At 42.3% G+C, this 144,179-nt stretch overlaps 1 protein-coding gene, 1 long non-coding RNA gene and 2 pseudogenes across 5 annotated transcripts; 3 read left to right on the plus strand and 1 right to left on the minus strand.

Annotated features, from left to right (window-relative positions):
* Nucleotides 1–10,079: 10,079 nt before the first annotated feature.
* On the minus strand, nucleotides 10,080–46,390 carry LOC149120524 (uncharacterized). Of its 3 annotated transcripts, XM_089321659.1 has the most exons (3): nucleotides 45,887–46,390; nucleotides 11,191–11,275; nucleotides 10,080–10,649 (listed from the first exon to the last, which is right to left on the minus strand). In XM_089321659.1, exons 1-3 carry the CDS (start codon nucleotides 46,313–46,315, stop codon nucleotides 10,627–10,629), a joined length of 537 nt encoding a protein of 178 aa, XP_089177785.1. In that variant the 5' UTR covers nucleotides 46,316–46,390; the 3' UTR covers nucleotides 10,080–10,626. The 3 variants fall into 3 exon arrangements, 1 of the variants encoding a protein (XP_089177785.1); XR_016226205.1 differs by lacking the exons at nucleotides 10,080–10,649; nucleotides 11,191–11,275 and adding an exon at nucleotides 36,046–36,696 and having other exon boundaries at nucleotides 45,887–46,027; XR_016226204.1 differs by lacking the exons at nucleotides 10,080–10,649; nucleotides 11,191–11,275 and adding an exon at nucleotides 36,046–36,472 and having other exon boundaries at nucleotides 45,887–46,026.
* LOC149120525 (uncharacterized) lies at nucleotides 46,257–113,374 on the plus strand. Of its 2 annotated transcripts, XR_016226206.1 has the most exons (5): nucleotides 46,264–46,395; nucleotides 47,822–47,912; nucleotides 56,332–56,465; nucleotides 94,054–94,199; nucleotides 112,889–113,374. It is a non-coding gene; the product is annotated as an uncharacterized LOC149120525 (long non-coding RNA). The 2 variants fall into 2 exon arrangements; XR_016226207.1 differs by lacking the exon at nucleotides 47,822–47,912 and having other exon boundaries at nucleotides 46,257–46,395.
* Nucleotides 68,880–70,029, plus strand: LOC149120526 (G1/S-specific cyclin-D2 pseudogene; annotated as a pseudogene).
* Nucleotides 113,375–117,126: 3,752 nt separating the features above from the next.
* LOC149120527 (nucleolar MIF4G domain-containing protein 1 pseudogene) lies at nucleotides 117,127–123,351 on the plus strand (annotated as a pseudogene).
* The last annotated feature ends 20,828 nt before the right edge of the window (nucleotides 123,352–144,179 follow it).

Consider the following 144,179-nt stretch of genomic DNA (forward strand, 5'->3'; position numbering starts at 1 on the left):
TCAGGCATGGAAAGCCAAGACACTCTGGCAAAAAGATCTCTGTGAGTGAGATCCCAGTGGAAAGAACAGGTCTTCAAAGAGGGAGGTGCCTTTCTCTGAAGGGAGGAGAGAACCTCCACTTTGACTATGACCTTGTCTAAACAAGATAAGAGTCGGAGAACTCAAGGGGCTTCCATAGCCTTGGAAACTCATGACTGGTGCATAGGGAGATTACTGATGCCATAAACAGGAGTGTCAATTTGTAAAGTCAACAACAGGAGTCACTGTGCACTTACTCCTCATGTAGGATCTCTGTCCTTAATGTGCTGTACACTGAGGCTTAATGCTATAACGAGTACTCAAACAGTATATTTCACTTTGTGTTTCTATGGGGGTGCAAACGATGGAAATCTTTACTTAATGTACACTAAACTGATCTTCTGTAAAAAAAAAAAAAAGAAATTATCAATTCCCAACTTGACTCTCACTGGGATTAAACATGACAATAGGTCTGATCTGATTTCATCATCATTTTAAAAAAATCATCTATTATTTTTCACTTTATGTTTCTGTGTGGGAGCAAACTGTTGAAATCCTTACTTAATGTATACTAAGCTGATCTTCTGTATATTAAGATAATCGAAAATGAATCTTGATGTGAATGGAAGGGGAGAGGGAGTGGGAAAGGGGAGGGTTGTGGGTGGGAGGGACAGTATGGGTTGGGAAGCCATTGTAACCCATGAGTTGTACTTTGGAAATTTATATTCATTAAATAAAAGATAAAAAAATATAAATTGAGCAAAATCTGGATACTTAAAAATAATTAATAAAACTGACAAATTTGTGACAAAAAAAAGCTTAAAATTAAATCTTTGCACAAACCTGTGTGTACCATAACCAACATTCCTGCCACCACCAAAATGAGGGTTCGTGCTCTTCCTCTGGATTGAATCATGTTGTATTCTGGATTTAGTCATTCTTTATTTCTACCCCAAGCCTTGATTTCTAATAAACCTGGTAAATCTTGGCTTCATGTGGGTGACAGGAGTGAATGTAGAATGGGGGGGGGGAGGCATACAATGAGCTCTTGGAGCCGCTAAGCACTGGTGCTCTCTTGTTTCCCTCTCACCCTGTGTCTCAAAAATATAAACAAATCTTATTTAAAAGAATGAAAAGTGCACCCCAGGCAGGAGGGAAAACAAGTTTTTCAAAGAGGGCTTGTGTGAGGCACTGTCTTCTAACATGGCTTGGAATTCAGAAAGCATGCAACAACAGGAAGTGCTGCACACAGCTGAAGTCACCTGGCCTGTTTGGGGGACTGTATGGTGGTTAAGTCAGCTAAGGGCTGCCTTTGGGTGACAGCTGGTGGTGTTAGCACCACTTCATCAGGGGAGGGGGTGGGACAACTCCTGGGCAGCGGACTCCATGGCGCCCCCTGCTGGGGATGCATCTCTTGCTTTCAGATCTGCAGGGGGTGGGTTCAACCCCAGAGGCTCAGTGAGGAGCCTGGATCCTGACTGGTCTGGTGAGGGCTGCTGGCTTCCCGGAGGGCACAGCTCTGGTTCCTGAGGGGATTCATTATTGTTTCAGTGGCATCTAATTTTCTGGTTTTGCGTTGATCTTGAAAACATATGTTGTGTAACTGCAGGGGTTAACTTAAATACTGTTTTTTGAAACAATTCAAGATTTTAGCTGATTTCCCTTATACATACTGGGGTATAATTTTGGCAACCACTTGGAGTTTTCATGAAACACCCTTTGAAACGCCTTTCTCCCCAACACTGGTCTGATAGAAGATGCGTGTTGTGGAAGCTGCTTTGACTTGCTTGTGCCTGACACTATAATCTCCGGAGCACTGTGCAACCCCAGTGGCGAGCCCCCACCCAGGAGGAGCAGGGCTGTGCATTTGCATCTGGTTCCCTCCCTGTGGATGTCTCCAGCCTGGCTTCCCTTAGAGAAAGGATACATTCTTGCTGTGTGTTCATGTTTGCAGGGTGGAGTGTAGCTTTCCCTTTACAAGTCCTTGCTCCTGGTGGGAGCTGGTGGGGGTGGATTGGAGGAGTGCCCCTCTCTTTCCCCTCCAGCCCTAGTGAAACAGAAAGCAACAGGAAGAGAGAAGCCAGTTGAGGAGTTTGATTGAAACTGCTTAACTTTTGCTCTGCCTGTGGAATGCACATTCTCATGTGTGGAAACTTAACCCAGATGGTAGACTACTGAATTATAGGATGACAATTTTCAATTTTAGACTCCACTTTTATTTTTTATTTTTTTTTTTTACATTTCTTTTTTTTATCTTTTATTTAATGAATATAAATTTCCAAAGTACGACTCATGGGTTACAATGGCTTCCCCCCCCATACCGTCCCTCCCACCCACAACCCTCCCCTTTCCCACTCCCTCTCCCCTTCCATTCACATCAAGATTCATTTTCGATTATCTTAATATACAGAAGATCAGCTTAGTATACCTTAAGTAAGGATTTCAACAGTTTGCTCCCACACAGAAACATAAAGTGAAAAATAATAGATGATTTTTTTAAATGATGATGAAATCAGATCAGACCTATTGTCATGTTTAATCCCAGTGTAGACTCCACTTTTAAACATTCCTGTAGAAAGAAAATATGTCCTTAAAATACAGTTGTCATTGGCCAGCACCACGGCTCACTAGGCTAATCCTCCACCTGCAGCTCCAGCAACCTGGGTTCTAGTCCCGGTTGGGGTGCTGGATTCTGTCCCGGTTGCTCCTCTTGCAGTCCATCTCTCTGCTGTGGCCCGGGAGGGCAGTGAAGGATGGCCCAGGTCCTTGGGCCCTGCACCCTCATGGGAGACTAGGAGGAAGTACCTGGCTCCTGGCTTTGGATCGGAGCATTTGCCGGCTGTAGGGGCCATTTGCGGGGTGAACCAATGAAAAAAGGAAGACCTTTCTCTCTGTCTCTCTCTCTCTCTCACTAACTCTCCTGTCAAAAAAAAATACAGTTGTCATAGTTTAGGTCACATAACGTGCAGAAAGCATGTCACAAGAGGACTAGCACAGAGTCTTACTTTCCCTGCCAGATGATTTTCTGCTGTCTTCCTTCTAGTTGCTATTGCACAAGTCTGCGAGGGAATCACAGGTTTTGCTCATGTGTTTCCTAGCAGAGAAGTAGCTGAGGGTGCTGCTTATGGATTAAAGGACCTCACTGTGTGCTTCAAAGTGTTTCAGATGATTGAATCCTTGCTGCAGTCTCTCTAATGGAGGGACCGATCGTGATGAAGAGCAGCAGTGCCAGGTAAACCGTGTGAGTATGGGCAGTAGTTTATACAGTGTGAACAAACCTTAGTCATTCAAGTATATTGCTGTTTATACTACATTTACCTAGATGAGCCCTTTAAAATATTAACATAATAGCACTGTGAAAAAATTCCCTTATATAGTCACAGGAAGATTACAATTTTTGAACTGCATTTTACAATATGGTACAGATATTTTATACTGCACACTTATCTTCAAATCTCTGGCATTCTAAATTGGCAAGAGATATGACATTATTTCTTTACTGACAAAGTGCTTTTATTTTTATTGAAAATATTTATGAATATTTTAGGAATGGTCAAACCTTCACCTTTTTTGTTGATATTTAAATTCTTCCTGCTTATTTTGATGCTAGCTTAGATGAAATAGTGTTCATGCAATTTAAAAAATTAGAATGTATTTTCAAGATTTTGTTTTAATTTTATATTTTTGTCTTCACTGGCATTAAATTTTGGCCTGTTTTTCAGTAACATATATAAACAGCCAAGTAATGAAGGGAAGTAGTCTTCAGTATGATGTGTGCTGCACTACCATATATATGGAGTGGGTGCACAAAGACAGTCCTGGGCACTATGCTAGAAGATTTATGAAAATCGGTGAAACTGCACCTATAATTGTGTTCTTAATGTCTCTAAGCCACAATTCTAATGTCTGGTACTTGATCAATGAATGTGTTTACTATGATCATAGTTTGGTTTAAATATCTAAATAATATCTGAAGGATTTTTGTGTTTGGGATTTATAGTATTGATGGGGGATATTCTTGGACCACAAGAGTTATTGTCAATGTGTTATTTGTGTTTAATAGAATAATTTCAAATGAGAAACTAATTTTATAGGTAATATTTAGAGAATTCTATAACTGTATATTTCACAAACTATTGAAATATTTTTGTATTGGAGCTTTTTTACGTTGTTTTATCATGCAGCAGACACTAGGTAGTTTCAAAAGAACTCATTCATTCAATAAATGCTTCATGTTATGGACCAGAAACCACAAGGCTCTTTATGGATTCACAGAAAAGACACAGTGTGTGTTGAAAGACACCTAAACATTAGAAATGGGAAACGTGAATTATCTTCTACAAATATTTCTTCCTTTAATTATTTGAACAAAAATCTTGGATTCACCCTAGAGCACAGATACAAATTGACTACGAATAATTGCTATATATACTATAATTTGACAACTGAAGAAGTGGACCAGTGGGTGATGGACACAACAGGTGAGTTCATGGACATGAAGAGTCTCCTTGGGACAAGGACACTGGTGGCCTGTCCTGAGCAGAGACACTGGAAGTGCAGTCCATGGAGACACTGGACACTGTGGTCTCAGTTCCTGGGCAAGCTGTGAGCTCACAGGAGGTCAGCACAAGGAGGACCATGATGGAATGATGTGAAATTGTCAGGCAGGGGTGTAGTGGGATCCAAGACTAAGTGCAGGTTCAGTGAGACCTGAATGACTGTCCTGGCAGGAGCAGGGCTGGGAGGCTTCAGGCTGTTCTATGTAGGAGGAGCTGTGTCATTTCCTTAACCCTGATGGTCACATGCCCTGGCCATGGTGTGGGGTTATCACAGCATGAGTCAGGGTTAAGGAGCGGGGGGTGGGAACCTGTGGGGCTCAGGAGGGTAGGACAGGCTGCAGGGACATGTCCACCACTACTCCCTCCTGTTTAGTCTCCAATGATGAGGGTGGATGGCAGAGGAGGGGATGACAGATGGGAGGTGCCCCCGTATGACCCCTTGAGTGACAGAAGCAATGTCCCTCAAGTGAGTTCTCCCAGTTCTCATCTTCTATTACTCAACCCATGGCCTGGTCAGCAGCACCTGGTAACCCAGCTGCCCTGAGACCTTGGGAAGTGGTTCATCCTTGGAGTCCCTGAATGTGGTGATGTCTGGGGCAGGGTGGGGATCCCTGCTCTACAGATCACAACCAGCACCACACCACACTCACCTCCACTAGCCAGAGCCCAGCTTCCTTACAGGACCATGCCCTTGGCCTCCCTCCAGCCTCACCTCCAGGAGAGACCAGACAAGGGTGGTGAGGAGACTGGTGAATACAACAGCAGCAATGGAACCTGCAGAGCTAGGAACACACATGGGCTTGTGCACATGCACGTGCACACACAGGCTCACACTTGTCCCCAGTGGGATATTACAACTCAGGGCCCCAGGACAGGGAGAGTAGTGAGGAACTTGGCCACAGCAAGACCCAGGAGGCTCCACAAATCCTGCAAGGCATTCACTGTCCCTGCAGGAGCCAGAGGTAAACATGCCCACCTGAGGAGCTGGAAGGGGCCTAGTGGTGCTGAAGTGAAGGTGTCCCCAGACATGGATGTCCCTCATCTGGGAGCCCTAGGGATTGTGGATGCTCCTGAGTCCCACATGCTTACAGACACCGTCAGCCTCTGTGTGGTCAGCACCAGTGTCAGGGGCTGGTGGTGAAGTCACAGCGACTCAATCTTTAACCTCTTGCCTGTGTCCAGGACAGAGTCCCTGTCCCTCATGCAGAGAGTCTGGTCCCTGCTGGCTCAAGGTCCCAGAAAGGTGGCAGGCAGCCTGTCTGACCCCTCCCCTAGTCTCTGGACTCTGAGGCACAACAGCAACTACAGCAGCAAGGAGAAGCCAGGAGGAGGGCAAGAAGCACAGCCTGAATCTGCAGTGCTAGGGTAAGCCTGCCATGTGGCAGGAGGTTGTGGCCACTGGGAGTCCCCAGTTCTGGTCATTGCAAGGGTGGACAAAGTACGGGAACCTCAGGTAGTTGTATGCCAATTGTGAGGGCACCCATTGCACTCATATTAATCCAAAATGCAAATGCTCAAAAGTCAAAATATAATTGTAGAGGAGGAAAAGGAGGATGGAGGGTGGCAGGGACCTGGGACCTTGTCCAGCAGGTGACAGAGGGCACCGGGACATCTGAGCCCATAACACACCTCCCACACATCTGCCCTTTTCTCTTGATCCAAGGATGACCACAGGCCCCACTGCTAGGGGATTCTGATTCCTCAGGGGGTTGGGAACCCTGACCCTGACACCTGCTGATCTAGGAGGGTGCCATTGTGACTGCGCTCCATGATGTCATCATTGCTAAGCACTGCTCCTTCCATATTCTACAGCAGTTAGAGGCCACACCTGTGTCAAGTGACTGGCTGAGCTGGACTTTGTTTTCTAGGCAAGAAGGAAGTTCAGGAGATGTGGATGGATTCAGGTCCAGGTGAGTGGGACTTGCTCTCTTCATGTCATGATGCTTTGGGGACAGGTGGTCCCAGCTGTGTGGGCCTGGCCTACTGCAAAGGGCCATGCTGCCTGAGCCTCTCCCCCCCTCTCCCTAGCATGTTTTCCAGCTACAAAACATAAAAAAATTGATTCTCTCTCTGAATACTAACAATCGAGATGTAGAACCTGAAATTAACTATACCACTTTCAACTAATCTGAGAAAATGAAATGCTTATGTATAGTACTAACAAAATATGTATAATGTTGTACACTGATTTAAAAAGGCAAAGTACATCTAAAGAACTGGTAACCATACTGTGCCTATGGATTACAGGATAAACATACTAAAGGTGCTGGTTTCACCAAATTAGTTAATAACTCTAATGCAATTCCTTCATTATCCCAGGAAGATTTTTGTAGGTCTTGGTGAACTTATTCTAAAATTCATATGGATAGTTAAGACAGTCTTGGGATAGTGGGAAGAGCAAAGTGGAAAGATTCACTGCAGTCAGTGTCAAGTCTCACTATGTAGATGCAGTAATCAAGAGTTTGTGACACTGGAAAAAGGACAGACATAGACAACAGAACAGAGAACCCAAATAGACCACACAAATATGCCCAATTGAATTTTTTTTTACTCAGTACCACAGGGAATTCAAAAAAGAAAGGATAACTTATTCAAAAAGTGGAGTTTCCCTGCCTCTGTTACACATCAGAGTGCCTGTGTTTGATGCCCAGCTCTGCTCCTGACTCCAGCTTCCTGCCAATGCAGACCCTGGGAGGCAATGCCAAGGGCCCAAGTAATTGGGTTCCTGCCACCCACATGGGAGGCCTGGAATGAGTCCCTGGCTCACTGCTCTAGCCTGGCCCTGCCCCATCTGTTGCGAGAATTTCAGGAATCTATCAATGGATGGAACATATCTCTGTCTCTCACTCCTGTGCTGTCACTCTGCCTTTCAAATAAATATATAGATCTTTAAAATATCTTTTAAAAGAAAATACAGGACTCCAAAATGAATTTTCTCAACAGTTGACCAATGCATAATTTGTGAGTTTATTTAACATTCTATGCAATATTTAGATGCATTTTCATTTCTGATCAACTCAGATCAATTCACATGTCAGATGAATGGGAAAAAAAACTTTTAACAAATATATTGCACTCCATGGAACATTTGGGATATGATTACACTAAGGGGTCATTCAATGACTACCTAGCATGCAAATGGAACTGGGCATTTGGGTGTTATTTTTTCAGGTACTTCTGTTTTTTTCTTGGCTAAATCTGGCAGCCTTATCAGGCTAAACTTGGATGTAGGGCTTTCTCTATACCAATTTCACCTATGGCAAGTGTCAGACTGTCCTTTTTCCCTCTCTGTAAAGTGGGGGTGATGACTTATTTTGCAAGGCTGCAAGCTTCCCAAATCACACAGCTCCACTAGCTGTTGGTGGTGGTGAATGCTTAGCAATCAACATGCATGTCTGGGGATGATGGTTGGATCACTGAATCTTTTTTTTTTTAAAAAGATTATTTATTTAAAATGGAGGGAGAGGGAGAAAGAGGGATTGGGGTAGGGAGGGAGGGATGAAGAGAGAGAGAGAGAGAGAGAGAGAGAATCTTCCTTTTGCTGGTTCACTCCTCAAATGGCTGAAACAGGGTTGAACTAGGCCTGGAGCCAGGAACTCCACTGGGGTCTCCCATGTGGGTGGTAGGGAGCCAAGCACTCAGGCCATACCTCACTGCTCTCCCAGATACACACCAGCTGGATCAGACACAGAGCATCAAAACTTGAGCCAGTGCTCTGACATGGGATGCTGGCATCACAGGTGGTGCTTTAACCTGCTGCTTCACAACAGAAGCCCCTAATTAAACACATCTTGCTTGTTACTGTATTCCTGGGTTAAAGCAAGTGCCTACTAGCAATATTATGGGAAAATTTATTTTTTACTTAAATTTTGCATGTAGACATTTATTTGAACAGCAGAGAGCCAGCAAGGTTTCATCTGATGGTTCACTCTCCAAATACCCACCATGGCTAGGGCTCGGCCAAGCCAAAGCCAGGAGCCAAGATCTCTGTTCAGGGCTCCAATCACTTGAGCCATCACTGTTGGTCCCCAGGCTGTGTACTGGCAGGAATCTGGAGTCAAGAGCCAATTGCAGTACTTTACTCAAGCACTCCAGAGTGGGACATGGGCTTCTTAAGCTCCAATTAAACATCTGCCCCATAGGTAAACCTAAATGGCCTGTGGAGTTGGCAGGGCAGTGTGATCACACCATGTGTGACATGACATGTGACAGAAGTGGAGGAGGCAGCTCCAACATCCTGTCTTTGCCTTCACTTTAACCACCCAGCTGGCTTTTCTGGGCTCAGCTGGGTGCTCATTTCCTCCACTAACTGAGCTGGGACGTTTCCCAGATGCCTCCAGGCCAGTTTTGAGAAGAGATGACAATGTAAGCATAGGTGCAAGTGCCTGTATCTGTGGTTACTGTTTGCTGAAATTCTAGGAATGAACTTTTGCCAACACCTGCTCAGTGTCAGGGTTTAGGCTTTTTATTATGTTACTCATTTATTATTATTATTAGAAAGGGAGACATAGATATCTTCCAACTGCTGGCTCAATCTCCAATGCCTGTAAGATCCAGGCCATGGCAGGCAACACCCAGGAGGCTGGAACTCCATCTGGGTCTCCCAGGTTGTTGAGCATCATCTGCTGCTTGCCGGGGTGTGCACCAGCAGGAACCTAGGGTTGGATGCAGTACCAGAATTCAAACCGAGGACTCCAATATGGGACATGCATGTCCCAAGCAGTGTCTTAACCACTAAGCCAAATGCCCACCCCCAAGTGTGTCTCTCACACCACTCTAATGAGAATCAGAGAAGGGAGGTGCAAAGGAAAAAGCCTGCGTTTAGAGTGAGATGGGCGCAGGTTCTCAATTTTGCTTCACTGGTAGCAGCATCTTACCAATGTCAACTCACTTCACCAGTGAGCCTCAATATCCCCATTAAATTAGACAGAAAACCTATTGGAGGGCACCTTGTTCATAGAGTTTGTTCCTGCTTGTATGGTTTACATGTTTCAGGGGCCACACAGAACATTCTAGGTTCATTCATGGCCTGAATTGTATAGACAGGCTCTTAGCCACTGTTGATCCCCACCTCCTGGTACAATCTGTTTTTTTTTTTAAATATTTGTTATTTATATGAAAGGCAGAGTCTTTCTCTCTCTCTTTCCCTCATTCTCTCTCTCTCTCTAACACACACACACACACAAACACATTTTCCATTCACTGGTTCACTCCCCACACAGACAAAATTGCTGATGCTGGGCCAAGATGAAGCTAAGATCCCAGAATTCCATCTGTCTTTCCCACATGGTAGGGGCCCAAGCTCTTTGGCCATCACCTGCTACCTTCCCAGAGTGTGCTTCAATAGGGAACTGCATAGGAAGTGGTGTAGCCAGGACTTGAACTGGCCCTCTGATACGGGATCCTTCTGTTGCAAATAGAACCTTAACCCTGAAGTGGGGTCTAATTTTATTCCAGATCCTTGCCTTCTACTGAGAGAAGCATTTGAAACACAGAAACATGTACAGTACACGAAATGATAACATTTATTTAAGGGATGATAAAGCAAGGAAACGTGAGCATGGGTGGGGAGTGGGCCAGAAGGAGAAAACGGATGGGAGAGGAGTGGAGAGAGCACCTCAGCATCCGTCTCCCAAGAGCAGGACTCACTTCTTCCAGTGCTGGCTGCTTTTGAGGTAGAAGTGTGGTGGCTATTCACATGGCATGTGCCCCCCCGAAGGAAACATACCCAGTAAGGGGCAGTTTATTGGACAAGTAGGATAGAATTACATGGGGCGAAGGCTTCTGACTTGGGACTTCCAGCTCTGTGGCCCCAACCTAGCTACCTGCCTTATCCCATCTCATCCCCCCCGCAGAGATTTCCGACCCTTAATCTTAAGGGGGTGCTGAAGGATGATGATCCACCTTCTGTAGCTACTTCCTGCTGGCCAGGGGCGTTGTCCCTACCTATCCAGGGTTCGGAAACCTCTTCTTATCTAATCGATCCATCTCATGAGCTGGAAAATGTTCATCTGTCATGGCCAATCGCTGTTGCCCCGCATGGTCATCATCATTTTGAGAAGCTGTCAAATTCTGAAACAGAAAAGTTTGTCAATCAGGATGAGCATAATTGGAAAAAAGATAAATTTCAAGTTGAATCCCCTTCAAGATAGGAGGAGTATATTCCACTGTTTCCCAAAACATGGGCATTGATAGATTGTCTTTGCCCAGATTGTAAAACCATCTAGCATAGCCATAAAGACTGCTAGTATCCTTTTCAGTGAATATATAACTGTTAGAGCAGATGCCGCAGTTCCATTAATCACTGCACATGCTCCTAATTTTGCCAGTATGCATTTTATGGCCAGCTAGTTGTCCATGACTGTCTTAGAGCACCCACGGACTCAAGCAATTGCTGTAAAATCTGGCCTGAAGTGTAGGCTCTAGTTTGGCCCACACAATGAACAGATTTTTAAATGGTTCTCTATGGCCTAGCAGGACCTACTGCTATCATACTACAAGAACTATGGAGTTTTCCTCACAACAGCAGCCTCCTGAGAGAATAAGATAGGTAAAACATGTGGGCTATTAAGTGTAGCAGGTTCAATATGAAAAAAGTAAAGATTTTACTCACCCTTTTGCCCTTTGAAGATGTATTCGAGATCTTCAATGCATTCACAAGAGTGAGCAGACTTGTTCTCTGTGTGCACCTGTGAAGACTAAAGAGGTAGAACTGAGATCCTTGACAAAGGTACCCAGCTTGGGATGCCCTGAATTTGACTTCAGTAGGAGTGCTGGGTAGCACCTGGTAGGACCCCTTTCATTAGGCTGCTACTGATCAGAGGAAGAGTCTTTTCTGCAAGTGTCTCTTAAGCCTTGGTCTCCTGGGGACAGGCTGTCATGACTTTTGGGACCTGGCACTGTGAGAATTTTATTACCACAGTCCATTAGCCTCTTGTATAGGAAAAAGATTAATAATAAACTTTTATCTGATCCTGTATCCCTGAGTCAAAGAGAGTGTCAGAGGTGAAGAAGACCTTTTTATATAGCATTTTAGTCAGGCAGCCTTAGGTGCCACTTTGATCCTGAGGGCAATAGGTAAGAATTTAAGCCATGTTTCTGAGGTCTCTTGGCAAAGCTTAGCCAAGATTATCTTAAGAATATGACTAGCTTTTTGAGTTTATATGATGACTAAGGTCTCCAAGGAGCATGGAGATGAGAAAAACCTAAAGCAGTCACTACATGCTGAGGTATTGTCTTTATGACAGTATGCAGCCTTTACCCTCCAAACACCCAAGTAACTCCTGGCATTAAACCTCCTCTTCCAAAACAGTGAGAGTCATATATTAATAATCCTCCATTCAGCACATGGACTTATGACTGAATGGCCACCTCCACTAGCATCCTTCATGTAGCCTGGTTGAGGAGAACATTGTATGACAGGGCTAGTGTAGTGAGGATATTTAGTGACCAAAAAGCTCAGGTAGTAAAGCTATTTCTAGAACTGCTGTGCAGCAGTGACTTTTGCTGCCTTATCTGCTAGCACATTTCCCTGAATAGCATGGCTATCTGTCTTCTTGTGTCCCCTGCAGTGAATGACAACCACTTTCTAAAGACTCCAGTGCTCCTGAAGGAGAGCTAACATCTCTTCTCCTTATTTAATGGGAGAGTTCTTTGCAGTCAGGAGGGCTCTTCCTTTCCAAATTGCTCCATGTGCATGGAACTCAAGGAAAACAAACTGGAGCCCGTACATATTAACTCATTAGCTCTTCCTCATTGCAAGGCTCTAGTTAAAGCAGTAAGTTTGGCCTTTTTCAATCAAGTGCTAGATGGCAATGTCTGAGATTCTATCACTTGAGTAAGACCCACCATGGCATAACCTGCCTTTTTAACTCCTTCATGCAACTACTGCTGTCAGTAAACCGCTTTGTATCTTGATTTTCTAGAGGTTTTTTAAAACTGTACCCTTAGGAGTGAGTCCACAGGGATGAATGAGGAATCATATACAGCTGAAGTTTCTGTAGAACCTGAGAAGCTGAAAGTGATAATGGCTCTCCACAAGCCCTGTTATGCTTATACATGTGATTCAGATCCCTTGTACTAGTTGTATTGGATACATTACAATGTTTTTATGCCCCAATTTGAGGTTCTCAGTTTTAAGCAGCCTGCCTCCAGGGCCCCTGTGGGTTGATCTTTATCTAAGGGCATCTTCATTACTCAATGCCCCTATTAAATTGTTTGAATGAACATGCCTTACATAATCTGGCCATGTGAAGAGTGCTGCTGCTTTCTCAATGGTGCCAACCCACTTGGCAGCAAACACATGTATAGTGGGGCATTTTCCCAGCACCCAACATGAACTTATGGGATGTCATCTCTGCAAGAAACCCATCTCTAGTGGGGCACTGTTCTCATGCCAGGAGGAAAAGCTCCTGGGTTGTAAAAACAACACAGCTTATGCCTGAAGACCAGCTGCTAGAGTTTGTAAGCCCTGAAGCTTCTGTGCCCTGGACATTCTCTGGGGCTCAGACCAGCATATCTAGAGCATGTGACCTCAGGTAGCATTGAAACCCATACCTGGCTGTGTATTCCAGGGCAGCAAAAACCAGCATAAAGCTAAGATAAATTGTAGGGCTGCTGACTAGGTACGTGGCTTGTCCTAGCTATGGGGTCCACCATGGTCAAGTGGGGTCCATTTCCATCTTCCACTGAAAAGCTGAAGCCACACTTGAGGCTTCCATGGTTGGCAAAATCCCTCCCTCGGCTCCTGATGAGGAACTCCTGCCATGTTAGGAAGTACTGCCTGCTGACAGGGGGTGTGGCACATATGCACTGCACACCTGTTTTGAGGACCACTCCAGTCAGATGAAGAGAAGTTTGCTAGCACAAGGTGAGTTGTTTGGCCCATCTGCCCATCTTAATAAGGAAAGCACCATGATTCAAAATCTTAAGACAGAACTTTTCAGCCAGGTGTATTGCATCCAGTAGAAACTAAATGCAAGTTCCAGGTTTTTCAGCAGCGAGAATGAATCTAAAATTTTAAAAACATACTACACACTAGAAACAAAGAATTTGGGCACAAGGCCACAAACTGGCCCACTCTCTTCCCGTTTCTCTGTCCAGATCCTCCTTACTAAGACATCTCATAGCCGCCTTTCATCCCCTAATGCTATAACTTAGCAACAAGGTGCCCACAACTGCATCTAAACAGATCTGCCTGAGATCAAGAGCAGTGAGACTGAGGGAGACACTTTTGAATTTTCACAAGGAGGTAAAAGCTTAGTACAGCTGAGACAGGGACAAATTAAATTCCACTTACCACTGTTGCTTTTTCAGTTCCCTGTTGGGCTTTCTGAGACACCTGGATGGCTCACCCATAAGAAGTGGAGAAAGTGGGGCTGAATGTGTATTCCAGGGCTGTACCTTCTATTTAGAGAGGCATTCTAAGTACAGGCACATATACACTGCCCAGAATGATGACGTTTATTAAAAGGAGAAAGAACACACATGCATGAGCATAGGTGGGGAGTGGCCAGCAGCATAAACAGCTGGGGGAGGGGAATGGGAGAGGCAGCACCTCCTTCTGTCCTGGTCTCCAGCTGAAGAGCTTGCTTTTCCCAGTGTTGCTGGTGTATGAGGTCTTTAAGTGGCTACTCACTTGGCCTCTCACCCTCAGATCACAGGGAAAGGAGACGTGTCCCAGGAAGGGTTGTTTGGTGGACAAGTAGGCTAGAACTGCATGGGGCAAGGGCTCAGTGACTTCCAGCTCCATGGTCTGAACCTGGCTACATGCTTTGTCCCATCACTTTTTCAACCCCCCACCCTTGAGTTTGTAGGACCTGGGATGTGCTCCTAACAAACATAAAACAGAAAGCTATGGGATGCAGTTCACCAAATAATTAAACATTGTGGCAGGCAAATGGGCCAAGCAGCTAAAACACTACTTGGGAGGTCTGCATCCACATCCAAGTGCCTGGACTCTAGACTAAGTTAAGGTCCCCAGTCCATCTTTCTGCTCATGTGCACCCTGGAAGGCAGCAGGTCAAGGCTCAAATACTTGAGTTCTTTTCATTCTCTTGAGGGACCAGGATGGAGATCCAAGTTCTGGGCTTCAGCCTGGTCCAGCCACGGCTGTTGTGAGCATTTGGGGAGTGCAGCAGAAGATGGAAGATACCTCTCTCTCTCTCTCTCTCTCAGTCTCCCTTTCACTCTCTGCTTTTGCCTCTGTACATTTGCCTTTCAAATTAATATTTTTTAAAATTAAAAATAAATATAAGGTATTTCCTTATAACCAAAAAAAAAGATTTATTGATTTGAAAGGCAAAGCCTGTGGCAGGGAGTGGGAGGAGAGTGACAGAGACAGGGACAAGAGAGAGACTCCTCCATCTACTGCTTCACCTCCTGAATGACCAGAACAGACAAGCTGGGCCAGGCCAGAGGCAGGAACTTCTGAGTTTCCCATGTAGGTGACAGGGGCCCAAGTACTTGAGACAACCTTCATGCTTTTCCCAGATGCATTAGTGGGGAGCTGGATTGGAAGTAGAGCAGCTGGAACATGAACTGACTCCAATATGGAGTGTGGGTGTTCCAAGTGGTGGCTTAACCTGCTACACCACAAAAGAGAACTGCCACCCAAATTTTTAAACATGGAATTATCAAGTAGTCCATCTAGGTATGTATACATCTAGGTGTATATATATCTAGGCATATGACTCCAAGAATTGGAAACGGGGGTGGGTGTTGTGGTGTAGCCAATTAAACTGCCACTTGGGAGGTCCACATCCCATACTGGAGTGTCTGGTTCCAGTCTTGGCTAATAGGCTTTCAACTCAGCTTCCTGCTAACACTCATGAGAAGGCAACAGATTATGGCTCCAGTCCTTGGCCTCTGTCAACTATATGGGAGACCTAGATGGAGTGCAGGGCTCCTGGCTTTATCCTGGCCTGCCTTCACTGTTGTGACCATGTGGAGAGTGAGGCAGAGCTCTCGTTCAGTCACTGTGTCTTTCAAATATGTAAGCACATATATAATAAAAGAATTGAAGACAGGGGCTCAAGGAGTAATTTGTACCCATGTTCACAGTAGCATTATTCACATTACTCCAATATGCAAACAACCCATGGGACCATCCAAAGAAAATGAGTGTGGAAAAACAATGTGGTCCAACTGAACTACAGAGTATTATTCAGCCTTTCAAAGGCAGGATATTCTGACACTTGCTACTGCAAGCATGAATCCTGAGGACTGGATAATACAAGCCAGCCACAGAAAGACAAACACCAAGGGCAGGCAGTTAAGATGCTTGCATACCATGTCAGAGTTACTGGGTTTCACTCTCAGCTCTGGCTCCTGACTCCAACTTTCTGCTGGTGCAGACAGGGAAGTAGCAGCTGATGGCTCATGTGATTGGCTTCATTCCATGCACATGAGAGGCCTGAATTGATTTCCCACTCCTGGCTTCAGCCTAGTCCAGTACTCACCATTACAGGCCTGCAAGGAGTGAACCAGCTGATGGGAGCTCTCTGCCTGTCTCTCTGCCTCTCAAAGAGCAAATACAATGACATTTTAAAGAGAGAGCAAATACTGCATAATACTTGAGATAGAGTTGTCCCATTCATTGAGACAGGAGTAGACCTGGGGGTGCCAGAGGCTGGGGAGGGGGATGGGGAGTGTTTCATGTGGAGGAGTGTTGGTGATGTGCACACAACCCTGTGAATGCTCTTCATGCCACTGTACTGTATACTTGAAAAGGGTTAAAATAGTAACATTTGTGTTTTGTTTTATTAGAATAATTTAAAAGGTAAAAGAATCCCCACCCAATATCTATCAATGCAGACCAAAATTACTCAATTTGATTATAGCTGCCAATACTAGCCTGGACTTGACAGTGACCCCAGACATCATATACCTAAGTGGGCAGCTGGGGCCAGCAGCTGCCAATCATCCCCCAAGCAGCCAGTGGCCCCTGCACACATCCCAAAACAGGATGGGAGACTATTTGAGTATAACCTGAGAGTCCAGTACACTCATGCTAGAAGGCAGGCTTATCTTCCACATGTACCTGGGGATGGATGCATCCAAGCAGGGTTTCCCTGAGCAAGCACATGGCTGGATTTGTCATCCCAGAAACTCCAGACCTCACTGTGTCACAAGGACTTTTCAGAGCCTACTCCCAAACTTTTTCAGTAGTAACCAGGGCTCAGAATGTGGGAGTTACTTGCCCAGTGAAGGCAAGATTTGTACAGCTCTTGGAAGTCCCAGGGCCTGGTCTCTTTGTTCCTTTTTTCTACTTTTTATAGCATCAGGGAGATGTTTATGCATACGGTTCTTGGTAAGTCCTGATGAATGCACACAGTGTGACTCTGTCCTCAGAATCCAGATAGAGAAAGGCCCCTGAGGCTGGCACTGTGCCCCAGTATGTTATGCCTCTTCTAAAGGAGCTTCTATAGTAAGTCCTTATACGTGGGTACATTCACTACAGCGTTTCAATATCAGGTGTCTGTTTTTCTGGTGGCTAGCATATGGTTATGGAGGCTAACCAATAAAAATGTTATTCTGCTGACTACTTGAACCATGTGACAACCGAGAAATGCACTGACCTGACCACTGAAATGAGGTTATGCTCACCTGATCAGCTGCTAAGCACGTGAGACACAGGACCTTGTGATGTGGTCTGGTCTGACACCTGATCCTAGCTCCTCCTATGAGACCCATTGCCTTCACTCCCTGCCTGTTATATCTTACTGCCTCCCCACAATCCCTCCTGCCAGCCAGGGATCATAACTTCCTCTTGGGCATTTCCAGTGAATGAAGCTACAGGGCCACCTTTCTCCACTGAATTCAGAGGTCTTCCTCTGGGTCTGGCAGGATACAACACACCCGCAGAAGGCAGTTCACCATCCTCCTGCAGACCCCCCGGCGGCCCTTGCTCTTGGCAGCTTTAGCAGGTGAGGTCCCTGCCTCCTCATCCTGTTGGTTTTCTGGGAGGCTCTCATTCTCTGCCACTCCCTGGGAACAGCTCCTGTCTGCTAAGTGGTCCTCACTGCTGCTGGAGCTGAGAGTGGATATGGAGGACACGGGGCTGTTGTACCGGAGGGCTGGCCAGGGAATGTAGGTCTTCCTCCTTATCCCAGGTTGGGGACCATCTGTCTTCTCAGCCTCACTGCTGGTGATGCTGATGGTGGCTATGGAGGACAAGGAGCTGTTGTAGCTGAGGACTGGCCCAGGAATGTAGGTCCTCCTCCTTATGACAGGGTGGGGACTATCTGACCTGCAGGCCTCACTGCTGCTGGTGTTGAGAGTGGACACAGAGGACACGGGGCTGTTGTACCTGAGGACTGGGCATGGAGTGTGGATCATCATCATGCCAGGTGGGGAACCGTCCATCCTGCGGGCTCCGTGGCAGGCATTTAGCCCTGACGACTGGTCACCTTCGGGCAGCACTGGGGACATGGCACTGGCTTGGAGACTGGGTGTCAGTGAGGCTGCTTTATGGCTCAGCTGAAAGCCCAGATCCACCAGGTAGTTTTGGGCCTCAGCATCCTCCGGAGATGCTAGAAGCTCCACTTCAGTGAGCTCAGGTCTTGCTGCTCCACGGAAGCCCTCCTGGGATTTCCCCCAGCTCAGAGCAGGGGACAAGCAGCCATCCTCCTCCTCACGGCCCAGCTGGAAGAGAAGGCCTGAGAGGTATTTTGGACCTTCAGTAACATGCGAAGGACCTGGGAGCCCCATGTACATTTCGCTTCCTCCTCCTCTGAGGTCAGCCTTTAGCTGGGCCCACAGGGGGCCGTCCTGTTCTCTGAGGCCCTCCTGAGAGCTCAGGCTCTCCACACTGTCACTGAGGTCCTCGTCCTCGGTTGAACTCACAGACTGTTCAGCTGTGTCCTCACTCAGTTTGGGCCCTTTCTGCTCCATGCTGAGCCACTTGTGGCCCATAGCATCTGCCACTGTGGGCCTCTCAGCAGGGTCGTAGGTCATCAGCCAGTCCAGCAGCTGCTCCAGTTCCCCGCTTATAGAGGAGGGGACTAGGTAAGAGCCAGCCAGGATGACTTCCTTCAGGCAGGCAAAGCTCTCCCCTTCAAAGGGCAGCCACCCTTTCACCATGGTGTATAGGAGCACGCCCAGGCTCCACACGTCTGCCTTGTACCCATTGAATTCCTTACCTAAGAATTCTTCTGGGGCACAGTATTGAAGGCTGCCACACAATGAACTGAGTTGTTGACCTTCATTCAGCTTTTGGCTTAAGCCAAAGTCAATTAGTTTAATGCACATGTTTCTGTCCACAAGGAGATTTTCTAATTTTATATCTCTGTGGACAATGTGCTGCTTATGGCAGTGTTCCACAGCTTCTAGGGTCTGACTGAAGTACCAACACGCCTCTTGTTCCTGCAGGTGACCGCGCACTGCCACTAACTTTCCAAGGTCCCCCACGCTAATATATTCCATGAACAGGTAGGCTTTTTCTGCAGTGTAGTCTACCTGCATTAGCTTGACAATGTGAGGGTGATGCAGAGAATTCATAATCTCTGCTTCTACCCTTGCCTGTGGGAACTCGGAGGAATCCCCATGCCCTCTGGCAATGATCTTCACAGCCAACATGGTCCCACTCTCTATATGGCGGGCCAGCTTCACCTTGCCGAAGCTGCCCTTGCCAAGGGTTCTGAGGACATCATATCCCCGGAACACCTCCTCCTCTGTGTGTGAGGATCTGTCACCACTCATTGTGGGGGTATCTTTGTGTCTAGTGTACTGGGAGTAACACTAGCTAGTCTCCTACAGCACCTACGGTGACCTGGCAATCCAATGAGAAAGAAACAAATGAATAAGTCAATATGTTAATACTACTAACAGGTAACACTACATTTACTATACTACAGACTAATTCTATTCACTATACTCATATTACTAATATAAAAAGAAAAAGAGAAAAAGAAAAGATATTTAAATTAAATACACAGAGATACAAAGAGATAAAAAATTGAGTTGGGGGAGGAAAACTAACATAAAAATTAAAAAATAAAGCTCTTAAAGAACAAATAGACAAAAAAACTGTATATGAACTTCACTGTACTAATCAATAAGACCAATTCTAATTCACTATGTGATATTATGAACACAACAAAAAAATGAGATTTTTAAATAAAGTACACACAGATAAAAAAGCAAAAATTTGAGGGGGAGAAAAGAGGAAAAATCAAAAAGAAAAAAAGAACAAAATAAACAGTACTGAAAAGAAAAGACAAAACAACAGTATATGAACTACACTAATTATTAAGATTAATTCTATTCACTATGCTAATATTTTGAAGAAACACTATATATGAATTACACGATACTAATCAGTGAATCAAACAAAATAATCAAGCGACAAAACAAAAACATGGAAAACCATAACAGAAAGTAAAGCACCAATTCTTATAACTAAACTTATAATACTAATCCTCCTATGTAAATAAAGTGATTATAGATGAGAAATAATTAAAAAGGTGAGATACACAAGAATTAATTAGAAAATGAAAACAGAAAATAATTGAAGAAATGATAAGAGAAATCAAAAAGAAATGATATTTTAAATAAAATACACACAGATAAAAAGCAAAAATTTGTGGGGGAGAAAAGAGGAAAAACAAAAAACTAACAAAATAAACAGCACTAAAAAGAACAGATAAAAAAACAGGATATGAACTACACTAATTATTAAGATTAATTCTATTCACTATGCTAATATTTCGAACAAACACTATATGTGAATTACACTATACTAATCAGTGAGTCAAACACAATAATCAAAAGTGACATAACAAAAACAAATGAATGAAATAAACATGATAATAATAATAAATAAATAAAATGAAAGAAACAAATGAATAAGTCAACTAAGAGGTAACACTACTTTACTGTACTACAGATTAATTCTATTCACTATACTCATATTACTAATATAACAAGAAAAAGAAAAGATATTTAAATTAAATACACAGAGATAAAAAGAAAAAAAAATTGAGTTGGAGAAAACTAACAATAAAAAATAAAAAAATAAAGCTCTTAAAGAACAAGTAGACAAAAAACTGTATATGAACTTCACTGTACTAATCAATAAGACCAATTCCAATTCACTATGTGATATTATGAACACAACAAGAGAAATGAAAAAAGAAATGAGATTTTTAAATAAAATACACACAGATAAAAAGCAAAAATTTGTGGGGAAGAAAAGAGGGAAAACAAAACAAAAAAAAGAACAAAAGAAACAGCACTAAAAAGAACAGACAAAACTGAAGAGCCAAAGTGACTCTATTTTGAAACAATAAAAAGCAGCCTCTGTTTCCCATAGCAGACCCGAGTCCTTGTACAAGCAGGCATTCAGGCATTACGGAGATATCAAAGCTTACCAAGGACAGCTAGCTCAGCAGACCAAGGGCAGCTCAGTAGAGACTACCAAATGAGGTAACTTCCTGAGCCCAAGCCAAATAGAAACCCCCCCTACCCTGCCCAATCAGAAAAGGCCCCGCACCTTAAGCCCTTGTTGATGTATCTCCCCTTTAAAAGTGTCCCCAAACAGAGACCTGGGCCTTTCCTCCTTCCTCCGCTGCGCCGGTTGGTTGGATGAGGTCCCTGTTGCGGCTTTTACCTTTTTAATAAAAACCTTGCTTTTGGATTTTAGTGTGATGGGTTGCTGATAACTTCTTGGGCATATCAAATAATATCTTGGGCATATCTGGGCATAACAAAAAAACAGTATATGAAGTACACTAATTATTAAGATTAATTCTATTCACTATGCTAATATTTTGAACAAACACTATATATGAATTACACTATACTAATCAGTGATTCAAACAAAATAATCAAAAGTGACAAAACAGAAACATGGAAAACTGTCACAGAAAGTAAAACACCAACTCTTATAACTAAACTTACAATACTAATACTCCTATGTAAAGAAAGTGATTACAGATGAGAAAAAGAAGGTGAGATACACAAGAATTAAAGAATTAGAAAATGAAAACAGAAAATAAATAGAAGAAATGACAAGAGAAATCAAGAGAGAAATGAGGAGATAGTTAAATAAAATAAAAATGCACAGATAAGAAGTAAAAGATTGTGGGGGAAGGGAGAGGACAAAATGAACAGAACAATAAAAGAACAAAATAAACAACACACTAACAAGAAATAGACAAAACAGCAAAAACAACAAAATATGGAAAAACACGTAGCTTTGTCCAAGTCTCGCCGGTCAGCATCCAACTGCTTCCTGGAAAAAACGGACAAAATCCTCCACCCAGCCAGGGATTCAAACAGGCAGTTGGAATGACATCACAGTGTGCCTTCCAATGTCAGAGCAAGAAATGGACCAATCACAGTTGGTGATACTCCACGGCAGTTTCCAGGAGTATCTGTCCATTTGATTTAAGAGGAAGTACCCCCAAAAGATCTTTGCTTAGGTTAGTGATAGGAATTGATATTTATTTTTTGCAAAATTAGCACATGTAGAATGTTCCAATTACCTCCTAAAGTCTACACCCCAAATAGCCTTTCCTTCCTCTGTAACATCTGAGTGATAGGTCTCAACATGATGGGATCACTTTCCCGGCATCATGACACTACCACAAAATGTTCTGTTGCCCGTGACATCTTGGTGCATTGTTCATATCTGTAGAGCTGAGAGGGAGGTGTCTTCCATCACTTCCCCTATGTTCATGAGCAGATTGCTCATCGGAATCCCTGGAGGACCACAAGGCAGTGGGCTGATGTGGTGCAGTGCAGAAGGCAATACAAAAATCACAAACTGAGGAATCTGTAGCCTGCAAAGCTATGTTTCAAATTGTAGGGAGAAAAGCAAGACATTCCCAGAGATTTCAGTGCTTTTTTCCTATTGTAACAAGACCTTGTCTTGGGTATTTGAAAATTTTCACACTGTTCTCAAGGCTGGGGAGAGTAAAATTGAGGACCAGCAGATCCAGTAATTGAAAGGGCTCACTTTCTGCTTCTATGTTGGTGCCCTCTTCAAAAAATTGATAATGAAAGGGAAGGCTGGAGGCCTCTATTTACCATATGTGTAAGAGTTGAAAGGGAGCATTGTACCCCTTTAAACACACCAGTATGACTGAGTTCAACATGCAAACATTAGGAAAAAGGTGGCCCCTTTTTGAAGTGTCCTCACAAGGTGGAAGAGTGAATGGACCCCTCCAAAGTCCTTGCAGAAAGTCCCTCATCCTGGGTCTCGTGTTGAGGTGCATCCCTCTACGTGCACCACATTAAGCTGCACTCTGCTGCCAGCATCTCTCTATGTGTGCTTTAAGGATTCAATAAATTGTGGGGCTATGGAATGATACAATGAAGTTTGCGGTTTAGGAAAGTTCCTCTTGGGATGTTAATGCAGAACCTATAGGTAAAACCTCTTCAAGGAACAGGTCATCAAGGAGGGAGGTGCCTTTCTCTGAAGGGAGGAAGGAACCCCCACTGTGATATGGCTTGGCTAAACAAGTTCAGAGTTGGTGAACTCAAGGGGCTTCCATAGCCTAGACAGCTCAAAGCAAGAGTCTCGGGTGATTGCTGACATCATAAATATGAGTGCCAATTGTTAAATCAACAACAGGAGTCACTGAGTACAGGCTGCCCACGTAGGATCTCTGTCCTTAATGTGTTTTACTATGAAACTTAAAAGCAACACTACTAGTTGAACAATGCCCTATACCTTGTGTGGTTGTGTGAGTGCAGCCTGTTGAAATCCTTGCTTAGTGTATACTAAGTTGATCTTGTGTATATGAAGGTAATTGAAAATGAAACTCAATGAAGGGCAGGATGGGAGAGGGAGTGGGAGAGGGGAGGGCCGCAGGAGGGAGGGAGGTTGGGGGGGAGCCACAACAATACAAAAGTTGCATTTGGAAATTCACATTTACTAAATAAAAAAAAACAATAAAAAATGAGAAAAAAGAGAATGCAAAATAGAGGCAAATTAATGTACAATTAAATAATGAATGAATGTCTGAAAAATGAACCACCTTATTAACATTAATTAAACAAATAGACACAATTATTCATCTGATAAGTGAGTAAAAGTTGAATTTTAAGAATAGACAGTTTGGTGAAGAAAATGGCGATACTTCTAAGGTCTGGAAAAAGAGGATATACACTCTCACCAATTTTATTCAGTAAAGTACTGAAAATTTTAACCACAGAAATGGAAAAAGAAAGAAATAGAATGCATGCAAATGGGAAAGTAGGAAGTGAAATCATCCATGTTTGCAGGTGATATTATTCTACATATTTAGAGAAGCTTAAAGACTCCAGTAAAATACTGTTACAACTGATATTATTACTGATACTATTTCAACAAATTCAGTAAAGTTGTAGAACACAAAATCAACATGCAGAAATCAAAAGCACTTTTATAAATCAATAATGAAGCTGCTGAGATAGTAATTATAAGAACAATCCCATTCTTAACAGTTAAAATGAATAAAATGAAATATCCTGGAATAAATTTAACCAAGAATGTGAAAGAATTCTACAATGGAAATAGTAATATAACACTGATATAAGAAATCAAAGACCCATACAAAAAAATTTAAAGACCTTCAGGGCCTGCACAGTGGCTTAGTGGGTAAAGCCACCGTTTGCAGTGCCAGCATCCCACATGGGGGAGTTCAAGTCCTGGCAACTCCATTTCCCATTCAGCTCTCTGCTATGGCCTGGGAAAGCAGTAGAAGATGGCACAAGTCCTTGGGCCCCTGCACCAGCATAGGAGACCCAGAAGAAGCTCATAGCTCCTGGCTTTGGATCAGTGCAGCTCCAGCCATGTGGCCAATTGGGGAATGAACCAGTGGACAGAAGACCTCTCTCTCTCTTTGCCTCTCCTCTCTCTGTGTAACTCCAGCTTTCAAATAAATAAATAAATATTTTTAAAATGTAACAAAAAAAAAAAAAACCTCTTCAAGACTGGATCCACTAAGAGGCCCTGAAGTGATAAAGACCTGGAGCCTAGGTCACAGACCAAACTGACTGAACAGAGGGAATGAGAGAGCTAGAAGCCCCCATGGTGACTCTTCTAAAATGACTGAAAAACACAGAAGTGCACCTTAGAGAAATTTCTTTTTGAGAATGAATAGTTATGAATATCCATAATGAAGAAGACACTCAAGAATCTAAATACAAAAAATTATCTGATTATAAAATGGGGAAATAACCTGTACAGATATTCTGAAATCAGGATTCACAAACAACCTACAAGAATATGGAAAAAGATATGTCATTAATCATCAGGGAACTGCAAATCAAAGTCAACATCTCATTCCAGTTAGAACAGTTTGATCAAAAAGATAAAAATAACAAATGCTGGTGAGGGTGTGGGGAAAGGGGATCTCTTCGTAGGAATGGAAATGACTATCACTATTTTGGAAAACTATGTGGCCAATCCTGAGAAACCCAGAAACGGAACTGCTATATGCTCCAGCTCTCCTACTACTGGGTGTGTATCTATGAGCTGAAAGTATGTTGAAGAGACGTGTGCACCATGTTTAGTGTTGTACTATTCACAGTAACCACAATGTAGAATCAGGTGCTCATCAGCTGGAGAATGGATAGACCAAATGTGATATACACATGCAAAGGAATGTTAAAAGGGAATGAAATTCTATCTTTTGCTGTAACCTGATGGAACTTTCAGGCAATGTGTTCAATGAAATAAGCCTGTCACAGAGAAAGACAAATACCACAGTTGTCACTATGTGTGGAAGTGGAAAAGTCGATCACAGATATGTGGGGAATACAACAGTGGTTACCAGAGCCTGGAGAGGGTGCAGGGTGGGAGGGAAGCAGAGGTGAGGGTTAGTGGGTACAGGGGTGCACCTGAATAGAGGGAATAACTTCCAGTGTTCTACAGCACAGCAAGGTAACTGTGGATGACCACAGCTGAGTATTTCCAAATAGCTACTAAAACAATTTTCAATGTTCTCAACACAAAAAATGATACAGGTATAAAATATGCCAATAACCTGTGCATGTGTGCAATTGCCTGTGCAATACACATGCCCATTATCCTGATCTGATCACTTCACTTTTTAGGCATGGTAGGAAATTGTACTGTATTTTCATAAATATGAAAGTTACTATGTCCATAAAAATAAAAGTATATTTAAAAAAAACCAGATGGCCACTGTCTCCACTCTTGCTTCCTTGTTCTTACATGGCCAGGGGGCCTTCACCTGATGCCACGCTCTATGGACATGGTAGTCACCAGAATTATGAACCAAATAAACTTTTCCTTCATAAGGTGCTCAGCCTCAAGTATATTATTAAGGCAGCACTAAACAGATCAAGGTAAGGCCTGAAACCTGGCTCTGAACTCATGCAGTGGCTAGGAGTTGACCCTTAAGTGTACTTTCCTGTGCCCGAGCCCTCCTCTTGGTCTCCTGAAGTGCCACACAGACCTGCTGCCCATCACCAGCCCCAGGCCCCTCTGCAATACCAGGCTGCAATATGCGGCCCTTCCCTGGGTCTTGCTGGTGGGTTTTCCTGTTTCCCTTTCCCTTGCATCTTTGGTTGTTTAGCCCTTCCTGAGGCTGTCAGGGTAGTGCACACAGCCATGCAGATCCCAGCTCCCTGGACATCTGTCCAGGCTGACTTCCACCCTTCCTTCTCCAAAGCTCTAAGCTTCTGCAGCTCAAGACAGTTTCTGATTCCCCTATCCCTGCCCTTTGGGGTCAAAAGCTTGCTACAACTGAAAATGCCTCAAACTCAGGGAGATTAGAAACTGCCATGGAGTAGTGAGCAGTAGCCTCTTGGATTTGCCCAGTGATGCCTGTGTAGTTGGCCCACAGAAGCCCCAGGCCCACTAGGGATATCAGCCCACTGGACACTCAGCAGACAGATGCTGAAGAGCACCCCGAGGCAGGTAATGGTACAATTCTGTTGCCCCATCCTCACTGCCACCCAGCCCCAGCCAAAGATCATGTGAGCCCTTCCAGAGCACCCCCATCTCCAACCACCAGTTGTGTAGGGGTGGGTCCCTGCACCCACTTCTCTCAACCCCCAAAGATGACTGTGCACCATCCAGTGTGCACGTGCACATACTATGCAGTATGTAGCACGTAGTGTGTGGTGTACACTGCTCTCTGTTGTCTGCCATGACTTTGGGATTGAACAAGTTGACTGCCCTTTGCATGTTCAGTAACCCCCACCCCATGCATCTCATCCTTAGCTCACTGCTTCCTTAGCTATCAGGATCCCAAGGAGATATAGTATCACAAAGCTCTTTCTGTTTGTGACTGACTGTCTAAAGGTAGTTGACGCGGAAGAAAATTCAATGGCCTGGGACCGTCAGAAAGAGCAGGACTCAGCTGACATGAAATTGATTTCAGAAATAAACAGAATGAAGAAATGTACAGGATCCACCTGGCAGCAGAGGCCATCTGAGCATGTGACAGTCCCCAGTAAGACACCTGCATTCATTCACACACCTCTGAGGTGTTTCCTGAGCAACTTGAATGGGGCAGGCAGGTTCTAACAGGTAAAGACCATCATTCCCCTCCCCCTTAAGGAGCTGACATTTCACAGTAGATGGAGACAAACCAGAATCCAGTTAGCAGAAACACTAAAGCTATTTCAAACTGTGTGCTATGAAAAACATAAGCCAGGGAAATCAGATAAAGTCCAACATGTGCTTGAGTGGGGATGAGCTCCTGAAGACTCCTCCAGGAAACAACAATATGGAAGCCCAGGGCCAAACTTGGAGGGCAGGCTCTGGACAGAGGAAAGAGAGGGTGCCAGGGACTAAAGGTGGAAAAGCAACATTGGAGGGTCAAGGCACAGCCCCATTGTCCACTCAGGTGTGGAGTCAGAATCCAGGGAGGGGGGACAACCTTCAGGGAGATGGAAACACTCTACATCTCCACGTGGGTCAGAGTAGCACAGAGGTCGATATTTGTTCGATCTGAGGAGTTTTTATTGCACTAATTTACACCTTAATACAAGGATCAAAGTCATGAGGAATAGGTACTCAAAAGTCCCACTGTGGTAATATGGCTGTTCTCCTTTCCAGACCACTGACATAAATTATATTGAGTTCATTTTTCCTCCCATGTTTTATGATTTTAAAACATCACATCCCTGAGATAGCATTGCAGATGAAGTGTTCAAAATGCAAACGCTGGAACAATGGTTAAGATTTTCTTTGGAACACCCTCATTGCATATTGGGGTGCCTGTGCTCAAGTCCTAGCTCTGCTCCTGGTTGCAACTTCCGGCCAACGTTCACTCTGGGATGCAGGAGATAACGGTTTGGATACTGAGGTTCCTGCCACCCTTGGAGGAGACTCAACTAAATCCCCAGCTCCTGGCTTTGGCCTAGCACAGCTTTTGCTGTTGCAGGAATGTGGGGAGTCAACCAGTGGATGGGAAATCTGTGTCTGCCTTTCAAGTAAATAAAAGTTTTGAATGCAAGCATTAAGCATTATGAAATAAAAATGTAGCAACACCTGAAACTTTGTTAGCACAGATTCCACCAAAACTTCCCCCTCCCGATGACCAAAATGGTCCTGCACAAATGTGCATATGCATGTGCCTATGTGTATAGGTGTGCTTAAAACACTTCAATGTCCTCCTCGCTTGCTGTTGTGAAAAAATGTAGTCGCTTAAAGGAACAGAAATCTGCCATCTTACAGTTCAGCACACAGGAATCAGAAATAACCTGGGGAGGCCCAAACAAGGCACAGGCAGAACTGGTTCCCTGTGGAGCCCTGGGGGAAGAGCTGTTTCTTCACCCTTTCAGCCCTTCCTGCACTTCAAGGCCAGGGGTCCAGCATCTCCTGACTCCAGCTCTGCTTCCACCACCTTCCCTTTGCTCTTCCACCTGCCTCCCCTTAATGAAGGTCCTGTGACCACATGGGGCCCACTGAGATGATCCAAGGGATGGCCTATCCCTCTGTCCTTAAGCATGTCTGCAAAGACCCTTCTCCCTGAGAGGTCATTAGCACAGGTCTGAGGGATCAGGGCCTGCACATCTCTGGGGCCTCTTCAGTTCCCAAACTCACCCCTCTCCAACTGAAGAGCCGAGTGCCTCTCCCCTCCCCCTCTGCCCTTCATTGGCAATGCCATCCCTCACTCAGTTCCTTGGATGTCATTTGGTTGTGGGAGCACAGAAGATAGCATCTCATGGAAGAGCACAAGAAAATTTCAACCCGAAGGATGGTAGGGAATGGTTGGGGGAGCTGGCAACACTGAGAACTGTGCTGGAGTAAGCCAGCAAGGACACCCAGGGACAGGACAGCCAGGGAGCTGCCTGGGGAAGAGAGCCATTCAGGGATGGCTACAGATTCAAACTCTGCCTGGCTCCTCTATGAGGCCCTCTCTTAGGCTCGCATTGCTCACAAGGCAGCTGTGTGTCTGTGTACAGGAGCTGGATCAGGATCCAGAGGGTTGGGGTGGGGTGACTACAGAACAGCATACAGTCTTGAGGGGGAAGCAAAGGGACATGCACCATCAGCGGACACTCAGAGGAAAGTAGAAACTAAGGGCATCTAAGACTAGGCTTGTCTCCTAGCCACTGTCTTGCCTGTTGATGGACAAACAGGAAAAGGAATGGGGGGCACTCATGGCACCTCCAGATAGAAGCTACCTTTCCTATCTTTTCCAAAAGTGTAGCCCACTTGCTGCCATCATGGCAAGGAGAGCAGTGGTGGGAATGCATTCATCACCATCCTGTTGGTGGCTGCAGATGCACAGGGTTCATCTTACAGCCCTGGAGAGTCACGAGGCCAATGTCATTTCTAGGTTTCCCTGCAGGCCCACCAGGGGTGACACCTACTCCAGGTCTTTAACCCCCATAAACCCAGGGCAGTGCTGTGAGGGAAGCAAGGAGATGAACCAGGGAACACCACCTGGCCCCTCAGGAAACATCTGGAGAGCATGCTCAGCAAGTTACTTCTCACTTCCTAGGAAACAAACAAGACTAGGCAGTTTCCAACATGGCCTTAAATGTAGCATGGAACAACGATGCTGCTAAGGAGTTTGTAATATCAAGTCAATGCCAGTGACCTCAGATACGCCTCCTCTTCTTCTGGCCCTTGAGCATTGGAAAACTGGGGGCTGGGCCATGTCTGAGACCAACTGGTCAGACCCCACTGCAAACACTTCTTTTGGTCTGCATGTTGTGGAAATATGCACAGTTTGTAGATAAGATACGAGTCACTAATTTCAAAGTTGGGTGAGGCTCATGGGAAACCTGGCAGGACCAGCTGGGGCTGCAGAGCGGCACTGCCTTACAGCAGCCGTCATCAGCAGGCTGCTACAACCTGCTTCCTCTGCTCCCAGGAGGGCCAGAAAAATCTGCCTGATAGAGGCCTTTGGTCTCCATCAAACATAAACAATATTAAATCAAAAGAAAAGACAAAATGGAAGTGATGCATGTTTCCAAAACAAAATGGGAGAAAAAATTGCTTTGTGAAGGAGAAAATTATTCTAAAACTTTAGAAAAACTATTGAGGAGGTGCAGCCCTCATCAATGCCCTTCTCTTCCATGACCTCCAGGCCACTGGCCTCTCAGCCTTACACACATATGGCACAGGACACGGAAACTGTCACACCCACCCCCACCCTGCTGGCCTTGGGCTGGTCATGCACCATAGTGCCTTCCTGCATGTACTCCATCTAAGCCCCTGGCTGGCCCCTCTGCAGCCTGATATACCTGTGTGCTTTTTCCCCTGCCTACACACAAGACTGAAGTCAGAACAAATGCTTTCTCTCAGCCTCCTCTGCACTGAAGCCTTCCCTCTGAGACCAGCATTCCCCTTCTAGCACCACCCACCCCTGCAACCCAGGGCTGTGCTGGTCAGACTCCATGCTCTCCACCTCCAGCCATTCTCAGCTCTTCCAGGGATACAGGGACTCCCTACTGGGTAAGTTCCTGAGATCTGAGCTCCCTCCCCTGCTCTCCCTGTGAGGTGGCACTGTCCTCCATCGTGGGGAAGCACCCACAGAGACTGCTGCTCCTTGCCACCAGGTTCTTGCTCTCCAGCCTCCATGACCAGACTCTCCTGGTTCTATGCTGGCTTTTCTAATGACTCATCTTGGCCTCCACAGGGGGTTCCTCCCCTCTGCCTGAACAGCTTTTTTTGTTGTTGTTAAAAAAAGGTTTATATATTCATGTATTTGAAATGGGGAAGAGAGATGGAGAAGGAGAGGAAGGGAGAGGAGAATGAGGAGGGAGGGGGAGGAAGAAGGGGAAGGAAGATCATTCTCCAAATGGCCACAATGGCCAAGTCTGGGCAGACCAAAGCCAGGAACCAGGAGCCTCACATGATATATCCCTCTCTGGGAACCCTGCTTGCTGTCCACACAAGGAAGCTGCAGTCTTCTTTGAGAGTGAGACTAAAAAGTGCCTTGCAGGAGTTACCCTGGCATTTAGCAACCTCGTCTTTGGAATCCCAACCAGCCCTATTTCAGGAAGGTTTGGAGTTCCCCTGCTGCCATTTTTTTGGGTAATTCCAGCCACAGTTCTCTGAGACAAAACAAGTGTCCAGGATGCCCCCCACAGGAAATAATAATCCAGGCCAAACACTAAAACTAACAAGGCTGGAATGTGGAACTGTATCAGCTGGGAATGAATATAATGATTTCTTTTAAAGATTTGTTTATCTGAAAGTCAGAGTTACACAGAGAGAGCAGAGGCAGAGAGAGAGAGAGAGAGAGAGAGAGAGAGAGAGAGAGAGAGGTCTTCCATCTGATGGAATTTGGTTTTGAATCTTTTCTTTAGTACATTCTGTTGTTCTGTGACCTTGGGAAAGTGTTTTGACTTTCTGGGATTGCAAAAGCATGGGTAGTGAGTTCCAGCTCTCTTATTTCAAGCAATTTCTAGGCTGTGAGGGTTTGGAAATATTATGAATGCAATAATACATCAAAAAGATATATATATGTATACACATATGTATGATATATGTATATATATACATAACAACAACATGTAATGTGATGAAGTGGGTTTTATCACAGGAATGCAAATGTGGTTCAACATCTATAAAAAAATCAATGAAATCACATCAGCAGAATGAACAACAGAAAACATGAACATCTCCACAGATGCTGAGAATGCTTCCATAGAAAGAGTCAACATCCCTTCATGATAAGAAAATTCAACTAACGAAGTACAGGAGAAACATAGCTCAAAATTATCAAAGCTATATGATAAACTAATAGCCACTATCATACTGAATGGGAAAAAGCTAAAACATTTCCTCTGAGTTCTGGAACAAGATAAGGACACCCCATAAACCATTCTTAGTCAATACAGTATCTCAAGTACTCACAAGAATACTCAGGTAAAGAAATACAGGGGATGAAAATTGGGAAGGAGGAAGGAAAAATATCTGTTTATTTTTTTTTCAGGAGACATGAGTTTAGATAAAAATCTTCAAACACTGCAGTAAAAATATGTTGGGAGTGATAAACCAATAAGTCACAGGATACAAAATCAATGTACAGAAAGTTGCATTTTTATACACCAATAATGATCTCCTGTAAAGGTAAGTTTAAGATCTTTGTAAAAAGTAAGAATGGGAATAGGAGAGGGAAGAGGGAGAAGGGTGGGAATACGGGCAGGAGGGAGGTTAGGAGGGAAAGTATGACCGTGTTCCTGAATCTGTATATATGAAATAGATGAAATTTGTGTATCCTAAATAAAATAAATAGTATAAACCAGGAAAAAAGTATTCACAGTAGCTACAAAAATATTTAGTAATAAATTTATCCAAATAAGTGAAAGATCACAACAATAAAATTATAAAGCACTGATGAAATAAATCATCAAAAACACATGGAAATAGAAAGACATCCCTGTTCATGAATTAGAAGAATTAACATTAAAATGTTCATATTCCTTAGGAAATCTACAGATTCAATGCAAGTCCTATCAAAATACCAATGACATTCTTTATTCAATTAGAAAAAAAAAATTCTAGCATTCATATGGAACCACAGAATACCCAGAGCAGCCAAAGTGATCCTACACAAAAACATATAAAGCTGGGGGCATAACAATACCTGATTTCACAAATGTATAGTAATTAAAATAGAATGAAACTGGCATGAAGATGGATACAAAAAGATAAATGAAAACAGAGAAAAAATACATAAATACAAACATACATATATAACAGCTGATTTTTGATGAAAATCCCATAGTCTTTTCAATAAATGGTGCTGACAATACTAGATAAACATATATAGAAGAATGAAATTAAATGTCTACCTTTCACCACACATAAAAATCAACTCAGATGGATCAAAGACCTAAATCTGAGATCTGAAAATACAAAATTGCTGGAATAAATCATAGGGAGACATCTCTTAAACGAGGTTGGGGCAATGACTTTTTGGTTAAGACCCCAGAAGATAAATAAAAGCTTAAAATGTACCACACTGCCTCATTTATTTATGCTGGTATTTAGAATTCTTCTCTAAATATTAGGCAAGAACCCTCTCAGGCTTATTAATATTGGGGATTTTTTAATAAGCATGTGGTGATATATGGAACCCCAAATTTTGATGCCATATGTGGCATCCCAGATGGTGTTTCTGGGGAACTTGAAAGGGCCACATTTTGATATAATTTTAGGGTGTCATTTCCAATATCATATGGAGACCACGAAGGAACATTTAACATGTGGATTTTAAGATGGGACTGATTTTTAAGAAATTTTAAAACTAGGCAGCATGGTGGGAGTGGACGTCTTGTGGCTTCTGACCCTATTTCTCTGCCTGCACCCTCTCCCTCTCCCATCTGGGTTGGTGCTTTCCCTGCACACCTGTCCATGGAAATGCAGGGGTCCAAAGCAACACCCAGGTGGGGATGCACGCACGGCCTACGTGTGGGAGGGGTGCATCGCTTTCTTTGGCCTTGGCGCTGGTCACTAGGCAGGGTACAATGGCCAGGCATGTGGCTCAAGTTTGCTCCAGGCTCAGCGCCAAATCTGGGCACCACGGGCACCCTGCATCTGGCCGCTCAGCCTTGGGTCCGCTAGAGGGCCACCCGCAGGGAGCTGCCCCTCTGGTGGACACTCATGCTGGTCCTGCCCTACATGAAAGCTTGGGGGCTGCACCAAGTTCCCCAAGGCTGTTTTGGCCCACAGCAGCTCAGCGGGAGTGCATGCACATGTGCAGACAGTGTACAGACCCATGCCAAGTTCCCCAAGGCTGGTTCTGCCTGCAGTGGCTCAGTGGGAGTGCCTTTTATGTGTGTTGACAGCGCAGACTGGTGCCGAGTTCCACAAGGCCTGTTTGATCTGCAGCGGCTCAGCAGAGGCATGAGCTAGCTCTGCCTACACGAGTGCTTGGCAGCCCACCTGGGTGGCCAGTGCACTGTTCAATTGTTAAGGTGGCAGCCAGGACATGCTCAAAGCAGGCTGATATTGGAGTGGGAAGAGGAGCCTAGTGTCCTAGTAGAACACGTGGTGTGAGGCCAGAGCCACCCTGCCCTGAGGGAGAAGAGCAGCTCGCTCACACAAAAGACAAGCAAGATTTTTTCTTTTTATTTCTTTCTCTTTCCTTTTGTTTTGCTAGTTTTCAAAAAAGGAAGGGGTTGATGGGGTTTCAGTTGCTGTTTCTGGCTTTAAGGACTTTTGGTATCATTGCTAGTACAAACAGAGATAAAACAGATTTGCATGAAGGACAAACTCCTAAGGATTCTTGAGTGGTTGTGGTGTGTTTCAAAGACGATTTACATGCTTTTCTAAGGTTACATTTTAAACTAGTACCAGCAGCTAAAGTTCAGAAAGATTTCGCTTTGTTTCTGGGCCTTATTGTTCAAGATTTTAATTGCTAATTTCAAGTTGGAGAATTGGTCTGGTTTCTTAGAAACATGTTAGAGTCAGAGAAGGAACTTTAAACATGGAAGATGCTCTACTTCCTGTAATTGAGGGTGGGACTTCCACCCCAAGATGGTGGCCCACCATGGGAACTTCTGCACTCACAGGAAGATGGGAAATAGACTCTGCCCCAAGATGGTGGCCCACCATGGGAACTTCTGCACTCACAGGAAGATGGGAAATAGATTCTGCCCCAAGATGGTGGCCCACAAAGGGAACGTCCACTCTCACAGAAAGATGGGCAACAGACCCCACCCCAAGATGGCTGCCCCCATGGCCCACCACATGCTACATGAATGGTTAATAGAACTATGTATTTTAAATATTTTCATTATTTTGGTTTGTTATTTTCATTTCCAGAGCAGATCTTCATTAGCTATGTATTTTAAATCATATTTTCACTATTTTAGTTTGTTATTTTCATCTTCAGAATGGATTATTCTTCTCTCTGTTATTTTCACCTCTGAAGCAGGATTAAATATTTTCATTATTTTAGTCTGTTATTTTCGTTTTCAGAGTGGATCTTCCCTGTCCCCATTTGTTATTTTCATCTAAAGGGGCACCCTACCTACCAAATGGTTTTGATCCAGTTTTGCCTTTGCTAATTAACAACTTATATGTTTCAGAACTTGACTTCCGGGAGCAACTAACCATGTGGGACACAGATGTTGGCAATGACCGAGATTGCTCCAGCTCACAAAACAAATTCATTAGATAGGATTAGACAGAGACTTCCAGATCCTGGATAGGCAGGGCCTGCACTATGCCCCTCATAAGCAGGAAGCAGTTACAGAAAAGATGATCTGATGTTCATCAACTTCCCTTAGGATTAAGGGATGGTGTCTACGAGGGGGGAATGAAGTAGGAAGGCATACAGGTTAAAAAAAATTAGGTTTGTGAGCTGGAAGACCATGCTGTCACCACACCCCTGTGTGACCTCATGCCGTACCTGACACCTTTGCTATACCTCTGTGTGACCTCATACCCCTACCTGGCCACACCTAAGTGCCAATCAGGTTAATTAACCAAACCCCTTTGGAAGTGGGTTAAAAGCTTGGGACACAGTATGTCCACCCCTTTTTCTTTGCCTTGGCCCATTGACCAGGAGGGGCCTGGCTGTAGCCCAGCATCTCCAAGGCATGAGGCCTTTGGGCCACCTTCCCTAGATGCTCCTCCAGGTGGCTGGTTCCTGGTGCTTAGTATGAACCCAGATTTACCTCTCTCTCTTAGATAAAGCTCCCACTCTCCTATGCATCTTTCACACTAAATAAAAGCTTAAAATGTACCATACTGCCTCATTTGTTTATGCTGGTATTTAGAATTCTCCAAATATTAGGCAAGAACTCTCTCAGGCTTATTAATATTGGGGATTTTTTAATAAGCATATGGTGGTATCATATGGCACCCCAAATTTTGATACCATTATGTGGCATCCCAGATGGTGTTTCTGGGGAACTTGAAAGGGTCACATTTTGATATAATTTTAGGGGGTCATTTCCAATATCAGCAGCACCTGAGTTGCAGCAAGCCATCATGTGGTGCACACAGACTCACATTCCCATGGCACACAAGGCTCTGGATCACCCAGATGGAGGTACCCATGTCTTAAATGAGCACATGAAATCAATCATATTTCTTTTTTAAAAGATTTTTATTTATTTATTTTGATAGGTAGAGTTACAGACAGTGAGAGACAGAGAGACAGAGAGAAAGGTCTTCCCTCCATTGGTTCACTCCTCAAATGGCCACCATGGCTGGTGCTGCACTGATCCAAAGCCAGGAGCCAGGTGCTTCTTCTTCATCTCCCACGTGGATGCAGGAGCCCAAGCACTTGGGCCATCCTCCATTGCCCTCCCAGGCCACAGCAGAGAGCTGGACTGGAAGAGGAGCAACCGGGACTAGAACCCGGTACCCATATGGGATGCTGGTGCCACAGGCAGAGGATTAACCAAGTGAGCCACCGCGCCGGCCCCAATCATGTTTCTTATATGCAGCTGCCAGCAACACACAACAGGCATCCGTCAGTGTAGGCCCTTCCTTAAGAAGTCTCCTGGGGAGTCTGTGTAGGGACATAGATAGCAGTGGTAAGCCAATGGGTGAATCAGTGGACTCCTTTAGCAGTGCTAGTCCATAAGTCTACTAGATGTTATTCTAATTCTCACATGGCAAACAACAGATACTTTCTGCAGGTAAGCTTTATCTTTGCCTTCTTGCATGATCTTGTATGTAGAGAACACTCAAGATTCTTCAATAAAACTGGTACAAAAACTGAATTCAGCGAAGCTGTACAATACAAAATAAACATAGAAAAAGCAGTTGCATTTATATGCAAAACTGAACAACCTTGAAGGAAAATACAGAGAACAGCTGGATTTGCAATAGCTCAACAGGAATAAATTACTTAGGAATAAACTTAACCAAAGAAATAAAATATTTAAACACCAAAAACTATAGTGTTAATGAAATGAATTGAAGATGACACACATAAAAAGAATTTTAAGAAGTTATTACTGCACCAAATGATCTACATATTCAAAGCAATCCTTATAAACACATCAACATTTAATTTTAGCAGAAAATTTTAAAAACAACATAGAATTCATATAGAATGTACGAGGACCACAAACAACCAAAATAAGTTTGAAAATGAATTACAAAGTTGGAGGTCTCACATTTCCTGAATTCAAAACTCTCTACTAATCAACAGCAATCAAAATAGGGTGATATTGACATAAGATCAGATACACAGACCAAAGGCATAGAATAAAGAGAGAACTGGTGGGCATTTGGTCTAGCAGTTAAGATGCTGGTTAAGATTCCCACAATGCAATCCCAGCCTGGGCTCCTGACTCAGGTCCCTGCCAATGCACATCCCTGGAGGCAGTGGTGATAGCTCAAATTGGGTTCCTGCCACCAACACTGGGAACGTGGACTCTGTTTCTGGGGGCTTCTTATTGTGCAAGCTCAGATTTGGCCATTGCAGGCATCTGGGCAGTAAGTATGCACTCAGGAGCTCTCAGTCCCCACCTCTCAAATTAAAAACTTAAAATTAAAAAATTAAGTTAATATTATACTCACTAGTAAAATAAAGGAAAGTCAAGATATGATAACCCCATAAATACAAGTTTTGTGTTTTTTTTTTTCTAAATCTATCTTATAGGAAAACCATAAACAAATTAGGAATTGAAGAGAACTTCTGTCAGGGAAAGGCCACCCATGGAAAATCTACAAACGCTGGGACTGGGAGCAAGAAACAAATACTGTTACCACTTCTATTCAGCATGGTAATGGAAAACTTTACTAAAAAAATCATGAAAAGAAAAAGAAAAAAGTCTTCAGATTTCAAATGGAAACAGTAAAATTGCTTTGCATTGCTCAAGACATAATCCTGCATATAAAAGAAATACTGATGAATTCACTATATATTCAAAGTAAAATCCAGTAATCTTTCAGGGCATAGAACAGATGTAAGAGTATCAATTGTATTTCTGTACAACAATGAATATTCTGAAAAAACAGCAGCATTCAAAATGGCATCGGAAGGAAGAAAAATACAAATAAAAATTTTAAGAATACCCAAATACTACACAAAAATACAAAATGCAATGGAGATAAACAATTTTCAAGTCACTTAATGAATTAAATCATGCATTTTTGGCCGGCGCCGCGGCTCACTAGGCTAATCCTCCGCCTAGCGGCGCCGGCACACCGGGTTCTAGTCCCGGTCGGGGTGCCGGATTCTGTCCCGGTTGCCCCTCTTCCAGGCCAGCCCTCTGCTGTGGCCCGGGAGTGCAGTGGAGGATGGCCCAGGTGCTTGGGCCCTGCACCCCATGGGAGACCAGGAAAAGCACCTGGCTCCTGGCTCCTGCCATCGGATCAGCGCGGTGCGCCGGCCACATCGCGCTGGCCGCGGCGGCCATTGGAGGGTGAACCAACGGCAAAGGAAGACCTTTCTCTCTGTCTCTCTCTCTCACTGTCCACTCTGCCTGTCAAAAAACAAAACAAAAAAAAAAATCATGCATTTTTCCAGTAACCAGGTAAAAATATGCTTAATATTAGTCACCAGGAAATCACAAATCAAAACCTCAAGAAGATACCACTTCACAGCCAGTAAAATGACTATGGTTCAGCAAGAGATGAATGCTAACAGATCTGACTGAGGATCATGAGAACTTCATGCAATTCCACTACAATGGTGCAGACACTTTGAAAAACAGTTTAGTAGCTTCTCAAAGTGTTTTAGATGAAGTTACTGTTATTGATCTGCAGTTCTACTCACAGTTTTGCCCCTAAAAATATAAAACCAACATAAACACAAAGGCCCATCCCAGCACTATTCATGAAAGCCAAATGGGAAAACATCAAATATCTATGTATAAGGAGAAAAAATGAGTTGTGTTATCTTCACAATTAATTCTATGTGGCAGTCAAAAATGAAGTTACAAAAAAACATGTCACTAAAGAAACAAACTAAAAGAAAAACACATAAAGAAATCAGAATAAGGGGCCTACGCTGTGGCATAGCAGGTAAAGGCACTGATGCAGTGCCAACATCCCACATGGGAGCCGGTTCAAGTCCTGGCTGCTCCACTTCCTATCCAGCTCGCTGCTATGGCCTGGGAAAGCAGTAGAAGAAGGCCTTGAGCCCCTGCACTCATGTGTGAGACCTAGAAGAAACTCCTGGCTCCTGGCTTCAGATTGGCACAGCTACAACTGTTGTGGCCAGCTAGGGAGTGAACCAGTGGATGGAAGACTTCTTTCTCTGCCTCTCTTTCTCTCTCTGTGTAACACTTTCAAGTAAAATAAATAAATCTTTAAAAAATCAATCAAAAGACTAAACACTGTTCTGTATGAATCCAATTTACAGACATGTAAGACAAGGCAAATCTCTTAAAAACTTTTAAATCAACAGTTGTCTGTGTTGGTGGAGAATGAGGAATTGCATAAAATATCTTTTCATCAATGCAAATATGCTATTTTTCTTCTGTGGTGATCACATAACTCTCAAAAGCATGTAATAAATGTAAAAACATGTGGTAGTTATAGTTGGGCAGACACTCCTGGGTACACCATTTCTGAGGGGAGCTTGAAAACTGTGAATTTACTGTGGATGACTATAGTTGATATTTTTAAATTTGATTACTCTTTATTGTCTTTGCATACATTCTTCCTTTCTAACTCTACTGTGCTTTTGTGGGACATTAAGCCATTAAGCATAAGATAAATTAAAAATATGTATCTTCAAAATAAAATAATATCAAATTTAAGAAGAATAAAAATTCATGACTTTTTAAGATTGTTGGTGTGTATATTAAGAATTGTGTACATCAATTGTCTGTGTATTGATTCTCAACACGAGTAAAATCTTAATTTTTAAAAATAGTCTATCATTTGATTTCACATTTTTGTAGTGCTCTAATTCCATTTTTCTTACCTTAAGGGAACAATCTATAATAAATTTTCACCACCAACTTAAAATAAACCATGGTAGCCTTTCCACTCGTCTTGGTAAGACCAATTAGTTCCAGATTATGTTTGTCTCAATATTAATGAAATGTTTCTAAATACTGCAATATTAGTTGTGATATTAAACATTTTAACACCCCTTAACTTTATACACCAAATAAAATGCTGGTATTTTCATTTTTTTGTTAACAACAGCTGTAATATTTATGGGCTACAGTGTGACATTTCAATATATGTATACAAATTGAACCGATCAAATGCACATTTATCTTGTGACACTACTTTATGGTTGGAACCCTGAGCTCCTTTCTTCCATTTTCTTATAAAATACATAATGGATTACTGTGAACAATAGTCACCCAATCATATTGTGTGACACCAGGGAATCTAATTAATCTAACTGATCGAGCACTAATTGTCCATAACATTATTCCGCAAAACAGCCTGGTACTTGCACAAGAATAGATATCTAGACCAATGGAACAGATTAGAGACCCTAGAAGTTTTTATCTGTAACATCTACAACCAATAATCTTTGACAAATGAGCTAAAATCACTATCTGAAGAAAGGACAGTATCTTCAACAAATAATTCTAGAAAAAGTGGATTGCTGCATGCAGAAGTTTGAAACCAGACCCATCATACCATACACCTGATACAAACATCCACTCACAATGGATCAGAGATCTAACACTAAGACTGGAAATCATCAAATTATTAGAGGGGTAAATAAGGGAGACTGTAAGACATTGGCCAAGGCAAAACATCTTGGAAAAGACCTCAGAAACACAGGCAATGAAGGCAAAAATGGACAGTGGGTTTACATCAACCTAAGAAGTTTCTGCACTGCAATGGAAATACTCAACAAAGTAAAGAGGTAACCTACAGAATGGGAGACAATATTTGCAAACTATACACCTGATAAAAGATTAATATTGAGGATACATAAAGAGCTCAAGAAAACCAACAATAAGACAAGCAATCCAGTTAAGAAATGGGCTAAGGATAGGAAGAGGCATGTTTCAAGGGATGAGATAAAAATGGCCAATAGACAGATGAAAAAATGCTCAAGCTCACTGGCCATGAGGGAAATACAAATAAAAAACCACAATGAGGTTTCACCTCACCCCAATTAGAATTGTTATCACAAAAATATCAAAAAATGCTGGTGAGGATGTAGGGGAAAAGGCACCCTAATATACTGTTGGTGGGAATGTAAAGTAGTATAATCATCATGGAAGACAGTATGGAGATTCCTCAGAAATCTGAAAATAGACCTACCATATGACCCAGCCATCCTACTCCTGGGAATTAACCCAAAAGAAATGAAATCAGCATATGAAAGATGCTGTAAGCCAGTGTTCATTGCAGCTCAACTAACAATAGGTAAGATAGGAAATTAACTCAAATATCCAACAACTGATGACTAGATATTGTGGTGTATATGCATGATAAAATACTACCTAGCCATAAAAAAGAGTGAAATCAAGTCTTTCACAATAAAATGGATGCAGCTGCAGACCATTATGCTTACTGAAATTAGCAGTCCCAAAATGACAAATATGTTTTCCCTGATTTGTGGTAACTAACATAAAGCAAAGGAACATGATGTCTATGAGCAAAACTGGCATTCTGAGATTTGATTATTGTTTATAGCCCTTGTCTATACTCTGGAGGAATAGTTTTTCTACTTACTACTTGTTGAATTCTTCATAATCACAAGCTTAACCCTCCACTAAATAAAGTAAATTTAAAGTATTCATTGTAAAAATTAAAAGAAAAAAAGGAAGGAGGATCAGGGTGGGAGTGAGGGAGAGAGGAAGGATGTAATGGGAAGTATCATTATGTTCTTCTAAGTGTGTATATGAAGTACATGAAATTTGTTCCCTTGATATAAATAAATGTTTTTTTTAAAAATGCAACATTATACAGAGAGAGAATAGGGAGGAAAGAGAAAAATCTCTCTTCCACTTGCTGTTTCATCCTCAAAATAGCCTCACTAACCAGGGATGGGCCAGGCTGAAGCCAGAAGCCTGGAATTCCATTTGGGACTCCCATGTGGGTGTAAGTGGTCCAAATGCTTGTGCCATCCTCCGCTTCCTTCAGAGTGCATGTGCAGGGGGCTGGATTGCAAGTAGAGCAATTAGGACTTGAACTGGCACTCATATGGGATGCCAGCATGGGCAGCAGCTTAACCTGCTCTGTCTCAATGCCAGTCCTTCAAAATTAAAACAAGCAAACAGAAGAAAGCAACAAGGTACAAACAAGAGACTCATGAGAATAAAATAATAATGATGCAAATAATATAAATGATAGTAAAAGAACAGTAATAACACAAAGCACTGTCCCATAAAATTCCCGAGTTCCACTGCAGTCTCATGGGGCTGTACTGCTGTTAACCCCATGGCCCCATTGGGGACATCGAGGCATGGAGAATAAATTAGTCACTCAGTACAGGGCACAGTCTGGAGTCAACCCAGAACCTTCAGTTTCACCTTCCAGCTCCACTATGAAACACAGGAAAACGGGGCTCATGGCAGGGTGCTCTCCTTGGAGAATCCAGAAAGCAGGTGCATCCATACAGCATATGTGTGTACCCGCAGCAACTGGTACTAACTGTGCAGAAGATGCAAGGACTTTTACTCCACATACTTCTGGGCCATTTGTATTGGTCACATGAGGCCACAGCCATTTGATATTCAAGCCATTAAAAAAAAAACAGGAAGACATATTATCTACAAATAGTTCCAAAAGCATTTTCTAAAGAGCTACTAGGAATAATAAATTATTTTAGCAAGACCATGATGGGTAGAAGGGTAATGTAAAAATATCAATTGCAGGGCCAGCACTATGGCCCATCAGATAAAGCCACCACCTGCAGTGCTGGCATCCAACATGGGCACCCACTCAAGTCCTGGATGCTCCATTTCCAGTCCTATTCTCTGCTATGGCCTGGGAAAGCAGTGGAAGAAGGCCCAAGTCCTTGGGCCCCTGCACCTCCCTGTAACACCCAGAAGAAACTCCTGGTTCCTGGTTTCTGATTGGCTCAGCTGTGTCCACTGCAGCCATCTGGGGAGTGAACCTGGAAAACCTCTATTTGTCTCTGTCTCTTTCCCTCTGCCTCTACCTCTAGCTCTGCCTTTCAAATAAATAAAATATCTAAAAAAATTACTTATTAGAAAATCAAGTGTATGTTACCATCAGTGAACAGTACCTCTAGCTCTGCCTTTCAAATAAATAAAGTATTTAAAAAAGTACTTATTAGAAAATCAAGTGTATACTACCATCAGTGCACAGGTAGATACTGATATAAAAATTAAAATAGCATAATAAAATTAAAACTTATAACTCTATGAATAAAATACAAAAATATGTTGGCTGAAGATTAAAATGCTGATGATGGAAACTAAAGAAGATCTAAGTAAATACACTGTGTATAGGACTGGAAGGTTGAATATTATTAAGATACCATTTCTTGAAAAATGGTTCTATAGGTTTAAGATAATCCAAATAAAGATTCCAGCAAGAGGTTTTTGAGAAAAAAACAAAGCTGACTGTAATCAGGAAAACCCAAGACAATTGACTATCATGTCCACAATGATAAAGAAGGAACTGGGTGAAATCACAATACTGCGTCTCAAGACTTACAATAAACCTACAATAAACAAGATGGTTTGGATTTCGTGAAAGAACAGAAGATACACATTTCAATGGAGTATGATTGTGAGTCCAAAATAAACCTCATGCCAAAATACATAAACAACAATCGTTAAAACTACAAAAGGAAATAAACGAATGCACTATTACACTCACAGACATCAAGACATCTCTTTCGTTAGCAGATCAGCAGTTAGACAATCAGTAAGGATGCAGCTGAACAGAAAAGCACCTAAATCAACCATGTGCCAAACGGATCCTTAGAGGATGCTCCATTCACAGCAACAGAACACGACACACTTTTCAGACACACATGGCACATCCACTCTGACCACGTTTGTGGGTGTAGAGCAGACCTCAACTCCTAAGAAGAGGCGCCACACAATGTAAACTCTCAAATCACAATGCAACTACCTGAGAAGTTAGCTCAAAAAAGCTGGAAAATATAAAAAACTTGGAGAAAAATCAACAAACCTCAAAATAACACATTTATAGATCTCAAATAAAAATATTTCAAACTAAATTGAAACTATATCCTGCCAATTTATATTAATGGATGCATATTTTAGAAAAGAAGAACCAAGATCAATGGGCTATGCTTTCACCCTAGGAAGTCAGAGGAAGAAAAGCAACTTAACCACTTAAAGCAAGGTGAAGAAAATAAATCATAAAAGTTAGAAGTACTAGTCAATGGAACTGTAAAAAGTACAACTGCAGACAAAGATCAATAAAACTAAAATTTGGTTCTTTGAAAACATCAACAAAATTCGTGAACTTCTTATCGGGACCAACCAAGACAAAAAGGTGCAAATTACTAATATTATTAATGAAACGGTGACACCATGGCCCCGTGATCAAGATAATGTAAAGGAATAGTATGAACAACTCTGTGACCAAAAATTTCCTAAGATAAATGAACTGTGTGAATCCCTTGAAAAACAGAATATGCCAAAATTCACACAAAGAGAAACAAAAAACTTGAATGCTTCCATAATTACTAAATGTTATAATTTATAATAACTATAGAAGCATAATTATAAAGTATAATGAAAATTATTAAATATATATTAGTGATTAAATTCACATATCCTGTTTTTGCTCAGCTAAAAAGAACGAGTGGGCAGAAAAATACTTACAAGGACCTGCCTTGTGGCATGGCAGGTTGTGACACTGCCTGGTACAATGTCATTCCATATAGATGCCAACTGGATTCCTGCCTGTTACACTCTTTTTTTTTTTTTTAAAGATTTACTTATTCATTTAAAAAGTAGAATTACAGAGAGGCAGAGGGAAAGAGAGATAGAGAAAAGTCTTCCATCTGCAGGTCCACACTCTAAATGGACACAACAGCCAAAACAAAGCTGATTTGAAACTAGGAGCCAGGAGCTTTCTCCAGGACTCCCACAGAGGTGCAGGGGCCCGAAAGGACTTGGGACAGCTTCTCCTGCTTTGCCAGGCCCTAGCAGAGAGCTGGAACGGAAGTGGAGCAGCTGGGACTTGAACCGACACCCTTATGGGATGATGGTACTGGAGGTGGTGGCTTCATCTGCTCCGCCCCCCCTTCCCCTTTGTTCCACTTATGATCCAGCTGTCTGCTAACATGCCAGGGAAAGCAGAGGAAGCGGCCAAAGGGCTTGGGGCCCTGAACTCACACTGGAGTACTGGATAAAGTCCCTGGCTTCTGCTTTGGCCTGGCCCAGCTCTGGCCATTGTAGCCACCTGTGGAGTGAACTCGTATATTGAAGATCTCTCCCGCACCGCCTCATGTATAACTCTGCCTTTCAAACCAAATTTAACAGAGAAAGAAAGAAACAAACAAAAAGAACTAGTACTATTCAGTGTCAGAAGCCTGGGCAGGCTGGAACAGAGCACAGAGCGATTCTTGGGGTTTGTCTCACGTTTCTGCTTTCTCCTCCGTGTGTGCAGTCTGTGAAAATTCACCAGACTGCGTGCGAATTAATTCAAACGCCCCATGCCCCTGTGTTCCTGCACACACCTTACCCTTCCGAACAACCCGGATAAGAGGCCGTCACGGCCTCTTCTCACTGACGCTGCCAAGGGTACTTCCGGCCAGGGACCGAAAACCCCAAAACGGAACCGGGGCTGCGGGAAAAGTTCCTCGCCCAACCTCCCGTCCCCCCCCCCCCCACCCCGCCGCCCACCTGGACTCCTGTCACTCTCCCCTCCCTTTCCTCTCCCCCACGCGCGTTTCTTTTCCTCCCTTCCTCGCCTCCCCACCTTCCCGCACCCTTTTCGTTCTCCCCCTTGGCCCCCTCTCTCCTCCTCCTGTCCCCGCGCCCCCTCACACACACACCCCATCCCCGCTTTGTGCACCCGGGGCCCCGCCTACCTTGTGACAGGATCGCCACTGCACTAAACACCCAGCAGAGAGAACGTTTCTGCTCCTTAGGGACAGAAGTTGAGTCCTGAGGTGTAGACTTCCACAGGGGCCAAAGAGGACCGCGCCCAGAAATTTCCACAAGCCCAAGGAAACAAAACCACCTCCCGCCGCAGCCTCTCCTGATCCCGGCCTGACCCTGGGGGCGCTGGGTCTCCCCCAGGCTTGGCCTGCAGCGTCGGACAGCAGCATGGAGGACAGCTCCTCAGGGCTTGCGCAGGCTCTGGGCAGGTGAGAACGCGGCGCGGACTCCCACCTGAGCACCGCGGGGCAGAAGAGGCCGCCCGTGCGGTTGCACTTCCGGGTCACAGCGCTGGCGCAGGCGCACTCCTCATGGGCGGCCGCCATGGCGCTGCTGGACGCATATGCGCGTTGCCTCATCCAGCGTCCAATGCCGCAGGGCCACTTCCAGTCCCGCCTCTCCAGGCTGTGACTCAGGGACGCAGCCACTGTTAGCCCAGGTACTCTGGACCCTTCCCCCTTCTGTCGTGGGAATCTTGACTGGAGCTCCTGCTTCCTGGCTTCTGCCTGGCTCAGGCTAGCCATCGAATCCGTTTGGGCAGAGAAGCAGTGCTCGGGCATCTTGAGCACTCTTCCTCTCTCTGAGTGATCGTCCATCTGGGGGTTCACCCCACAGGTGGCTACAAAGGCCGGGGCTGGGCCAGGCCGAAGCAGAAGCCAGGGACTTCCAATACTCCATTGTGGGTTCAGGGGCCTAAGTCCTTGGGCTGCCTCCCTCTGCTGTCCAAGGCATTGGCTTCAGACTGGCCCAATTCTGGCTGTGGCAGGAATTCCTAAGGAAACCATGCACGCAAGATTTCTTTATCTGTCTTTGTTTCTTTGTCTTTCAAATAAACAAATAAACTGAAAACTATAAATCTGTCAGAAAAAGGAAAAGTGAGTGGGATTGAGACAGGTGAATGTTTAAATGTGCTCTTCATTTCATAATCTTGCCTTCTCAGGTCCTAGAACAGTTATTCATTAGTATCCAGGAATTTATTAATAGGAAAGATCAGCAGTTTTCTTGGAAATTGCAGATGCTTGTCTTTTCATAAATCACTACCTCAATAAGGAATGCCAGCTGAGGTTCAAGACCAACTGGACACTTGCTGGTGTTTTTTTACATGTTTGTTTTTTCACACTCTTGAAAGGCAGAGTGACAGAAAATGTGAGAAGACAGAAAAAAAAAATCAGAGAGAGAAGGAGAGAGGGAGAAAGAGAAACTTCGATTCAATGATTCACTCTCCAAAGTCCCACAATAGCCAGAATTGGGCCAAAGTACAGTCAGGATCTCAGAAAATCCACATGGGTGCTCTGTGTGAACAGCAGAAGTCAAAGCACCTGGGCCATTAGCCCTAGACTCCTAGGATTCATTAGTGGGAAGCTGGATTAGAAGCAGAGGTGGAGCTTGATCCCAGGTAGTCCAACATGGGATGCAAGCATCCCAAGCACTCGGTTAATTTGCTATATCACTATATCTGCCCCATACTCTTATTATTTTCTACCTTTAGGCAGATACTAGATAATTGTACTGTGTGTATTTATTTTAACAATAACACACTGAATATGAACGAACCTTGTTCTAGATTTCTCTTCTTGGTGTCTAGAATTTTCTTTTTGATTATAAATAAAATAATTCTTGAATAAAGTAAGGAGGCACTCCTAATGTGGAGCAGTTCCCAAAACAACAGATCACAAAGTTGGTCTATGAATTTCCTCAGAGGAATATACACACAAAGTAAATTTTGCTCTGGTTAATTCTTCAGTTGCAGATGGAATAGGTGCTGTCCGTGCTTTCTTAAAAAAAAACAGATGTATTAACAAACCTCAGATGTTGTTTCTAGCAACCCCAGTCATTATCATAGGGTTCATTCTGTGTCCAACCAGGAATATTTCCAGTGGTCCCATGTTCCTGACTTTGGCTGTGGGTTGAACTGCTCAGCTGAAACTTCTGAGAAGTCACTGGCTGGAATTTCAGGTAGTTACCACAACTTAATAGCACTATCACTCTAGATACTTTCAAAATTCAATCCTAGCTCTATGAGCATTTGATCCAATTTCCTAGACAAAGAATATGCTGATATCATAAACTTTTACTATATATAATTTATTGTTTTATCCTGAGACCCTCTTGGTTGTCTGTTTTTCTGATGATCATTTAGTTCCCTCTATTTAAGAGATCTCACTGGTCTAGAAATCCACCGTTCTCCCTTGAGTTTCAATAGCTGGGAGACAATTACATTTGTCATCACAAAATCATGCTTTGTAATGGGAGTATTATTTAATAATATATCTGACAAACTAATTCTTTTGTAAATACTGGCTAATTTTAATTTGACTACTTCATAATAACATCAAAGGAGGCACCTTGAATATTTCCAAGTCCATTTTAGGCAAGCTCCTTCTGGAAAATTTTCATGCTGTTAGCTAATCTCATCCCTAGTGATTTAATTATAAACAAAAAAGTATTATTTTTCTTAGATTTGCCTATTTCACCATTTCCTCTAGTTCTCAGTGCCAATTCTTACAATAAATCTACAGGGAGGCATAAAGTCTTATGTAGAGTGAACTCAAGTACAACATGGGGTACTTTTACATGTTTGATTTTTAAAAATGAGAAAATAATTCATAAAATATATAGACAGCATCCAATTCCATTTTACCACTTCTTTCATGTACCTGATTTAAATTCTTCATACTGCAGAGAAATAGATTAAGGTTATTCCAGCAAATATTATTTCCAGATTTTTTTTTTTTTTGATGTTTCTTTTCTCCTTTATTCTTTTTTTTTTTATCTTTTATTTAATGAATATAAATTTCCAAAGTACGTCTCATGGGTTACAATGGCTTTCCCCCCCATACCGTCCCTCCCACCCACCACCCTCCCCTTTCCCACTCCCTCTCCCCTTCCATTCACATCAAGATTCATTTTCGATTATCTTAGTATACAGAAGATCAGCTTAGTATACCTTAAGTAAGGATTTCAACAGTTTGTTCCCACACAGAAACATAAAGTGAAAAATAATAGATGATTTTTTTTTAAATGATGATGAAATCAGATCAGACCTATTGTCATGTTTAATCCCAGTGAGAGTCAAGTTGGGAATTGATAGTTTCTTTTCTTTTTTTTTTTTTTTTAACAGAAGATCAGTTTAGTGTACATTAAGTAAAGATTTCAAAAGTTTGCACCCCCATAGAAACACAAAGTGAAATATACTGTTTGAGTACTCGTTATAGCATTAAGCCTCAGTGTACAGCACATTAAGGACAGAGATCCTACATGAGGAGTAAGTGCACAGTGACTCCTGTTGTTGACTTTACAAATTGACACTCCTGTTTATGGCATCAGTAATCTCCCTATGCACCAGTCATGAGTTTCCAAGGCTATGGAAGCCCCTTGAGTTCTCCGACTCTTATCTTGTTTAGACAAGGTCATAGTCAAAGTGGAGGTTCTCTCCTCCCTTCAGAGAAAGGCACCTCCCTCTTTGAAGACCTGTTCTTTCCACTGGGATCTCACTCACAGAGATCTTTTTGCCAGAGTGTCTTGGCTTTCCATGCCTGAAATACTCTCATGGGCTTTTCAGCCAGATCCGAGTGCCTTTAGGGCTGATTCTGAGGCCAGAGTGCTATTTAGGACATCTGCCATTCTATGAGTCTGCTGAGTATCTCACTTCCCATGTTGGATCACTCTCCCCTTTATTTATTCTATCGGTTAGTGTTAGCAGATACTAGACTTGTTTATGTGCTCCCTTTGACTCTTAGTCCTTTCATTATGATCAATTGTGAACTGAAATTGATCACTTGGAATAGTGAGATGGCATTGGCACATGCCACCTTGATGGGATTGAATTGGAATCCCCTAGTATGTTTCCAACTCTACCAATTGGGGCAAGTCAGCCCGAGCATGCCCCAAATTATACATCTCTTCCCTCTCTTATTCCCACTTTTATGTTTAACAGGGATCACATTTCAGTTAATTTTCAACACTTAAGAATAACTGTGTGATAATTACAGAATTAAACCAGTCATATTAAGTAGAACAGACAAAAAAAAATACTATGAGGGATAATGTATTAAGTTGTCCATTAGCAGTCAGGGCTATGCTGATCAAGTCACCATTTCTCATAGTGTCCATTTCACTTCAGGAGGTTTCCTTTTTGGTGTTCAGTCAGTTGTCACCGATCAGGGAGAACATATGGTATTTGTCCCTTTGGGACTGGCTTACTTCACTCAGCATGATGTGTTCCAGATTCCTCCATTTTGTTGCAAATGACTGGATTTCGTTGTTTCTTACTGCAGTATAGTATTCTAAAGAATACATATCCCATAATTTCTTTATCCAGTCTACCATTGATGGGCATTTAGGTTGGTTCCAGGTCTTGGCTATTGTGAATTGTGCTGCAATAAACATTAGGGTGCAGACCGCTTTTTTCTTTAACAATTTAAACTCCTTTGGGTAAATTCCAAGGAGTGGGATGGCTGGGTCGAACGGTAGGGTTATATTCAGGTTTCTGAGGAATCTCCAGACTGACTTCCATAGTGGCTTAACCAGTTTGCATTCCCACCAACAGTGGGTTAGTGTCCCTTTTTCCCCACATCCTCGCCAGCATCTGTTGTTGGTAGATTTCTGCATGTGAGCCATTCTAACCGGGGTGAGGTGAAACCTCATTGTGCTTTTGATTTGCATTTCCCTGATTGCTAGTGACCTTGAACATTTTTTCATGTGCCTGTTGGCCATTTGGATTTCCTCTTTTGAAAAATGTCTATTGAAGTCCTTGGCCCATCTCTTAAGTGGGTTGTTGGTTTTGTTTTTGTGGAGTTTCTTGATCTCTTTGTAGATTCTGGTTATTAACCCTTTATCTGTTGCATAGTTTGCAAATATTTTTTCCCATTCTGTCGGTTGTCTCTTCACTCTCCTGACTGTTTCTTTTGCAGTAAAGAAACTTCTCAATTTGATGCAATCCCAATAGTTGATTTTGGCTTTGACTGTCTGTGCCTCCCGGGTCTTTTCCAGAAATTCTTTGCCTGTGCCAATATCTTGAAGGGTTTCTCCAATGTTCTCTAATAACTTAATGGTGTCAGGACGTAGATTTAGGTCTTTAATCCATGTTGAGTGGATTTTTGTGTAAGGTGTAAGGTAGGGGTCTTGCTTCATGCTTCTGCACGTGGAAATCCAGTTTTCCCAGCACCATTTATTGAATAGACTGTCCTTGCTCCAGGAATTAGTTTTAGATCCTTGATCAAATATAAGTTGGCTGTAGATGTTTGGGTTGATTTCTGGTGTTTCAATTCTGTTCCATTGGTCTATCCATCTGTTTCTGTACCAGTACCATGCTGTTTTGATTACAACTGCCCTGTAGTATGTCCTGAAGTCTGGTACTGTGATGCCTCCGGCTTTGTTTTTGTTGTACAAGATTGCTTTAGCTATTCGAGGTCTCTTGTGCCTCCATATGAATTTCAGCATCATTTTTTCTAGATCTGCGAAGAATGTCTTTGGTATCTTGATTGGGATTGCATTGAATCTATAAATTGCTTTTGGGAGAATGGACATTTTGATGATGTTGATTCTTCCAATCCATGAGCATGGAAGATTTTTCCATTTTTTGGTATCCTCTTCTATTTCTTTCTTTAAGGTTTTGTAATTTTCATTGTAGAGATCTTTAACGTCCTTGGTTAAGTTTATTCCAAGGTATTTGATTGTTTTTGTAGCTATTGTGAATGGGATTGATCTTAGCAGTTCTTTCTCAGTCATGGCATTACTTGTGTATACAAAGGCTGTTGATTTTTGTGCATTGATTTTATATCCTGCCACTTTGCCAAACTCCTCTATGAGTTCCAATAGTCTCTTAGTAGAGTTCTTTGGATCCTCTAAGTACAGAATCATATCGTCTGCAAAGAGGGATAGTTTGACTTCTTCCTTCTTGATTTGTATTCCTTTGATTTCTTTTTCTTGTCTGATGGCTCTGGCTAAAACTTCCAGAACTATGTTAAATAGCAGTGGTGAGAGTGGGCATCCCTGCCTGGTGCCAGATTTCAGTGGAAATGCTTCCAACTTTTCCCCATTCAATAGGATGCTGGCTGTGGGTTTTTTTATAAATTGCTTTGATTATATTGAGGAATGTTCCTTCTATACCCAATTTGCTTAGAGTTTTCATCATGAAAGGGTGTTGAATTTTATCAAATGCTTTCTCTGCATCAATTGAGATAATCATATGGTTTTTCTTCTGCAGTCTGTTAATGTGGTGAATCACATTGATTGATTTGCGAATGTTGAACCATCCCTGCATGCCAGGGATGAATCCCACTTGGTCTGGGTGGATGATTTTCCTGATGTGTTGTTGTATTCTGTTGGCCAGAATTTTATTGAGGATTTTTGCATCTATGTTCATCAGGGATATTGGTCTGTAATTTTCTTTCAGTGCTGCATCTTTCTCTGGCTTAGGGATTAAGGTGATGCTGGCTTCATAGAAAGAATTTGGGAGGATTCCCTCTTCTTCGATTGTTCTGAATAGTTTGAGAAGAAATGGGATTAGTTCTTCTTTAAATGTCTGGTAGAATTCAGCAGTGAATCCATCTGGTCCTGGGCTTTTCTTTGTTGGGAGGGCCTTTATTACTGTTTCAATTTCTGTTTCAGTTATGGGTCTATTTAGGTTTTCGATGTCTTCATGGTTCAATTTTGGTAGATTACATGTGTCCAGGAATCTATCCATTTCTGGTAGATTTTCCTGTTTGCTGGCATACAGGTCCTTGTAGTAATTTCTGATGATTCTTTTTATTTCTGTGGTGTCTGTTGTTACGTTTCCTTTTTCATCTCTGATTTTATTGATTTGGGTCTTTTCTCTTCTTTTTTTAGTTAGTTGGGCCAATGGGGTGTCAATTTTGTTTATTTTTTCAAAAAACCAGCTTCTCGCTTGGCTGATTTTTTGTAATGTTTTTTTGGATTCAATCCTGTTAATTTCTTCTCTGGTTTTAATTATTTCTCTTCTCCTACTAGATTTGGGTTTGGTTTGCTGCAGTTTTTCTAGGTCCTTGAGGTGCGCTGAAAGCTCATTTATTTGGTACCTTTCCAATTTCTTGATATAGGCACCTATTGCTATAAATTTGCCTCTCAATACTGCTTTTGCTGTATCCCATAAGTTTTGATATGTTGTGTTGTTGTCTTCATTTACTTCCAGAAAGTTTTTGATTTCTCTTTTGATTTCTTGAATGACCCAGTGTTCATTCAGGAGCATGTTGTTCAGTCTCCATGTGTTTGCATACTTTCTGGGGTTTCCTGAGTTGCTAATTTCCAGCTTCATCCCACTGTGGTCTGAGAAGCTGCATGGTATGATTCTAATTCTTTTAAATTTGCTGAGATTTGCTTTATGTCCTAGTATGTGATCAATCCTAGAGAAGGTTCCATGCGCTGCTGAGAAGAATGTGAAGTCTGTAGATGTAGGGTTGAAAGTTCTGTAGATATCTGTTAGATCCATTTGGGCAATAGTGTCAATTAAATCTGCTGTTTCCTTGTTGATCTTCTGTCCGGATGATCTGTCTATTTCTGAGAGTGGAGTATTGAAGTCCCCCAGTACTATTGTATTGGAATCTAAATCTCCCTTTAAGTCCCTTAACATATCTTTTAAATAGACCGGTGCCCTGTAATTAGGTGCATATACATTTATAATAGTTACATCTTCCTGTTGAATTGAACCCTTAATCATTATATAGTGTCCCTCTTTTTCTCTCTTAACAGTTTTTGTATTAAAGTTTATTTTGTCTGATATTAATATGGCTACACCTGCTTTTTTTTGGTTTCTGTTGGCATGGAATATCTTTTTCCAACCTTTCACTTTCAGTCTGCATGCCTCTTTGTTAGAGAGATGTGTTTCTTGTAGGCAACAAATAGTTGGGTTGTGTTCTGTGAGCCAGTCAGCCAAACGGTGTCTTTTAACTGAAGAATTCAGACCATTAATGTTCAATGTGACTATTGATACGTAGTGACTTTGCCCTGCCATTTTCCCGGAAATATTTTCTAGTATATGCTTTGAGCTTCCCATGCTCTTTTACTGGTAGGTGTTCTTCCTTTCCCTTCTTTCATATTGATGGCCGTGTTTCTGTGTTTCTGAGTGTAGCACATCTTTAAGTATCTTTTGCAGGGCCGGACGAGTGGCCACAAAGTCTTTCAATTTCTGTTTGCTATGAAAGGTCTTTATTTCACCTTCATTCACAAATGAGAGCTTGGCAGGATATAATATTCTGGGCTGGCAATTTTTCTCTCTTAGCACCTGTGCTATGTCTCGCCATTCCCTCCTAGCTTGTAGGGTTTCTGATGAGAAGTCAGCTGTGAGTCTGATTGGAGATCCTCTGAGAGTAATCTGACGTTTCTCTCTTGCCCATTTTAGGATCTTTTCTTTATGTTTCACTGTGGTAAGTTTAATTACCACGTGTCGTGGTGAGGATCTCTTTTGGTCATGTTTATTGGGGGTTCTATGAGCTTCCTGTACTAGGATATCTCTGTCCTTCTCCAAACCTGGAAAGTTCTCTGCTAGTATCTCACTAAAAAGGCCTTCCAATCCTTTCTCTCTCTCCATGCCTTCAGGAACTCCTAGAACTCGAATGTTGGTTTTTTTTAATAGTATCCTGTAGATTCCCAACAATATTTTTCAGGTTTCTAATTTCCTCTTCTTTTCTTTGGTTTGACTGTATGTTTTCCTGTGCTCTATCTTCTAAGTCCGATATTCTCTCTTCTGCTTCACCCATTCTGTTTTTAAGGCTTTCTAATGTGTTTGTCATTTGATCTATTGAGCTCTTCATTTCATTTTGATTTTTCTTGACTATTACACTTTCCTGTTCTACTAGTTTCTGAGTTTCATTTTGACTCTTCCTTAAAATTTCATTTTCACGAGAAAGATTTTCAATCTTGTCCATTAAGGATTTCTGTAGTTCAAGGATTTGCTTTTGAAAACTTCTAAATGTTCTTATCATAAATTTTTTGAAATCCGTATCTTGCATTTCTTCTATCTCATCATCTTCATACTCTTGGCTTGGGGTGTTTTGCTTATTTGGAGGCATCATAGTGTCATCGTTGATCTTGCTCCCTCTATTTCTGTGTTTGTTACTCGGCATAGTTAATTCTTCTTGCGTCACTGTGCGCTTTTTTTTTTCTTTTTTTTTTTTTTTTTTTATACTGTGTCCGTGTTAAGTGGACTGCCTGCTGTGGGAGGAGCCTTGGAGGCTTGAGATGGGTGGGGCCTGAGAGCTCTGCCTGGTTCTTCCAGGTTAAGGGTGTGCAAAGGTGACACCCTCAGGTTATGCGTGGTAAATCTCTCTCTTTTTATTTATTTATTTATTTTATTTATTCAGGGGGTAAGTAACACTGCAGGGCAGGGCTGTGCAGAATTGATGGTATTTAGCTTCCAGTCTTTGGCTCCTCTGGACTCCCACTGGGTTGCCTAGGCTACTGAATTGTAGTGACTCAGTTCCTTAACTCTCCCCCACTGATATGTAAATCCAAAGAGGAGGCCTGCTCTTTGTCTCTTGGGAATTCTTCAAGTCTTGCAGGCTTGTAACCTTTGCAAGGTTAGGGGGAAGAGAAACCCCGAAGCTTTTTTTTTTCCTTCTTTCCGGTAGTGAGTTTGCTGCACTTTCCGGCCCCCCTCTAGATTCTGACCCCCGTTTCCCCACCAATGTCTCGGGTTATTGAGCTCACCTCCCCTTCCAGCGCCGAAGTGTGGATTCGGAGCCCTGAGCGTCTCAAGTCTCCCCGCTGTTTTCTGTGTGGCGTGCACTCTCCTTGGAGCACTGTCGCGCAGACCCTGGGGCTTCTGCGGCTGGGTCCCGGGACTTTGCTTCCGTGCGGTGGGCGACCTTGTTCTCCCAGTAGGTCGTCCGATTCACGCCTGCTCCATTCAGAAGGGTTTCCCCTGCAATTTTTGTTTGGTTCTATTTTCTGCGGCTACCGTAACTCCCCTTTTATTAAACTAAATTTTCCCGGACTATCGGTGCGCGCCCTCACTATTCCGCCATCTTGGCTCCGCCCTATTTCCAGATTTTTTATAGTCTCATTATATTTTCAAAATAATTCCTATACAAATGACATGTTATAATTTTAGCTCCATGGCTTAATAAAAGTATTATGTGTAATGAACAAAAATAAACTAAAAAGTATGTTGGACCTAAAACATGACATGTGAAGCTTACAAAATGTCTCAGTAATGAGTTCTACAAAATTTTATAAGATGAGCACATGGTCAGATGATGTTTGAAAGAGTTCTAGATTGCTGCTGTTGTCTAAATGTATCTGCCTCCTCTGAAACTTGTTGAAATTTAATCCCCATTATGAGATATTAAGAAGTGGGACCAAGGTGGGACCTTCTCATGACTGGGTTAACCTATGCATGTGAATGTTGGGTTAACAGATTATCTTGAGAACAGACCAGCGACAGAAGCTCCATAGTGACTGGTGCCCTCCACCTGCAAGACGATGTCTCGACCAGCAAGAAAGCCATCACCAGATGTGGCCTCTAAACCTGGACCACCGTCACAAGCCAGGGTAAGTCTTTTTCCTGTGTACTTTGCCCAGTCTGTTGTATTGTGTTGTTAGTAACAGAAAATGCACTAAGACAAATGCCAATTCTGTTCATTCCATTCCCAATTTCCATATTATAAATCTGTGTTATTTTCTTATTTGGGCTGATGAGAAATGAGTCTGGCATTGTCCAAGTCTGTGGGGGTGGTTTTATGAACCCAAATTCCAAATTTATAATTTATGATTGAAGAACCAAATCCAGGCTAGTTTTGTTGGGCAGTGGGTAAATCTACCACCTGTGGCATCCCATATAAGTGCTAGTTTGTGTCCCAGCTATACCACTTCTGATCTAGCTCCTATTAATGGCCTGGATATCAGTAGAAAATGGCCCAAGTATTTGGGCCCTTGCCACCCAAGTGGGAGGCCTAGATGAAGTTCATGCTCCTGGCTTTGGCCTGGTCCAGACCTGTCCATTATGACCATCTGGGGAGTGAATCAGTAGATGAAATCTATCTCTCTCTAATTCCAATTTTCAAAATAAATAAATCTTTAAAAAAGGAGAAACAGAATTCCACCTCTAACAGGAAAATAAAATATAATCAAAACATAACATGCATAAGATAATATCAGATACAGTGGGTTAGCACCTGATACCTACTACTGCTACCATCATTCTGTAAGGAAGAGAGAGAATGGAATGAAACAGAAATGATATAAGTTAATGGCATGAACCTGAGTTTTTCTTACTCATGAATGCTAAATATGAACTTGGGACACTAGGATCTTACAATAAGTTTCAGAAATGACATGAACTAATTGCTTATGTTGGAATTCTAGGCACTGTTCCCTTGGTACTTTGAACATAATACCTCTCACCACAACTTACATTATAAATAACTGGAGAGGGAGAAGTGATTGTGTGGATAGTTAGGAAAAGATTGGGTTTAGTGATAGGCAAAAAAGGCAAGGTAAGCAAAGTGAGCATTTGAATCTGTCCCACAACCAAGAAGATGCCTGTAACACAGCTTCAACTACCAGACAATCTATGACATGGAAGGGGGCTTTTTCTGGGTCAATGAGAGAGGCCATGGTTGAAAAATGACAATTGGAAAATAGAACAACTCCATAGATGTGAATATGGAAAAGAATAAATTAATTTCTTTGACATTAGGTGAAATATTACTTGCGATAATTTTGCTGCAATTATTCAGAGTGAGGTGAAAATCAATGTATAAATAAGGAAAATATATCAATGACCTACAAACAGAAATAATTACTCCTGATAAAGGCTTTTTCAATATAATTTAGTAGCAGACTAAATATCTAGATATAGGAAGTTCCTACATAGCTTCTTTATAAAGTCACCATAGAAATTGTCAATATTTTAGAGTCAAGTGCTTTTTATTTGATTATCTTTTTTTTTGACAGGCAGAGTTATATAGTGAGAGAGAGAGAGAGAGAGAGACAGAGAGAAAGGTCTTCCTTTTCCATTGGTTCACCCCCCAACTGGCTACTACTGCTGGCGCACTGCACCGATCCGAAGCCAGGAGCCAGGTGCTTCCTCCTGGTCTCCTGTGAGAATGCAGAGCCCAAGCACTTGGGCCATCCTCCACTGCCACAGCAGAGAGCTGGACTGGAAGAGGAGCAATCAGGACAGAATCCGGCACCCCGACCGGGACTAGAACCCAGGGTGCCTGTGCTGCAGGCAGAGGGTTAGCCTAGTGAGCCACAGCGCCAGCCTATTTAATTATCTTTAGATAATAATTGTTTTGGAACAATATTGTTATCAGTTTCAAACTGCTTAAGATAAAAGTTTGGATGATTGCTTACAGCTGGAACAAAATCTCTCTTTATAAGGAAAAATCACCTTCTGAATCCTTGAAAACCAAAATGTTTTCTTTTCCTTAGTATTTCAGTGTGCATGTCAGTAATTATCTTTTTCAAACATATCAGATTCAACTTTGTATTTAGAGCTGCTTACTCACATATTTCACATTTTTTACTTGGATTTTCCAAAAAAGAAATCCTGACTCCTATACCTTAATTGTGGCGAAGTCTGAGAGCTGTTATTTTTATGTTTAACTGTGCACAGGCTCATGGAATATGTGAAATAAAGCAAGCTCCCACATGCAGTGTGCTGGACAGGTCTCCAGATGGCCTTGGGTTGATACCAGTTCTTCATTTCTCACTTCAGCTTTCAAGAATAACCATTAATTTTGCTGAGAAAAAATGAAATGGGGGAGGAAACTGGGACCATAGCTGCCTGCTTCTGTCCCAGTTCCCTTACAAACAGGTTGTCCTTCAACACTTCAAGTGCATACTCACGTGGTCCTGGGGTTCTGGAGCTCTCAAGTGGGAAATACGCAGTGGAGGTCCTGTCATTCCTAGACAGCTGTCCTGAACCTCACTGGCCGGGCTTGCTCTCTGCCCTAGGCATCTGTTGTCCCTTGCTGTTTATCCATGAGTACTACACCTGCTTTATGCAACTTGTGTGCATGAGATTTCTGTGCCAAAAGGCCCAGACACTGGTAACCAAGGCACAGTGAGCCCGTCTCAAAGTCTGTTTTTTTTTTTTTTTTTTTTTTTTTTGAGGATGTACATAGGGAAGCAAAGCCCTGGAGAGCCTGATCATCTATGTGGACCCTGAGTGATCAGAAACATGAGTTTCCCCTTCTGCCAGTCCACTCTCTAGCCCTTCAGGCTTTTCAAGTTGAGGTGTGTTTAACAACTTTACCAGATTCATCTAAGCACATGACATTGAACACAGGTATCTTGAAGAATATGCCTAAAACATGCAACTTATTTTGTGCCTGTGGACAGCACACACCAAGTCAGTTGTCCACAATCACAGTTTACATGTCTCTTAAATGGATACTTTTAAGGTTGGAGAATTCTTGTTTAATTTAATTTAATTGAAGGGCAAAGAGACAGATGGGGGGAGGGGGGAGCCGAGAGAGAGCTCCCATTATCTAGTTTACTCCCAGTGCTGGCAAAGGTCTGGATGAGCCAGGACCAAAGCCAGAGGCAAAAACTAAAGCCAGGTCTTCCACACAGATGAAAGGAACCCAGCTACTTAAGCTTTTACCTGGTGCTACCAGGGTTCTGCTTTGGTAAATGGCTGGAATCAGCTATCAAATCCTGACTGGCAGATATGGAACTCTGGCACATAAACTGGCATTTCAATCCATGAGGACAAATGCCCACTCCAGGAAGGTTATTGTGAAGGAATCCGGGGGAGGATTTCATTTTTACTTTACATTATTTTGTTTAATAGCTTTTGACTATGACATTAATTTTGAAATTAAAGTAAACAAGAAAATGGAACAGTGTTTCTTGGAGCTATTTATGCTATATGCCTTAAAACTAGGAAGAGACAATTATTTTCCAATTCTTCATACGTAAGTTAATGACTTCAATTTATGCAAGTTCACCATTTATACTCAAACCAAAAGTTAGATGGTTATGATGTATAACAAACAGCAGGTATAGAAGGCTTACAGTCACATTTGTGAACTTGATTATTATTTTTAATTTTTATTTATTTATTTATTTGACAGGCAGAGTGGACAGTGAGAGAGAGAGACAGGGAAAGGTCTTCCTTTTCCATTGGTTCACCCTCCAATGGCCGCTGTGGTCAGTGCGCTGCAGCTGGCGTACCACGCTGATCTGAAGCCAGGAGTCAGGTGCTTTTTTCCTGGTCTCCCATGCAGGTGCAGGGACCAGGCACTTGGGCCATCCTCCACTGCACTCCCGGACCACAGCAGAGAGCTGGTCTGGAAGAGGGGCAACCGGGACAGAATCCGGAGCCCTGACTGGGACTAGAACAAAGTGTTCCGGTGCTGCAGGCGGAGGATTAGCCTAGTGAGTCATGGCACCAGCATGATTATTATTTTTTTTAAATTAATTTGAGTGAAAGATAAAGAGAGAGAATAAAAAACAGGGACAGACAGCAGAAAATTCACTGGTTTACTCCCAAAATTCTGGCAATGACTAAGACTGGCCTAGCCACACGCTGGGAGTTGAGAACTCTGTCCAGTTCTCCCTCATCAGTGGCCTAAATCAGGTCACTTGAACCATTGCCTTTGACTTGCCGGTCCGTATTATCAGGAAGTTGGAATCAGGAGCTGGAGTTGGAAATTGAACCTGGGCACTACAATGTAAGTCACGGGGGTCTTAAACATAAGGCTAAAGGGCACAGGGTCCCAAGGACTCGGGCCACCTTCCACTGCTTTCTCAGGCCACAGCAGAGAGCTGGATTGGAAATGGAGCAGCCATATGGGATGCTGGCACTGCAGGTGGTGGCTACACCTGCTATGCCACAACTGGCCCCCATATTGTGATTTTAATTAAGATGTTCAACAATTATTTATATTCTTAGTTGTAAATCTTCACTTCTTTGATGAGTTACCTATTCACACGAGTTATCTAATTTTTAATTGGATGATCTCTGTTATAAATGTTTTCCATTTATTGCACATAAAAGATCATTACCAAAAGTGTAATTGGGAATTACGTTTTCTGTAATTCTATGACACACCTCTCTTCATCATGTTTCAAGATAAACAAAAGCATTGAATTTTGACAATTTCATTCATTAGTGTGTGTTTCATTATTCTTTGATTGTTCATGGTTTTTCTGTCATATTTAAAAATAAACTATCCTCTAACTCAATTGTAAAATTATTTTTCTTTCTTATTACTTCCGAAGGAAACTTTATAGCATTTGGTTTTACATTTAGGTCTGTCATCCATTTAATATTGGATATTATATACAGTCAAGATATGAGGTGAAGTTACTTTTATGTTTATTTTAATTGAACTAGCACGATTTGTTGATAAGACTTCATTCCTTTTGAAGAATTGGTACTTTTAACTTTGTAAAAATTAGCTGAATATGTATTGTGAGTCTACATCTGAGGTCTATTAAGTAGTTTCTATTAAAGTAGTTTTATTAATCCGCATGTCTATTTGTCGCTCCCCCTCTTCGTGGAGGAACGACACTAAACCCTGCCTAGGTTTCCTATCTGAGTCACGGCACCATTATGTCGCTCCCCCTCTTCACGGAGGAACGACACAGGACCCTGCCGAGGCTTCATATCCGAGTCACGGCACCATTATGTCGCTCCCCCTCTTCGTGGAGGAATGACACAGGACCCTGCGCTGTTCTTTGGTCTGCTCGGCCCTTCCCGCGTTTGCTGCTGGTTTTTCCCGGGTTGGCTACCGACCCTTCCACCTCCGTGGAAGGGCGGTTCCCCCTGCCACTTTCCCCACTTCCACAGGGGAGCGGCACACCACCAGCCGGCTCTCTTGGGGGCTGCTCAGATGTTCCTCAGGTGTTCCTGGTGCATGTTGTCTCTCTCCTCCTTTATAGTCCTCTTCCACCAATCCGTGCTCTGCTACCCACACGCTGAGCATGCTGCTCTCCTCCAATCAGGAGCAGGTCCTACAGTTTATTGGTTGAACTGGAGGCAGCTGTGTAGAAGCTGTTTCCTCCTCTCCCAGCGCCATATTGTGGGAGAGCAGATGCATAGAATAAGTCTTAATTCGAGTAACAGTCTAGTCCGAGTTGCTCCCCACACTATTTTTGGCAGTTCCATACTAACTTGATTATTTTAGTTTTAAAATTTATTAAAAGATGCTTGGCTAATGTAGATTCTCTATATAATGATACACAACTTTACATCAGCTTATCAATATCTTTAAAAACTCTGCTGTTGGGGCCAGAGCTTTGGCATATTGGGTTAAGCCTCAGCCTAAAATGTTAGCATCCCACATGGGCACCACTTCCTATCTGGCTCACTGCTAAGGAATCTGGGAAAGCAGTAGAAGACAGCTCAATTTCTAGGGCCCCAGAATCTGCATGGGAGACCCTGAAGAAATTCCTGGCTTAGGCCTTGCCAAGCCCCGGTCATTGCACCATTTTGGGAGTGAACCAGCAGATGGAAGACTTTCTCTCTTTCTGTCTCTCTCTCTCTCTGTCTCTCCTTCTCTCTGTATCTCTGCTTTTTGAATAAACAAAAATTTTTTAAAAATCTGCTGTTGTTTTGATTGTGATTGGACTGAATATAGATATTTATTGAGAAAATTACTTCTTTAGCAATGTAGATTTTCAGCCCATAAGCACAGGACCAGTATTTGTCTATCTGAGTATACTTTAATTACTTTCATCAATGTTTTGTAAGTTGATACATATGATTATTTCAAATATTTTCTTTGTTTTCACAACTAATTTTATCAGTGCTATCATCAATGTTATATTTTCTATCACTTTTCAATTGTTATTGCCAATATTTGGATATACACTGGATATTTATACTGATCTTTTATCCTGAAAGCTGAATCAACTGACTTATTAATATTTATTGTTGTTTTTTCTTTGAGAGTTTGTTTTTCTACCATTATTTCACTGACTAAATTTTTCAGTAGAATGATGAGTAGCAACAGTGAAAATGAACATCATTGCTTTTTCTGAGTTGTTAGTGAAGAGTTTGATCTTCCACTAGTAAGTGAATATAAACAGGCTTCTCTAGATCACCTTTATCAAACTGCAAACATTTCCTTCCATTCCTAGTTTAGTGAATGTTTTTATAATGTCCATGTATTAAATTTTGTCGAGCTTTTGCCTGTATCTTTTGAGATAATCATTTTTTACATCTGCTGATAAGGTGGTTCACAAAAATCGATTTTTTGACAGACAGTGGACAGTGAGAGAGAGAGACAGAGAGAAAGGTCTTCCTTTGCCATTGGTTCACCCTCCAATGGCCGCCGCAGCTGGCGCGCCATGGCCAGTGCACCGCGCCTATCTGAAGGCAGGAGCCAGGTGCTTCTCCTGGTCTCCCATGGGGTGCAGGGCCCAAGTACTTGGGCCATCCTCCACTGCACTCCCTGGCCATAGCAGAGAGCTGGCCTGGAAGAGGGGCAACTGGGACAGAATCCGGCACCCCGACCGGGACTAGAACCTGGTGTGCCGGCGCCACTAGGTGGAGGATTAGACTGTTGAGCCACGGTGCCAGCCACAAAAATCAATTTTTAAATGTTGAATCAAGTTTTCTTTCTTGGAACAAATCCCATATTACTGAGATTATCTTTTCAATGCACGGATGGATTTCATCTACTAATATTGATAAAGAATTTATGTTCATATTTGTGAGAGATATCAGAGATATCTTTTTTCTTTTCTTTTTCTTTTCTTGTACTGACTCTGTCAAATATTGATATCAAGTGAATGCTGACCTCATAAAATGAGCTGGAAACTTTTCTGGTAGGTTTGTCAAGAACTAGTATTTTTTTTTTTTTAAGATATCCTGTAGAATCCACGAGCTCTATTTGGCCTGGGAGTCTCTTTGTGGGAAATATTTAATAATAAATTCAATTATTTAATATATACAGTACTGCTAATTCTTATTTGATGAGCTTTGCTATTTCACATTCTTTTTCCCATTTTTATCTAATTTGGTGAATTCATGGAGGTCAAATTAGCCATAATACACTTCCTTCAGTACCTGTAAGATCTCATGGGAAATCCTTTTATGATATTTGCAATTTGTTATTTTCTTCCATATGTATGTTTAAATCGTAGCTGGGTTTGGCCAATACACATATTAAGTCTTCATTTTTTAAAGAAAAATATGGTTCATTGGTTTTTCTTTATTCTATTTTTAATTTCATTGACTGATTTATTTTGATTATTTTCTATCTTCTATTTAACATTAGATTTAATTTGCTCCTCATTTTCTATTTTCTTAAGTGGGAAGTTTACAGTATTGCTTTGAGACCACTGTTTCTTTATTTTTTATTTAAAAAATGGAGTTTACAGGGAAAGAAAGGGAGAGAGGGAGAGAGAGAGGGAGCGAGGGAGGGAGGGAGGGAGAGAGAGAGAGAGAGAATCTTCCATCTGCTGGTTCACTCCACAAATGGACACTACAGCTGGGCAGATCTGTAGCCAGGAGTTAGGAGTTTCTTCTGTGTCTCCCATATGGGTGCAGGGGCCCAAGCACTTGGGCAATCCTTCCCTGTTTTCCAGGCACATCAGCAGGGAGCTGGATTGGAAGTGGAGCATCCAGAACTCTAACCACCACCCATATGTGATAGAGGTGCTCAAGTGTCTACTTTACCCACTATGCCACAATGCCAGCCCCAATTCTCTTTTTTAATGTAAGCATTAATGGTATAAACTTCTGTGCTTATACTGCTGAGACTTTTTTAATGGAGATATTTTGTCAGAATTTTTTTTAAAAAACATTTATTTATTTGAAATAAATAGAGTTCGAGAGAAAGAGAGAGAGCAAGGGGGAGACAGAGAGAGAGAGAGAGAGAGAGAGAGAAGAGAAGAAAGAAAGGAAAGAGGATAGAGGAAAAGAGAGAAGAAAAAAAGATCATCTTTTTACTCTCCAAATAGTATTAATGCTCAGGGTTGAGGCAGGATGAAAGTAGGATTCTGAAACTCCATCTGGGTCTCTGGTGTGGGTATTAGGAGTCCATCCAGTTGGGCCATTTTCCATTTCTTTTCAACATGCATTAGTAAGGATTTAGGTCAAAAATGGAACAACTGGAACTAGAATAAGTGCTCATATTGGATGCTTCAATTTGCTGGCTTACCTGGATTTATGCCCCAACACAAGCCCCTATTCTAGGATTTTATGTCACCCTTTGCTCTATACCAATTCTCTATGGATTTAAAAGCCTTAAAATTAAGAGATTAAACAAGATGAGTGGTTTTCAAATCAGTGGTTTGTTGAATTAGCAAACTTAATATTTTCATTCACTCAATATTCTCATTCATCACCTCCAAGGTTGAGCCAAAGTGTCTTCATCAACATCTTTAATACTGATATTTGTGCTTATTCTCATTGCCCATTTTCCATTGCTAAAAATACAACAACACAGATTGAATAAATTCTAAAAAGAAAACGTTTATTCTGGCTGACATTTGTAGCCTAACAGTAGAGGTCCCAGTTGGGGACCACTTTCCTGCTGGCAGAGTCCTGAGGCAGTGTAGGGCATCACCTAGGCAAAGGCAAGGGCATGGGAGAAACTCAGAAATGTCTCATCCAGAACCTCTAGAAAAATAATACTCTGATTCAAAGTATGAGAAAAATACTCTCATGAAGATATTAGAAAAAATATCCTTGAGAAAACCCAACACATTAATCCTTGATTGGATGCATGCATTAATCCATTCATGGGGGCAGAGCTCTAATCACCTATTACAGGCTCCACTTTTGTTCTTGGAATATCTGGTAATGGAGATTACATTTCAAGATCAGTTTCAGAGGAGAGAAACCACATTCAAATCATAGCAATGAGAAATTCTGATTCTTCACTACACTAGTATCTCTGGAGAACAGAAATCTACTTAAACTTGACTTTTCTTCCTAGCTGGAACAATGTATATATAGTTCATAGTAGATCTATGATAGAACCATGATATATACATGCACACACACGCACATACACACACATAAATATAAATGTCAAATTGGCCTAAAGTGATATCCAAAGTCTCTGTCAGATCTAAAGACCTAAGGATATATGTTACAGATTGATACTGCAAATGCAGATGGTGGTTTTGTTCTCTGAAAACTGATTCCTGGCTTGTAATGAGCAATGAATAATTATCTACTGCATGGAGAGAAAGTAGAAAAAATAACTAAAAAAGCCAGAGAGATGCATTTTATACTGTAGAAGTTGGGACATTCAGTTTTTTTAATTCACCAAAAACCACTTTTCTGTACTTTTTTCAGAGTTTCTTCAGGTAAAATAGATAAAATCTGGGTCATTTGACATTCTAAAATGTAGAAATTAAAGAATTTAGTAATTTTAATGAAATGTGTGCACCTTAGATACCATCAGCCTTGTAAGAGTTAACAAATAGTGTCATGTTATTTGAGAATTTTCACTGAAATTTAGCATTTCCATTCAAAACTTTCAAGGCTGTATTAATACTATAATCCCTTTCCTAATAGGCAATGAGAAGAATTGCTATTTAAGTGTGGTACAAGTATATCACATGGGATACATGTGGCAGAAAAAGTTTTATGCAAAAAGCACAGCATAGTTCAGTTTCTTTGAACTGCAAATGGCCAATCTGAACACTCACTCACTGTGCCAGAGGAAAATTAAATTGAATTTAATTTTGCTTCAAGTTATTTGCAACTGAGGTGACAAACCCTGTGCACACCCATAACATTTTGTCTTTGAACCAATAACTAAAATGTCTAAAGTTGTTAAGGCACCTTGTAAAAGTTGAGAGGTCAGTGAAGGGTTTGCACCTGAATAACACAACTCTCTTTCAATCTTTTAGTTCAAAACAAACAGAAGACACTGTAAGCTCACTGATAGAAAAGTATTTTATTTCTCTGCTGTAGATAATCCACATGACCTGTTTGGTTCACCTTTCTCTTCTTATAGAAATAGCGCACTCCCTTCCCTTCTGATCCTTCTGTGTAGAGGGTTTGTAAGACTGTCTTTTCTGTTGTTGCCCTACCACAGTGCCTGTGGTTCTGGGGAGGTTTTTTGCCTACTACAATTCTCAACAATTTCTCTAATGCTACCGTTGTACATTTATGCTCATGGGGAAGACAAAAGCCATTCCTCAAATGAGTGTCGTGTATTCATATATTCCAAAAATATTTGTTGAACACTGACCATGTGCCAGTCAGTATTCTAGGCACTTGTATATACAGTGGGCTTCACACACACACACACACACACACACACACACAGTCTGAACATTGAGCTCAATTTTTTATTGAATAAATTTTGTTGGAGATGAATATGGTCTTGGCATTGTTGTTAGATCCCTATGGGCAGAGTGTTGTGTGTGTTTGTTTACAGTTGCTTAGTTTTTGGAATACTGAATAACTCTGTAAATATAACATTATCTATTTCATAGCACTATAAATTATAGCATTATTTTTTTCTACTTCAAATACCATCCAAATTGAACTACTTGAAAAGTATTATACTCCAGTGTGCTACATTGAGATATTTCATGCATCTCACAGAATTAAATTAAAATCATACTAAGGACTTCAAAAGTTCCTGAAAAATGGGATTACAATGCAAGTTTATTTTAAGGTAAAAAATTTTGAAGTCATTCATGTGAACAGTCTCCTAAAACTTCATGGAAAATGTGTGTTACCAAAAATAAAAACTATGTATGTAATTCAATCTTTTTGCACAAAAATGAACTTATCTTTTCATTTCATTTTCCTTTGAGCTTTTTGAAGTACCTTCACCATTACCTTTTCAAGTTCACAATCGATTTTCACTTCCTTAGGATTCAAAGACATATAGGTTTTATTCATTTTAGAGGCTGATAAATGGGAAAGTCCTTTGGATAAAATGCATCTATAAATGCAAATACCTGGTAATGGTTCAATCAGATATCACCTCAAAATGAAGCAAAGCATATTGTAAGTTTGGAAAAGTACCTTACTTTAACCTCAATGTTAAAATGGTATATTCAAATAAATTAAACATTAGTTAAAATTAGCATGCTAAAATATTTCTATAAAGTGTTCTATTATGTAATATTGGGCTAAAATTTCTTGTTAAATGCAAAGTGGCAGGTGTGGGTGTTGTGGCCCTGTGGGTTAGGCTGTACCTTAAAACACTCACATCCCATATGGAGGTGCTGATTCAAGTCTCAATCACTCTGCTTCTGATTCAGCATCCTGGTGATGCACCTGGGAAGGCAGTAGATAATGGTCCAAATAGTTGGGTCCTTGCCACAAACATGGGAGACCCAGATGGAGTTCCAGGTTCCATATTTCAGCCTGGCCTAACCCCACCTATTTTTGGCACTGGAGAAGCGTGAATTGGTACATGAAAGTTCTCTGTGTTTCTCATTTTCTTTCAAGTAAAGAAAGAGATCATTAAAAGAAAAAGTACATGGAAAATATTATTTTCTATAGGACCAATATGGACAGTATATTTGCTTTGTTTGACTCTCTTAATATAAATTATTTACTCTATTTAAAAATTGGTAACTTCATATAAAAGAAACAGAGTTATGAATTCTGTGCAGAAATTACAGACATGTACTCCCAGGCCTACTTCCTCCCAATGCCACAATGATCTGAACATGTCCATTTTTTTATTAATTATGCTCTCTACAACTCAACAAAGCCCAATCAACTCCTACTGTTTTATACTTCAACTCACTTTATTTACATTATGTTTCTAGTTGCAGTAGACTTTACAATTTGTTAGAAGTTTCTGGGAACCTATTGTCATCATTCAATAGATAGGGCTAATGTAAGGCATTTGGTTTTTTACTTTGGTAATTTTAGTTTCTTATAATGACCAATTTGCCCTGGGGGATGACTTTAGAATGTATTTATACCTTAAGGATAGGTATAGCTGAGCCAAGAATAAAGATTTCTTGACACTCAACTCACCTTAAGAAAAATTTTTCCGGGAGAGAGCGAGACAAGTTTGAGGGGAGGTCGGGTGCGAGGCAGGCAGCCCCGGAGGCTCTGCTCGCCCACCGCCCAGCCCTTCCTCTCGGCTCCTCCTCTTCTCCCTCTGCCCTCGCCTCGCCCCCTGAAAACTCCCTATTTAGCCAAAGGAAGGAGGTAAGGGGAACTCTCTCCCCTCCCCCTCCAAAAAAAAAAAAAAAAAAACCCTAACTTTTGCAGTCCGGAGAAGGCAGGGGAACGAAGGGTCACCCGGCTGGCATGGAGCTGCTGTGCTGCGAGGTGGACCCCGTCCGCAGGGCCGTGCAACCTGCTGGACGACCAGGCCCTGCAGAACTTGCTCACCATCGAGGAACGCTACCTTCCCCAGTGCTGCTACTTCAAGTGTGTGCAGAAGGACATCCAGCCCTACATGCACAGGATGGTGGCCACCTGGACGCTGGAGGTCTGTAAGGAACAGAAGTGTGAGGAGGAGGTCTTCCCGCTGGCCATGAACTACCTGGACCCTTCCTGGCCGGGGTGCCGACTCCCAAGACCCATCTGCAGCTGCTGGGGACCGTGTGCATGTTTCTGGCCTCCAAGCTGAAAGAGACCATCCTGCTGACGGCCGAGAAGCTGTGCATCTACACGGGCAACTCCATCAAGCCCCAGGAGCTGCTGGAGTGGGAGCTGGTGGTGCTGGGGAAGCTGAAGTGGAACCTGGCTGCCGTCTCCCCTCAAAACTGCAGGAGCATATCCTGCGCAAGCTTCCGCAGCAGAGGGAGAAGCTGTCTCTGATCCGCAAGCACGCGCAGACCTTCATTGCTCTCTGCGCCACCGACTTCAAGTTCGCCATGTACCCGCCGTCCATGATCGCGACTGGAAGCGTGGGGGCAGCCATCCGCGGGCTCCAGCAGGACGAAGAAGTGAGCTCGCTCACTTGCGATGCCCTGAGCGAGCTGCTAGCCAAGATCACCAACACGGATGTGGATTGTCTCAGAGCCTGCCAGGAGCAGATTGCGGCCGTGCTTCTCAACAGCCTGCAGCAGTTCCGTCAGGAGCAGCGCGACGGATCCAAGTCGGAGGATGAACTGGACCAAGCCAGCACCCCTACAGACGTGCAGGACATCGACCTGTGAGGATGCCAGGTGGGCCGAGCGAGAGAGGAGTGTCATCATCTGCACTCTCCTCTCTTGTTATGTTTTGTTCTTTGTGTTTTAGGATGAAACTTTAAAAAAAATCTGCTCCCACGTAGATCATATTTAAAGATCTGTTAGAAGTGAGAGAAAAAGGTCCTATCCAAACAACAATTAAAAGCGTGTGGTGCCTATTAAAGTACAACATAAGGGAATCCCCTGTATATGCGAACAGTTGTTGTTTGATTATGTTAAAAGTGATAATAAAATGCTTACCGGAAACCCTGCAGAGTAGCTAAACAATATGTACGCTTGCAATATGGGAACCAATTAGAAGAGACTCTTTCTCATGTTACGAACTAGTGCATAACACCCCTTTTTGTAGTGGCATTTCAAGGAACTGTGTAGGCCATTTATGGAATGATTAGATTGCCAAGCAATGAACTCAACAAGGAATTAGAAATAAGGAGGGGGCACATGATGGGGAGGGAGTACCAAAAAATAAATTGCTGTGATTGAACCCCATTGGATGGAGAAGCGCCTCCAGTCTCCACCAGCTGTGGCAGCACGTGGCTGGTTGGATGGGGGTGCTGGGTGATAACCCCACCTCTCTTGCCACACTCGGCACTTTTCCTTCCACGCGTGGCTCATCCCAGACTCCGCCATATCATCTGGGAGAGAAATGCAGCTATCGGGCCCTAACCAAAACTCTTTGGGACATGGAAGCAGAGGGTGGGATCTGGAATAGGATCTTTTCTCCTACTGTTTGAGAGAGGGTACAGCGACCGTGGCATCCTGTATTAGGAAAAAACTGATCTTTTGGTGCTGATTGGCATGTCTGGCCCACATTTGAGCATTGTTATAAAGCATTCCATTCTTTTTTTTTTTTTTGACAGGCAGAGTGGACAGTGAGAGAGAGAGACAGAGAGAAAGGTCTTCCTTTGCCATTGGTTCACCCTCCAATGGCCGCCGCGGCCGGCACACTGAGGCCGGCGCACCGCGCTGATCCGAAGGCTGGAGCCAGGTGCTTCTCCTGGTCTCCCATGGGTTGCAGGGCCCAAGCACTTGGGCCATCCTCCACTGCACTCCCTGGCCACAGCAGAGAGTTGGCCTGGAAGAGGGGCAACCAGGACAGAATCTGGAGCCCTGACCGGGACTAGAACCCGGTGTGCCGGCCCGCAAGGCGGAAGATTAGCCTATTGAGCAATGGCGCCGGCTGCAACCATTCCATTCTTAAAGCACTTTGAAAATTATTCCCGAGTGGTAGATGGGATGGTTTATGCAAATCAAGCTGACTCCTCCCCTCTTCTCTCTGGCCTCTCCCCATCCTGCCCCCAGTCTTGAGTTCTCCAGTACCCACCCCTTCTGCTGGCATTCCCATCAGGACATTCCTCGGAAAAGTCTGAAAAAAGCCCGGTTAGCATGTGGATGGCGCGAAGGGCTCCTCCGCAGCTACAGCTTCTCTCGACAGCGAGGGGCAGGCGTCCTCAGGGAGGGCTGGACCTCGGGTATGGCGTGCTGCGCCCTTGAACATTGCGTTAGTTTCACTGCAAAGTCATATTCAGCGTACTTGAATTTTCTGTTTGCTCTCCACTTCTTCGAGGCATTCAGTTAGCAGAGAGGTTGGAGCGACAACTTTTTTTTTTTTTTTGCACAATTGTCATTGACATGTAATGAAGCTATTTGTTACAATATTTGTTTTTTCTAAGTAAAATAAATCAGAAAAGGGGTACCTTGAAGAATTATTTTATACACAGATTCTGCCTTGTTTCGTAGTGTGAGGGTTGAAGATGGAGAAAAATCTAGGGTCTCTTATTTTCATTTTATTTTGTTCAGCTTTTTAGTATTTTTTTTTTTTGCACTGCTAAGAAGCTGAGATTGTTCGTCCTTACTCATATTAACAGTACCTAGCTGTAATGGTTCACCAAGTTTGCTGCTATTTTATAAACATTTTTTTAACTTTTATTTAATGAATATAAATTTCCAAAGTACGGCATATGGATTACAATGGCTTTCCCCCCATATCGTCTCTCCCACCCGCATCCCTCCCCTTTCCCACTCCCTCTCCCCTTCCATTCACATGAGGATTCATTTTCGATTCTCTTTATATACAGAAGATCAGTTTAGCATACATTAAGTAAAGATTTCAACAGTTTGCTCCCACACAGAAACATAAAGTGAAAAATAATAGATGATTTTTTAAATGCTGATGAAATCAGATCAGACCTATTGTCATGTTTAATCCCAGTGAGAGTCAAGTTGGGAATTGACAATTTCTTTTTTTTTTTTTTACAGAAGATCAGTTTAGTATACATTAAGTAAAGATTTCAACAGTTTGCACCCCCATAGAAACACAAAGAGAAATATACTGTTTGAGTACTCATTATAGCATTAAGTCTCAATGTACAGCACATTGAGGACAGAGATCCTACATGAGGAGTAAGTGCACAGTGACTCCTGTTGTTGACTTTACAAATTGACACTCCTGTTTATGGCATCAGTAATCTCCCCATGCACCAGTCATGAGTTTCCAAGGCTATGGAAGCCCCTTGAGTTCTCCGACTCTTATCTTGTTTAGACAAGGTCATAGTCAAAGTGGAGGTTCTCTCCTCCCTTCAGAGAAAGGTACCTCCTTCTTTGAAGACCTGTTCTTTCCACTGGGATCTCACTCACAGAGATCTTTTGCCAGAGTGTCTTGGCTTTCCATGCCTGAAATACTCTCATGGGCTTTTCAGCCAGATCCGAATGCCTTTAGGGTTGATTCTGAGGCAGGAGTACTGTTTAGGACATCCACCATTCTATGAGTCTGCTGAGTATCTCGCTTCCCATGTTGGATCACTCTCCCCTTTATTTATTCTATCAGTTAGTATTAGCAGGTACTAGACTTCTTTATGTGCTTCCTTTGACTCTCAGTCCTTTCATTATGATCAATTGTGAACTGAAATTGATCACTTGGACTGGTGAGATGGCATTGGTACATGCCACCTTGATGGGATTAAATTGGAGTCCGCTGGTATGTTTCTAACTCTACCATTTGGGGCTTGAGCATGTCCCAAATTGTACATCTCTTCCCTCTCTTATTCCTACTCTTATGTTTAACAGGGATCACATTTCAGTTAAATTTCAACACTTAAGAATAACTGTGTATTAATTACAGAATTAAACCAGTCATATTAAGTAGAGCAGACAAAAAAACTACTAAGAGGGATAATGTATTAAGTTGTTCATTAACAGTCAGGGCTATGCTGATCAAGTCACCGTTTCTCATAGTGTCCATTTCACTTCAGGAGGTTTCCTTTTTGGTGTTCAGTCAGTTGTCACCGATCAGGGAGAACATATGGTATTTGTCCCTTTGGGACTGGCTTATTTCACTCAGCATGATATGTTCCAGATTCCTCCATTTTGTTGCAAATGACTGGATTTTATTGTTTCTTACTGTGGTATAGTATTCTAAAGAGTACATATCCCATAATTTCTTTATCCAGTCTAGCGTTTATGGGCATTTAGGTTGGTTCCAGGTCTTGGCTATTATGAATTGAGCTGCAATAAACATTAGGGTGCAGACCGCTTTTTTGTTTGCCAATTTAAATTCCTTTGGGTAAATTCCAAGGAGTGGGATGGCTGGGTCGAACGGTAGGGTTATCTTCAGGTTTCTGAGGAATCTCCAGACTGACTTCCATAGTGGCTTGACCAGTTTGCATTCCCACCAACAGTGGGTTAGTGTCCCTTTCCCCCCACATCCTTGCCAGCATCTGTTGTTGGTAGATTTCTGTATGTGAGCCATTCTAACCAGGGTGAGGTGAAACCTCATTGTGGTTTTGATTTGCATTTCCCTAATTGCTAGCGACCTTGAACATTTTTTCATGTGTCTGTTGGTCCTTTGGATTTCCTCTTTTGAAAAATGTCTATTGAGGTCCTTGGCCCATCTCTTAAGTGGGTTGTTTGTTTTGATGTTGTGGAGTTTCTTGATTTCTTTGTAGATTCTGGTTATCAACCCTTTATCTGTTGCATAGTTTGCAAATATTTTTTCCCATTCTGTTGGTGCCTCTTCACTCTCCTGACTGTTTCTTTTGCAGTACAGAAACTTCTCAATTTGATGCAATCCCAATAGTTGATTTTGGCTTTGACTGCCTGTGCCTCCCGGGTCTTTTCCAGAAATTCTTTGTGCCAATATCTTGAAGGGTTTCTCCAATGTTCTCTAATAACTTGATGGTGTCAGGTCATAGATTTAGGTCTTTAATCCATGCTGAGTGGATTTTTGTGTAAGGTGTAAGGTAGGGGTCTTGCTTCATGCTTCTGCACGTGGAAATCCAGTTTTCCCAGCACCATTTATTGAATAGACTGTCCTTGCTCCAGGGATTGGTTTTGGATCCTTGATCAAATATAAGTTGGCTGTAGATGTTTGGGTTGATTTCTGGTGTTTCAATTCTGTTCCATTGGTCTATCCATCTGTTTCTGTACCAGTACCATGCTGTTCTGATTACAACTGCCCTATAGTATGTCCTGAAATCTGGTATTGTGATGCCTCCGGCTTTGTTTTTGTTGTACAAGATTGCTTTAGCTATTCGAGGTCTCCTGTGCCTCCATATAAATTTCAGCACCATTTTTTCCAGATCGGAGAAGAAGGTCTTCGGTACCTTGATTGGTATTGCATTGAATGTATAAATGGCTTTTGGGAGAATGGACATTTTGATGATATTGATTCTTCCAATCCATGAGCATGGAAGATTTTTCCATTTCTTGGTATCCTCCTATTTCTTTCTTTAAGGTTTTGTAATTTTCATCGTAGAGATCTTGAACGTCCTTGGTTAAGTTTATTCCAAGGTATTTGATTGTTTTTGTAGCTATTGTGAATGGGATTGATCTTAGAAGTTCTTCCTCAGCCATGGCATTGTCTGTGTATACAAAGGCTGTTGATTTTTGTGCATTGATTTTATACCCTGCTACTTTGCCAAACTCTTCTGTGAGTTCCAATAGTCTCTTAGTAGAGTTCTTTGTGTCTCCTAAAAAAAGAATCATATCATCTGCAAAGAGGGATAGTTTGAGTTCTTCCTTCCCAATTTGTATCCCTTTAATTTCTTTTTCTTGCCTAATATATCTGGCTAGAACCTCCAGAAATATATTGAATAGGAGTGGTGAGAGTGGGCACCCCTGTCTGGTACCAGATCTCAGTGGAAATGCTTCCCACTTTTCCCCATTCAATAGGATGTTGGCTGTGGGTTTTTCATAGATTTCTTTGATTGTATTGAGAAATGTTCCTTCCAAACCCAGTTTGCTTAGAGTTTTCATCATGAACGGGTGTTGTATTTTATCAAATGCTTTCTCAGCATCTATTGAGATAATCATATGGTTTTTTTCTGCAGTCTGTTAATGTGGTGTATCACATTGATTGTCTTGCGCACATTAAACCATCCCTGCATACCAGGGATAAATCCCACTTGGTCTGGGTGGATGATCTTTCTGATGTGTTGTTGCATTCTATTGGCGAGAATTTTATTGAGGATTTTTGCATCTATGTTCATCAGGGATATTGGTCTGTAATTCTCTTTCAGTGCTGCATCTTTTTCCAGCTTAGGAATTAAGGTGATGCTGGCTTCATACAAAGAATTTGGGAGGATTCCCTCTTCTTCGATTGTTCTGAATAGTTTGAGAAGAATTGGAGTGAGTTCTTCTTTAAATGTCTGGTAGAATTCAGCAGTGAATCCATCTGGTCCTGGGCTTTTCTTTGTTGGGAGGGGCTTTATTACTGTTTCAATTTCTGTCTCAGTTATGGGTCTGTTTAGGTTTTCGATGTCTTCCTGGTTCAATTTAGGTAGGTTACATGTGTCCAGGAATCTATCCATTTTTGATAGGTTTCCCTGTTTGCTGGCATACAGGTCCTTGTAGTAATTTCTGATGATTCTTTTTATTTCTGTGGTGTCTGTTGTTACATTTCCTTTTTCATCTCTGATTTTATTGATTTGGGTATTTTCTCTTCTTTTTTTAGTTAGTTGGGCCAATAAGGTGTCAATTTTGTTTATTTTTTCAAAAAACCAGCTCCTCGTTTGGCTGATTTTTTGTAATGTTTTTTTTGGATTCAATCCTGTTGATTTCTTCTCTGATTTTAATTATTTCTCTTCTCCTACTAGATTTGGGTCTGGTTTGCTGTAGGTTTTCTAGATCCTTGAGGTGAATTGAAAGCTCATCTATTTGGTGCCTTTCCAATTTCTTGATGTAGCCACCTATTGATATAAACTTTCCTCTTAACACTGCTTTTGCTGCGTCCCATAAGTTTTGGTATGTTGTGCTGTTATCCTCATTTACTTCCAGAAAGTTTTTGATTTCTCTTTTAATTTCTTCTGTGACCCATTGTTCATTCAGGAGCATGTTGTTCAATCTCCATGTGTTTCTGTATGGTCTAGGGATTCCTGAGTTGCTAATTTCCAACTTCATTCCTTTATGGTCTGAGAAGCTGCATGGTATGATTCTAATTCTTTTGAATTTGCTGAGACTTGCTTTATGGCCTAGTATGTGGTCAATCCTAGAGAAGGTTCCATGTACTGCTGAGAAGAATGTAAAATCTTTAGCTGTAGGATGGAAAGTTCTGTATATAACTGTTAGATCCATTTGGGCTATAGTGTCGTTTAAATCTACTGTATCCTTGTTGATCTTCTGTCCTATTGATCTGTCTATTTCTGAGAGTGGAGTATTGAAGTCCCCCAGTACTATTGTATTGGGGTCTAAGTCTCCCTTTAAGTCCCTTAACAAATCTTTTAGATAAACTGGTGCCTTGTAGTTAGGTGCATATACATTGATAATTGTTATATCTTCTTGTTGTATTGATCCCTTAATCATTATATAGTGTCCCTCTTTGTCTCTCTTAATGGTTTTTGTGGTAAAGTTTATGTTGTCCGATATTAAGATGGCTACGCCCGCTCTTTTTTCTTTTCTGTTGGCATGGTATATCTTTTTCCAGCCTTTAACTTTCAGTCTGTATGGATCTTTATTGGAAAGATGTGTTTCTTGTAAGCAGCAAATAGATGGGTTTTGTTCCTTAACCCAATCAGCCAATCGGTGTCTTTTAACTGGACAGTTCAGGCCATTAACGTTCAATGTGACTAATGAAAAGTGGTAACTTTGCCCTGCCATTTGCCAAAGATAAGTTCTAATATATGCTTTGAATTCCCTGTGATCTTTTGTTGTGAGGTTTCCTTCCTTTATCTTCTTTCATATTGATGACCGTGTTTCTGTGTTTCTGTGTTTCTTTGCATCTGTTGCAGGGCTGGACGAGTGGCGACAAATTCTTTCTATTTCTGTTTGCTATGAAAAGTCTTTATTTCACCTTCATTCACAAATGATAGCTTTGCAGGATATAATATTCTGGGCTGTCAGTTTTTCTCTCTTAGTACCTGGGCTATATCTCGCCATTCCCTCCTAGCTTGTAGGGTTTCTGATGAGAAATCAGCTGTGAGTCTGATTGGAGATCCTCTGAGAGTAATCTGACGTTTCTCTCTTGCACATTTTAGGAGCTTTTCTTTATGTTTCACTGTGGAGAGTTTAATTACAATGTGTCGTGGTGAGGGTCTCTTTTGGTCGTGTTTATTAGGGGTTCTGTGAGCTTCCTGTACTAGGATTTCTCTGTCCTTCTCCAAACCTGGGAAATTTTCTGCTAATATCTCACTAAAAAGGCCTTCTAATCCTTTCTCCCTCTCCATGCCTTCAGGAACTCCTAGAACCCGAATGTTGGGTTTTTTAATAGTATCCTGAAGATTCCTGACAATATGTTTTAGATTTCTAATTTCCTCTTCTTTTCTTTGGTCTGACTGTATCCTTTCCTGTTCTCTGTCTTCTAAGTCCGATATTCTCTCTTCTGCTTCACCCATTCTGTTTGTAAGGTTCTCTATTGTGTTTTTCATTTGATTTATTGAATTCTTCACTTCATTACGATTTCTCGTCACTATCCCAGTTTCCTGTTGTACTAGTTGTTTCGTTTCATTTTGATTCCTCCTTAATATTTCATTTTCACGAGAGAGATTTTCTATCTTGTCCATTAAGGATTTCTGTAGTTCAAGAATTTGTTTTTGAGAACTTCTTAATGTTCTTATCAATTTTTTGAGATCTGCTTCTTGCATTTCTTCTATGTCATCATCTTCATAATCTTGAATTCGGGTGTCTTTTTCATTTGAGGGCGTCACGGTGACTTCCTTGTTTTTATTACCTCGGTTTTTGCATTTGTTATTTGGCATATTTGAGATATTTGGTTTCTTCACTGTGGTGCTTTTTCTTGTTATACTATGACTCTAGATTAAGTGGACTATCTGTTTTTGGTGGAGCCTTAGGGCTTGAGATGGGTGTGGCCTGAGAGCTCTGTTTGGTGTGCCAAAGGTGACACTCCCAGGTTAGGCGTGGTAGATCTCTCTCTGTCTCTTTCTTTTTTTGATTCAAAAGGGAAGTAATTCCGCACAGCTGAACGAAGTTGGAGGTAGTTAGCAGGCAAATGATATACCCACAGGAGCCAGAGATCGGAAGCTCTTTCCCAAGGACCCCACAGGGAATCTGTTCGGCCCTCAGAGTGGGCTCAAATTCTCCTTCAGTCTCCCACTGGGTTGCCAAAGTTACGGAATTGTAGCGTCTCTGGAGAGTACTCACGTGAATTCCGTGAGTTCTCTCCCCCACCGTCTCTTTTTTCACAGTCTCAGTTCAGTAGCACCACAAATTTACTAGGTCCTAATCTCCTGTTAATTCGCCCTGCCCAAAGTCAGGTTTTTCTGCTAGGCTCAGGGCCGGTGCAGACCTGAGGTCGCTCTGCTTATGACGTATGTCCAAGATGGCGCCTGCTCTTTGTCTTGCTTGCCCTTGAGAGGTGAGCGGAGAGAGAGAAACCCGTGTCCATACCAGTCACCTTTTTTTTTCTCTCTCTCTCTCTTCCAGTTAGCCTGGTGAACTTTTCCCCCCCGGGGGTCGTTCCCTCTAGTCTCCTCTCTCTGCTTGCCTGCCGGTGTCTCGGGCTATTGAGGTTTGGCTCACCTCGTGTTCCAGCGCTGGTGTGTTGAGTCTGCTGCTGGTGTCCTGAACTGTGGGCTCCCATGCTCTCCACGCAGGTCCACTGTGAATCACGTGTTCCGGAAGAGTTTCTTCTGCTGTTTCCTCCCCTACTCTTCCTTGAACCTGCAGTATCTCCACTTTTATTAAACTATCTCTCCCCGGACTATCAGTGTGCTCCCTTCCTATTCCGCCATCTTGCCTCCTCCCCTAAACATTTTTATAATATATTATTTTACTGCTTAAGTTCCAAGTCCTGAAGTAGATGGTTAAGATATGAGTTCTTCTTACTGGAAAAGTCCTCCCATCCTTTGTTCCTTCTGGTAGCATATTCATGGTTAGTGGGTTTTGTTTCTTTTTTTTTTCCCTCTGATCACAATCTTCAAAGACAGTGCATTCTTTACCTCAGGTTTACTGGACAAAATCAATAACTGCAAAAGACAATGATTTTCTTACCTCACAGCCAAACACTTTCTGCTTTGGGAGCAAGTCCCCAGGAGGGCAAGGCGAGGCTGGGTGGGGAGGAGGACTCGCCAGGCCCCGCACTCAGGGGCCTGTCCATGTTCACAGGCCATCGGGCTCCCTTTCTGACTCCGGTATCCTCCTCAGGATGGAAAAGCAATGCATTGAACCAAGGGACCCCACCCCCACCCCCCACAAGGCAGACCTTGAACTCAAGCTTGGACCCAGCGGCATTGGCGCAGGAGTTGTAGGCGTCAGGAAGGAAGCCGGAGGGCATTGCAGCATGCGCAGGGCTTGCGGGCGGCCGTCTCCCCTCTGTCTCACTCCTGTGCACAGACCCCCACCCCCTCCCCCGTCATCTCTGAAACTGTCCCAGGTCTCAGGCCTGCAGCTTGCAGCGTGTGTGGTGCTCAGACCAGGGTTAGGCAAGCAGTAGGCCAGGCCAGGTCCTCGGTGAGGCCGGGACGCGAGATTCCGGGGTTCAAAATCACATGATGGAGTTGGCACAAAGAACAGACGGGGTAGGTGAGTGTTGGGAGGTGGCTAAGAGGCTGCAGGAAGTGTGATGGCAGGGGGTTGGGACTAGCTCGACCTCGAGATTCTCGGGGTGGGGGTCGCTGGTGGGGCGCGGCTGGCGCATCCTGAGGTTTGGGAGCAGAAAATGGAGCAGCCAGTGTTCACCCAGAGCCTGCGCTGTGCGGCACGGCATGGGGAAGGCCCGGTCCCTGGGGTTCTCGGGGAGTCCTGGTGCAGATTCAGCCCTGGGACGTGCGCCGAAGCTGACAGATGAGGGAGGAGCAGCCCTCCCAGCCTCTTCCTGTGGTCTTGGTCTTTCTAGCTTTTTCTCTCCTAGCCGTGGGGCCATGAGGGATGGCCGTTGCCAACGACAGGGCAATAGGTTTTCTTTCTGTGTCCTACATAAGCAAAAGCAGGAGCCCTGGATTTCTTGGAGGGACGCACACCCTCTCTGGGTCCTGGTCTCCCCATAGGAAGGAGTTTCCACCCCAGAGAGGTTCACATCTGCTCATGGATTTCAACTTTTTTTTTTTCTCCCTCTGTCTCAGCTCCCACGAACCAGGCTCCACATTTATTCTGATCTTTTTTCTTAATTTCTAAGTTTTTGTTTTTTCTCCATCAGTGGGGACTGAGTTGTCCTCCCACTCCCAGCTTGCCAAATTTTAACCCTTCCCCTATTTTGGCCCAATCTTGTGGGGGAGAAATTGCCAGAAATAAATGCTGAGTGGGGAAACACCGTGCAGGTGGGGGTCAGTCAGGGAGGAAGCTGTGGCAGCTTCCTTTGCAAACCCCTTGCCTCAGGTGTGCTGGGGGGTGAGCTCCTTGGAGAGGGGCCTTCGGGCTGCCCTTGGGCTGGGTGCTCTGTTCTGGCTCAGGCAGGCGGAGGCTTAGGAGGCCGGAGGAGTAGGAACCCACTGACTCCCTCCCTGGGCCAGCCGCAGGGCTGACTGTGGGGAGGGAGCTGTGGCTTTCCTGCAGCCTGGCATGTTCAGGGCCCCTCCAGGCTGCCCAGGGAGCTCTGGCACCCACAGGTGAGGACCAGCTGAGTCCCTCCAGGAGGGCAGGGGGATTTTCTCTCCACGGGCCACGGGGGACGGGGCTGGGAGAAGAAATATACTTGCACCTTATGTCGTGTAAATACTGAGTTTCTAGTTCAAGAAGATAATCCTGGTTAGTGCAGGATTGGAGGTAGGAGCGAGGCGGACGTTGGAGCGCGCCAGTTGGCATCCACACCAACAGGATTCCTCTTTGTTTATCTTTGAGACAGTCCAACCTTGGGAATAGCTTTAAAAGGGAAATTAATGCTGAGACGGTCAAGTCCCCTGTGCAGCCCTGGATGGAGCGCAGGCTTCCATGGCTGTGGACCTGGGGCATTGCTCATGCAGTCATTCGTCCATCTGTGGGTACAAGATTGGGTGGGAAGGTGCAGGAGGGTGTTTCTGGCTTCTCACAGCCATGGCTTTGCATGGTTCCAGGCTCTGAGCCACCTGCAGGAGTCCCTTGGCACAAACTCTTGTGCTGCCTTCGCATGTCCCCGCGTGTCAGCGTGGCTGGGCTGGGAGCCTCCGTCCCGGTCCCATCCTGGCCCGTGGCCTGCAGGTGATGCAAAGTGCCTTACCAACCGTGGCCTTACAGTTTCCCATGTACGCTGACAGGTGCCTGTCCTTGAGAAGAGAAAAGCGTCTGTTTTGTTTTGAATCAGTTTTAGTTTCTTACTGCCAGCCAAACTCCTATGTCTCCAGCAAATCCCTGGGCCACTGGTTGTTTCTCCATTAGGTTCATTACCTTGTACCATGTACCTCAGATATCTCTCTCAGTTATAGTTTTTCATTTTGGCCCTTTTTTCCTTTTTACTCTATTTATTTAATTTTAATTTTTTTTTTTTTTGCTTTAAAACAAGTGTGATACCATAGCAAGTCCATGTTAGCCTCTCACCATGTACTCTGTAAGAAGTGTGTGGCTATTTATCTGGTTGGGATGCTAGACAGTGCTAAGTAATATGATGGATGTAAACGAGGTTTTTAGGGAGTGTGGCAGAATGTTGGCTGTGACAGTGACACAGTGTAGTCAGCTGCCTCTGACGAGGCCTTTTCTGTTCAGTGTTAAGTGATTTTAAAAAAAAATCCATACCCTGTTCTGACTTGGTTTAAAGATGGAGTAGAAGGTGGATTTGAAAATGGTTTGGGATGCAATTAGGTTATATATTTGGACAAGGAACTCACCTTGACTACAAAAAAAAAAGAAAAGAAAAGAAAAAAAGAGAATTTTTCCAAGGAGTGGTATAGCGGGGTTGAATGGTAAGGTTATATTCAAGTTTCTGAGGAATCTCCAGACTGACTTCCATAGTGGCTTAACCAGTTTGCATTCCCACCAACAGTGGGTTAGTGTCCCTTTTTCCCCACATCCTCGCCAGCATCTGTTGTTGGTAGATTTCTGTATGTGAGCCATTCTAACCAGGGTAAGGTGAAACCTCATTGTGATTTTGATTTGCATTTCCCTGATTGCTAGCGACCTTGAACATTTTTTCATGTGTCTGTTGGTCCTTTGGATTTCCTCTTTTGAAAAATGTCTATTGAGGTCCTTGGCCCATCTCTTAAGTGGGTTGTTTGTTTTGATGTTGTGGAGTTTCTTGATTTCTTTGTAGATTCTGGTTATCAACCCTTTATCGGTTGCATAGTTTGCAAATATTTTTTCCCATTCTGTTGGTGCCTCTTCACTTTCCTGACCGTTTCTTTTGAAGTACAGAAACTTCTCAATTTGATGCAATCCCAATAGTTAATTTTGGCTTTGACTGCCTGTGCTTCTGGGGTCTTTTCCAAGAAGTCATTGCTGGTACCTATATCTTGCAGGGTGTTTCAAATGCTCTCTAATAATTTGATGGTGTCGGGTCATAGATTTAAGTCTTTAATCCATGTTGAGTAAATTTTTGTGTAAGGTGAAAGGTAGGGGTCTTGCTTCATGCTTCTGCATGTAGAAATCCAATTTTCCCAGCACCATTTATTGAATAGACTGTCCTTACTCCAGGGATTGGTTTTGGATCCTTGATCAAATATAAGTTGGCTGTAGATGTTTGGATTGATTTCTGGTGTTTCTATTCTGTTCCATTGGTCTATCCATCTGTTTCTGTACCAGGACCATGCTGTTTTGATTACAACTGCCCTATAGTATGTCCTGAAATCTGGTATTGTGATGCCTCTGGCTTTGTTTTTGTTGTACAAGATTGCTTTAGCTATTCAAGGTCTCCTGTGCCTCCATATGAATTTCAGCATCATTTTTTCCAGATCTGAGAAGAAGGTCTTCGGTATCTTGATTGGTATTGCATTGAATGTATAAATGGCTTTTGGGAGAATGGACATTTTGATGATATTGATTCTTCCAATCCATGAGCATGGAAGATTTTTCCATTTCTTGGTATCCTCCTATTTCTTTCTTTAAGGTTTTATAATTTTCATTGTAGAGATCTTTAATGTCCTTGGTTAAGTTTATTCCAAGGTATTTGATTGTTTTTGTAGCTCAGAAACCTGAATATAACCCTACCATTCAACCCAGCTATAGCACTACTTGGAATTTACCCAAAGGAAATTAAATTGGCAAACAAAAAAGCTGTCTGCACATTAATGTTTATTGCAGCTCAGTTCACAATAGCTAAGACCTGGAACCAACCCAAATGCCCATCAACAGTAGACTGGATAAAGAAATTATGGGACATGTACTCTATAGATTACTATACAGCAGTCAAAAACAATGAAACCCGGTCATTTGCAACAAGATGGAGGAATTTGGTAAACATCATGCTGAGTGAATTAAGCCAGTCCCAAAGGGACAAATATCATATGTTTTCCCTGATCGGCAACAACTAACTGAGCACCAAAGGGGAAACTTGTTGAAGTGAAATGGACACTATGAGAAACAGTGACTTGATCAGCTCTTGTCCTGACTGTTGATGTACAATGTAATACTTTATCCATTTTAGTATATTTTTTGTTCTAGTACTATTGGTTGAACTCTTTAATTAACAAACAATTATTCTTAGGTGTTTAAATTTTAACTGAAAAGTGATCCCTGTTAGGAAGTTGCAAAACATTATGCTGAGTGAAATAAGCCAGTCCCAAAGGGACAAATATCATAAGTTCTCCCTGATTGGTGACAACTAACTGAGCACCTAAGAGGAAACCTGTTAAAGTGAAATGAACACTATGAGAAATGCTGACTTGATCAGCCCTTGCCCTGACTGTTGGTGAACAACTTAATACATTATCCCTCTTCATATTTTTTGTTGTTGTTGTTTGTTCTACTTAATACTTTTGGTTGAATACTGTAATCAATACACAGTTATTCTGAAGTGTTGAAAGTTAACTGAAAACTGGTCGCTGTTAAATATAAGAGTGGGAATAAGAGAGGGAAGAGATGTGCAATTCGGGACATGCTCAAGCTGACTTACCCCAAATGGTAGAGTTAGAAACATACCAGGGGATTCGAATTCAATCCCATCAAGGTGGCATGTACCAATGCCATTTCACTAGTCCCAGTGATCAATTTCTGTTCACAATTGATCATAATGATAGGACTAAGAGCCAAAGGGAGCACATAAACAAGACTAGTGTCTGCAAATATTAGCTGATAGAATAAAAAAGGGAGAGAACGATCCAACATGGGAAGTGAGATACACAGCAGACCCATAGAATGGCAGACGTCCTAAACAGCACTCTGGCCTCAGAATCAACCCTTAAGGCACACGGATCTGGCTGAAAAGCCCATGAGAGTATTTCAGGGATGGAAAGCCAAGACACTCTGGCAAAAAAACAAACAAACGAAAAACAACAACAACAACCAAAACCTAAATGAAAGATCTCCGCGAGTGAGATCCCAGTGGAAAGAGCAGGTCATCAAAGAAGGAGGTACCTTTCTCTGAAGGGAGGAGAGAACTTCCACTTTGACTATGACCTTGTCTAAATATGAACAGAGTCGGTGAACTCAAAAGGCTTCCATAGCCTCGGCAGCTCATGACAAGAGCCTAGGGTGATTACTGATGCCACACACAAGAGTGTCAATTTGTTATTCAACAACAGGAGTCACTGTGCACTTACTCCTCATGTAGGATCTCTGTCCTTAATGTGCTGTACATTGTGATTTCATGCTATAACTAGTACTCAAACAGTATTTTTCACTTTATGTTTCTATGTGGGTGCAAACTGTTGAAATCTTTACTTAATATATGCTAAACGGATCTTCTGTATTTAAAGAGAATTGAAAATGAATCTTGATGTGAATGGAAGGGGGAGGGACCAGGAAAGGGGAGGGTTGCGGGTGGGAGGGAAGTTATGGGGGGGGAAGCCATTGTAATCCATAAGCTGTACTTTGGAAATTTATATTCATTAAATAAAAGTTAAAAAAAAAAGACCAGAGGGAACTAAAAATAAAAAAAAAACTCAAAAAAAACCCCATACTATCTATTAGAATAGTTCCACAGCTATCTGATACTTAGCAGTGAAATGTCCCCTCTCTCTTCCCTTCTTCAAATTTGCTTTAATTATTCATAACATAGTTTTCTAAGACATATTAAAGTAAGTATGTTCAATTCATAAAAAAAAATTTTGTCAGATTCACAAACAGAAACTTTTACATTGTGTATAAATAGTTATGTAAGCATTATGTTCCATGGGACAAAATAACACATGAGTACTGTTTTAATTCTTAATTAATCTGAGACTGTTTATAATACATCATTTCAAATTTTAACATCTTGCTTAAAATGTATTCCATCATTTTATATTATAATTATAATTGTACATAAAAACTAAAAGATTCCCACCTTTCAAAATGCATTAAAATGCTTGCCATGAACATAAAAATGCTGACTCTGGCATTCTGACATATTAGTATAATATTAATAATATGGGTTAATTTTAGTCACTTAGAATATGTGGTTCTCATTAGGTTGAAAAACATTCTTCCTGTTGCAAGTATTCCCACTTAGTGAATAATAAAAATTTACAGGGTGATAATTATTAGAGTTCATAAATCTATTTTCTCAAAATGTCTAACAGTTTTAGTCAGCTTTATATAGAGGTATGATCTTCAACTAGTTTCAAAGTGTTATTTTAAATTTCAATTCTAAAAGACATTTTTTAACACTCATCACAGTGAGGTTGAATTAATATACTCACCAATGTACTTAGCTTGCATTTTTACTGGTTTGTTCCTAATAATCATGATAAGCCTGGGACTATTTTCATTTATTCTAATGTATAAGCAATAACTATCAATGTGCCCATTAAGTTCATTCCAAGACATGGGCTATTTTCTAACAATATATTAGTTAAATATTGTTAAAATGGCAATTGATTTTATAACTTTGTTTTGTTTTAATGAATTTTGATTACTGATAATGGATTATCTTCATGACAAAATTAAGTCAGAGTTACTCATTCAATCAAATCTAAAATTGTCATTGATATATATGTCTGTGAAATAAAAATATAGAAAAAGTCTATTTTTACATTCCCCAAGGCTCACCTATTCTCTTTAATTTCAATGTGATATAATATTTTATCTATTTATTTGAAAGATAGAATTTTAGAGTTATCCAGGCAGAGAGATCTTTCATCATCTGGTTCACTCCCCAGTGCCAACAACATCCAGGACTTGGTCAGCCCTAAAGTAGAAGCCAGGAACTCCACCCGAGTTTCCTTTGGCAGGAGGCTGGATCAGAAGCAGAGTCAGGTCTCAAATCCAGGCACCTTGATGTGGGATGTGGGTGTCCCAAAGGTATCTTTTACCACTGGCCAATATGCACACCCTGACTCATTCTTACTAACAGATATTGTTAAGTGCTTTCTTTTTGTCATGGCTAATTTTATATCTAAAGTAATACATTATAATTTCCTTTCTTAATTTCAAAGAGGTAAACATCATCTGTTGTTTGTTCATTATGGAAAATAATTTCTCTTAATTATACACTGGCATTGTCTTTTAATGTATTTGTCACTCTATTTGCTCCATAGATCAAGCTTCTAAATTGAAAAAAAAAATCTGAAGTTTTATTCTCTATTTTTTCAAACATACACATGTTTTTGATTCTATTCTTCAGATTTCTTCTTTTGGTCTCCTAACTCAATATACAAACTTAGGTACAAAACACAAAGATGTTATAAATCTTTAATATACTCATTACCAATTATCTATGGAATCACTTTATATGTGAAAAATAAGTACTTTTATTGTTCAGATTATTATGACTGTAATGATTTGCTTCTTAGGTGAGACAAAAAATTCACAAGGATTAGATTTTCATTTTTAAGAATTTAAAAGATCAAACCTGTGTACCCAAAATATTTCTCTGTGTTTATTAATGAAATTTTACTAATATCTATTTCTAGTTTCTGAATATACTGTGCCATTGTGATATTATGATTTATTAAAGCGATCTAGTATGGAATGTATACACCAGACTCTTTGTCATTAGGTCAGTTACATTCCATTTTATTCCATGTCTACTGTACCTAAAACAAAAGTTGAGCAAAAAGGAACTTTTAACTTTGTTGATAAATGTTCACAGTGCTTTTTCATTACTTGGATTTGTGTTCTAATTTCTTAATCTTTTGGTAAGCTGACTTGATATTAATAATTTTGAATTTCTTTTCTTTGAATCACAAATACATTTTGGCATATTTCTAAGTTGTATTATTGGGTTTCAACTGCTTAGAATATTTAAAATTAGAGAATAATACATGTTCATTATGGTTTTCTCATAGTACATACTATGGACTCGAAAATTATTAGCTTGAATATTAAAGATAACTAGAACCCTCTGTATTTCAGTGCAAAATGTAATAATACAATTCATTAAAATTTCCTTACCTATTTTTTAAAGATTTATTTCATTTATTTGAATGACACAGTTACAGAGAGAGGTAGAGACAGAGAGAGAGGTCTTCCATCCACTGGTTCACTCCCCAGATGGCTGCAAGGCTGGAGCTGTGCTAATCCAAAGCCAGAAGCCAAGAGCTTCTTCTGGGTCTCCCACATGGGTGTAGAGGCCCAAGGACTTGGGCCATCTTCTATTGCTATCCCAGGCACTAGCAGAGAGCTGGATCAGAAGTGGAGCAGCCGGGACTAGAACCAATGCCCATATGGGATACCGGTGCTTCAGGCCGGGGCTTTAACATGCTGTGCCACAGTGCCGGCCCCTCCTTACCTATTTTAATGCTCTAAATCTTGAATGCTTTGCATGTAAACATTGTAGTGGCTACGTCAGCATTTTAACTAATTTCTAGGACTTCTACCAACATGGAATTACAATAAGCATAGGCTACTATGATATGATCGCATTGCCACTTATTCTCATACAAGTTTTTCTCCATTAAAATTAAAAAAATCCATTCTATTTTGAAAATTAAAGTAGGAATATTGTACTGCTTATTGTAATTTACATGGATACATTATTTATCCAGTGATTTTATTTTATTTTTGTTTTAGTATAAATTGGTGAAATGAATCTTTATACATAGTTCCTATCATATGAATGTGCATTCTCATAGTTAAACATGCTTTATTCATACATAGCTCTTTGGAAGTACAAGATACTTTCTGATTTCACAGACAAAGGGATTAAGGATGGATAGAAGGTCATTTTTTTCTGAATCAGTATCAACAAATGATACTTCAATTGTTGAAAATCAAATGTCAGTGATAGTCCCTCTTCCTCTTTAATAACCTCAACTTGAAGAAAATAGTTCTGTAGAAATCCACTCAAATCTGTATATCTCGACTTTATTTTCTGCACCTTTATGTGGGAAAAAAATCGAAGGACCTGAAGACACTCAGCATCTGTGTGTTCTTACTTGCCTCCCACTTCTATTAACTACTATCCTGATCACCTCAGGGAAATGGTTCTTAGGAATTTCACCCATGACTTCCACATTGCTTGATGTCAGGCACCCTTCTGTTAACACTAGCCATTAGTACAAAGGCATGTGGCAACTTACCCTGTGATGTACACCATAACACACTTTATTTTTACTCCCATCACTATTCCTCAATTGCTCTGAATAGACTTCTCTGTCCATCCCAACTCCTTAGGTGAACAGATATTATCCTTGGTTTTACATATTATATGCAGGCTAACTTTTCTGAATCCCAAGATTCCTCTTTCAACTACAGACTTATAAAGCCAATTGTTGATGTACCCTTTCCATTTGTAAAATATCAAAATAACTGTATCTTGAACCAAATTATTAATGAAAACCTGAATTTAAGCCTCCACTAATTTCTTCAGTGTAACCATATATTAGCAACCACACCTGCCTGACCTGGCTGCTCCCCACATACACATCTGTATCCCTCTACAACTCTTTAATCTTAGTCAATGCAAGGGTTTTCTAATTGTTGCATGAATACTTCATCTGCTTCTCATCTTTAAGGAAAATTTTCTTTCCATTAATGACACCTTCACATCTCCAGGTATCCACTTCAGTGGCAGAGAGGCTTTCTTTAAACATGTCTTTTCCATCCACCTCTCCATAGTTTCCATTTATCTTCATCAAATTTTTGTCTAGTACATATGATTATTAAAATGGAAAGTCAGAAGTGTCTGAGATTTTTACCTTGTTTTAAAGATGACTATAGACTTTTAGGATGTTATACACACACACACACACACACATACACACACACAACAGATTGAGATACTTGAATCAAAAATAGGCCACATGGGGCTAGCATTGTGGTGCAGTGGGTTAAGTTATCACCTGTAGTGCCAGCATCTCATAGGGACACCAGTTCAAATCCTGGCTGCTCCACTTCCAATGGAACATCCTGCTAGTGCACCTGGGAAATCAGTAGATGACACAAGTAATTTTCCCCTGCCACCCACCTGGAAGGCCATGATGGAGTTCCAGGCTCCTGGTTTTGGCCTGCCTCAGCCCTAGGTTTTGCAGAGATTTGTGGAGTGAACTATTGAATAGAAGACTTCTCTGTCTCTATCTCTTTCTCTCTGTTCCCTTTCTGTGTGTAACTTTGCCTTTGAAATAAATAATCTTTAAAAATGTTTTAAAAGGTAGGTCACAGGCACAGTATCAAAAAGAGTTGCTCAATCAGTTTCCTATATTCAATCTTCACACCTTGATTGTCAGAAATAAACTTATGAGGACTAGAGATTTACATGCATGTGTGGTGAATTGTGTGCAGAGGTATGAAAGTAAGAGACCCTAAGATTTTAAGTGGCTGCATGTGAAACTACCCAACCTCAATCTTGAGAGAAGGATGAGTTATTTCTGTGGAACTTGAGTTAAGTCTTCTCCTGAAGGGAATGAGAGACATGTCTAGGTTTATTATCCTGAAATATAAGCAAATGTCTCTGGAAAAAAGACAGGGAGAACTTTACCACCATGGACATTTCCTGGAGGAAAATATTTCTCTAAATCTATTCTGCAGGAGTATCTATCTCCAGCTTCTAATGTCATTTGCAATTCAAAACATAATATTTTGCTCGCAAGACCCAACCTGGGCAGATACTTGGAGAAATGCCAACAAAATTTCTCCCAACAATGATACTTTCTGAATATCCAGTTTATTTATTTGCTTGTTTTCTTTTTCTCCCTAGAAATGTTGGCTGTGTGAATACACATATGGCTCCCAAGTGCTTGAAATATGCCATAATATATAGTAAATAATTAAAATATGCATAAATATGGTGTGTGTGTATGTGTGTGTATGAGGGTATTTCAAAATATTCATGGAGAAATGGAATAAAAAATAACATTTTTCGTTCAAAGACACATATTTCATGAGCCTTGTGAAGACCCTTCTCTGCACAGATTTTTGAAATGTTGGCAACAAAATAAACTTAACATTGTATTGGTTTTTTGAAGCACTTTCCTATAAATTGAAAGGTTAAGCAATGAAAGAAGACATTAATGAGTTTATGGGACAGTGTTTTTAAATTCTGGAACATTTTGTTTTTATTTGTTTATTTTACTAGGTTATATTTACTGGTTTTTTGAATCACGCCTTTCATTTCTCAAACTCCCTGAAGTTTTAGTAACTTGTAACATCTGAGGAATGTGTAATTCTGTGTAAAGAACTCAATCTATTGCTTGAATTATTTTATTAAGTAATGTTACTTATGGAAGTATTTTAGACAAAAACACATGAGAAAAATCTGAACATGGATTTCTCTTTTTGAGATATTTTAAGAAACCCCAAAGGGGCAAGGGCAAGGCAGTCTTGTGTTTGTGAAAGACAGTGGTCAGAGCCATTCAGAAAAGAAAGGCAATTGCTGTTGTTTGAAAAGGGAAGACAAAATAAATGTTTGATGATTTTCAAGGTGAGAGAAGTAGCAAATAGAATTATTAGCAAACAAATTATTCATTTAGTAGTACTGAGATGGTGAAAATAACAGCACTTTTGCATAAAAGAGAAAAAAATAAAAATCTGCCACTGACTGCTTCTTAAAATCTGAGAAGAAATAGAGTAAAGTCATCTTATTCAGATAATTTTAAACATGTACTTTGGAAGAAAGCAAAAAGTTTTGGATCAACATTCTATCCCTGAAAACCACTGAATCTAGTTGAAAGGAAGAAGGATATAGGAAGAAAACAGATGAAGTATTAATGGGTTGAAATCTATCATCAGTATGTGTGAATCTGAATTCCTGATTCTGATTCTTATAGAATGTATCATATAGGGCAAGATACCAAAGCCCTCTTACCTCATGTTCATTGTTGAGCAAAATAGAAAGTTTTTGAAACTGAAATATACTGGAAACTAGGAAGACTTTTGTAACTATTAATTCATCAATAATTAAATGTGCTTACCATAACATCTAGAAATATCCATGTTCTAAAATGATAGGTGTAAATTAAACGGCAGAAATGCAAACTTAATGCTGTGTTGAAAAAAGTCTCATGGCTGGCGCCGCCGCTCAATAGGCTAATCCTCCACCTAGCGGCACCGGCACGCCGGGTTCTAGTCCCGGTCAGGGTGCCAGATTTTTTCCCGGTTGCCCCTCTTCCAGGCCAGCTCTCTGCTGTGGCCTGGGAAGGCAGTGGAGGATGGCCCAAGTGCTTGGGCCCTGCACTCCATGGGAGACCAGGAGAAGCACCTGGCTCCTGCCTTTGGATCAGCGTGGTGAGCGGGCCACAGCACGCCAGCTGTGACACCCACATTAGAGGGTGAACCAACAGCAAAAGGAAGACCTTTCTCTCTGTCTCTCTCTCTCTCACTATCCACTCTGTCTGTCAAAAAAAAAAGTCTCTTACAATCTAAAGATACAGAAATACTGATGATATATATACATACAATATATATATATATGCATATATGTAGTTAAATACATAAGTATGTATTTATATATTATAGAAGAGAAAGATGTAGATAATTAATAGCAGTAGGATTATGTAAATGTTAATATTCTGATTTTATGGTTTTTAAAGTTATTAATAGAAAGTCACAGTGAGTAATTTTGGGGTAAATGGTATAATTTCGGTAACATTTTCTGAGAATGTAAAGTATAGATTTTATAGAAAATGAGGGAATGACATATCAAATATCACTTCATAAAATGTTTAAATTTAGGTAATGTAGATGAAGGATTTATAGGAATTATATTTCTTCTTTTTTCAATTTTTCTGTAAGTGAAATTCCACAGCCACTTTAAAATGATTCTTTTCTGCACAATGCCATGTTTTCTCCTTTTCAGGCAACAAAGTTATTTTCCCTTTCTCTGTGTCTAGTCGTGTATATGAGATATGGGGACATTTGAAAACAGTTTCCAGAAATGAGCACTTAAATCAGCGAGTGTCTGAGAAATATTATGGACATTGCATGTTTGCTATGTTTATCAGAAAGTGCCTGTAGGAATTGGGAGTATACAGTTTTTAGACTGTCAAAGACCTTATTCAAGCAGAAGCATCAGAAAAACCTAGAGGCAAGATATAAAGAGAAAAATACATATGTAAGTTACCCCATTTTAAAAGTTAGCATTTGAAGTATTTTGTTTCATTTAGTTTGGAAAGTAAAATGAACAAGGGTATGAACTAACAAAAATAAAAGACTTCAGGAGTCAGGAAAGTGATTGGAAACCTTCCATGAGGATTAGAAGTTAAAACAATCAATTGAGTCATGAAACACAGTGAGTGTCCTTTGATGTGTGTAGAGAAAGAATTGTGTTCAGGAAGTTTAAAGAACCCATGAATTGTAAAAATCAATCAAAATGCCTATATGACATGGAAAACAGCTATCAGTTGAAGCCAGCTTAGTACAGCTATTATTAAAATAGAGCTATATCTAGCTAACTGAACACATTCATTCAATTCAGCCCCCAAAAAATCAACTCAATTTTTTTTAAAAAAAAGACTTGTTCTTACTATACTGTCATCTAGACAAAATAGGAAACTGAATGATGAGCAATGTAAAGTTATGCAGTCAGAAGAAGTCTCGGCCAGCGCCATGGCTCAGTAGGCTAATCCTCCACCTTGCGGCTCTGGCTCCCAGGTTCTAGTCCCGGTCGGGGCACCGGATTCTGTCCCAGTTGCCCCTCTTCCAGGCCAGCTCTCTGCTGTGGCCAGGGAGTGCAGTGGAGGATGGCCTAAGTGCTTGGGCCCTGCACCCCATGGGAGACCAGGAGAAGCACCTGGCTCCTGCCTTTGGATCGGTGTGGTGCGCTGGCTGCAGCGCGCCGGCTGCGGTGGCCATTGGAGGGTGAACCAATGTCAAAGGAAGACCTCTCTGTCTCTCTCTCTCACTGTCCACTCTGCCTGTCAAAGAAAAACAAAAAGAAGAAGTCTCTTACAGAATAATTACTAATGCATGCTACCTGGTATTGAATGAAAACCAAAAGAAGCATGCTACTTCTTATGTACAACTGACAAGCTAGGTAAATTAGCACTTATTTACCATACAGGGTAAATGCGGAAAACTAGGGCTATCCCAGAGTGTAATGGTAGCCCATCAGAGCAAATGACTAGTAGTGCTCAGAAAGTGATAGCAAAGTTCTCAAGGGATAGAATAGCCAGGTCTGAGCTGGGTCTTGGCAGTATTTCAAGATGAAGGACATCTCCTGCATTCTTTTCTCCAGAGTCCTGGGCTTGGCTTTGAAGGCTGTTCATCACTCTGGCTGCTGCGGCTAAGGATCTCCCAGAGACTGCCACACAGAGCACAAGGAGTAAAGAGTCCAAAGACCTGAATCTCCTATCTGGATACAAAGAGCTATATTTAACAGAGGTAGGAAATGCAGAATATCTTGTTTTGGGGAGGAGATACAGATTTTCTCATTGCAATTTAGAAGATAAGCACATGCCGGCACCGCGGCTCACTAGGCTAATCCTCTGCCTTGTGGCGCCGGCACACCAGGTTCTAGTCCCAGTCAGGGCGCTGGATTCTGTCCTGGTTGCCCCTCTTCCAGGCCAGCTCTCTGCTGTGGCCAGGGAGTGCAGTGGAGGATGGCCTAAGTGCTTGGGCCCTGCACCCCACGGGAGACCAGGAGAAGCACCTGGCTCCTGCCATTGGATCAGCGCAGTGTGCCGGCGGCACCATGCTGGCCGCAGCAGCCATTGGAGGGTGAACCAATGGCAAAAGGAAGACCTTTCTCTCTGTCTCTCTCTCTCACTGTCCACTCTGCCTGTAAAAAAAAAAAGAAGACAAGCAAGATCAAGCAATTTATATGCTTATGATAAACATTATTCTTCACTTTTAAACATGGCAAAAATGAAACTCAACATCTGGTATCACTAACTGTCTCAATGCAAACCCAGCAGTTTGACTATAGCAACAATGCTCTTAACTTTTGCATTTCTCCACAGATGTTTCATTCATAAAACACAAATTAAATATAAAAATAATTATGTGTGTGATCTTGCCTACACATTTTTTGAGAATTATTTATCTGAAAGGCAGAATTACAGAAAGAGGGAGAGATCCTCCATCCACTGGTTTGTGCCCTAAATGGCCACAATGGCAGGAATGTGCCAGACCACAGTCAGGAGCCTGGGACTCCACCTGAGTCTCCAGTATGGGTGTAGGGGCACAAGTCAAGAACTTGGGTCATCTTCCCCTGCTTTCCCATAATATAATTTTACTATTTTATAAACACTGACATTTCCAAATAAAATTATGATATAGTCCTTTAAATACATGTTGTAAAATTTACTTAACAGTGATTTGGCACTCATAAATACATACACACATATGATGTCTGTAACGTATTTGTGGAAAGCGGATATTATGAAAAATGGTGCACAAATTTCAAATAATTTCATAACAAATAAGTGTATTTTATCTCTGCTTCCATAGTTTTTTAAAGTATGCATACACCTATCATCTCTTTATCTATGTATATATCATGTATCCATGGATAGTTCTATATCTACAGACAGATAGGCATCATCTTAACATGCTTTTCTAAAATGGAAATTTTTAAATCAAGTAAAGTAATTTTATAAAATTCCCTGTGACTTCAACAAGTGGCAAATCTGTCTTATTAGGGGCAGACACCACATGTTATCTGTAATCAGAGTGCCCAGTTGGAGTCCAGGCTCTTACACTCTTCTGACCCAGTTTCTCCCTAATGCAAGGCAGCAGATGATGTCCTAAGGCCATGGTTCCCTGCACCCATTTGAGGGACTGAGATGTAATTCCTGGCTCCTGGTTTAGATCTGCCTCAGCCCTGGTTGTTGCAGGCATTTTAACATTTTAAAATTCCAAATTAACTACATTTATCAATATTGACATATGAATATAAGCACATCATACATTTTATTTGATGATTATTTATGATAAGTTTTAGATTGGAAGAAAAATGTCATAACATGAGAGTGAATTTTTTCGATCCATATATGTATTCTTGGCTAGAAATTACTTATTTTTAGAGTGGGAAAGGATGTGTTGGTTAGGATTCAACTTGATAAACAGATAAAACAGGGGCTGACATATGGCACAGCAGGTTAAGCCTCTGCCTGTGATGCTGGCATCCCATATGGGCATTGGTTAGAATCCAGGCTGCTCCACTTCCCATCCAGCTCCATGTTAATGCACCTGGGTCAGCAGCAGAGGATGGTCCAATTGCTTGGGCCCCTACATCCACGTGGGAGACCCAGAATGACTTCCTGCTCCTGGCTTCAACATGGCCCAACTCTGGCTGTTGCATCCTTTAGGGAGTGAACCAGTAGATAGAACTTTCTCTATCTCTCTCTGTCTCTCTCTTCAACTCTGCATTTCAAATTAAAAATTAAAAAAGAAACAAAGTAACAGATAAATATGTTAGAATATTAAGTGCAAGAATTTATTTACGTGATTGTGGGAGCTGGTCGGGCAAATATAATTTCCCCAAAGCAGGGTCTCGGCAAGGCAGCCTGTGGGTAGAGGGTAGATCAGGAAGCTATCATCCAGGGATGAAAGTTCTTCAAGAAGCCACAGCTCTTTCTATAGGTCTCAACTAATCACATCAAATTCACTAGCGTACTAGGAGTAAGAATCCTTACTTAAAGTCAACTGTGTGGCCACTTCTGTCACATGTACGTGGTATCTTTACAGTAACCTTGAAGGCAATATTTGAAGAAATTAGAACTCTATCCAAGCTGACACATAAAACTGATAGGCAATCAGGGTTTGGTGTCAGCCTTTAGGAATGTGGTTTTTGATCCTCAGCCATGCATGTAATACACTGGAATAATGAGCATTGTTGATCACAGGATTAAGGGATGAGAATTGAAGCTCCATGTACACGTGTGCATGCTTATTTAATGCTTGACGTTAAAATTTTTGTCATTCCATGATACAGGTTAAAATGCACAAAGGGACTTATGTAACCAAAAAAGAGGTTCAAATCTATCTGCTGAAAACTCAATTAAATAATCCTTCAATTCTGTTAAAATTCAACAACTGCAATTCATCAGTCTTCAGAATAATTTATTGTTCAATTGTTGGACTCAATCATTTTTTCAGTTTATGGGAAGTGAACGAAAGAGCTTTTAAAAATATATGAACTTTGCCTACTTCTCTTCCACTTAGAGGTAAATACAAATATAAAATTTCTAGGTATACCTTGATATATTTAGAAAATCTTAATGTATGTATTCACATATATACATACACATATAAAATCATACAACTGTTGTGTGTGTATGTATATATATATATTTTAAAAAACAAATAATTGTGTCATTTATCTTTTACTTGAAAACCTTCTCTTAAAATTTCTTGTAATACACTTCTGAGAGAGTTAAATATTTAAATTAATTAAAAGGCTGGCTGATGGCTCAAGTACTAGAGTTCAAGCCAGTGAACTGGGAGGTTCTTGGTTTCAGCCTGGCCCAGCCCCAGCAGTTGCCCATCTGATGTAAACCATCAGATGGAAGATCTCTCTCTCCCTGCCCCTGCTTGCCAGTCTTTAAAATAGATAAACCGTCCCGGTTGCCCCTCTTCCAGGCCAGCTCTCTGCTGTGGCCAGGGAGTGCAGTGGAGGATGGCCCGGGTGCTTGGGCCCTGCACCCCATGGGAGACCAGGAAAAGCACCTGGCTCCTGGCTCCTGCCATCGGTTCAGCGCGGTGCGCTGGCCACAGCGCGCCGGCCGCGGCGGCCATTGGAGGGTGAACCAATGGCAAAGGAAGACCTTTCTCTCTGTCTCTCTCTCTCACTGTCCACTCTGCCTGTCAAAAAAAAAAAATAGATAAACCATGGGCCGTCACTTGGTGCAGCAGTGCAGCAGCCCTGGCCTTAAGTGCCAGCATCCCATCTGGGTGCTGGGTTGCTCCTCTTCTGATCCAGCTCTCTCCTATGGCCTGCAATAGCAGTAGAAGATGATGCAAGTCCTTGGGCTTCTGCACCCATGTGGGAGACCCAGAAGAAGCTCCTGGCTCCTGGCATTGGATTGGTGCAGCTCCGGCCATTGCAGCCAATTGGGGAGTGAACCATCAGAAGGAAGACCTCTCTCTCTCTCTCTACCTCTCCTCTCTCTGTGTAACTCTTTTAAATGAAAATAAAATAAATCTTTAAAAAAACCGGATAGATGGGGCCGGCACTGTTGTGCAGTGGGTTAACACCCTGGCCTGAAGTGCCAGCATCCCATATGGGTGCCGGTTTGAGTCCCAGCTGCTCCTCTTCCCATCCAGCTCTCTGCTATGGCTTGGGAAAACAGTAGAAAATGGCCCAAGTCCTTGGGCCCCTGCATCCACATGGGAGACCAGGAGGAAGGACCTGGCTCCTGGCTTTGGATTGGCAGAGCTCTGGCTGTTGCTGTCATCTGGGAAGTGAACCAGCAGATGGAAGACCTCTCTCTCTGTCTCTACCTCTCTCCATAACTCTTTCAAATAAATAAAAGAAATCTTTAAAAAAAAGATAAACCTTTTTTTAAATAAAAGGCTTTGATTTATCTGCCTTTTGAGCTATTTTTAAAATAGCTTTCATAACAAAATAGAATAATATAACAACAGTTTTTATTTTTTCCACTGCATCAATATATTAAGTACACTTTTCTCTTCTGAATTGTATTGTATCTGACAGAAAATAGGATGTAATCATGAGGTTTGTTCTGTTGTAATTTTCCTACTTTAATGATAGTATAGAATATTGATTTTCAGTAATTTGATTTTTTGTGTATTTGTGTAGTTTTTCTTTGTTTATTCCACTTGCGTTTTGTTTATCATCCTGAATCTGTGATATTATTTTTTATTAACTTCCAAAAATGTTATGGTATTATTTCTCCAGGAATTGTATTTGACCATTTCCCTATCTACATCACCATGTGGTTGGGTTGTTATCGACCTGTTGGAGACTTTTTTCACTGTTAACATTTTTTTAACTCTTCTTTCTGATTTTTCAGGGTAGTCTAATGGCCATGTCCTTGGTGCTCTTATTTTTCTTATTTTCAAAGTCTAATCACATGTTAATTTCATTCTAACAGACACTTTTCCTTTCATGTATTTCTCATTTCTAGGAAATTCTATGATTCTTTAATTTTTTTCTTTTATATTTTTCATTTCCTAATATCTTTTAACCTTTTCATGAAATACAGTGAGACACTTTATTTTATACCTTCATATCATTCCTTAACATAGGAATTTTCCCTTTTAGTTGGTTAGATATAATCAAAGAAGTTAGTTTATTAACCAGTTCCAATTGTTAAACTGGTCACAAAAACTAACAAAATAACAACAAAGAAAAAGTCAAGCATTCTCATGGAGAAATCAGCCTACAGTGAATAACTATCCTTTCTGTTTGAAATAATGAACATTTAAAAATTAAAAGAGCACTCTTGAAGAGGTGATAATCTGAATTCCAACTTTTCAGTAGACGATGCTGCTTGGTTGGTTCTGAATGGCTCAGTGGCTCCTTCCACTGCTATGGGTTAAATACAATGAAAACAAAAACAAATGCTGAGAATGAGCAAAAATGAGTCTCTCTTGAATGTCCTGCCTGGTAGAATACACTAGGGAGTCAGTCAATAAATTAGAAATATGGTGTGCAGTCTGTGTCCCAGCAAAACACAGCTGACTGAGAAGTATGGAGTTATGAGAACATAGATTAATTAGCATACTATTCCTAAAATATTGAAAATGGAAATGTGATTGTGATATGCAATACCTAAATGTGTACCTGTATGTACACATCTATGAATCTACTAAAAACTGAAATTTGTAAGGAAAATATATATGCTTATACATTCGTTAAAGATTTATTAATTTATTTGAAAGTCAGAGTTACACAGAGAGAGGAGAGGCCGAGAGAGAGAGAGAGTTTTTCCATCTGATGGTTCAATCCCCAGATGGCCACAACAGCCAAGCCGGAGCTGTGCTGATCCAAAGCTGGGAGCCAGGAGCTTCTTCCCAGTCTCCCATGTGGGTCCAGGGGCCCAAGGACTTGGGCCATCTTCTACTGCTTTTCCCAGGCCATAGCAGAGAGCTGAACAGGAAGGGGAGCAACCTGGTCTCGAACCGGTGCCCATATGGGATGCCAGCAATTCAGGCCTGGGCATTAACCCACTGCGCCACAGCGCTGGCCCCGCTTATACATTCATTTAAAGAGAAAATAAAGCATTTTCTTCTCCTAAAGATTCAGAATGATTTGATTGATTAGTATGCAAACATTTATTGACTAAATTAAATTATATGGCAAATATTTTCCAAAAATAATGAAGCTCTCAAAGAACCAGAGCCTGGTGTGGGGACCTTCAGGAATATCACATTGCTGCATGGCCTTAGAGAAAGATACTAGCTTACATTTTGCCCTCTTCACATTAGGCTCTTGCTGCACAAAACTTTGTTGAGAGCCTTTCATCTGGCTTCCTCCCAAGAGCCCAGCTGACCCAGCCCTATAAACTGGTCTGGTAGCCCCGCTCCCCCTCCCATTGCCCTGGAAAGAACCTAGGATACACATCCTGAGTAGCTTGGCTTGTAGAGGGCTTCAGAAAGCACTCAGGTGACTCTGCCCATCTGCCTGTCACCCTAAAAGCAGGACACAGGACACAGGCTACAGGACATAGGCCATTGGCTAAAGGACACAGGCCACAGGCTACAGGACACAGGCTACAGGACACAGGCTACACAACATAGGACGCAGGGCACAGGACACAGGACAAAGGCTATAGGACACAGTCTGAAGGAATAGGCCAGTGGACACAAGACACAGGTTAAAGGACACAGGCTATAGGACACAGGGCACAGGCTACAAGACGCCGGCTACAGGACACAGGCAACAGGACACAAGACACAGGCAACAGGACACAAGCTACAGGACACAAGACACAGGCAACAGGACACAAGCTACAGGACACAGGACACAGGCTACATGGAGAGGCTAAAGGAAGATGATACAGGCTATAGGACACAGGCTAGAGGACACAGTACAGAGGCCACAAGCCACACCACACCAGTCACAGGACAAAGGCCACAGGCTGCAGGATATAGGACATAAGCTACAAGAAACCAGATTCAAGAAACAGGACACAGGATACAGGAAACAGGACAGAGGCCACAGGACACAGGACACAGGCTATAGGACACAGGACACAGGCTACATGAACAGGCAAAAAGATGAGGACACAGGCAACAGGGACACAGGCTACAGGACAGAGGACACAGGCTATAGGACATAGGCCACAGGATATAGGAAACAGGACAGATGCCACAGAACTAGGACACAAGACCCTTGCTAAATGATATAATCCACAGGCAACAAGAAACTGTCTTCAGGACACAGGACACAGGCTCAGGAAATGGGAAACCAACTACAGCACAAAGGACACAGGACACAGGCTACAGGACACAGGACACAAGTTATAAGACACAGTCTAAATGAAATCAGACACAGACTACAGGACACAGGTGACATGACCCAGAATAGAGGCTACATGCCACAAGCCACAGGCTACAGAACACAACACAGCTACAGAAAACAGGACACCAGCTACCAGACAAAGGCCACAGGACACAGGCTACAGGACATAGGACACAGGGTACAGGACACGGGCTGTAAAACACAGGATACACAACATAGGACACAGGCCACAGGACAAAAGGATACAGGGCACAGGCTAAAAGGAAAAGCCAATGGACACAGGCTACAGGACACAGGCAACAGGACACAGGACATAGGCTACATGAATAGGCTAAAGACAAGGACACAGTATACAGGCCACAGGCTACAGGACACAGAACACAATAAACTGGCCACAGACAAAGGCCACAGGCTATGGGACATAGGCCACAAACTACAGAACACAGGCTCAGGACACAGGACACAGGCTAAGTGACACAGGATATAGGACACAAAACACAGGCTACAGAACATCAGGCAAGGCTACAGGACACAGGCTACAGAACACAGGGACAGGCTAGAAGACACAGGCTATAGGACACAGGCTACACAAAATAGGACACAGGACACAGGCCTCAGGACAAAGGCTATAGGACACAGGCTAAAAGAAACAGGCCAGTGGACACAGTACACAGATTACAGGACACAGGTTAAAGGACACAAGCCCAGGACACAGGGCATAGGCTACAGAACAAAGGGACCATCTATAGGACACAGGACTCAGGACACAGGCTACAGCACACAGGACACAGGCTATAGAACAGAGGCCACAGGACACAGGCTATGGGACATAGGCCACAGGATAAAGGAAACAGGACACCAGCTACAGGAAAAATGCCACAGGGCTAGGCTACAGGACAAAGGACACAGGCTACAGGACACAGGACACAGGACCCATGCTACATGACAGTCCACAGGCTACATGAAACCGTGTTCAGGACACAGGCTATAGGAAATGGGAAACCAGCTACAACATAAAGGACACAGGATGCAGGCTACAGGACACAGGACCCAGGCTAAATGAAATAGGACACAGACTACAGGAAACTGGCTACACAACCCAGGACAGAGGCCACAGTCCACAGGCCATAGGCTACAGAACACAACACAGCTCAGAAAACAGGACACCAGCTACAGGACAAAGGCCACAGAACACAGGTTACAGGACACAGGACACAAGACACAGGCTAAGGGACACAGGATACAGGACACAGGCTACACAACACTGGACATAGGCCACAGGCTACAAAGGACACAGGTAACAGGATACAGGCTACAGGACACAAGCACTGGCTACAGTAGAGGCCACAGCACACAGGCTACAGGAAACAGACTACCGGACATAATACACACGCTACAGGACACAGGCTAAAGGACACAGGACACAGGCTACAGGACAGAGAACACCAGGTATAGGACTTAGGCCACAGGATACAGGAAACAGGACACCAGCTACTGGACAAAGGCCACAGGACACAGGCTACAGGAACCAGGACACAGGACACAGGCTACAGGACTCAGGACACAGGACACAGGACACAGGCTACAGAACACTGTACACAGGCTACAGGACACAGGCTACAATATATTCCACAGCCTACAAGAAACCGGCTTCAGAAAACAGGACAAAGGCTACAGGCAACTGGACACGAGGTACAGGACAGAGGCCACAGACAGAGGCCACAGGCTATAGGACATGGGCTACAGGACACAGGCTACACAGCATAGGGCACAGGTCACAGGACACAAGACAAAGAATAAAGGACACAGGCTAAAAGAAACAGGCCAGAGGACACAGGACACAGATTACAGGACATAGGTTAAAGGACACAGGACACAGGTCACAGGACACAAGCTATAGGACAGAGGCCACAGGCTACAGGACACAAACTACAGGACACGGGCTATAGGACACAGGCTATACAACATAGGACAGAGTCCACAGGACACAGGCTACAGGATATAGGACACAGGCTACATGACACAGGGCTCAGGCTAGAGTTCACATGCCACATGACATAGGACACAGATTATAGGACACAGGATAGAGGACACAGAAGAGAGGCTACAGGAAGCAGGACATGGGCCGCAGGCCACAGGCCATAGGCCACAGGCTACAGGATCAGACTATAGGACACAAGACACAGGACACAGGACACAGGACACAGGATACACAAACAGACTAAAGGACAAGGACACAGGCTACAGGACACAGGAAAGTGGCCACAGTACACAGCACAGGGCCACAGGAAAAGGCTACAGGCTACAAAACATAGGACACAGGCAACAGGACACAGGCTACAGGACATAGTACACAGGCTAAAAGAAACTGGATTCAGGACACAGGCTACAAGTAACAGGACATGAGCTACAGGACAGAAGCCACAGGACACAGGACAGAGGACACAGGCTACAGGATACAGTATACAGGACAAAGGCCACAGGACACAGGACACAAACACTTGCTTCAGGACAGAGGCTACAGCACATAGGACACAGGACACAGACTACTGGACATAATACACAGGCTACAGGCTACAGGACACAGGACAAAGGCAGTAGGACACATGATACAGGACAGAGGCCACAAGTCACTGGCTACAGGACACACTACAGGACACAGGCTATAGGATACAGGCTATACAACATAGGACAGAGTCCACAGGGCACAGGCTACAGGCTACAGGACACAGGACAAAGGCAGTAGGACACATGATACAGGACAGAGGCCACAGGTCACAGGCTACAGGCCACAGGTCACCGGCTATAGGACAGAGGCCACAGGCTACAGGACATGGGCTACAGGACACAGGCTATACAACATAGGACAGAGTCCACAGGACACAGGCTAAAAGAAACAGGCCAGAGGACACAGGACACAGATTACATGACACAGGACACATTCTAAAGAACACAAGCTACAGGACACAGGACACATGCTAAATGACATAGTCATTTAATGTTAATGGCTATTAAATTTTACCAAACCCTTTGTGGGATATATTCTGTTGCTTTTATGGCATTTTCTATTAATCACCTTAGTTGGTGAACAATGAGGAACTCTTACACCTTCTGGTGAATATTCCTTTTGATAGTATATCTCTTGAATATATATAGTATATCTTTTTCATAAATGTCTTCTTGAATATATTCTTTGAATGTACGTATGAATTCCTGAGAAATTATTTTTTAATATTCACTGTGGAGTTCTCACAACTTTTGAATTGGGTATATTAACAATATTTGATGTTTGTCAATACAATTGTATATGATATGGCCTACTATGCAAGCATGAGACAAAGAAGAGTTATAATATTAGAAAAGTGGACTTTAATACATTAACCACTTTTAAAAGCAAGAACAGAAGCCAACGTCATGGCATAGCAGGTAAAGCCACTGCCTGCAATGTTGGCATCCCATGTGAGTGCCGGTTAATGTCCTGGCTGCTCCATTTCCAATCCAATTCCCTGCCAATGGCCTGAGAAAAGAATGGAGGACATCCCAAGTGTTTGTGCCCCTGTCACCCACCTGACAGACCCAAATGAAGCCCTTGTTCCTGGCACTGGTTTGGCCATCTGGGGAGTGATCTAGTGGATGAATGATCTCCCTCTCTGTCTACCCCCTCACCATTTCTCTCTTCCTTTAACTCTGCCTTTAAAATAAATAAATAAATCTTTAACAAAAAAAGGAAGAACATTTGATGATTGAGCAAGGGTAAATCCAGATGATAACAAAACGAGCATGTGCAAACATAACTAATGAATTAATGAGAAATCAATAAATCCAAAATCCTATTAGAGAGTGTCTTGTATGTCTTTCAACCCCTGCTAAAATAAGGGTACATCTCTGTTACACAGATACAGGAGATCTGAACAAAAACACTGAAAAATCTTACCTAATTTGCAAATGAAGAATAACTATACATCTTAGTGAGTAAACTTACATTATTTTCTAGGGCACAGAGATTACCTGACAAAATGATAATAATATAAAGTTATTTTTAAAATTCTTAAAAATGCTAGTATTTCAGAGTCTAATCTCTCACAGCAAATAAATTATTTGGAAAAATATTAAAAATTGATAACTAATAAAAAAGATGGTTGTATGGAAGTTACACAAAACTTTCATTAATCCATCATCAAAAAGGGCATCTAAATAGACATTACAAAGCGTTTAATCTAAATGACAATAAAAATTCTAGACTCATGGATATATATTTTGATGCTCGTGAAAATGGTTTTAAATTATTTACTAAAAACTGTAAGTTAGGTTTGTATTACAATCTGTTGGTTCCCATAGCATTATCATGTACAGACCTTCACTACCAGAACTACTGGAATAGAATAGCCACGAGCAAATATCTCACATGGCTTTCTACTCCACTAATCAATTGATATTGTCATACCTTATTAGTCTTTCTAATCCCATAACCAAGTAGAGTACCGTAGAAGGTAGAAACTTGATAAGTATCAGTGGCTGTGGCTAGAAAGAAACCAGAGACAACAGAATACAAACACCATGTGTAGTCATGAAAATAGATGCAGAAGACTTACCAGGCTAGGCATTTAGATGTTCTTAAATTCTGCATAAAACTTCCATAGATTTTTCTAGGAATTCAAATATACTTATTCATAATGTAATTCAAGTAGGTAATTGGGTTTACCCTCCATAAATGTAATATTGCTGAATTGCCTTAATGGAAACATCCTGCAAAGACCAATTTTTAAACAGGAGGAAGTAAGCATAAAAAGACTTGAGCTGGGAGAGATAACTTGAGGAAAAACAGCATTTTGTTATTTTGGCAATATAACTCAGGAGTGTTTGAACCGATGTAGCCTAATTGAAAGGTCTCTTGTCACAGTGAATGTTCTTCATTAGTGCACCCACAAATGCCAGTTACTTCCTGGGAAGTGTGACCTCTACACAAATGCACTGGTGGATCCAAAAGGGCAGTTGGGAGTGCCATCCATCAGTGATGCTGCTCATAGCAGATCTGGTTTACTGAATCATCAAGGTCTCCAGACTGAGTGAGTGTGCACTAGAAGGAGAAATTAGTGTAGAAGAAATGAATCCAAATTGTAATCTTCTATGCTCTCTCATCTATATGTCAAAACACTGGATTAACAAAAATGAAGTGATTCTAAATTCCAGCTTGGGATTGTGCTTGCAAACAATGAGAAAATAAAGCTCATCCACAAGACTGCTGATCTTATCATCCTCATCTCATCAAGAATGGGCTGCCAATAGGACTTGGTTCAACAAATGTTCAGAGAAATAAATCACACAGACATTAATCAAGAGGACTATATCTTCCTATAACAATTTTGTTACCCCCAATATTTAGTTGGGTAGGACTTTTATTACATTTTCCATATATTTCCATCATTACTTGCTTTTCTTCTGTTCTTTATTTCACTGTCTGTCTGGTTTGGAAGCACAAGCTTCATAAATTAAGAAATTTTTCACCAATGACAGAGAATTGAAATCAAATATATGGAAAGAAAACAAGTAAAAGAGAAAAAGAAAATGTGCTATTGGATTATGTAGCTGCAAAATAGATTAGTATAATTTAAATAGAATGCAATTTGATTCAGAACTGAAATGGACATCTCTATAACTCATTTTTTTTTCCCGGTGGCTTTAAATGCTGACTGCTTTAGCAAGATAGATTTAGCACTTTTATGCATCAAGATTAGACTACTGGCCAGCGCCGTGGCTCACTAGGCTAATCCTCTGCCTTGTGGCGCCGGCACACCGGGTTCTAGTCTCAGTCGGGGCGCCAGATTCTGTCCCAGTTGCCCCTCTTCCAGGCCAGCTCTCTGCTGTGGCCCGGGAGTGCAGTGGAGGATGGCCCAAGTACTTGGGCCCTGCACCCCATGGGAGACCAGGATATGTACCTGGCTCCTGCCATCGGATCAGCGTGGTGCACTGGCTGCAGCATGCCAGCTGCGGTGGCCATTGGAAGGTGAACCAATGGCAAAGGAAGACATTTCTCTCTGTCTCTCTCTCTCACTGTCCACTCTGCCTGTCAAAAAAAAAAAGATTAGACTACCAAGAGTAGTAGGAAATATCAAGACTATTTTTTTCCCACAAGACCTGTGTTGTGGCACACTGGGTAATACTGTTGCCTGTGATGCTAGCATTCCATAGCAGAATGCTGATTTGAGTCCTGGCTACTCAACGTCCAGTGCAGCCATCTGGTAATATGTCTGAGAAAACAGCAGCAGGTAGTCCAAGTCCTTGTACCGCTGCAATGCATGTAGGAGACCCAGTTGAAGTTCCAGGCTCCTGGCTTCAGCCTGGCCCAGCCCCCACCAATGCAGTCATTTGAGGAATGAACCAGAAGATTCATTCTCTATGCCTTTCCATCTCTGTGTCACTCTTTAAAATAAACAAAATGAAGAATTTCAATTTTTACCCAATAGGAAAGATTTTATGTCCCATATTTGGTAAATATCAAAATGTTTTTAAAGGTTTATTATTTATTTGAGAGGCAGAATTAGAGAGAGAGAGAGAGAGAGAGAGAGAGAGAGAGAGAGAGAGAAAGGTATTCCATCCATTGGTTCATTCCCCAAATAGCTGCAATGGCCAGAGCTGAGCCAATCCAAAGCCAGGAGCCAGGAACTTCTGGGTCTCCCAAGTGTGTGCAGGGTCCGAAATACCTGAGCTATCTTCTGCTGCTTTCCCAGGCCATTAGCAGAGGGATGGGTCAGAAGAGGAGCAGAAAGTACATGATTCGGAGTCCACAGGCTGCTGAGTGTCAGCCCCAAAATCAAAATGTTACTGATGAATCATTAATGATCACATGTACAAAGTGGTTGTGAGTTAAATTCTATCAAAACTGGTTGAAGAATTGGCAGAAAGAATTTCCTACATGCCTTTACAGGCATTAATACCAGAGAAAAAACTTATAAGGTTTCAGATAGCCATAAACGAATGTCTACTGTTCAAATTCATTTCATGGGCCGGTACTGTGGTGCAGCAGGTTAACACCCTGGCCTGAAGTGCTGGCATCCCATATGGGCGCCGGTGCAAGACCTAGCTGCTCCACTTCTGATCCAGCTCTCTGCTATGGCCTGGGATAGCAGTAGAAGATGGCCCAAGTCCTAGGGCTCCTGCACCCAGGTGGGAGACCTGGAAGAAGCTTCTGGCTCCTGGCTTTGGATGAATGCAACTCCAGCCATTTCGGCCATCTGGGGAGTGAATCATTGGATGGAAGACCTCTCTCTCTCTCTCTCTCTCTCTCTCTCTCTGCCTCTCCTCTCTCTGTGTAACTCTGACTTTAAAATAAATAAATAAATCTTTAAAAAATTCATTTCAATGTTTGTCCAACAAGCTTAATTGTGATGAAATATTGCTGAGAAATAAATCATTAAAGTTTAACATCAAGGAAAATACAAATTCTTTTTGGATCTCTGCTTTTGCTCTTGGAGATTATTTGTGCACTAGCTCACCTCTGCTTTCCACTATGATGAGTGTATTGCATCTGAGATGTTTCTTAGGCAGGAAGTTGATAACAAAGTGCAACATTCAATGCCAAGGAAAACATGGTTTATTAGACTAAATGGCAATTTTTAGTCTTGTGTTGTTAGAACAGAATGGAAATGCCTATATAATTATCTAACACAACAAATCAAGGGGTGATAACTATGGATAAGTTGAAAATAGCTTCTGAAATGTCTTCAGTGGATTCATGATTAGCATTAATTACAAATAGATCTCCACTGTTCAATCTGTTGTAAAGCTAAGAATCTTGGCACTCTGGAAGGACTGGTGATTATGAAATATATATAGTCAAATGTAGCAGACAAAACAAAAATATCTCTTGAGATCTGCATGATATAAGACACAATTCAACTCATGGTATATTTATGATATTCATACTTAACACAGTTTATTTTACATTTCACAATGCAAAATGCTTTTCAAAAACAAAACTCTTAAGTCCAAAAGTCCAATATTAATTATTAGTGATGATTCTTGGGGCAGGCATCTGGCCTACTGTTTAGGAAGTCATGTCCTACATCAGAGCACCTGGGTTGGATTCCTGGTCTCTACTCTGATTCCAGCTTCCTGATGGTGCAGGCCTTGGGAGGCAGCAATTGTGTTCCTGCTCCTTGTGGGAGTCCCCAGCTCCTGGCTGTGGGTGCTCCATTTGTTTTAGCTATTTAAGGAGTGAACCGGATTTCTCTGTCTTTGACTGTTTCTATGTGTGACTCTCCACCTCCCAAACAATAAATTATTTTTAAAAAGGAACCTTTGAATAAAAAACAAAATATGTGAAAGAAAAAAGATTTTTATTTACACTTTTTCTTCAACAAGATATTTTATAAATATGGGCCTAATATATGATATACAAAACTAATAATCTTAGTTTCAAAGGGTTGATAAGGAAATAAAATAAAAATAAAACTAGAACAAATTACTGCCTGTTACCACTCATAATGAGGAAATAAAATATTCAAGCTACTTTTAAATTTCCATTTAGAAATAGTTCCTATTTAATGAGAAAAAACTGTTCTAGACCCTCTATTAGTTTGCATATACCATTCCAGTAAATCCTTCTACTTTAGTAAAGTAAGGTAAGTTGCATGACATTTAATTAAAGCAAACATTAAAAAGGAAGGGAGTTGACTCAGTAATTCTAACATAATTATCTGTGTGCAAATACTTTCAGAAAGGTACTTTTTAGATAAAAGAATGTGAGCAACTTTGTAATTTTCTATGCAAAGCTATAGATATATAACAGATACAAAAATAAGTAGAAGTCCAGCAAACAAGAAACAGGTGAAAGTATGTAGCAGAATTGGATTAGAAATTACATCTAGTTGTCATTAAAGTGGCATCCTCAGGAATGAGAAAAGACAGGGCATTGTACCAGGATTTGGATTAAAATTACTGGGCAATACATTTTATATACATATATTTATATTATATATATATATCCAAACTTTCCAAATGATACAAATGTAATTTTCTTTCTTTAAAAGATTAATTTATTTATTTCAAGGGCAGAGTTACAAAGAGACAGAAGCAGAGGGTGGTAGGGAGTGAGGGGGGAAGGAAAAAAACAAAGAGAGAGAGAAAGAGAGGGAGAGAGAAAGATATCTTCCATTTGCTGGTCCACTCCCCAAATGCCTACAACAGTCAGAGCTGGGCTGATCCACAGCCAGGAGCTAGGAGGTAGGAGCTTCCTCTGGGTTTCCCACTACGGTGCAGGGGCCCAAGCACCTGGTCCATTCTCTACTGCTTTCCCAGGCCATAATAGAGAGCTGGATTGGAAGTGGAGCAGCCAGGACTCTAACCAGTACCCATATGAGATGCTGGCACTGCAGGCTGTGGTTTTAATTGCTATGCCACAGCACAGGGCCCCCAGATATAATTTTCAAAATGGCTCACTGATTTGCACTCTCACCAGCAGGTCCAGGAGCTGCATACCACAACACATCTGTTGTTGCCAGATTTTTAACTATGCAAAATGGAGAGCATAAATGTATATTCTAGTGTGGATTATTTACCATTTCTGTCATCACTAATGAGGATGAGATTTTCCTTTTCTTTTCATGGCCTTTCCTATTTTCTCATCTGGGAAATACTTACCCAAATCTTTTCCCATTTATCATGTGGGCAATATGTGATTTTTAAATATGTGTACATCAAATGTATTTATCGACCTGAGTAGTTTCATGAGGCATATGAAACTCCAAATGTATTTTCCTAGGATGCAACTTGTCTTTCCATTCTTCAGGATGTATCCTAATTAGCAGAATTTCTGATTTTTATAGTATATATTTTCCTTTTTTAAAATTTTATTTATTTATTTGACAGGTAGAGTTATAGACAGTGAAAGAGACAGAGAGAAATGTCTTCCTTTTGTTGGTTCACCTCCAAATGGCCGCAATGGCCAGAGCTGTGCTGATCTGAAGCCAGGAGCCAGGTGCTTCTTCCTGGTCTCCCATGCGGGTGCAGGGGCCCCAGGACTTGGGCCATCTTCTGCTGCTATCCCAGGCCAGAGTAGAGAGCTGGACTGGAAGAGGAGCAACCGAGACTAGAACCGGCGTCCTTGTACGATGCCAGCACCGCAGGCAGAGGATTAACCTAGTGCGCCATGGTGCTGGCCCCTGTTCTTTTGTTTATAAAACTTTTAAAGCAGTTACTCTTGGCTGGCGCCACGGCTCACTAGGCTAATCTTCCACCTTGCGGCGCTGGCACACCAGGTTCTAGTCCCGGTCGGGGCGCCGGATTCTGTCCCAGTTGCCCCTCTTCCAGGCCAGCTCTCTGCTGTGGCCAGGGAGTGCAGTGGAGGATGGCCCAAGTGCTTGGGCCCTGCACCCCATGGGAGACCAGGATAAGTACCTGGCTCCTGCCATTGGATCAGCACGGTGTGCCGGCCACAGCACGCCGGCCGCGGCGGCCATTGGAGGGTGAACCAACAGCAAAGGAAGGCCTTTCTCTCTGTCTCTCTCTCACTGTCCACTCTGCCTGTCAAAAAACAAATAAATAAATAAAGCAGTTACTCTTTTGTGATCACATAACAGGATCAATCCCAACCCAAACTTGGGCTCAGATGTTGAGATGCTGACAAAATACACAAACCTGAGGTTATGAAAGCTTTTGTTATTTCTATAATGAGGCTTTGTGGGGAGGGCAGGGCAGGCTTACGAAGCTGTTCCACAGAGGCTTGAGGGGTCAGTACAGGGAGACTGTCCTGGGGTTATGGCAGCAGTTAGGGGTGGAGTCATGGCACAGCAGAGGCTCCCATAGTTTGATCCTCACTCCAGACCAGAATGGAGAGCAGCAGAGTTTCCCATCAGCTTTTCCAGACATTGGGAAATAGGAGCAGAAGGAGGAGTGGGGTTTGAAATCGGCCAGGACTTAAAAGTCACACTTTTTATTATATCTTCCTTCCCCAAGGTCATAAAAATTAAATCATTTTAAACATTTCCCATTGTTGCTTTTATACACATTCTACTACTTGATATTATTTTTATACATTTGTGTGGAAGTAATCTAACTATTTATTTAAAAACATGAATAGCTAATTACTAAAGCACCATTTTAAAATTATCAGTTTTTTCTCCTAGATATAGGAATATAATGTGCTCATTGTTAATAGTGAATTGATTCTGTTTATGCATTTTTTTGCATTTTTAAGGTTTTATTTATTTATTTGAGAGACAGAATTACAGACAGAGAGAGGGAGAGACAGAGAGAAAGGTCTTTCATCTGCTGACTCATTCCTCAAATGGCCACAACAGCTGGAGCTGCGCCCATCTGAAGCCAGGAGCCAGGAGCTTCCTCTGGGTCTCCCAAGTGGGTGTCAGGTGTCCAAACACTTACACTATCTTCCACTGCTTTCCCAAGCCACAGCAGGGAGCTGGATGGGAAGAAGAGCAGTCAGGATACAAACTGGTGCCCATACAGGATGCCAGCGCTGCAGGCGGAGGCTTAGCCTACCATGCTACGTGACAGGCTGCATGTTTTGTTTTTGTTAGAGTTTTCAGATATTCCAAGCAATAAAATCCAGACCAGGTCTTTGTCTCTCTGTGATTTTCTTCTTATAATCTTAGTCCTCTTGTTTCTCCTGTCATTCTGATTCCAGGAAACATAACTTTTGGATTGGATGCAGTTTTCTGATTGTCCTCTGCAGGAATATTGATCTACTCCAAATGACACCCTTTGGATCAGAATGCCCTGTGTTCCCTCTTTCCCCTTTTGATTTTACTCTTACTCAACATACTTACAGCTGTGCTTTGTGTCACCTAATTCAGACAAAAGAAGTGTTCTGTCTCATTCTGCTGATCAGTTCATGGTGTCTTTATCTTTGCTTTCTTCTGTGAATTTAGGCACTTAGAACTTTTTCTGTTGGCCTTGTTTACAGCGTGGTATAAAGATTTCACCAGTTTGCTTGTGCTGGGCCAATAAAAAATCACTATATTGCAACCAATGAAACTATGTCTTTGGATTGAAAAAATGATTTTAGACAAGAAGTTTTGCAAATTTGGGCTGCATACCTGCTTGTGGTCCAGATTTTAAATGTATTCTCAGGTGAGATTATTTTTGTCTCTTCAATCCTGATGACAGACAATAAATTTGGCTTTGATTTATTTCTGAGTTGGCCAATTTGCTTCAATCTTACCCTTACATTGAGAGTGTTTTGTTTTGTGGACTCAGTATTATGCAAGCATTGCTTACAGGAAGAGGCAGCCTGAGTAGACCTTTGACTTTTGTTCCTGCTCCCCAAGTCTCAGAAACCTCAAAATAGAAGCCCATCAATGTATCCATGACCTACAGACTCAAATTGAGGGTCATTATGTACTACCTGACCAATATGCCTCAAGTATGTCAAGAGCATTAAAACCAAGGGCAGTATCAGAAATGGTTATTGGGAAAGTTCTTAATGAGGCATGATGACATGAAATACTGTGGTATCTTGGACAGGATCCAGAAATAGAAAATTATTATTAAAAATGAAAGAAAAACCAAGTGTGAAGGAGAGTTATAATTGTGTTTCATTAGTCATGACAAATGCCCTATAATGTGGTAAGGTGTTAACAATAGAGGAAACCATTATATTCATTTTGCAAGTTTGTAAATTTATTGAGAGGTAGGGAGGGTAGCATAGAAGTGGAGAGACAGAGAGGGAGAGAGAGGCTGATTCAAGTTTATTTAGGATCAGCAGTAATCCAAAGATCTAAAGCTGGTTTGAAAATCTCTCTTTCCACCCCCCCTCCCCCTCTCTTTCTTTCTTTTTTTTAAGATTTATTTGAAAGGCAGAGTTACAGAGACAGGTCCTCCATCTGCTGGTTCACTCGCCAAATGGCCACAATGGTCAGGGCTGGGCTGAGCTGAAGCCAGGACCTTCTTCAGGTCTCCCACAGAGGTGCAGGGGCCCAAGGACTTGGGCCATCTTCCACTGCTTTCCCAGGCCACAGCAGAGAGCTGGATTGGAAGTGGAGCAGATGGGATTCAACTGGCACCCACATGAGATTCTGGCACTGCAGGCAGCTTTACCTGCTACTCTACAGCACCCGCACCAAACTGGGGCTTTACTTGGGTTTGAGGCCAGACTCTGGTGTTCCAGGCCAGCAGTTTGGATACACGCCACCAAAGGGAGGGGCTGTCACAGTCTGGGACCTGTCATCTTTGAGTTTCTCAAATCCCCCACATGGGTCTCCCTTGTCTTAATCTTGGGGAGCCACCCAGATATCCCCCTAAGTGTTAGGAGGTTCTAGAACCACGCTGGCTTTTCCCCTCCTTGGCTGTGTGACCTTGGAGTTTTCCTTCTGTCTCCGTAGGTCAAACTGATTTTTCAGACAGGGAAATACTGGTGCTGGTTCACTCCCTAAGTCCCTGTAACAGCTGGGGCTGGGCCGGGTTGCAGGTGGGTACCAGGAACTCCATCCGGGTCTCCCACGGACCTCATCCCCAGCACAAGAGCAGGAAGCTGGCCAGAGGCAGAGGTGGGGTTGGTAGGGTCTGACCCCTGGCAATAGGACACCTGCCCACATGGCTGCCTTCCAGAACTCAGGCTGCCTGACGGCACCTATGGAGACCTCCCAGCTGGCAAGGCTGCAAGAGCCATCGGCACTAGGCTCCAGGCCAAACACCTTGGTTAAAGGACATGGCCCCTTCTGCAGTGAGGCCACGGGGCAGGGAGCAGGGGCGGCTTCAGCCCGGGCAGCACCATGGTGTGGCACGCGGCTCTGGTTCTCAGGGCAGAGGCCTCCATAAGGTTGGAAGGAGGGCCTTAGCGCTTTGTGGTCAAGCCAAGGCTTCCAAGAACGAGGGGTGTGGCCCGGGATCCCCAACAATGGGGAAGTTTCTCAGGTTCCAGGAAACCTGAACTCTTCCCTGAAAATGGTGACTTGGGGGAGGGGCTCGAGGATAAAGGGTGTCCAAGGCCCCCATTGGCATAGCTGCTGGGGAGGGAGGGCTCGGTTCTTACATTTTCTTACTTAAGAGAATCTCTATCCTCTGGTTCACTCCCCAAGTGGCTGCCACAGCCAGGGCTGGGCCAGGTCAGGCCAGAGCCAGGAACCTGGCGCTCCATCCAGGTCTCCTGCTTCCCCAGGTACATTAGCAGGGAGCTGGATTGGAAGCAAGCAGCTGGGATTTAAACCAACACCCACATGGAATGTTGGCATTGCAGGCAGTGGTTTTACTGCTGTGCTACAGTGCTGCCCCTTGCCCCAATTCCTGCTGTTTCTAGTCCTTGCTCTGTGCCTCATTTTGGTTTTGTGACTGCTGGTTTTTTTCAAGGTAAGAAGTGATCTACCATTGCCAAGATCCCAATACCGAGCCTGCTTTGCCCAAGGGGTACCTGGCTGAGCCTGAGGGATAAGGATGGTGCCAGGCAGAGGGTGCTGAGAGCTGAGAGGAGGGGACAGGGGCAGCAGCCCCAGAGGTGACCCAGCCACCTGGGCCAGGGCCACACCTGGCCACAGGGCCAATGCCCCTCAGTGGTCAAGCTGTCATTTGGGAGCTGGGGAATGTGCCAGGGAGGGGGCACCCACACTGGCTGCACCCCTCCCCCTGCTCCTGTACCCTGTGGGCCTGTGCCCTGCTCCACACAGCCCCTCTGACCTCTCTGCTCAGCTCATTCCTACCTCAGGGCCTTGGCACTTGCTGTTCCCCAGGCATCCCGAGCAGACCTGGACTTTGGAGTGGATGTGGCCTGGACAGAGGCCGAGCTCAGCAGAGACAGAGGCAGGTGCCTGAGTGCCCAGCACAGAGCAAGGGGCCCGGGGAGGCTGGTGTGTGGCCACTTGCAGCCCCTGCCTGTCCTTGGACACAATTGGCCAGGGTGGCACCCCACAGAGGTGACTCACCATATGACTGGGGGCCAGGCTTCTACTGGGTCCTTGGGAGTGGCCAAAGGGTCCCAGCTCAGCATCTTCTCTTGGTGTCTGGGACTAGGTTGCAGGTGGCTGAGGGCAGAAAATGGCCTTCTCTGTCCCCCACAACTGTCCCTGCTGTGCTGGGCACTGAGACAGCGTGAGATGGTGGGCAAGGCGGGGGACGCTGGGGTGCACCTGACCCTGGGCTGGGCTATACTAGGAGGGGTGGCTGGCAGCCAGGGAGCCCCCATGCTGGGGACATCTGGAGGAGTGTCAGACACCAAGGTGGACAGGGTGGTGGGCACTGGATGGATGTGGAGTCCAGGGCAAGCACCCCACCCCAGAAAGACCCCAGGGAGGTGAGGGCAGACACTGGAAGAGGTGGCAGGAGACCTGGGTTCCAGCAGCCTGGCCCTAGCAGGGCTGGTGCCCTGCCAGGGTGAGCCTGCAGCCCGCCCTGCTGGGGTCCCGTGGGGCAGTCCCATCCCACTCCTGGCCCACTGCTCTTGGCCAGGTCCTCAGGTGGTGCAAGCAGAAGCAGCCCAACCAGAAGTGGAACAGGAAGTCTGCCTGGGACCCTTTTGGTTGCACTGTGGATTCCTCAGAGTCTGGGCCCAGACATGTCAGCCTCTGGCACTTTCACATCTACACAGGTCTTGGTCAATGCGGGGGGCTCTTCCTGTTCTGTCCTTTCAGCCCTGGCTTGAGTGTGACAGAATAGCGTCCCCTTGTTGGCCAGCACATCCCCCCCCACAGGCCTGTAGCAGCCTCCTGGTCACTGGACCAGAATCATCCACAGGAACTGTTCACCCCTGACCTGTGGGGCAGAAGCCCAGCGGTGACCTTGGCTGCAGAGGGACATGGGCACGCAGCCCCCTGCCCCTGGCACTACTTGGTGTCATTAGGAGGGGAGATGGCTGCAGACCTCAGGAGCAGGACAAGGCTAGGATCCCTGCTTGCCTCCTCCTGGCATGAGAGGTGCCTGGGTACAGCAAGCGCCATGGCCACAGGTGTGTCCTCAGTCAGCCTGTTCTGTGATGCAAATGGCCTTGAGTAAGTGGCTGAGCCGACCTCTTGCTGAGCTAGTTAGCAAGTGGTGGGCATCTGCTGATGCCATTTGGGGTGCCCCCACCTTGTACTGAGGCACCCGGGCTGGAGCCCCAGCCCCGCTGCACCCAGCTTCTTGCTAGGTGAACCACAGGTGATGGCTCAAATACTTGGGTCCTTCCACTCTGTGGGAGACACTGACTGAGATCCTGGCTCCTCGCTCCAGTGCCTCCCTCCTCTTCCTCCTCTCCAGCTGGCCCTGACCTCCTGGGTAGCTTGGCCCTGGGCAGCTTGGGGCCCCTCTGTCCTGCTCATGGGATGGAAAGCTGGCCAGAGACCAGAGCAGAGCAGTGGAGGTGGCTGTGGTGGGGACCCCTCTCTCACACAGGCAGCCTCTACTCCAGCACTGTGGAGCCCATCCTGGCCCGTGCTGGAGGGCTGTGCCTCTCCCCACCCGACCCAGCCTCAGGACTCATGGATGCCCGCTAGCAGAAGCCAGCACTCTGGGCTAAGGAGGACATGGGTTGCGGCCCAGCCCTTGGGTGCAGGGCACTGGTTGGAACCTGTGGGTGACCACAGCAGAGCCTGGGTCCCTAGGAGGCTGGGGGTGGCACCTGCTTCTGGGGACAAGGCCCAGCAGCTGTGGGGCAATCTTTGCCTCTAGGGCCACCTTCTCCACTGTGGCTGCCACTCCCAGGGCAGGAGGCACTTCTGGGGGTTGGCAGGCACTGCAGGACTCCTGACCTGGAGCTGAGCACTGCCCAGTGCCATGGGGTACAGAGGACCCTGGTGCCAGACGGGAGGCAGCAGCACACACACAGCTCCTGGGCCCATGTTTATCAAAACCTGGAAGCCCACCCCAGTCCCATCTTCCTAGTACAGGAGGTGTGGCTGCCAGTAACTGGCCTCTCTCCACAGCAAACAGCCCAGGGGCACCTCCCAGCCAAAGCAAACAAAACAGAAACATCCTTTGCAGCAGGTGCAGATGCTGAGTGAACATCCTTAACTTGCAGACGTCCACTCCATTCCATGTGAAAATCCTTTCCAGGGCTTCCACCTCACCAGCTCCACTCCACCCTCCCTGCACTCCAGGTCCAGGGCTTCCCAGACCAGGTTGGCCCTCCATCGCCACCTCCTGGTCAAGCGGTGCAGGGCTCGCACAGCAGGGTGCTGGAGCCAGCAGAGGAGGGCAGCTGGAGGAGGCTGGGCCTGTGACCTAGTCCCCCGGGGCTCCCAGGGAGCCTAGCTGCTGAAGTATTCCTGCTGGAACCTCTGGAAGTCTTCCTCCGTGAACACTGCCCTCCGCCTTCTTCTTGGTCTTGGCCACGGTCATAGGCCTTGCAGCCCCGGTTCAGATGCAGGATCTGCCGGCTCATGGAGAGAGAGGCTGATGATGCAAGTTTATTTAGGATCAGTGATAATCCAAAGATCTAAAGCTGGTTTGAAAATCTCTCTCTCCCCCGCCTCCTTCTCCCTCTCTCTCTCTATTTCTACCTCTAACTCTCTCTCCCTGCTCAGCTTTTCAACTGCTCCTTTTTGTCTTTAGACATTTTCTTACTTTCTTGTCCAATGAACAGTGCATTTACAGCTGTGTTTCTAAAGTTACCTGACCCTTGAGTTAATTTTGGAATGTATCTAAATTGCTCGTAGTGACAGAAGTAAAGATTGAAGGGTTTTAAGGATTGAGTTGAGTTCTAGGTGAGATGCTTACAGAACAACTGAAAAGAAAGCTGAGGAAGTGAGTTTCCGGATTCTCCTCATGAATTTGACATTTATAAGGTAGAAAATTTGTTTCAACAATAAGAACAGTAAGCAAACAATCTATCAAAGCCAGATGTTTTGGGTGGTTGATAAATTATTTCAAGCTATCAGAAAAAGTATCATTTAATATTAACATGAAGTTTTGTTACTTTTGTTTTGAATATGTTTACGTTATGGATAAAAATAAATTAGAGCTTATAGCTCTTGTCAATAACAAAAGAAACTTGTTTTGGGGAAGTCCGGCTGCAGGCCAGCATCCAATGTAGGCTCCTCCAGGCCTGAGCACTGGCAGTCACAAGGCCTTTGCTAGGGGAAGCTGCTCTCCCAAGCCAGACTCTGGGCAGGGTTGGGGCAGGCGTTTTCCATAGAAGCTGTGGTCAGGGACTCAGTGCTCCTAGAGCACCCAAGTTCTTGTGCGGCTCTCAGTGCCTAGCCAAGTATCTCCTGTTGGATGATGCCTCCTCTGGGACTGCCTGAGAGCTCCTGGGAGATGTGCAGAGACCTCCTAGTGGGCAGCCCTCCACCGAGACAGCTTCCCTGCAAGTCTTTTGACCACTGTCTCCTGTTGCTCTTTGGGGACGAGGGAGGCAGGACTTCCCTTTTGCTTCCTACCTGCTCTGTTACAGTAATACAATAAAAGCTGTCACTTGCTGTGTGGTTATTTGTGCGAACTGAATACCTATAAAGCAAGCCACTTGTGTAATTTTTGTTAAACGTACCTGCCTGAATTCTCTTTAAAATTTATTTTATTTGTTTCAAAGGGAGAAAGCAACAGAGAGGGAAGAGAGAAAGAGATCACTCTATTCTTTTAATTTGACATGTAGTTATAGACAGCGAGGGAGAGAGACAGAGAGAAAGGTCTTCCCCCCAAATGGCCGTTACAGCCAGAACTATGCCGATCCAAAGCCAGGAGCCAGGTGTTCCCTCTCAGTCTCCCATGTGAGTGCAGGGCCCAAGCACTTGGGCCATCCTCCACTGCCTTTCTGGGCCACAGCAGAGAGCTGGACTGGAAGAGGAGCAACCGGCACTAGAACCCAGTGCCTTATGTGGAGGAATAACCAAGAGCCATAGCGCCGGCCCCTCTTTATTTTTTAATAATGGCATGGCTTAATATTGGTTTCTTCACATTTATGTGCAATCAATACTACTATATAAATTCCTCAACAGAGCAAATGCTACCCAAATATTTTTAAATGTTTTTAATTAAATAAGTTCTTGATTGTTCTAAATTTAGTACATCCTGTTCTGCCATGACAATGATACAGAATGCTGCAGAAAGAATACATTTGGATATATGTTTGGATAAAAAGTCTTTATAACTCAAATAATCCTATAAGATACAAATGTCAATTTTTAAGATTTATTTATTTATCTGAAAGGAAGAGATACAGAGAGGCAGAGGCAGAGAGAGAGAGTGAGGTCTTCCATGCACTGGTTCATTTCCACAGATGGCCTCAACAACCAGAATTGTGCCGATCTGAAGCCAGGAACCAGAAGCCTCTTCCAGGTCTCCCACATTGGTGCAGGGACCTAAGGACTTGGGCCATCTTCCACTGCTTTCCCAGGTCATAGCAGAGAGCTGGATTGGAAGTACAGCAGCTGGGACTCGAACCAGGGCCCATATGGGATGCTGGCATGAAAGTGGCAGCTTTACCTGCTATGTCACAGTGCCAGCCCCATAAATGTCAATTCTTCAAAGGTGTAATGTATTGGTGTATTATTTTTGAAAATGCTAACCAAGTCAAGGGGTGGTTTGTTTTAAATATTTTTCCCTGTTGTGGTTAGGGTATAACATAGGGTGTTTATACGGTCATTCATTCTCATGCATCATTTACTGTGTCATTCAGCATTCAAGTAAAATTTTTGATTAAATATACTCCTTATCAATATATACACCGCGATTGTTTATCATAACATGATACAACTACAAATCTAAACACGTTTTCAAGAAGGGCATCACGTTTTGAAAACACATTCGGGGCGGGGGCGGGGGGCGCATGGCCCAGTTGAATAGGAAAGCCAGGTAAGGCTCCCAGTGGCTGCAAGGGCCGCGGTGCCTGGGTGGGCTCCCGCCCCAGCAGTGAGAAAAGCCACAAGGAGCTGAGAAAGGAGAAAGGACGCTTGAGGAAAGCCCGCCGCCTGCAGAGGATGGCAGGCAGCACCCAGAGCCCTGGAGTCCCTCGATCAGGGGAGGAGGAGGACAGCGCCCGCCGTGCCGCCTGTAAGGACCCGTCCTCAGCCAGGCACCCGCCACCACCCACGGCCAAGACCCCCTGACCCCCGGCCAAGTCTCCCTCTGCGCAGACCAGACCCTCAGCGGCCGCCAACACCGCTACACGAAAACGGGCACTTCTCTCGGCCAAAGAGGAGGAGGAGGAGGACCAGGAGATCCGAAGGGGGGCACGCTGCCTCGGCTTGAACAAGCGGAAAAGGAAAGGCGAGGGCAGCTCCGTGCCGCTTAGCTTTGCACGCGATGGGTTGGACTATATTCTGGGAGCCCTGGAGTCTGGGAAAAGCAGCGACTTGTACGAAAGCAGTGAGGGGAGGAGGAGGGGGAGGACGCCGCGGAGACACCCCCGAGAGGGATCTAGAGAGTGACTCCAAAGAGGAAAGTGAGGACGAGCAGGAAGATGTAGAAGAGGAAGAGAAAGCTCAGGAAGCAGGTGAGGGATCGCAGAGCGAGCATGAGGGTGTGCAACAGGAAGAGGAAGAAGCAGACAGGGAGACTCGGGAGGGAAGGGGGAGAAAGAGAGTCCCCTTCGCAGAAGACGAAGGCAAGAGTGACAGCTCTTCAGAGGATGGTGATACAGAGGACCAGAGTCTCTATGAAAGTGCCGAAAAGTACATCCCATCCCATGGGAGGCGAGCTGAGGGAACAGTAGATGTCCAGAAGAAGGAGGAACTAGAAAGGCTGACGAAACATGTGAAGGTCTAATTAACAGTGTGTATTTATGCCTCACCGCAGGTTGAGTGAACCAAACAGGCATCCGTAAGTGGACAGCTGGAGGAGCCGGACATGGCCCACAGCAGGAAGGACACGAGTGACACCCTGGCTGCCGCCCTCATGGGTGCTGTGTCACTGCCGCAGCTGTGCCTAGCAGACTGTGATGGAGCACGTTCTCTTGGTCAGCGCTCTTCACCACACTGTTGGAATTGAGGTTGGTGCTCACTTTCTGGAGGCTGTGGTGAGGAAGTTCAATGACGTGTATAAAAATGGAAGTGAAGGGAAAGAATGTGATAACCTGTTTACCATTATGGCCCATTTGTACAACTTCTGCGTGGTGCAGTCTCTACTCATCTTTGACATTTTTAAAAAACTAGCTGGAAATTTCACAGAAAAAGATATTGAACTGATACTCTTAATGCTGAAAAACGTGGGCTTTTCATTGAGAAAAGATGATGCCTTGTCACTGAAGGAGCTGATTGCTGAAGTGCAAACCAAAGCCAGTGGAGCAAGTGGCAAGTTTCAGGACCAGAACAGGGTTCGGTTTATGCTAGAAACCATGTTGGCGCTGAAGAACAATGACATTTGCAAAATTCCAGCCTATGATCTCGAGCCAGTGGAGAAACAGGAAACGACAGAGAGCTCTGGTACGCTGGCTCAGGTACAGAGACTCAACTTCACATATCCTGGGTCAGTGTCTTGAATGCCAAGCAGACAGGTTGCTGGTGGATTGTGGGGTGTGCAAGGAGTGGGGCCCCAATGATTAACAGCAGTCATCATTCACACCCACAGAATGAGCTTCTGGGGATGGTTAGCTCAAAGATACTAGAACTTGCCTGAAAACAGAGGATGAACACTGACATCAGGAGAAACATATTCTGTACAGTAATGACCAGTGAGGATTTTTTGGATGCTTTTGAAAAGCTTCTAAAGCTTGGACTGAAGGATCAGCAGGAGAAATGGTCCATGTGCTTTTGGATTGCTGCCTTCAAGGAAAAACTTATAATCCTTTCTATGCATTCTTGGCCAGCAAATTTTGTGAATATGAAAGGAGGTTTCAGATGACTTTCTAGTTCAGCATTTGGGACAAGTTTTAGGACTTAGAAAAAATCTGCCAACCATTAATTTATCCAATTTCACCCACCTGGTGGCCCACTTGTTGAAGACAAAATCGCTCCCACTTTCCATTTTAAAGGTAGTTGAATTCAGTGAATTGGACAAACCCAGAGTTCACTTTTTGAGAAAAATGTTGAATATTTCGTTAATGGAAATAAAAGCTCAAGACCTTGGCTTAATTTTGGCAAGAGTATTTGACAACCCAAAGCTGGGGATGTTGTGAGAAGACTTGAAGTGTTTCATCAGCCACTTCTGACTAAAGAATGAACAGGCCACACAAGTGTTGAGGAAGCTAACCTGCTGCGAGAGAGAGCTGATCTTGCAACCAAGTCTCTGCAGGAAAAAGCTTCCCTGTGAAGGTAGTCAGAGGAAAGGAGTGGAGGGTATGCTTTGACTATGAAATGTCCTTTGTGAGCCCAGAGAGCTCCATAAGTTACATCATCGTCTGTTGTTGTTTTTATTTATTTATTTTCATTTTGTTTGAAAGGCAGAGACAGATCTTCCATCCACTGGTTCACTTCTCAGGTGCCTGCAGTGGCCAGGGCTGGGCCAGGCCAAAGCCATAAACCCAGAATTTAATTCAAGTCTCTTCTGGGGATGTCAAGGACCCCAGAACTCAATTTGGGTCTCCTATGTGGATGTCAGGGATCCAAGCACTTGAGCCATCATCTGCTGCCTCCCAAGATACACACTAGCTGGACTCCAGTATGGGATACAGGCATCCGAAGTCGGGACTTAACCACTGTACCAGATACCTGCCTTTTTATATTTATAGGGCACATATCTTGGGACAGTTTTTTAATCCGAGGTTATGTTGTGCTTGTGTTTTCAAATAATTGCATATTTGTGTTATATACACACACATATATGGGGTGGAAGATGAAGGAGGGAGGAGCAGGCACACTGGATAGAGTATTCTGTAAGCAGTGAGGCTGGAATATATTGCAGAGGTTTTTAAAAAATAGGTGAAATAGGCCACCAGAGGGTGCAGTCATCATAAATTGATGTTTTTATATTTTGTATTGATCAAAAGTTCAGAAACCATGAATTGGGGCCGCTGCAGTGGTACAGTAGGTTAATCCTCTGCCTGTGGTGCTGGCATCCCACATGGGTGCCGGTTCTGGTCCCAGCTGCTTCTCTTCCAGTCCAGCTCTCTGCTGTGGCCTGGGAAAGCAGTGGAGGATGTCCCAGATGCTTGGGACCCTGTGCCCGCATAGGGGATCGGGAGGAGGCTTCTGGCTCCTGGATCCAAATTGGCACAGCTCCAGTCATTGCGGCCATTTGGGGAATGAGTCTGTCTCTTCCTCTCATTGCCTGTAACTCTCACAAGTAAATAAATAAAATCTTTAAAAAAAAGAAACCATGAATTAAATGCAATTTGATTATTTTAATAATCAGAATGCAGTCGGAGTTTAGAAAAGTCAGTTGATGAAAGCCCCTTGTGTACCATCTTATGCACAATATGATATGTTTTTCATCATCACTCATGTAAGGTTTTGACATAATGGAGAATATTCTTTATAGTTTTTTGAAGATTTATTTGTCTATTTGAAAGAGTTGCACAGAGGGAGGAGACACACACACACACACACAGAGTGAGAGGGAGAGGGAGAGGCTTTCCATCTGATGGTTCACCCCCCAGTTGGATGCAATGGCTGGAGCTGCTCTGGTCCAAGGCCAAGAGCCAGGAGCTTCCTCTGAGTCTCCTGCATGGGTGCAGGAGCCTAAGGACTTAGGCATCCTTGTGCTGCTTTCCCAGACCATAGTGGAGAGCTGGATTGAAGGTGGAACGGCTGGGTCTTGAGCCAGTGCCAGTGTGGGATCCAGCACTTCAGGCTGGGGTTTTGACCTGCTGTGTCATAGCACCAGCCCCAATCTTTATAATTTTTGTATATCACATCTACTCATCAATTCTGCATTGCACATGTAGTTTCTTAAACAACTCTGAAGTCACCAAACAGATTGAACATTTCAATGGGTGAAGCTTATCTGCTGTTTTTTGGTTTTACACATGAAGAAGACATAATTACTGCTTGCAAGAAGTTAGCACTTAGTGAGAGAGACAAACACATATACACTTACTAAATATGTAAAACTGATTTTGTGAGGAAGTAGAGATGTCTGGATACCCAGCATCTACCACAGATACACAAGTGTTTATTGTTTTATCAGGTAAAATTTAGCTTCTGCCTCTCAAATGCCATAGACTTGATTTAAACCTTACCTTCACTTGTTGAAAAAAATGTCCAAGATGTGAGTGTAGAATAGTATCTTAGAACTTGTGTGTCAGAAACCCATGCACCCTTCTGAGCACCATCCAGAACAGTCACCTGGGGCAGATGGTCTCAGGCTCTGAAAATGTGGCTCCCTGTGCCAAACATCCCTTTTGTCACATTTCCAAATATTTCCTTGATGTGGCACAATAGCAGCTTGTGTTTAGAAATCACAGTGTAAAGTCATAATTATCTGTTTTTGACTTAATGCAATAAACTTTGAAATGAGCAAGCAATGCAAAAAATTGTTAGTGCTAAGAATAACTGCAAAAATAAGAACTAATGGCCTTTCACATTCAGAAAAATTTCATTTGACCTAAGATCAAATTAAAACCCAGTGGGTCTGAATGAAAAGTGAAATCTTCACTTCATTGAGGAGCTGTTTAACAAAAAATGTTTTTGTTGGGTGGTTATTGAGGTACGACAGATCAGTTCTACTCAAATATATGTAACACAGCAGGATACACAAACAGTAAACCTTGTTTGAGGTACAGATGAGTTCACACTCACTTTTCTGCAAAAGATACACTCCTATAAACAGTCTCAGTTTTCTTAGATTGTCCTTTATTAAAATAAAAGGATGGAGGTGGTGCCACGGCTCACGAGGCTAATCCTCCACCTGTGGTGCCGACAGGCCGGGTTCTAGTTCCAGTTGGGGCACCAGATTCTGTCCCAGTTGCTCCTCTTCCAGTCCAGCTCTCTGCTGTGGCCCAGGAAGGCAGTGGATGATGGCCCAAGTCCCTGGGCCCTGCACCTGCATGGGAGACCAGGAGGAAGTACCTGGCTCCTGGCTTCAGATTGGCATGGTACCAGCCTTAACAACCATTTGGGGGGGTGAACCAATGGAAGGAAGTCCTTTCTCTCTCTCTCTCTCTCTCTCTCTCTCTCTCTGTCTAACTCTGCCTGTCAAAAATAAATAAATAAATAAATAAATAAATAAATAAAAGGATGGATGTTTGGCATAGCTGTTAAGATACTATTTAGATTACCTGCACCCCTTGTCATTGGCTGGGTTCCAGTCCCAGCTCCAGATCCTGACTGCAGCCTTCTGCTGGTGCAGACCCTGGGAGACAGCAGTGGTGGCTCAGGTAGGGTTCCTGCCACCCATATGGGTCACAGGGACCGAGTTGGGTTCCTGGCTACTGGCTGGCCTGGCCCAGCCCTGGCTGTTGGGGGCATTTGGGAAGTGAATCAACGGATGGGAGATTGCTGTGTGTGTTTGCCTTTAAAATAAAAGTTTAAAATAAAAATGTTTGTGCAACAGAATGTATTTGTGACTTAATTCATTACCTGTGTTTTGGTTCATTACATGGCAAGTTACTCATAAGTCTGTAGTTTAAAAACTATTGAGAGGATCCTCTCTCTCTGTCTCTACCTCTCTCTGTAACTCTGTCTTTGAAATAAATAAAATAAATCTTTTACAAAAACTATTGAGAGGGAAAGGGGAGAGAGCTCCATTTGCTTTTTCATTCCCCAAATACAGCAACTAGGACTGGCCAGGCTGAAGCTAGGAATCAGGAAGGTTTCCCTTGGTATTCCCATAGGTATTAGGGACCATGCACTTGAGTCAGCACTGCTGCCACCCAGGGACTGCATTGGCAGTAAGCTAGAGTCAGCTGGGAATCAAATTCAGGCCTTTTGACATGGGATGCAGGTGTCTTCACCACTAGACTGAACACCTGTTTCAGTGTGTGTAGTTTTTAACAAAATATGGGTTACCACATGATGGTAGTACTTACTATAAATGAAAATACATCTTGACTGAAAAGTGGAACTCCTTATTGCTTTTAAATATGTATGTTTAAACTATATATATATATATATATTTATGTAGTTTTTTAAAATTGGTCACTATAATACCTACGTTTGAAAAATAAATGCTTAGACTATTAATATTTGGTATATATATATATAAGTTTGTGGAGTTCTTGAAATTCTAATTGAGAGCTACTAATGTATAGAATTGCTAAAAAGACTTTTAAGGGGTTTAGAAAATATTCATAAAGGCATAAGGAACAAAGTTTTTAAAGTACCGAATATGTAAATAAAACTTAATTTTAAAATAAAAAAAACACATTTGGAAAGCCACATTTCTAGAAAAGGATTAAATTCCATTTACTCTAATATTGATCTGATATGATTCATTTCCTGACAATGAGAAATGTGATGGTGGTAGAGTTGGCAATAAAGAATAAATGCCCAATGGTTATATGTAGGTAGGAGAAATTAGAGCAAGTAGAAAACTTTCAAGTAAATTCAGGCTATTTTCATGTATATTGCGCAGCAATTAAGTCATTTAAATGGTGAACATCTTTGTACTGTTGTGCGACATGAAATGTGCCAAATCTGATGGAAAATGTTTGCATGGAGTGACAGCATTACTGTAAGTTTTCATTTTCTTTTAAATATACTTTCTGTGTTGCAGATCTCACTTGTGGAATTATAATGTGGCATTCTTCTGTTTGAGCAAGTAGCATTACCCTAAGGCTTATGTCATTGCTTTCCTTATTAACATATTTTGTATTGCAAATCTTGTGTTAGCTGTGAATCCAGGTACATTTTCCCCCTTAAGCAGTATAAGCTTTTTAAAATGAATTACAATTCAGGCTGCTTAATGTATTTTGTTTTTATTTATTTTTTATTTATTTATTTATTTATTTTATTTTTTTATTTTTTTTTTATTTTTGACAGGCAGAGTGGACAGTGAGAGAGAGAGACAGAGAGAAAGGTCTTCCTTTGCCGTTGGTTCACCCTCCAATGGCCGCCGCGGCCAGCGCGCTGCGGCCGGCGTACCACGCTGATCCGATGGCAGGAGCCAGGAGCCAGGTGCTTTTCCTGGTCTCCCATGGGGTGCAGGGCCCAAGCACCTGGGCCATCCTCCACTGCACTCCCTGGCCACAGCAGAGGGCTGGCCTGGAAGAGGGGCAACCGGGACAGAATCCGGCGCCCCGACCGGGACTAGAACCCGGTGTGCCGGCGCCGCAAGGCGGAGGATTAGCCTAGTGAGCCGCGGCGCCGGCTTATTTATTTTTTTGACAGGCAGAGTGGACAGTGAGAGAGAGAGACAGAAAGAAAGTTCTTCCTTTGCCGTTGGTTCACCCTCCAATGGCCGCTGCAGCCAGCGTGCTGTGGCTGGCGCACCGCGCTGATCCAATGGCAGGAGCCAGGTACTTCTCCTGGTCTCCCATGGGGTGCAGGGCCCAAGTACTTGGGCCATCCTCCACTGCACTCCCTGGCCACAGCAGAGAGCTGGCCTGGAAGAGGGGCAACCAGGACAGAATCTGGCGCCCCGACCGGGACTAGAACCCGGTGTGCCGGCGCTGCAAGGCGGAGGATTAGCCTAGTGAGCCGTGGCACCAGCCTGCTTAATGTATTTTGAATGCTTGCAGTCTTAGACTTTCAACAGATCAAAAAACACATTTCATTTGCATACTCACTTCATGAGAACAAACAAGCCTGTGGCCTTTAAACAGCATTCTCGAATTTAGACATTTTGTCATCAGTACTTGTATTATTACTGTCAGGTAAATAGGTTTGTGTTTTAAAAAAGCGATTTTCTCAATTGTCAGATATTGTTCAAACAAAATGGCCTCCTCACTTGAAATTTGGTTGATGGCACTGTCAGATCATATCAACAGGGTGATTCATTGGGGCTCTATCAATGTTTCTCATGTATCCCTTTAACGTTTTTCAAACTCAGTATAAGGTAACTTATGAATAGGGTGGGAAGAATCTGTTTTAATTTTTTAACAGCAGCAATTTGAATTCATAGGATTGAAGGCTTATTTTTTATTTGCTTTAAAGGAGGAGTTAGAGAGCAAGAGAGAGAGAGAGCGAGAGAGAGAGAGAGAGAATCTTTCATCTCCTGGTTTACTCTGTAAATGATCACAACAGCCAGTGCTAGGCCTGGCTTCAGTCTGAAACGCCCTCCAGGTGTTCTACATAGGTGCAGGGGACCAAGTACTTGGACCATCTCTCACTGCTTTTGCAGGCACATTAGCAGGGAGCTGAATTAGAAGTGGAGCAGCCTGGGTTCAAACTGGCAGTGCATGATAGTACAACACTGGTATGGAATTTTTTTTTGACAGGCAGAGTGGACAGTGAGAGAGAGAGAGACAGGGAGAAAGGTCTTCCTTTTCCATTGGTTCACCTCCCAGTGGCCGCTGTGGCCAGTGTGCTGTGGCCGGCACGCCTCGCTGATCTGAAGCCAGGAGCCAGGTGCTTCTCCTGGTCTCCCATGTGGGTGCAGGGGCCCAAGGACTTGGGCCATCTTCTACTGCTATCCCAGGCCACAGCAGAGAGCTGGACTGGAAGAGGAGTGACCGGAACAGAATCTGGCACCCCAGCTGGGACTAGAACCCGGGGTGCTGGCACTACAGGTGGAAGATTAGCCTATTGAGCTGTGGTGCCGGCCCACTGGTATGGAATTTTTAATGATATGTTAATGAGTTGAATTTTGAAAGATTCTCACAGAACAAATGGGAGATTGAGGTTTAAGTAATCTTAAAAAGCTTACCAAATAAATGTTTGCTTTAATGTCATATTTGATACTTAATTCCTTGAGCTTTGTTACTTAACAAAAATCAACAGATATTCTTTTTAAGGAAAAATAATAAGCTTTTTCAGAAAATGTGGTGGCTAGAAAAATTTAGTGAATAGAAAGGATTTATAATACTAGAAGACCATTATGTAACTTCTTCACTTCTGTTTTTTTACCCTGTCTCCATGTAGAAGGTATACATGTACAGACACACCATATAATGTATGGATACATACATGCATGTATTTGTGTGTGTGTGTGTGTGTGTGTGTGTGTATGAGAAAGAGATCTATCTGGTGGTCCAATCCCCAAATGACTAAAGCAGCCGAAACCAGGATAGGCTAAATTTCCAGGCTGGGACCTCAATTCAGGTCTCCCATATGGGTGGCAGGGACCCAACAACTTGAGCCGTCACCACTGCTTCCCATGGTCTGCATTAGCAGGAAACTGGAATCAGGACATAAAGCTGAGGATTGAACCCAGGCACTCAGATGTGAGATGAGAGCCTCTTACTTCCAGGCTCGAGGTCCACACCTATATATCTTAAGTTCTAGTTTTCATGATGGAGAGGATTGAAGTCTGTGTATTATATCTATATATTTCCTTTACATATTTTATAGAATTAAAAAAACTGCTTATATAAAGTATGTATATATAAATATAAATAAAAATATATAAAAATCAATATTGAGAATTGTGTATAAAGGCTCATAAGAGCTGGACAAGAGCAAACTAAAATGTAAAATCTATTATTCTAATGTGAGTGATATAGATGTAAATACATAAAATTATTAGACAATGACATTTCTGATTTTTTAAAAGATTTATTTTATTTATTTGAAAAACAGAGTTACAGAAAGAGGTAGAGACACAGAGAGAGAGGTCTTCCATCCACCGGTTCACTCCCCAAATGTCCACAATGGCCTGAAATTTATACGAGTGCTTATTTGACATACAACAATCCTTGCCCAATTAGTAAGTAAATTTACTTATTTGCTTATTTATTTATTTAGTTATTCTCTTTCCTTGTTGCTGGTTGATTACTCTCATTTGATATTCAAACAGTGGCAAGCTCTGTAAAAAAGAAACTTTATTTTAGCTTCTATAAATAACCATTCTTTATCCATAGTTAACTTGAGTAAAAATAAATAAACTTTATTTTTAATAAAAAGCATGTTTTTCCTAGAAGCCAAAAAATCATCTTAGAAGAAAACATAGCTAATTTTCATCATTGAGAAACTTCACAGTAAATTCAGATGTTCTATAATGTTAAATTTATTATGAAATCTAAAGTTACTTCAATCTTTTTTTTCAGTTTCTTTAAATAAATTTATTTGTTATAATAATTTAATTCCAAATACAACTGTTGAATTTGCATTGAGTTATAACTACAACTCATGTTTTAATCAAAATGTCAAGATTTCACAACTGACACTATTGCAAAACCATAAGTTGTTGTTCCATTTTAAATGGTCAGTTGTATTAGAGCCCAACAATTAACTGTGAACTATATCTCTGGGAAACCCCAAATCAATAATGTTAAGTTTGTTTCCAAAACCCACTGCAGTCATTCTTGAAACCCTGAACAAGATTTAACAGATGCACAATGACATGTTTACTTGATGTGAATGGAAGGGGAGAGGGAGAGGGAAAGGGGAGGGTTGCGGGTGGGAGGATGTTATGGGGGGAAGCCATTGTAATCTATAAGCTGTACTTTGGAAATTTATATTCAGTAAATGAAAGTTAAAAATAAAAAAATAAAGTAGAATTCTCTCCCATAAAAAAAATCCCCATAGTCTTAAACATTTCATTGGCTAAGGAGACAATTAAACTTAACCAGTTCTAACACAAAACTACTAAGAACAAAAAACTTAAAAACAAGACAAACAAAAACTTAACAGCAACACACAAAACAATTATCTTCATATGGACACTGAGAACACTCAAACTGGAAAACCCTGAAAGTGAATGCCAACATTAGGTAACATTTCCGCATATAGGAAAGCCAATATCAGTAGTTTTAAACACAGAAAAGTGATGGCAACTATAGTGATCAGAGGTGAAACTTCAGTCCTAACTACAAACTATAGGAGAAAAATCATCGAAGCACCCTCCAATAGTTTAAGAAAAGTTTTTACGTAACACTTTTGATCAGATGCCGGCTGGTTTTCTTTTAAGTTCGGCAAAATGAAAGGCAGAGTTACCATCTGTATCACAGCTGAAAAAAAAAGTTGCAACATTAAAAGAAAACAACTTAAAAAAACGCTGCTTTTGTATAAAAAAAAAAAGAAAACCTATCACAATAGCTAAAGAAAAAGGGGGTCTTTGGATCAAAGCATAATATTTTTAAGGCATGTTAGAAATTCAAACTCACCAATCTGCCTGCTAGTCTGATCAGGGCATAGAATAGTGACCCAAGGTCACCTACTTTTCTCTATAGCCACTAATATTTCTTGTGCCAACAAATGCGATCTTCCCATTGTTAAGCTTTTTATTACCACCTCAACAGACACATTCATTCAAACTGAATTATGTTCATACCAAATGAATACCAATAATGAGAGCACAGGTGGACCAATGTCCAGGTTTTGGAAATCTTTGATGTCTTGTCACAAAATGTGTAGGGCTATATGGGAACACTGATCAGGTAGTCAAATCAGTTATTACTAACATCTGTACAGTAAAAGCCCTCCTTAGTATCTGATAGAAACATTTTTAACTAAAACCCAAAATTTAAGATAATCTTTTCCATCTTACATTTTGCCAAGTCTTTCACATTTTAACCTATTTTTCACATCTGCATAGCAATCCAAAATTTAAAACTGCAGAATTTTCATAGTTGCTTCTAATATGCAATCTTAGTTGTCATAAATTGCTATTAATTATAGAATTCTCAAAATCCAGAATCATTCTGGGAAGTTAGAAGCTTCAAAGCCCCAACAATTCACTAATGCATATTTCCTATTTCAGTAAACTATACTTCTTGAATCTTTGATTTCCCTGTGTTTGAGTCAAATCAACTTTCATATTGTCGAATATACTTTCTTTTCTTTTCTTTTTTTTTTTTTGACAGGCAGAGTGGACAGTGAGAGAGAAAGACAGAGAGAAAGGTCTTCCTTTTGCCATTGGTTCACCCTCCAATGGCCACTGTGGTCAGCACACTGCGCTGATCCAATGGCAGGAGCCAGGTGCTTCTCCTGGTCTCCCATGGGGTGCAGGGCCCAAGTACTTGGGCCCTCCTCCACTGCACTCCCTGGCCACAGCAGAGAGCTGGGCTGGAAGAGGGGCAACTGGGACAGAATCCAGCGCCCCGACCGGGACTAGAACCCGGTGTGCTGGTGCCACAAGGCGGAGGATTAGCCTAGTGAGCCGCGGCGCCGGCCCGAATATACTTTCAATACATTTGGTTAAAACTTTCTGTCTGTTACACAAGGAGCTTCATAATGAGTATTATAAAACAAACACACCAAAGCAGGCAAGTATTCACAAACATTCTTGATAGCCATAGCCTGGCTTTAATTTATTTTTTCTTATTTATGAAAAATACTATCCAGTATTTTTTGCCTATCCTCTAACCTTAATGCCAGTTATTAAGCACTTTGGGGAGTGGGCTATCAGTGATTTCAATAATGTATAAAAGACACTCAAACAATTTAAAAGAAAGTCTTTGATACACTATATTCTGCAGTATAGATTCTCAGTATAGGCAATAATTTCCAACTTGTGCCAAATTCTTAGGAACCATAAACATACATGCACACACATCATATACTCTTCTCTCAGTTACACATGTAAGACAAAAGGTTACTTGCACAAGACTGTGATATCAAGAATATTTGGGGTGGTACATAGATTTCAGACTCAGTGATATAGCAGTTCTGAAGGCCAAATTTATCTCCAGCAGCCCAGCTCAAGATAATCTCATCAGCATTTAAAAACTCCAAAGTTAGTTGAAAACCCTTCTACTTGGGCCAGGGCCATGGCTCACTTGGTTAATCCTCTGACTGTGGCACTGGCATCCCATATGTGTGCCAGGTTCTAGTCCTGGTTGCTCCTCTTCCAGTCCAGCTCTCTGCTGTGGCCCGGGAAGGCAGTGGAGGATGGCTCAAGTCCTTGGGCCCCTGCATCTGCATGGGAGATGAGGAGTAAGTACTTGGCTCCTGGCTTTGGATTGGCGTAGCTCCAGCCATAGTGGCCATTTTGGGGGTGAACCAATGGAAGGAAGACCTTTCTCTGTCTGTCTCTCTCTCTCACTTTCTAACTCCATCTGTCAAATAAATATAAAAAAAGAAAAAAAGAAAACCCTCTACACTTAATTGTAAAACAGGTTTTTCCTGTGCTATTAGTCATGCAAATGATAAATGCTTCACAGCTATGAAAACCAAAAATACCAGAGCTTGAGCACCTTTTCAAAACAAAATATTCACTCTAGTTTTACTTGCTACTTCAGTAATCAGGGCAAAACTGTTAAACAAAAACCTTTATGTAATTTTCTAGAGAAATTAAAGATAAAAGCCTTTTTGTCCCTTAACTTCTACTATGTAATTTATGTTTTATTTTTAAGCCAGAATTGTTTCACATGGTTATTTAATTTTTTTAAATGCCTGTTAGCAAGCTCTGCTACAGCAAACTGGATTTTCACAGCCTGTTAGCCAAGGGTCACGCCACAACCATGCCCTTAAAGGCAAGGAGGAATTTGCTGCTTTAATGAACGTAAAAGTGTGAGTGTTAGAGTCTGAAAAAGCCCACCACCCGAGGAACGACTCCAGAGACTTTTCTCTCATGCAACCAGCAAAGGGTTAAAGATTTATTGATTATCCAGCATGCTGGGGCTGTCTGATTATACAAAAGCAGAGCAGCCCCGAATAACCAAAGGTTAGGGTTTATAAAGGCAAAAACCGCAAAACTGGGAAGGGGGGAATACATGGTTGCTATGCACGGTTGCTATACACAGTTGCTAAAATCAAAAGAGAGTACATAAAATCAAAAGAGAGTATATGGTTACTGGGGTCAACATAACCTAAAACCTAAGTGAAATTAATGTTTATCATAATCTTGACAATACCAGTTACAATATTACAATTAGCAATTAGGACTTGACATTAATGTAAGACACAGACAAATTACATCTTCATTATTAGCCCAGGTAACCCAGGTGCAACCTTTCTACTTTTAAGCTTGAGCAATCATGCTAGGGTTTTTTTGTGCATTGCCAAGGGTGATGTAGTGCACTGCTATTGTCCGACTATTTGAGATCATAGTTTCAGACCAGAGTCTCACGGTGGGGGGGTGCTTTCTCAGAATGCAGTCTCAAGTGCTCCAAAATGGAGTCCCTACTGTCAAGGTGCTACTTCACTCTGTCTTATTTTTACAGCTGTACCAGGAAGGTTTAAACCTGTAAGCTTAAGCTTAACTTTTTACACCCGCACATATACAATTTTAACTTGAGGAATTTGTACTGTCCTGTGAGGTTTCTGCAGATGGGAACATGTGGATACAACATGGCTTCATTTTCCTTACATGATGGTACTAGCTAATTGACTAGAATGCTTGTTAATAAGGTGAGGCAATCTCTTCTCATTACAGTTGCTTCCTTCTTGTTGAGTAAAGTAATTGTAGAGAATCCACAGGAAGTCCCAAAAATAGAGTCACAGATCACCACTTACCTGAGTAGCAAAATGAGGTGAACTGTGGAAAATCTACAGTAAAATATTGAGTCAAACATTACCACTAGCCACAAAATGAAAGTAGAATGGAGTCACTCATGATAAGCCAGGAGCTGATGTTAGGCCTAGTGCCCACTGGGGAGATGCTTTTATCATACCAGACATCTGTGGGCAGTCAGATAACAGTGTGCTATGGACAATACCCTTCTATCCACACTGACTGGAATGTTCAAACATAAGCAAGACGGGAACAGTATTGATTGGACTATTCAACCACCCAACATGTACCACCATGTTTATTGCAGCTCAATTCATAATAGCTAAGATATGGAATCAACCAAATGTCCATCCACTGATGACTGGGGAAATAAAATGTGGTGTATGTACACTATGGAATACTACAAGGCTGTAAAAAGAATGAAGTCCTGTGTTTCACAAAAGAATGGATGCAACTGGAAACGATTGTACTTAAATAAGCCAGTCCTCAAAAGACAGATACCATGTTTTCTCTGATATGTGGCAATTAATATAGAATACAAAAAATTTACAGGGTTGAAAGGGAATCTTGTGATTTGATTGCTTATATACCTGTGGAACTGTGGTCTTCCTACTTTCTATTTGTTGAATGTTGTAGTTAGTGGTGAATTAAGCTTGTAATTATAGAGTGGATTAAAATTATGTAATTGCAAAAAATTCACCTTTTAAAAGGTTAAAAACAGAATTATTTTATCATCCTCCACTTGATATACCTGTTTCAACTACTTTTTTTATTTCCTGTACCCTCTACCTTTCTTACACTTATTTCCTCTTTTTCACTTCTGTGTGTCTTGATTTTCCTCATATCAAAAATTCCCTTTAAATGGAACTAAAATTCAGTTTCTTCAGTGGCACTCACAATTTAAGCTGTTGTTGATGGCTGGTAAAATGCAAAACTTATCAGCATTTTACTTACCTTTTTCCTTACTATGCATATAATAGGTTAGCTCCTTTTATTATTAGAACTTATCTATGCTCATATTTTAGACAAACATTCTGTCAAATGACTTTTTTAAAAAATTAGCTCTTACCTTGTAGTTGTTCATTTATATCTTTCCTTCTTTGATCAGCAGGCCCATATTTGCCAACATATTTCTGAAGAGGACATTTAGAAATATGCTGTAATAATTAGTGTCAACAATAAGTTATATAAATACTTCACAGGTTCTAAGCAAAGAAACAAATTTCAAATTTTAAAAGCAGTTCAGCTTACAAGTAAGAGAAGCATATATTGATACTAAAGTGAGTTTTTCCCAGTAAATATTTTCAAAAAGTTATAGTAATATTTAAGAGCAGTATTTATTTCCTTAGCTTCCCAAATATGGTAGGCACTTATTTACACCTTTTCCTTTCACATATAATATAAAAATGACAATAAATATAGTTATTTTATTTCATATGTCCTGGCCATTCCCCAGTGCTAAAAAGAAAATGATATTTGAATGAGATCCACTGTTCCAGGACTCGGTCCATTCTTTCCTCTTCCTGGACTATCACAGGGAGGGTGCATTCTTACCCTTCAGGCAGCAGCTTCAATATCAAACTCAGAAGGATCTTCTCCAACTACAAAAATCCACACCCATTTCCATGCCCATGGTGAGCCCACAGTGACTACACTCCCCACCCACAAGTTCACAGAAACCACAGAAAGGATCTGTGTGGCCTCAGTGTAAGCCCAGAACCCTCTGCAATGACCCACCCCAGGTCCTCAGTGAAATCTGAGCCTCAGAAGCTGGATACAGTGATTCCTAGAGAACCAGCTATCCCCCATGCCCTATCATGGAGTTACAGAATTGTCAGTCATAGCATGCAGGGTTCCACAGGCACAGGGAGCAGGCTGTCCTGTCTACAGACCAGAGGTTATCCCAGAGCCAGCTGCTTGTCAGTGCTCCACCTTGGTAGGTTGAGTCTGGGTGCACATGATGTAGTAAGGGGCGGAAAACACCCCTCAAGCCTCAGTGGGCTTCCTGCCCCCTGCCAGCCAACAGAATCAAAGTCAGAGGGGACTTCGGGTTTATCCCTCCAATCCCTAGTTGTGCATGCGAGCAAGCCACAACAGACTCTGCTTGTCTTATTAAAATGGTGTTTCTTCCCTGGTAGTTGCCAGATGCCTTTATGGGGGGATCAGAAGAAAATCATGTGTTCTCCCTTCATAAGGTTAGGTGGACACCCTGACCCTGCTAGTTTTCCAGGCCAAAATCAAAACAAGTTTGGTGTGCAAAGATCTCTTTTCAGTGATATCACAAGTCAAACAGGCTGCTGCAGACTCCTCTCATTTCACTTCAAGAAGATGGTCTCTCCTACAGTCCCTGGCTGTGGGAGTTGCTGGTGATGTCCCCACTCACTGCTGGGTGTTTGTACTGTCTACACTGCTCCATGGTGTCTCTCTTCTTCCTATAGAATTTCCACTGCAAAGCTCTCTTCAGCTTCTCCTGGGAATGCAGTTACTCTGCTTTTCTTTATCTCTCTCAGGCCAAAATCAACACATTTCTCCCTATTTAACAATCTTGGATCTCCCTTTTAATACCTTATTTCTAAGTGCTCTAGGAAATATATAAATATTGCCTAATTTTCAATAGCTCACAGCGATGAAGGAGCTTACATGAATACTTATAGTACCAAATACAAAAATTTCTAAAATTTTAATCTTCAGAATGTAATATAAGGACTTAAGGTAGATGTTCTTTTGAAACAACAGTCCAAAATATTTCTGGGGCCAGCGCTGTGGTGCAGAGGGTTAATGCCCAGGCCTGAAGTGCTGGCATCCCATATGGGCACTGCTTCTAGTCCTGGCTGCTCCTCTTCTGATCCAGCTCTCTGCTATGGCCTGGTAAAGCAGAAGGTGGCCCAAGTGTTTGGGCCCCTGCACCCATGTGGGAGACCTGGAGGAATCTCCTGGCTTCGGATTGGTGCAGCTCCAGCTGTTGCAGCCATCTGGGGAGTAAACCATGGATGGAAGCCTCTCTCTCTGTCTTTACCTCTATAACTCTGTCTTTCCAAATAAAGAAAAATAATCTTTTTTTTTTGGACAGGCAGAGTGGACAGTGAGAGAGAGAGACAGAGAGAAAGGTCTTCTTTTTCCATTGGTTCACCCCACCAATGGCCACTGCGGCCATTGTGCTGCAACCCGCGCACTGCGCTGATCCGAAACCAAGAGCCATGTGCTTCTCCTGGTCTCCCATGTGGGTGCAGGGCCCAAGGACTTGGGCCATCCTCCACTGCTTTCCCAGGCCACAGCAGAGAACTGGATTGGAAGAGGAACAACCGGGATAGAATCCAGTGCCCCGACTGGGACCAGAATCTGGTTGCCAGCGCTGCAGGCGTAGGATTAGCCTATTGAGCTGTGGCACTGGCCAATAAAATAAATCCTTTTAAAAAATTCTGAAATTAAGTTTTTTCATATGCTGTTAAGAGTTTCTGCTTCTAGAACTTATTGTATTGGGAAAAACATGTATTCTCTTATATGCGGAGTTTTAACTATGCAGTTAACGGAATGACTTAGAAAAAAGAGTGGCATCCATTGTGACCCAAAATTGAAATTTCCATAATTTCTAATATCGTAATAGTCAAATTTCAGAACCAAGAATAGAAATGGGGAAAATTGTCTCCTAAAAATTACATGATGGCAAAATAAAAGATCTAAGAAAAGAAAAAAAATTCCCTGACATATCCTAACAGTTTCAGAACTGAAGCACACCAGGGAGATCCCATGATTATGATAACAACTAATTTGGTTCATTCATGATTTCTTTAGACATACCCATTCTAAAAGGTTGATATGATTTGAAAGTCACAGTGTTTTACAAAGGCACCCTTGACCAAATTTTATATTCCCTCTAGTGCAGTAAAGTGTTTCCTATTAATGTTCCCCTATATATTTCTCAGCCCATTCTTTTCACTCTTACCTTTTTAAAGTGCATACTAATTTTTGATATTTACCAAACTAAAAGCATTTTAAAATGACAACTAATCATATTTCTACAAAATTATTTTCTCTAACCAACTTTCCATTAAACATGTGAGATGATGATACATAGAGCACTGCTCAATTTTAAAAGTAAATAATATATAAAACTAAATTCCGACCAAGAACATTTGTTTCATAATAGAGCATTTTACCTTGGCATCAAAATCGTGGTCTTTTTCTTCTGATTTAGACAATGGATCACCAAGATGAAGTTTGATGGCAAGTCTTTAGAGAAAAATACATAAAAGTGTGAGAGATCAGTTATCTGTATATTTGATTATCCTTTATATAATTAATTTGCTCTTTTTAAAAGATTTTTTTATTTATTTGAAAGTCAGATTTGCAGAGAGAAGGAGAGGGAGAGAAAGAGAGAAAGAGGTCTTCCATCCTCTGGCTTACTCCCCAGTTGGCTGCAATGGCTGGAGCTGTGCCAATCCAAAGCCAGGAACCAGGAGCTTCTTCCAGGTGTCCTATGTGGGAGCAGGGGCCCAAGCACTCAGGCCATCTTCTCCTGCTTTCCCAGCCCATATTAGAGAGTTGGACTGGAAGAGGAGCAGCTGGGACTAGAACCTATATTGGTGCATTAACCTGTGCCCCAGCACAGGCCCCTCATTACTTCAATTTTAATTCTCAACTTGCTGATACTGGACAGAAAAACAAAGTTTTGAAATATGCTAGAGTTCTGAGAGAATATGTGTACTATGTAATATGTGTTCAGGTCAAATTTGATAAATGGATTGCAGGAATGATTAAATACAGTTGGAAAGTTCAACATCTTTTTAAAGAAAAACTCTACAAGGTAAAGAAATAATTTTTCTATAGTAATGACCAGAAGGACACATGATATAAAAGGGTTATTATCAATACATAAGCAATAAAGTTTATAGTATGAAAAATATATAATTAAAAGCATAAATAATAATATAAATGCAGATAAAAAAATTTCCTTTACTTTGGAAGAGGTTAAAAGTTAGTAAAAATAATCCATAAACATTTAATTGCAAGTAACTCATTTTATCTTGCAAGATTCATATTTTTCCTCTTTCCAAGGATTCTTCTGTTATTAACCTTTTATTAGAATTTTTATGTGTTCACTGTAGAGATAACAAGTAAAAAAGAAAATTTCACATATAAATCACCAGCCTGAAATATCACCTTTTATCATATTTTGTACACTTTCTTAGCTAACATACGCATAAACTGATTTTTTCCTTACATGGCATACCAGATATATCTGTGCATGTCCACATATATCTGTCTATGCCACTTTCAGTGGTCATACATGACTGCATCCTGTAGATGCATTATAGTTGGTAACATCCATTGGGAGTTCTTCTTAGTAAGTTGCTATTTTAAGTAGTGCTGGGTAAATAAATTGATTTATCTTTGGCTACTTTTGAAATATACTGTTGTATAATATAATTGAAGAGTAGAATGCATGCATTTTTAAATGTTGTACAATACATAACATGAAATTGTTTATTTTAAAAGTCATAGGAAACATAACATTTAAGCAACACTGTACATTCTGCTCTTTATTCTCACAAATTGATACAAAACAGTATTTTAATTCCCATTTTAACTTAAAGTTTTTGTCTTGAGGCCTGACATTGTGGTGCAATGAGTTAAGCTGCCACTTGGAATTCCAGCATCCTATATCAAAGTTCTGGTTGGGGTCCCGCCTGCTGAACTTCGATCCAATTTCTTGCTAATGTGCTTGGGAAGGCAGTGGAAGGTGGCTTAAGTATTTGGGCCCCTGAAACTCATGTAGGAGACCAGGATGGGGTTCCTGGATCCTGGGTTCAGCATGGCCAGACTTGGCTGTTGTGACTATTTGATAAGTGAACAGTAGATAAGACTTCTTCCCTCTCTCCCTCCCTCCCTCCATCCCTCCCTCCCTATCTGTATCTCCTTCCATCCCTCTCTCCTTCTCACCCTGCTTCCCTTTTTCTCTCCACCAACTCTTCCCATCTCTGTAACTGTCTTTCAAATAAATTATTTTTAGAAAGCTTTTATTTAATAAATATAAATTTCTTTTTTCATTTTGTTTTTATTTGACAGGAAGAGTTATATAGACAGTGAGAGAGAGAGACAGAGAGAAAGGTCTTTCTTCCATTGGTTCACCCCCCAAATGGCCACTATGGCCAGCACTGCGCCAAAATGAAGCCAGGAGCCAGGTGCTTCTTCCTGGTGTCCCATGCAGGTGCAGGGGCCAAGCACTTGGGCCATCCTCCACTGCCCTTCCAGGCCACATCAGAGAGCTGGACTGGAAGAGGAGAAACTGGGACTAGAACCCGGCACCCATGTGGGATGCTGGTGCTACAGGTGGAGGATTAACCAAGGGAGCCATGGTTCCGGCCCCAATAAATTTAAATTTCTTAAGTACAACTTTTGGATTATAGCTGTTCTTCCCCCCATAACCACCCTCCCACCCCCAAACTGTCCCACCTCCTACTCCCTCTCCCATCCCATTCTTCATTAAGATTCATTTTATTTTTATTTTTTTTTTAACTTTTATTTAATGAATATACGTTTCCAAAGTACGAATAATGGATTACTATGGCTTCCCCCCCATACCGTCCCACCCACAACCCTCCCCTTTCCCACTCCCTCTCCCCTTCCATTCACATCAAGATTCATTTTCGATTATCTTAATATACAGAAGATCAGCTTAGTATACATTAAGTAAGGATTTCAACAGTTTGCTCCCACACAGAAACATAAAGTGAAAAATAATAGATGATTTTTTTAAATGATGATGAAATCAGATCAGACCTATTGTCATGTTTAATCCCAGTGAGAGTCAAGTTGGGAGTTGATAGTTTCTTTTCTTTTCTTTTCTTTTCTTTTTTTTTTTTTTTTTTACAGAGGATCAGTTTAGTATGCATTAAGTAAAGATTTCAACAGTTTGCACCCCCATAGAAACACAAAGTGAAATATATTATTTGAGTACTCGTTATAGCATTAAATCTCAATGCACAGCACATTAAGGACAGAGATCCTACATGAGGAGTAAGTGCACAGTGACTCCTGTTGTTGACTTTACCAATTGACACTCCTGTCTATGGCATCAGTAATCTCCCTATGCTCCAGTCATGAGTTTCCAAGGCTATGGAAGCCCCTTGAGTTCTCCGACTCTTATCTTGTTTAGACAAGGTCATAGTCAAAGTGGAGGTTCTCTCCTCCCTTCAGAGAAAGGTACCTCCTTCTTTGAAGACCTGTTCTTTCCACTGAGATCTCACTCACAGAGATCTTTTGCCAGAGTGTCTTGGCTTTCCATGCCTGAAATACTCTCATGGGCTTTTCAGCCAGATCTGAATGCCTTTAGGGCTGATTCTGAGGCCAGAGTGCTATTTAGGGCATCTGCCATTCTATGAGTCTGCTGAGTATCTCGCTTCCCATGTTGGATCACTCTCCCCTTTATTTATTCTATCGGTTAGTGTTAGCAGGTACTAGACTTGCTTATGTGCTCCCTTTGACTCTTAGTCCTTTCATTATGATCAATTGCGAACTGAAATTGATCACTTGGAATAGTGAGATGGCATTGGTACATGCCACCTTGATGGGATTGAATTGGAGTCCCCTGGTATGTTTCTAACTCTACCATTTGGGGCAAGTCAGCCTGAGCATGTCCCAAATTGTATATCTCTTCCCTCTCTTATTCCCACTCTTATGTTTAACAGGGATCACATTTCAGTTAAATTTCAACACTTAAGAATAACTGTGTATTAATTACAGAATTGAATCAGTCATATTAAGTAGAACAGACAAAAAAACTACTAAGAGGGATAATGTATTAAGTTGTTCATTAACAGTCAGGGCTATGCTGATCAAGTCACCGTTTCCCATAGTGTCCCTTTCACTTCAACAAGTTTCCATTTTGGTGTTCAGTCAGTTGTCACCGATTCTTCCAATCCATGAGCATGGAAGATTTTTCCATTTTTTGGTATCCTCTTCTATTTCTTTCTTTAAGGTTTTGTAATTTTCATTGTAGAGATCTTTAACATCCTTGGTTAAGTTTATTCCAAGGTATTTGATTGTTTTTGTAGCTATTGTGAATGGGATTGATCTTAGAATTTCTTCCTCAGCCATGGCATTGTGTGTGTATACAAAGGCTGTTGATTTTTGTGCATTGATTTTATACCCTGCTACTTTGCCAAACTCTTCTATGAGTTCCAATAGTCTCTTGGTAGAGTTCTTTGGGTCCCCTAAATAAAGAATCATGTCATCTGCAAAGAGGGATAGTTTGAGTTCTTCCTTCCCAATTTGTATCCCTTTAATTTCTTTTTCTTGCCTAATAGCTCTGGCTAGAACCTCCAGAACTATATTGAATAGCAGTGGTGAGAGTGGACATCCCTGTCTGGTACCAGATCTCAGTGGAAATGCTTCCAACTTTCCCCCATTCAATAGGATGTTGGCTGTGGGTTTTTCATAGATTGCTTTGATTGTATTGAGGAATGTTCCTTCCAAACCCAGTTTGCTTAGAGTTTTCATCATGAACGGGTGTTGTATTTTATCAAATGCTTTCTCGGCATCTATTGAGATAATCATATGGTTTTTCTTCTGCAGTCTGTTAATGTGGTGTATCACATTGATTGTCTTGCGCACATTAAACCATCCCTGCATACCAGGGATAAATCCCACTTGGTCTGGGTGGATGATCTTTCTGATGTGTTGTTGCATTCTATTGGCGAGAATTTTAT

Source organism: Oryctolagus cuniculus, chromosome 19, assembly GCF_051225735.1.
Source record: "Oryctolagus cuniculus isolate XC-2025 breed Fujian yellow rabbit chromosome 19, ASM5122573v1, whole genome shotgun sequence".
NCBI lineage: Eukaryota > Metazoa > Chordata > Mammalia > Lagomorpha > Leporidae > Oryctolagus > Oryctolagus cuniculus.

Coding starts and splice junctions, on each gene's coding strand:
- LOC149120524 (XM_089321659.1), bottom strand. CDS start 46,315: ATGAGGCAACGCGCATATGCGTCCAGCAGCGCCATGGCGGCCGCCCAT. Junction 11,276..45,886: donor AGTGGCGATCCTGTCACAAG/GTAGGCGGGGCC, acceptor CTACCTCTTTAG/TCTTCACAGGTGCACACAGA. Junction 10,650..11,190: donor CATCTTCAAAGGGCAAAAGG/GTGAGTAAAATC, acceptor TTTCTGTTTCAG/AATTTGACAGCTTCTCAAAA.